Source organism: Bos indicus, chromosome 13 (assembly GCF_029378745.1).
Source record: "Bos indicus isolate NIAB-ARS_2022 breed Sahiwal x Tharparkar chromosome 13, NIAB-ARS_B.indTharparkar_mat_pri_1.0, whole genome shotgun sequence".
In the NCBI taxonomy this organism is placed as follows: domain Eukaryota; kingdom Metazoa; phylum Chordata; class Mammalia; order Artiodactyla; family Bovidae; genus Bos; species Bos indicus.
Window position 1 is genome coordinate 47,707,415 of NC_091772.1, and position 144,179 is coordinate 47,851,593.

General features: G+C 39.9%; 2 protein-coding genes across 4 annotated transcripts; both read right to left on the minus strand.

Moving 5' to 3' along the window:
* Positions 1 to 44,283: 44,283 nt before the first annotated feature.
* On the minus strand, positions 44,284 to 108,931 carry GPCPD1 (glycerophosphocholine phosphodiesterase 1). Of its 3 annotated transcripts, XM_070801144.1 has the most exons (20): positions 108,762 to 108,931; positions 103,393 to 103,469; positions 100,338 to 100,434; positions 96,241 to 96,325; positions 90,045 to 90,120; positions 88,198 to 88,239; positions 79,647 to 79,770; positions 73,223 to 73,454; positions 71,272 to 71,434; positions 70,634 to 70,766; positions 70,233 to 70,287; positions 65,910 to 66,002; positions 62,116 to 62,193; positions 61,452 to 61,491; positions 56,195 to 56,256; positions 53,946 to 54,011; positions 52,248 to 52,384; positions 51,649 to 51,784; positions 51,123 to 51,283; positions 44,284 to 45,493 (listed from the first exon to the last, which is right to left on the minus strand). In XM_070801144.1, exons 2-20 carry the CDS (start codon positions 103,439 to 103,441, stop codon positions 45,304 to 45,306), a joined length of 2,019 nt encoding a protein of 672 aa, XP_070657245.1. In that variant the 5' UTR covers positions 103,442 to 103,469; positions 108,762 to 108,931; the 3' UTR covers positions 44,284 to 45,303. The 3 variants fall into 3 exon arrangements, with proteins under 3 accessions (XP_070657245.1, XP_070657246.1, XP_070657247.1); XM_070801145.1 differs by lacking the exons at positions 90,045 to 90,120; positions 96,241 to 96,325 and having other exon boundaries at positions 108,762 to 108,930; XM_070801146.1 differs by lacking the exons at positions 90,045 to 90,120; positions 96,241 to 96,325; positions 103,393 to 103,469 and having other exon boundaries at positions 108,762 to 108,930.
* Positions 108,932 to 130,390: 21,459 nt separating this feature from the next.
* LOC109568124 (eukaryotic translation initiation factor 3 subunit F-like) lies at positions 130,391 to 131,697 on the minus strand. The gene is given in 1 exon segment (XM_070801147.1): positions 130,391 to 131,697. A coding segment is annotated over 1 exon segment (1,074 nt). The 5' UTR covers positions 131,693 to 131,697; the 3' UTR covers positions 130,391 to 130,618.
* Positions 131,698 to 144,179: the final 12,482 nt, after the last annotated feature.

Consider the following 144,179-nt stretch of genomic DNA (forward strand, 5'->3'; position numbering starts at 1 on the left):
TGCTCCCCAGGGTCTTTGCATGGAGATCAGTAGAGACCCCGTCCCCAACCGACCACAGCACATTTCATTAGTGGAGTCAGTTCCCCTATTATCACCCTCTGGGGAGGAGAACAGAGGCACAACGAGGTTAGTTAAACTTGCCCAAGAGCACACAGCCAGCAGGTGGCCCAGCTGGCCTTTGAAGTCAGCATTTAATGAGCGGCATCTGGTAAATGCTGGTTCTTCGGGCTTCTTGCCCTGTCAGCTCTCTACCCCGCTCTCAGACTGTCCCTGGGCCTCAAGACACAGAGGAGGGGGAGGAGAAGGCTGAGGCTGAAGATCTCAGAAATGAACCATGCAAGACCCGGCAGGGGCTGCATTCAGAATCCAGGTTTCTCTGAGTCCAGGCGCTTTCCTGGCAGATGTGAGGGCCAAGGCCAGAGTGGCGGCAGAGGGCAGCCCTGCTGGGCAGAAGTTTCCAGGGGAGACCAGAAGGAGCAGAGTTTCCCTGGATCAGCCAAGTCCTGTCCTGTCCCAGGTGGGAGGCAGCATCTGGGCACCCACAGCCTCCCTCAGCACAGGAGCCTGACCTGAGGCCACAGGAAGGAGCCAGCCATGCAGCTACCTTCAGCTCCCTCAGCATCCAAGCTGGTTGGAGACCTGTGAATTTTCAAAAGGAGAATGTGAGAGGCCAGAGGGCTTCTGTGGTCCCTACTGAGTCTCTCCCTACTGGGTTTCATCCATGGGTCTTTCCTGCCTTCCTCATTTTCTGTTCAGAATGAAAGGCTAAGACGGACAGATGGAGTTGGAGGGTGGTATTTCACCACGAAAATACCCAACTGGTTCTGTTTTTCTCTCAACTGAAAGAAATGACCTAAGTGACCACAGTGACAGTGTTTTCTAAATTATGTGTCTTTCTCTGGTAAAAACAAACTGAAACCAGGCATCTGGCTGACAGCAGGAGGGAGTAGGAGGCAGCCCTGGGTCCGCCCTTCATCTCACCAGGGCTCCCAGGGGAGAGGGGGTGGACTCTTAGGCATCATGGGGCCCCGATGGATCAGCAGGAGGGTGTCCCTCCCCTGAGGCAGCCCCCTCAGGACGATCAGGCTTGGCTGCTCAGAAAGGGACCGTCCTGAATGCACAGTGTCCCCTGAGGGAAGAGCTGTTCCTGGCATTTAAATGTGAGGAAACAGAGGCACAGAAAGGTGACACCACCTGCTCGGGGTGGCCTTGTGGTCATCACAGAACTGGGATGGGGCCTGTCATGTTCAGGTCTCTGCAGCCCACTCTCCAAGGGAAAACAGGGCGCGAGGACGGGCACTGAAGGCCAAACTTGCACTCAGCATCAGGGGTCCCGCCTCATTCAGGGCATGGTTCCCATGGCACCTTCATCTGTGCCCACCAGGAGGAATCTGGTAAAATAAAAAATCAAGGTAACTCTGATCTTCAGCAGCAACCATGGTGGGGGGAGCTCATCTCATTCCCCAGGGACCAGGCAACTCCCTTTTGGTCACTTCTTTTGTCTCTCTTTTTTTTTTTTTTTTGCATTTTACAGATTTATTCAGATACAATTCATATACCATATAATCATTCATTTAAAGTGTACACTGGTTTTTAGCATATTCATAGATACGCATCCATCATCACAATCTAATTTTAGAACATTTTTATCACCCCAAAGAAAAACTGTACCTATTAGCAGTCATTTCTATTTATCATGATGGCTCCAGTCCTAAACAACCTCTGTCTAGGTTATCTACTTTCTCTATAGATTTGCCAACTTGAACATTTCTTATAAATAGAATTTTACAACATGTGGCCTCTTGTGGCTGTCTTCTTTTATTTCATATGTTATCAAAGTTTGTTCTTATTGAATTGTGTATCAGAACCACACTCCCTTATCGCTGAAAAATTCCATTTTATGTATAAGCCACATTTTATTTACCCATAAATTCATGGCTGAGTATTTGGACTGTTTCCACCCTTGGTCTAGCTGAGTAAACTGCTATGAACATTCATGTAACGCTTATGCCTGGATGTAGGTTTTTATTTCTCTTGCATATATACCTAGAAGTGAACTTTCTCAAAGTGTGGCTCTGGGTGTTAGTCTCTCAATTGTGTCCAACTCTGCAACTCCATGGACTGTAGCCCATCAGGCTCCTTTGTCCATGGAATTCTCCAGGCACGAATACTGGAGTGGATAGCCATTCCCTTCTCCAGGGGATCTTTCCAACCCAGGTATTGAACCTGGGTCTCCCACATTGCAGGTGGATTCTTTACTGTCTCAGCCACCTGGAAAGTCCAAAGTGTAACTCTATGTTCAACCTTTTGAGGAAACACCCAATGGTTTTTTAAAAAGTGCCTTCATCATTTTAGATTCTCACCAGCAATCTTCAAGCATTCCTTTCCCCCATCCTAACACTTAACTGTTTGTCTTTCTAGCTATAGCCATCCTCGTGGAATGTTATCATTCATCCTGGAGGAGTGGACTCTTATTGTGCTCTCAATTTGCATTTCCCTGGTGACTAATGATATTGAGCATCTTTTCATGCTTATTGACTGTTTTGTATATTGTCTTTGGAGATATGTCTATTCAAGTTTTTGCTCATATTTTAGTTGGGTTTGGGGGGTTTTAGGTTGAGTTGTAAGAGTCTTTTATGGATTCTAGATAAAAATTATCTTATTAGATGTATAATTTGCAAACATTTACTTCCATTCTGTGAGCTATCTTCTCACTTTTGTGGTGTTGTCCTTTGAAGTACAAAATTTTTAATTTTGATTAAGTCCACTATTGTTTAGTCACTTGTGCTTTCAGCCTCATAGCTAAGAAATCGATAGCCTATTCCAAGGACTCCAAGGTTTACTCCTATGTCTTCTTCTAAAAGCTTTATAGTTTAGCTCCTACACTTAAGTCTTTGATGCATTTTGAATTAATTCTCATAAACGGTTTGGGATAGGGGCCCAACTTTATATTTTGCTTGTGACTATCCATTTGCCCCAGAACCATTGGTTGAAAAAACTGTCTGTTCTCAATGTAATTGCTTTGGTATCTTTCTCAAAAACCAATTTACCATAATTTCAGGTAATGATGAAGACTCCTTTCTGATGCTGGGTCTCTTCACAAGCGTTTGTGTAATTTTAAGGTCATACATATTTTAGTGTTTTTACTTTAATAATTCTGATTCATTTCATATATTTCTTCAATCATTTAACAGATATTTACTGAGTACTGACTATGTACCTTACACTGTTCTAGGCCCCCAAAGAACAGTTTTGAAAAGGCAGATGAAATCCCTGTCTCCTGGAACTTCCATTTTTAGAGGAAGGAGTAAACAGCAATAAATATAGTGACAGTGGGTGGTGAAAACTGCTATGACTAAAACATTTCAGTCATATCCAACTCTTTTCAACTTCAACCTGTGGGCCGCCAGGCTCCTCTGTCCATGGAGTTCTCTGGGCAAGAATTCTGGAGTGGGTTGCCATTTCCTTCTCCAGGAATCTTCCGAACCAAGGGGATCGAAACTGCATTTCTCATATCTCCTGCATTGGCAGGCGAGTTCTTTACCACTAGTGACACATGGGAAGCTTAAAAAACATTTTGATAAAGGAGGAAGTGGAGACTTATTTTTATGAATAGCCTACAGTTACCTGTTACTGTCAGCTGGATGAAAAGTGAAGGGTTAATTTTAATGCAAAATTCATGTATTTACTGGGAAGTAGAATAGAAGGAATTCATTTACACTGGATCCGGTACTGATCTCAGAGAAGCAGCAGTGAGCAGTCCTGAAGAGAGATCTTAATTTCCTGCCCAGGAATTAAACCTGGGTAGCCTGGATGAAAACCAGGAATCCTAGCCATCAAACAACTAAGGATTAGAGGCTAGAAGCAAAGTGACCCTGGCTCTTTCCCCTGTTTGAAAGCAAGGATATTTCAAGGAGGAAAAACTGTAAAAATAGGTACAAGGTTTATTGTTAGAAACACAGCATAACATGTGGGGAGAGCACATAGAGAAACAGTTTGTTTACTGAAGACAGAAACAAGGCAGAAATACACAATCAGGAGTGTGGGCATCCTGAATGAGGAGCATGGTAGAGAGGTGATTTAAATCACTTACATAGGACAGTCCTTCCACGTCTTTGTTTACATTTGGCCAATTATCCTGTTTCTTTTTTCACACCTGAATTGTCCTCTGCTACTGCAGCTAAGTCGCTTCAGTCATGTCCGACTCTGTGAGACCCCATTAACGGCAGCCCACCAGGCTCTGCTGTCCCTGGGACTCTCCAGGCAGGAACACTAGAGTGGGTTGCCATTTCCTTTTCCTCAGACCCTCCCCAAAGATGCATGTGCAACTTTTTGCTGAGATGGATTCCACCGCAGAGGCCTGTGGGGATACATCCACACTTGTTATACGGTGGGGGGCCCTCCCTTTTCCACCTCCGAGAAGCTTGCCTGCACGTATGCAGACAGGGAAAGTTTCCTTAATCTCTATAGTGGGCACCTTATCTCTCTACTTTAGCAGAATTCAGCTTTTACTGCTAGCTTTGTCCTTGGAGTATCTAGCTAAGAACAAAGCTTCAATTTTACTCCACAACAAACACCAGCTGTCCAGACCAGAGGCCCATCTATCTCCTACCTCAATACAACCACTTTGGAAAAAGTTTGGCTTTATAGCCAATGAAGTTGAATGTGAACTTTGGACCTACAGTTCCACGACTAAATAAAATTTGGCCTGTGTGTCCCAGAAGACAGGTAAATCCTGTTCAAAGAAGCAAAAAGGAAAGCAATCCAAGTGTACATTAACAGAATGGAGAAATAAATTATGGTAGAGACACTGCATGTGGTAGAGACACTGCATACAAGGAATACTTCACAGATGCCGAAGTGTACACATCACCTGTCTACAGCACTAGATGCAGGAGAGTCACACACATGGTGAGTGAGAGGTGAGTTAGAAGACCAAGCAAAGAACTGAGATCAAACTACAAAGAAAGGCAATCGATTGAGAACCGTAAAATTCCAGATAGTGGTTTCCAAGGATGTGACTCATGGTGGGTGCATGGAGCCTGCAGAATTAACACAAGGTCTTTTCAAGAGCTCAATTTGATCTGAGCTATTTCAAATCCAAGAAGATGCTGTGAAAGTGCTGCATTCAATATGCCAGCAAATTTGGAAAACTCAGCAGTGGCCACAGGACTGGAAAAGGTCAGTTTTTGTTCCAATCCCAAAGAAAGGCAATGCCAAAGAATGCTCAAACTACCACACAATTGCACTCATCTCACACGCTAGTAAAGTAATGCTCAAAATTCTCCAAGCCAGGCTTCAACAATACGTGAACAATGAACTTCCAGATGTTCAAGCTGGTTTTAGAAAGGGCAGAGGAACCAGAAATCAAATTGCCAACATCCACTGGATCATCAAAAAAGCAAGAGAGTTCCAGAAAAACATCTATTTCTGCTTTATTGACTATGCCAAAGCCTTTGACTGCATGGATCACAACAAACTGTGGAAAATTCTGAAAGAAATGGGAATACCAGACCACCTGACCTGCCTCTTGAGAAATCTATATGCAGGTCAGGAAGCAACAGTTAGAACTGGACATGGAACAACAGACTGGTTCCAAATAGACAAAGGAGTACGTCAAGGCTGTATATTGTCACCCTGCTTATTTAACTTATATGCAGAGTACATCATGAGAAATGCTGGGCTGGATGAAACACAATCTGGATTCAAGATTGCTGGGAGAAATATCAATAGCCTCAGATACGCAGAGGACACCACCCTTATGGCAGAAAGCGAAGAAGAACTAAAGAGCCTCTTGATGAAAGTGAAAGAGAAGAGTGAAAAAGTTGCCTTAAAGCTCAACATTCAGAAAACTAAGATCATGGCATCTGATCCCGTCACTTCATGGCAAATATTTGGGGAAACAGTGGAAAGAGTGGCTGACTTTAATTTTTTGGGTTCCAAAATCACTGCAGATGGTGACTGCAGCCATGAGATTAATAGACACTTACTCCTTGGAAGGAAATTTATGACCAACCTAGACAGCATATTAAAAAGCAGAGACATTACTTTGCCAACAAAGGTCTGTCTGGTCAAGGCTATGGTTTTTCCAGTAGTCATTTATGGATATGAAAGTTGGACCATAAAGAAAGCTGAGTGCCAGAGAATTGATGCTTTTGAACTGTGGTGTTGGAGAAGACTCTTGAGAGTCCCTTGAACTGCAAGGAGATCCAACCAGTCCATCCTAAGGGAGATCAGTCATAAGTGTTCATTGGAAGGGCTGATATTGAAGCTGAAACTCCAATACTTTGGCCACCTGATGAGAAGAATTGACTCATTTGAAAAGACCCTGATGTTGGGAAAGATTGAAGATGGGATGACAGAGAAGAAGGGATGACAGAGAATGAGATTGTTGGATGACATTGCTGACCTAATGGATATGAGTTTGAGTAAACTCTGGGAGTTAGTGATGGACAGGGAGGCCTGGCTGCAGTCCATGGGGTCACAAAGAGTCAGACATGACTGAGCAACTGAACTGAACTAAACTGTTCGAGAGCTGAGAGATAGCTACACTGGGAATGCTTCCATAATTAGTTCTCTTTATGCCTCACATATGCAATTTATTTGTTTTTTTTTTTTTTTTTCCCTGTTGTTTTTGTTGCTTAGTTGCTAAGTCGTGTCCAACTCTTTCAACCCCATGGACTGTAGCCTGACAGGCTCTTCTGTCCATGGAATTCCCCAGGCAAGAATACAGGAATGGGTATCCATTTTCTTTTCCAGGGGATCTTCCTGACCAAGGGACCAAACCCACGTCTCCTGCATCAGCAGGTGGATTATTTACCACTAGGCCAGTAGAGAAGCCCTTTTTCATGTTAGCTACTGTATTTCATTTCTTAAAATAGAGAAAAACACACACCCACAAAAACCTCAGCTTCTAGAAATTCTGAGAACCTGGGCCACAGCACTCAATGCTCCTCTGGATGAACTTCCTACTAAAAATTGATTTGGGAAAAACTTAACCTCATACAAAAATAAGGAAGAGCTGGGGAGAAATATAAAAAACTACAGAAAGAAGACTTGGGGGGAAAAGAACAAATCAAAATTCACTGAAAACACTCACCAGAAAAAAACACGGCCTTAGAGCAAGGACACTATGACCCAAAACATTGCAACAAATGGCAATGTGGCAATTGTGAGATCCAAGTGCTCACACAGCAGATGGGAGACAGCAGGATGCCTTGGACTAAAGCTGGCAGAGCTGGGGCATGGGGAGAGGGAGGGAATATTAGAGAAGATCTTTGTGGCTCAGTTCAAATAGGAAAAATGGGTTCCTAAAGGGGGCAGACAATGGGGACAGGCCAGGGGAGGAGGTGGCTATTTCCTGAAATAAAACCTGTTAGAAGTTATTTGTTTAATCTATGTTGAATGAACAAATTTTATTTTAAAAATAGAAAATAATAAAAAGGAGACTTGGGGAATTCCTTGGCTGTCCCGTGTTTAGGACTCTGCCCTTTCACTGCCAAGGGCTCAGGTTCAATCCCTGGTGAGGGAACTAAGAGCCTACAAGCCAGACAGCATGGCCAAAGGGAAAAGAAAAGAAATGAGCCTCTTTTCTGGCCATCACCCAGGGTTGATTCACAGATGGTGTTCCCTGCAGGAGGAATCTCAGACCTCTGTTCACACAGCCAGAACGCCCACTGCCCCACCTGCCCCGTCCCTTCCAGGATAACCCCATCAGCACCAAGGTCTTCCAAAGACAGAGTTATCCCCCACCTCTCCCAGTGTCTCTTCTTCAGGCTGGTCCTAGTGCTGGCCACCATGGACTCAGGAATATCTGGGTTCCCTCAGCCAAACCTCACTTGTGTGCCCCAGAGCTGCTGAGACCCTGAATTGCTCTGCTTCCCGGGGCTGCCACTCTGTTTCCCAGGTCCGGAGCCCCACACCTCAGTGCCTCACCCTTCCTTGTCTGAGTCCCTAAGGCTTGGCACTCTCCTTGAGGCTTTGTTTCTCTGTATTTCTGCTCATTGCATTTGCACATCTGGGCTACCAACCTCAGAGTCGGACACGACTGAAGTGACTTAGCAGCAGCAGCAGCAGCTGACCTAGAAGATGGACTGTTGTCTCAAAAAAATTCTTCTCTTATTGGAAATTTGAACTCCTCCTATACAGAGGTAGGGGAGGGGGAGGAGTCCACTGTGATTCCAACCAATGCCTGAGCCAGACTGATAACAGCTGTGCACCTGCCCTGACCATATCACAGTTCCCCCTGTCAATGTCCATTCCACAATCATGTGGGAAAAGGAGCAACGGTATTTCTGGCTACATCCTACTGAACAGGAGTAATGAAGAGGTGACTGTGAAATAGAATTGGTCAGTTTTGTGTCCAGAACACTTCTCAAAATTTTTAGAAAGTAATCCAATTCTTTTTCTTTATCTATTAACTATTTGAATCTGACAAAATTCCTTCTACAATGAAATTTTAACCTCAATACTTATACTTTTTGAAGAGCAAACTTAACCCTTCTAAAGGTTCACAAACCCACTTTCCTCTCACGAGTTGGGTTATTTTCTGATGACACTGCTGCTGCTAAGTTGCTTCAGTCGTGTCCGACTCTGTGTGACCCCATAGACAGCAGCCCACTAGGGTTACCCGCATCCCTGGGATTCTCCAGGCAAGAACGCTGGAGTGGGTTGCCATTTCCTTCTCCAATGCATGAAAGTGAAAAGTGAAAATGAAGTCACTCAGTCGTGTCCGACTCTAGCGACCCCACGGACTGCAGCCTACCAGGCTCCTCAGTCCATGGGATTTTCCAGGCAAGAGGACTGGAGTGGGGTGCCATTGCCTTCTCTGATGACATTGGGGCTGCTTTACCCCGAGTGTGATGAATCCGTGGCTTTGCTCCAGCTAACTTCACAGATGAGTGCCTGGTAAGTAGGACCACATGTGTTCCTTTCACTTTCCAATCAACTGGTGCTCACGTGCTTGTTCTCTCCAGCTTTTAAGAAGGACTTGGTCTCTAGGCTGGAAAGAATGTAAGGCTATCTCATTTGATTAACCAGGCCTGTTGGAGGAAAACTCATGAACAGAGGTTAGTATAGTGCCCAGAGTTTTAACATAATTGGCAACTGCTAGATATTTCAGAGCATTTATAGATTCTCCCACCTTGGCAGACACCTAGAAGGGCGTACCATGCAATAGTTCAAAGGGGCTTAATTTAGGTCTACTGCTGTGAAGCGCTCTGATTAATTTAGGTCTACTTCTGTGAAGCGCTCTGATTAATTTAGGTCTACTGCTGTGAAGTGCTCTGATTAATTTAGGTCTACTTCTGTGAAGCGCTCTGATTAATTTAGGTCTACTTCTGTGAAGCGCTCTGATTAATTTAGGTCTACTGCTGTGAAGCACTCTGATTAATTTAGGTCTACTTCTGTGAAGCGCTCTGATTAATTTAGGTCTACTTCTGTGAAGTGCTCTGATTAATTTAGGTCTACTGCTGTGAAGCGCTCTGATCTATAGCAGGGCAACTGGCGATGCCTTATCCCAAGTTAAATTAGTCTCTTGACAAATTTTGTCAGTGCTTCTCTTTAATATATAATTCCTTTTCTCAGTTTTTACTACCTCTGTTTCTGGGTCTTGCCATTCACAAGCTGCTGTGATTTTTATGCAGTAGGAATGCAGGAAAAAAGCATTTTCAAGTCCCAGACTGAGAACTAGCTGTATTCTCCTGTAATGGCTGTGAGAAGAATGTGCACATCTTGTACCTGTAAGGGGGTCCTCTCATTAATAGTCTCAAACAAAGCAATACTCCATTGAGTTCGGCTTTTTGACTGGGAGGATAAGGTGGTTACATGGGGACCCTGAAAGGTTTAATCAGTCTTGTTTTCAAAACTTTTTGAGAATTGCCTGAATTCCCTTCTGAGCCTCTTGCCTCAGAGGATATTATTTTGGATTAGGTATCCCAGTGTGCCTTTTAAATGGGATTTATATCGGTCATGTGTTTTTCCCTGGATGCCATCAGCCCACCCTTCCAGCTTTACCTTTTTGTAGACCTCAGGGGAAAGAGCTCTGTCTGAGTGTGCATGAATGCCACGTTCAGGCTTACAGCATGCTCTCTTGGGACCTTGATGTTAAGCCGTCCTGGCAAAAAGGTTACCTGGGTGTTTAATTTACAAAGGAGATCTCAGCCCAACACTGCTTTATATATATAACACTGAGTTTCAGGGCGAGGTTCCCTTATTGGGATTCTAGAGTTTGTAAGAAAGAGCAATTTTGTACTTCTCCAGAAATTCCCATAACCAGGATGGACTGAGATGCTTTCTGTGCCATCTTGGTATTTACCACGGAGTATGTGTGTGTGCTAAGTCTCTTCATTTGTATCCAACTCTTTGGGACCCTATGGACTGTAGCCTGCCAGGCTCTACTGTCCATGGGATTCTTCAGGCAAGAATGCTAGAGTACGGGAGATGGGAGGTAGATTCAAAACGGAGGGGTTATATGTATACCTATGGCTGATTCATGTTGAGGTTTGACAGAAAACAGAAAAATTCTGTAAATTAATTATCCTTCAATTGATTAAAAAAAAAAAAAATAGAATACTAGAGTGGGTTGCCATTCCCTCCTCCAGGGGATCTTTCCAATCCAGGGACTGAACCCATGTCTCTCATATCTTCTGCATTGGCAGACAGATTCTTTCCTATTAGCGCCACCTGGGAAGCCCCCACCACAGAGTATTTCGCACCCATATCTAACAGAAACTCAATCAATGTTTCTGCCACTATCAGAGTTACCTGGGGCTTCTGTTTGGGGCCCCATCAGAGGGTTCCTCTCTTTCTACAGTATGAGAGGCTCCTGTCTTCCTTTTATTGTTTTCTTTCTCATTCCTTCAGTTCAGTTCAGTCACTCAGTCATGTCCGAGTCTTTGTGACCCCATGGACTGCAGCAGGCCAGGTCCCCCGTCCATCACCAGCTCCCGGAGTTCACCCAAACTAATGTCCATTGAGTCAGTGATGCCATCCAACCATCTCATCCTCTGTCGTCCCCTTCTCCTCCTGCCCCCAATCCCTCCCAGCATCAGAGTCTTCTCCAATGAGTCAACTCTTCTCATGAGGTGGCCAAAGTACTGGAGCTTCAACATCAGCCCTTCCAATGAACACTCAGGACTGATTTCCTTTAGGATGGACTGGTTGGATCTCCTTGCAGTCCAAGGGACTCTCAAGAGTCTTCTCCAACACCACAGTTCAAAAGCATCAATTCTTCAGTCCTCAGCTTTCTTTCTAGTCCAACTCTCACATGCATACATGACTACTGGGGATATCATAGCTGTGACTAGACAGATCTATGTTGGCAAAGTAATGTCTCTGCTTTTTAATGTGCGTCTAGGTTGGCCATAACTTTTCTCCCAAGGAGTAAGGGTCTTTTACTTTCACAGCAGCAGTCACCATCTGCAGTGATTTTGGAGCCCCCTAAAATAAAATCAGCCACTGTTTCCACTGTTTCCCCTTCTATTTGCCATGAAGTGATGGGACCAGATGCCATGATCTTAGTTTCCTGAATGTTGAGCTTTAAGCCAACTTTTTCCCTCTCCACTTTCACTTTCATCAAGAGGCTCTTTAGTTTTTCTTCGCTTTCTGCCATAAGGGTGGTGTCATCTGCATATCTGAAGTTATTGATATTTCTCCTGGCAATCTTGATTCCAGCTTGTGCTTCTTCCAGCCCAGCATTTCTCATGATGTACTCTGCATAGAAGTTAAATAAGCAGGGTGACAATATACAGACTTGACGTACTCCTTTTCCTATTTGGAACCAGTCTGTTGCTCCATGTCCAGTTCTAACTGTTGCTTCCTGACCTGCATACAGGTTTCTCAAGAGGCAGGTCAGGAGGTCTGGTATTCCCATTTCTTTCAGAATTTTCCACAGTTTATTGGGATCCACATAGTAGCCTAGGGCAAACTCTTTTCCAAAGCCCTTCCTCCTTGCAGTAAGCACATTGTTCCTCCCCTAGTGGTATGGCTAACCTCTCTTCAGGTTACATACCTTCTGGGAATTCAATGCTGCTGCCAGGCAAGTGGCATCTTGGTTCTGTCTTTGTTTCCTGCTGTTCAACACTTTAAAAACAACACCTACCAATTGAGAAGTGTTCATCCCAAATACAACATATAACTTTTGCCATTTTCTTCTTATATCTGGTACTTTCACCAATGAAGGTCATATTTACCATCCTAATATTTTGAGGGGCCTCAGAGTCTGCATCCTTGTAGCTCCTTGAAAGGAAAGTTATGACCAACCTAGACAGCATATTAAAAGGCAGAGACATTACTTTGTTTACAAAGGTCCATCTAGTCAAGGCTATGGTTTTTCCAGTGGTCATGTATGGATGTGAGTTGGACTATAAAGAAAGCTGAGCACTGAAGAATTGATGCTTTTGAACTGTGGTGTTGGAGAAGACTCTTGAGAGTCCCTTGGACTGCAAGGAGATCCAACCAGTCCATCTTAAAGGAGATCAGTCCTGGGTGTTCATTGGTAGGACTGATTTTGAAGCTGCAACTCCAATACTTTGGCCACCTGATGCGAAGAGCTGACTCATTTGAAAAGACCCTGATGCTGGGAAAGATTGAGGGCAGGAAGAGAAGGGGATAACAGAGGATGAGATGGTTGGATGGCATCACCGACTCAATGAACATGGGTTTGGGCGGACTCTGGGAGTTGGTGATGGATAGGGAGGCCTGGCATGCTGCAGTTCATGGGGTCACAAAGAGTCAGATACGACTGAGCGACTGAACTGAACTGAGTGCCTGTAAGCTTGGCAAATTCTTTCTAGAAACCCTAAAAATTTGGTTTTTTTTTTTATTTTTTTTTTACTCTTTGGCCTAGGTAATGCCAAAGAATGTTCAAACTACCACACAATTGCACTCATCTCACATGCTAGTAAAGTAAAGCTCAAAATTCTCCAAGCTAGACTTCAGCAATACATGAACCATGAACTTCCAGATGTTCAAGCTGGTTTTAGAAAAGGCAGAGGAACCAGAGATCAAATTGCCAACATCCACTGGATCATCAGAAAAGCAAGAGAGTTCCAGAAAAACATCTATTTCTGCTTTATTGACTATGCCAAAGCCTTTGACTGTATGGATCACAACAAACTGTGGGAAATTCTGAAAGAAATGGGAATACCAGACCACCTGACCTGCCTCTTGAGAAACCTGTATGCAGGTCAGGAAGCAACAGTTAGAACTGGACATAGAGCAGCAGACTGGTTCCAAATAGGAAAAAGAGTACGTCAAGGCTGTATATTGTCACCCTGCTTATTTAACTTCTATGCAGAGTACATCATGAGTAACACTGGGCTGGATGTAGCACAAGCTGGAATCAAAATTGCTGGGAGAAATATCAATAACCTCAGATATTCAGGTGACACTACTCTTATGGCAGAAAGCAAAGAAGAACTAAAGAGTCTCTTGATGAAAGTGAAAGAGGAGAGTGAAAAGTGGCTTAAAGCTCAACATTCAGGAAACTAAGATCATGGCATCTGGTCCCATCACTTCATGGCAAATAGATGGGGAAACAGTGGAAACAGTGGCTGATTTTATTTTGGGGGCTTCAAAATCACTGCAGATGGTGACTGCAGCCATGAAATTAAAAGACACTTGCTCCTTGGGAAAAAAAGTTATGACCAACCTAGATAGCATATTAAAAAGCAGAGACACTGCTTTGCCAACAAAGGTCCATCTAGTCAAGGCTATGGTTTTTCCTGTGGTCATGTATGGATGTGAGAGTTGGACTGTGAAGAAAGCTGAGCGCTGAAGAATTGATGCTTTTGAACTGTGGTGTTGGAGAAGACTCTTGAGAGTCCCTTGGACTGCAAGGAGATCCAACCAGTTCATCCTAAAGGAGATCAGTCCTGGATGTTTATTGGAAGGACTGATGTTGAAACTGAAACTCCACTACTTTGGCCACCTGATATGAAAAACCGACTCATTGGCAAAGACCCTGATGCTGGGAAAGATTGAAGGTGGGAGGAGAAGGGGACAACAGAGAATGAGATGGTGGGATGGCATCACCGACTCAATGGACATAAGTTTGAGTAAACTCCAGGAACTGGTGTTGGACAGGTAGGCCTGGAGTGCTGCAGTCCATGGGATCGCAAAGAGTCAGACACGACTGAGCAACTGAACTGAACTGAACTTCCCCAGCATTAGGGTCTTTTCCAGTGAGTCGGCTCTTCGCATTAGGTGGCTAAAGTATTGGAGCTTCAGCTTCAGCATCAGTTCTCCCAATGAATAGTCAGGGTTGATTTCCTTTAGGATTGACTGGTTGGATCTCCTTGCAGTCCAAGAGACTCTCAAGAGTCTTCTCCAACACCACAGTTCAAAAGCATCAATTCTTCTGCACTCAGCTTTCTTTACGGTCCAACTCTCACATCCATACATGACTACTGGGAAAACCAAAGCTTTGACTATACAGTCCTCTGTGTAATCAGGCTAAGTGATGTCTATGCTTTTTAATATGCTGTCTAGGTTTGTCATAGCTTTTCTTCCAAGGAGCAAGCGTCTTTTAATTTCATAGCTGCAGTCACCATCCACAGTGATTTTGGAGCTCAAGAAAATAAAATCTGTAACTGCTTTCACTTTTTCCCTGTCTATTTGACACAAAGTGATGTTGCTGCTGATGCTGCTGCTAAGTCGCTTCAGTCATGTCTGACTCTGTGTGACCCCATAGACAGCGTCCTACCAGGCTCCTCTGTCCCTGGGATTCTCCAGGCAAGAACACTGGAGTGGGTTGCCATTTCCTTCTCCAGTGCAGGAAAATGAATATTGAAAGTGAAGTCGCTCAGTCGTGTCTGACTCTTAGTGACCTCACGGACTGAAGCCTACCAGGCTCCTCTGTCCATGGGATTTTCCAGGCAAGAGTACTGGAGTGGGGTGCCATTGCCTTCTCCAAAAGTGATGTTAGACCTCGCCAAGTGAGCAAAAGGCACCAGACTACATCAGAGACCTGTTCCTCAAAATACCACAAGATGGCAGCACATGCACACAACATTTGAAGTTCCTTCATCCAGAAAAGTGAAAGTTTAGTCACTCAGTCAAGTCCTATTCTTTGCAACCCCATGGACTGTAGCCCACCAGGTTCCTCCGTCCACGGGATTTTCCAGGCAAGAATACTGGAGTGGGTTTCCATTTCCTTCTCCAGAGGATCTTCCCGACCCAGGGATCAAACCCAGGTCTCCCACATTGTAGGCAGATGCTTTACTGTCTGAGCCACCAGGGAAGTCATCCAGAGAACAGTGCAATTAAACTGTCCCCTATTAATACCCCTGCCATCCTGGAAAACTCTACACTAAAGGTTTATGATGAACCTTTATGACATCCTTTTTGGCATCCTTTTATGACAATGTGCTGCAAACACAAAGAATTTTAGGTAAATACATAGATCCAAGATGGCCAGAGGGACTTCATTAGTGGTCCAGTGGTTAAGAATCTGCTTTCCAATGCAGGGAATGAGGGTTCAAGCTCTGGTCTGGAAACTAAGATCCCACATGCCATGGGGTAACTAAGCCCACACGGGCTTATGAGGGTGTCAGTACTGAACAGGACATCTTTGAGATGTGACTGTGGGAACACACAGCTGAGGAGACAAGGTCATTGATGGAGAGCTGGGAGGCCAGTGTGTTGGAAACATTAATACTATCTACCAAGATATTGATCTTACCAAGGAATATGACTAGGGACTGTTAGAGAAAGTTTCAGTGATTCAGGAAGTGAAACTTCAAGGAATAAACTCATCTACCCAGACTTTCCCTGGAAAAGGAAATGACAACCTACTCCAGTATTCTTGCCGGGAAAATTCCATGGGCAGAGGAGTCTGGCAGGGTCCTTAGGGTTGCAAAGAGTCAGACACGACTGAGTACACACACACACACACACACACACACACACACCCCCAGAATTTGGTAGATAACTGTCACCACAATGATGGTAGGAGAAACAACTCCTGGTGAGAAGGAGGGAGCATGTTCCAGGAAAGCAACAGTGGGTGGGGGAGGAAACAACCCCTTCTCCCCACCTTCAGGTCCACAGAGCTACAAAAAGTTCACAAGACATCCACACCTGAGAGAGCAGAGGAAGGTGATTTAGCATGCCAGCTGCCAGTCACGCGTGGCCATGAGCACTTGAAATGTGACTGGTGTGGCTGAGGAACCGAATCTTTAATTGAATTTAATTTCAATCAGGTTAAAAGCTGAAGCTATATAAAATTTTTTCTGTTAATCACAGATCTATTGTTTTGGTAGGACTACATTTCACTTAACTGTTGAAAATCCAAACTGAAATATGCTCTAAGTGCAAAATAACACACCATATTTCAAAGACAGTATTTAAGATAAGTTTAAATATATTAATATTTTAAATATTTTAAGTTAATATTTTTATACTTTCACATGATAAGTATATTATTAACAGGTTACATAAATATGTTTTCGCATGTTGGATTTGTTTTGTTTGAGAAAATTAGTTTTGTCTGCTTCATTCTACTTATTATTTTTTTTTTTTAATTTTGTTTATTTGGCTGCACCAGGTTTGAGCTGCAACATACGGGATCTTTGATCTTCATTGTGGCCTGTAGGATCTAGTTCCCTGACCAGGGATTGAACCCAGGCAGCCTGAGTTGGGAGTACAAAATCTTAACCACTGGACAACCAGGGAAGTCCCTTCACTTATTTTAATGTGACTGCTAAAAAACTTAGAATTACATGTAATTCTTATTTAATTCTTACTTAATGTAAAGTTCTTACTTTACATTTCTATTGGGCAACACCAGCTTAGGGAAAAATGATGAAAGAAGCTCCTAGAAAAGAAATGGGCACTTAGCTGACAACTGACCAAATGTTCCAAAAGGCACAGTAGAAAGGCCAGAAAGGGTCAGAGAGGCAGAAGCACACTCATGACTGTGGGTGTCTTGGAACTGAGGGATCTCCAGAAAGTCCTGGGCCTCTTGTGGTGCCTGGAGAAAACACAGACAAATATAAGGAGCTGTCTTGATTGTCTCAAAGCAAGAACCAGTGGTGAAGCCGTGACTGGAGGTAAGAAGGTGAACCAGATCTAGTTGGGAACCCTGACTCACTCTGCCAAAGGAGGCAGGGGAAACAACTCTTTTGAAGGAAACCTATTCTTCAAGGTATGAAAGTAAAGGAGGAGTCGGGGTGACTCGAAGATCTGGCAACTGGAAGGATGGAGTTGCCTTTTATCAAAAAGGGAAGACTGCAAATCAAAGTTGGGGTGGTGGTGATGAACAGCATGGGTTCACACCGGGACACGCTAGGTTCAAAGATTCTCTTAGACTTCCAAGGAGAGATCCTGAAGAGGCAATTAGTTGTAGGAGTTTGCAGTTCACAGAAGAGTTGAGGCTAGAGATAATCTGAGAGTCTTCAACATCTAGATTGTATTTAAAGCTATGGAACGTGAATTCTGAGACTTCCCTAGTGACACAGCAGTAAAGAATCCACCTGCCAGTACAGGAGATGCAGGTTCAATCTCTAGGTTGGGAAGATCCCTGGAGAAGGAAATGCCAACTCACTCCAGTTGGATTTCCAGTTGGGAAATCTCATGGACAGAGGAGCCTGGCGGACTACAGTCAATGGGGCCTCAAAGAGTCAGACATGACTTAGTAATTAAACAATGACAAAAACAACAATGTGAATTCTGAGGTCAAAAAATTCTAGATCATTACAGCTATTTCCCATTAGTTTGCTGAATAACTATGAAATAAATAACCCCTAATTCATTGTTTAGCTTATTTTTTCCCCTGATATATCTTCCTATTGATATTTAACTCAATTGTATATCACACTGAACACCTGCTGATAGAGGGTACAAGGGTCCAGAAGCCGGACTGGTGTTCTACATTTCATAACAAACAGGACCTGTTACTATTGACTCATTGAGAGCTTCCTAACTGCTGCTCACCATGCTTACAAGTTGCTCCTACCTCATTGCAAATGTTTCCCTACATGCCTGAAATTTGTTTAAGTGAAGTGAAGTCGCTCAGTCGTGTCCGACTCTTTGCAACTCCATGGACTGTAGCCTACCAGTCCTATCCATGGGATTTTCCAGGCAAGAAAACTGAAGTGGGTTGCCATTTCCTTCTCCGTGAAATTTGTTTACAAAAAATTTAAATGTTTGGTGAGAGTCCTTTGAACTGAACTAGCTGTATCACCTCAGCTGATGAAAGGCATTCTCTTTGCATTAGGCCAACTGGTGAATAAGCAGTTCTCCTGTCCAGGTCCTTAGAATAGAGCTTTCTCCACAGTAATTAAACAAGAGCATATAGAAGAGAAAGAGAGAGGGAGGAAGGAAGAGAAAAAAGTGGGGGAGGGGGAAGAGAAGGAAATTGCATCAGATAAATCTGTCTTTCCTTTTGTGGCTTCTTGGTTAGCTGAAACAAAACAAAAACTCTTAATTTTCACCATTTAACCCTGATTGGTTCTGCACTCTACTTCCTTCTGGAAGCATCCCCCCACCACTGGCATCCCATCCCCCTTCCCACACAATTTGTACTACAGATGCCTCCCCTCATGGACATAACTGGGAAGGCATTTTAAAAGTGGCTTCCAAGCTTAAGAGAGAATAAAAAAACACAGAGGTCAGACTGCAAGCTTATCATTTCAATTACCAATTTGCTGAAGAAACTGAAGCTTAAAACTGGTGGTGACAGAATCAGAACCAGAGCCCTTACTCCCTTTTCCGCCTTCTCTTTTAGCTTCTTATTACAGAAAATTAAAAATACATACAAAAGTAGTCAGAATAGCGATTCCATATATACCCATCAAATTCCCTGGAGGCTCAGATGGTAAATAATCTGCCTGCAGTGTGGGAGACTCGGGTTTGATCTCAGGGTCAGGAAGATCCCCTGGAGAAGGGAATGGCCACCCACTCCAGTATTCTTACCTGGAGAATCCCATGGACAGAGGAGCTTCATCCATGGGGTTGCAAAGAGTCAGATACAACTGAGCAACTAACACTTCCACTTTCTTTCATCAACCTTTTGCCAGTATATTTCTTTATTCATCCCCTCTTCTCTTTGTACTGAATTGTCGTAAATAAAATCCAAAATACAATGTCATTTCTCTACTCTACTCTACTCTTTCTCTACTCATACTCTACTCTAGCATGCTTCTCTAACTGATAAAAATAGTTTAAAAAAGAAAAACACATGCCATTAAACATTCAATAAAGTTAACAATAACTCCTTTAGTATCGTCTAACACCTGTCCATATTCATCTCCCTGATTATTAAAGGTGTCTTTGTAGTTTAGTCATTGGAATCAGGATTTTTAAAACTCATACATTGCATTTGGCTGTATGGCTCTTGAGTCCCTTGAAGGATGTGGCAACCTTACTGCTCTTTGTGATTTAACGCCACTGATTTCTTCAGGAGAGTGGATCAATTAGCTTCCAGTATGTTCCTTGCTCTGAGTTTGGCTTTGGCTTCCTGCGGTGCTGTCTGCGGCCCATGGCGCTCTCCTGTTACTTGCACTCCCTGTACACCAGAGGTCAGGCCTAGAGCCTTACTCAGATTCAGATTCAACTTTTTAGGCGAGAAGAATAGATAGGAGGGATTGTGCATTTGCTGTGGCTCTCCATCAGGGGCGTATCATACAGAGCTCCTGGCTGTTTCTGGTGACGCTAAAGCTGTTTACCAGGTCCAAGTGGTACTGGCCTGATCCCTCCATTATGAAGTTTCCTATCGGGGTTTCTCTGAAGGCTCAGTGGTGAAGAATCCACCTGCCAATGTGGATTCTATCACCAGTCCACAAGGAGCCCGCATGCAGTGGAGCAACTAAGCCTGTGCAACACAACTATTCAACCTGTGCTCTAGAGCCCGGGAACCTCAACGGATGAAGCTAGGGCACTCTGGGGCCTGTGCTCAGCAACAAGAGAAGCCACTGCAATGAGAAGTCCATGCACCGCAAACAGAGAGTAGCACACTCAGCAACAAAGACCCAGCACAGCCAAAAAACAAACAAATAAAATAAACCTTCCTATCAACTTTCACATTGTGGTGAAATGTGAAGATACACTTCATCACATGAAGATACACTCATTGCTTCATTAATGCTTGTTGCTGTGCTGCTGCTGCTAAGTCGCTCCAGTCGTGTCTGATTCCGTGTGACCCCATAGACGGCAGCCCACCAAGGCTCCTCCGTCTCTGGGATTCTCCAGGCAAGGACACTGGAGTGGGTTGCCATTTCCTTCTCCAATGCATGAAAGTAAAAAGTGAAAGTGAAGTCGCTCAGTCATGTCCGACCCTCAGCGACCCCATGGACTGCAGCCCACCAGGCTCCTCCATCCATGGGATTTTCCAGGCAAGAGTACTGGAGTGGGGTGCCATCGCCTTCTCCGGTTGTTTGTTACTGTTTAGTCGCTAAGTCGTGTCTATTTTGTGACCCCATGGACTATAGTGGGTTGCCATTTCCTTCTCCATCATTAATGCTCGCAAGATGGCAATTTTTCTAGTTCTATCATTCTTTTTGCTTCTATTAGCTGGAATTTGTCTATAAAGGGAAATTTTTCTTTATTAACTACTTGGTTTTCCTGCTACAGGACTTCCCAGGTGGCACAGTGATAAAGAACCCACCTGGCAAGGCAGATGATGCAGGAAATACAGGTCCCATCCCTGGGTCAGGAAGATCCCTTGGAATAGGAAATGGCAACCACTCCAGTAATCTTGCCTGGAAAATTCCATGGACAGAGGAAGCTGGTGAACTATAGTCCATGAGGTCATAAAGAGTCAGACACGACTGTGCACACACCACCTTTCCCGCTACATAGTTGATCTCATCAAGGATAAATGTTTGATTCTGTCTATTTATTTACCAATTGGCAAAGAACTGAATTTTGTCCTGGTAACTTTTAGTGGTGACAAACGCAGGGCTTTTGTTCTTTCATTTTTTTCTTGTATCGTTATAATATGTTTCAGTCTATTATCTGTTTTGGTGCTAAACTGTTCAATCTTAGGTGAGTGCAAGTCCCTTCAGATTGGCTTGTGTGCTCTTTTACTTCTCTGATACCTTCCCTTTTTTAGGCATAATAAGATATCCCATGCTCCTGTCCTTCAAGCCCTGCCCTACACCTGTTGAAATCTATTTTCTGCTGGTTCCGTGGCAATCCACAGCCTTTCTTGATACTGCCTGTTCCTTAGGGCATATCTGGGCCTTTCCTTTAGCTAACAGTTGTGGTCATGAGAATCTGCTCTTCACTTGGCAAAACACCTTGGAAATTTTACTCTGTGGGTTTATATAACCCTTTCTTTTTAAGACCCCTGAAGCTCTTTGCAAGCCCAGATCTCATGCTTTGCTTTTTGTTTTGTTTTTCCTCTTAACATGACTGCTTCATAGCCACATGGGCAGATACAGAGGAAAAGCAGGAGAAAGAAGAACGTTCTGGAGGGCCAGTTTGGCCCTTAAAAGAATCCAGTTTTGATTCAAGCATTGCCTTCCTCCTTCCTCTCCAATCACTGCTTCCCTTGGCCAGAGTGGATGGCTTAGCTGAGGCAACTTCTGGAATGGGCATTTGACATCCAAAGAACAAATTCCCACTGGCTATTATCCACTTTTGATTCTTCCTCCATCTCTGAGGTCAGAGATAAAGTAGGACAGGGAGCAGTGAGTGGAGCTGCAGAAGCAGGGATGGACTGGAGCTCCAGGTGGAAGCAGAGGCCCAGGGCTCACTGCTGGGTGTGGTTCAGGGATATGGGGCATCAAGGAAGCTGGGGAAGAGGAGGGGAAGTACAGTGGGGCAGAGTGAGACTCAAGGGTGGAGTGAAATTACCTGCTATTCATACACCAGCTGGAAGTTCTGTTGAACAAACGTTTGTTTTTTGTTTTTTTTTTTTGTTATTGTTGTTCAGTGCTTTTTTTATTTAGCATGATGGAGTGGTTGTGAAACCATTTTGTTCTGAGATTGCTCAGGACTCAGATTATATCCATTTTCATTTGCATATCAAAATATCCACATCTCCAAATGGCACCAGTCCTCATGGTCTCAGTTCAGTATCACAAAGGGAGCCGTGCCGTGCCCACTAAAGGAAGGATGGCAGTCTCAGTTTGAAAAGATGGGTAGGACGTAGTTAGGCAGAGGCTGTAGGGCTGTGGCCCATGAGAGGGCAGCAGCCAGGACTGGGATATTCCAGTGGTGACTCACCACAGGGCTGGGTGATGCCACCAGACCGTCCAGGAAGTCACTGGCCCCAGACTGATAAATTCTTTCCTCACTCCTTCTCACTGCTCACCCAGCTGTGGAAAGAAGCCAAGAGTTTGTCGTGACACTATGGAAGAAGCTGGCTAGTTTCTGAGGTCAGAACAGCACTGGTGAGTGGGTTTTTACAGCACTCATTAAATTTCAATGTTAGCTTTGAAGGCCATCTTGTTCAAAAAGGCAGCTGCGGGCTTTCCCTGAATGTCCAGTGGTTAAGAATCCCTCTTCCAATGCAGGGGACACGGGTTTGATCCCTGGTCAGGGAAATAAGATACCATACACTGTAGGGCAACTAAGCCCACGAGCCAAAACTAAGACCTGACACAGCCAAATAAATAACTGTTAAAAAAAAAAAAAAGGCAGTAGGTGAAGCATCCCATCTCATGAAGGGAAGGGCCCTCACCATCCCTGAGGCATCCCAACTTTACACCGTGATGATGGTCAAGGACCCTTAAAATATAGACGAGATGTGTTTAGTCTGTGTCACCTCCATCATCGTAGGAACTCAGTAAAAGTTTGTGGAATAAATGAATGAATGCATAAACAATGTCTTCTTGGCAGAAGTAGGAGCTGAAGACAGTACTCTGAGTATAAGCAGAAGGTGTCTGGACCTTTAAGTTTGTCCTAACCATCTCACCTCCGCTTCATGTTTAAGGAGAATCCAAACGAAAGTGTCTCCCTCACCCACAGGGTTTCTAACTGGCCAGAGGTTAGACACAGGCCCTCAGGGCGTTCGGACAAAGTATCCATAGATGAAGAGTCTCACTCTGTCAGTTGCCGGATTCCCCAGGCTGCCTCCCCAGAGCTTGCTTAGTTTCTCATCAAGTGAGAAACACACCCAGTGCTGGGAGGGGATTGAAGGGAGAGCTGTGACCTTCATACGCTGGGGCAACATCCCTGCTCTCCTTGAGCAACAAAGACCAAGTACCAAGTGGCCCTTTTAAATGATGCTGAAAAGTCTACTGGAGCAGTGCAGTTATTCCTGAAATGTGAAATTCAGTGGAAATAGGCAGATTACAAGCAATACATACTATGTGAGCATATATACACATGCTTCTGTTCAGAGAAAGGCCTGAAATAGCCTAACCAGATCAGTGTCGCCTCTCAGGGATTATTGTGGCCTTTACTTTTATTTTGTACATTTTTGCTTATCTATATTCTAAATTTCCTTAAAGTAATGAAGTTGCAGATTAAAAAGACATTTTTAAAATTCATTTATTTTTTAATTGAAGGATAATTGCTTTACAGAATGTTGTTGTTTTCTGTCATTTTGACGATAAGAAATGAAATGAGATTGTATCTCATACCGTGCCATTCATTCAACACTAAGAGGTAGTTTTCTGAGAAGCCTGGAAAAGAGCCCTCACTCCCTCACTCAGCCTTGCCAAGTTCTCTGGGGCCCACTCCAGGCATTCAAGAGCATGTGGGCCCTGACCTGACCCCTCTGACAGGGAACAGACATGAAGTGTTATACTTCGGTCATTTTAATTTATTTGTCCAAGTATCACTTGGGGCCTAATGAGTGCTAGGCTCTGAACCAAGTGTTAGAGTTAAATTCTGTCCTGGTGAAGAGAAGGGTGTTAGGTACTGAATTGTGGCCCCCAAAATTATATGTTGAAGCCCTAGCCCTCAATGTGATAGTATTTGGAGATGGGACCTTTGGGGAGTAATTAAGTTTGGATGAGGTCATGAGGGTGAGATGTCCGCCATGGGATTGGTTTCCTTATAAGAAAAGCAGCTCATTCTGTCTCCAAGAGCGCACACCCAGAAAAGGCTGAGGACCCAGTGAGAAGGTGGCCATCTGCAAGCCAGGAAGAGAGTCTTCACCAGGAACTGACCATGCTAGCACTCTGATCTTGATTTGCCAGCCTCCAAAACTGTGCAAAATCAATTTCTATTATTTATGCCGCCTGTGTGTGTGTGTTTTTTCATGGCAGCCTGAACAGACTAAGACAAAGGGCACATAATACGGAAGTGCAAAGCAATGTCTTAAGTGCTATAGGTGGTGTGATGGCCAGAAAGTTCTAGCCTGCTCTTCTGCTAGCTACTCAGTGCCCTGGAGCAGAGACATAGCTGGCCTGGAAGATCACGCCACATAGAACAGAGAAATCTGCCCAGAAGTTGGGTGGGTTTACAGATGGAAGGGGAGGAAATTTTGTGTTCAGGATCGCAGGCTAACCCAACATACACGCATGCCGCTGAACTGTGGGCCATACTCAGTCTGGGTTTCCTGTCACAGAGGGAAGAGAGGAGAGGAAGTCAAGAAACTTGTCCTTCCCTGGTATGGGGCCAAAGCTAGGCAAAGTGTTGTTTCTCTTCTCTTTGGCATCATCGCAACCCTCCTCTTGGAGAAGGCAATGGCACCCCACTCCAGTACTCTTGCCTGGAGAATCCCATGGACAGAGGAGCCTGGTAGGCTGCAGTCCATGGGGTCGCAAAGAGTCAGACACGACTGAGCGACTTCACTTTCACTTTTCACTTTCATGCATTGGAGAAGGAAATGGCAACCCACTCCAGTGTTCTTGCCTGGAGAATCCCAGGGATGGGGGAGCCTTGGTGGGCTGCCGTCTATGGGGTCGCACAGAGACGGACACGACTGAAGTGACTTAGCAGCAGCAACCCTCCTCTAAATCCTGTATCTATTTCCTTGGGCTCTTGTCCCCATAGCATTGTGCTGTATAGGGGGCAGGATAAGAGCCATGCATCCTGTATTCCAAAATTATCTGCCTGTACTCCTAGCCAATGAGAACATCCACTCCCTCAACACTTGAATCAGAAATTAATCCACACTGAGATGGATGAGTGCATAGACAAGAAAAATTTTTTTAAGTTAGACATATTCCTTTATTAGTAATTCTCCAGAGCTTCCAATGTGCTCTTGGTCAGAATTTCTGACCTAACTATGTCCCTAACCTTTTACCTAGAGAATGCTTTTTTATGTAACACCTCTTACACCTTCCCTTTGGCTCCCGAATTCCATAGTAGGCACTATCGAAACTTTGTCCTGAAGATTTTGCATTTTAAAAATAGGCCTATGACACTAATTGTTATTGAAATTTCTGGCTGTGTAACAATGAGTTAAAGAACTTTCCTGGCTTGTGTGTGTGTATAAGCAGGCAGATTTATGTGATGATGACTCTGAATTCTCCACCTGACATCTTGCTCAGGCCCAGACCAATATATCCAGCCGCTCATGGACTTTCCTGTTGGGTGTTGCCCAGACACCTCAGTCCAGACAGTCCCAAAGGGAAAATCAGTATATGTCCTCATGTCAGCACATGGTAGGATTATTCATCCAGTTACTCAAGACAGAAACCTAGGAGTCATGAAGGACACCTCCCTTCCCGTCACACCACGAAATCAGGCCTGCACACAACTGAGGCCTGCAGCTTCCTCTGCTCACTGTCTTCCAGATCTGAAGCTCCCCTCCACTCCCGTCACTCCTGCTAATGCTGGTGTGGAGAACTTCATTACTTTTCTCCTGATTGACAGCAGTCTCTCCTCTGGACAATTGGAGTAATAATGGTACCTGCCTCACTGGGTGGCTATGAAGAATAAAACTCTTAATAAACATAAAGCAATAACAGGGCAGGCTGGTGCAGCACCCAGGAGCTCACTATGTCCTCAGCAGTCAGTGTAGCCCAGGTTGTCTAGTGAAGCCCCCGCTTTCACCAAGTCCCCTGCTGCACCTGCCTCAATCCCGTGTATGTGCAGTGATGGAGCCACTAATGTTCCACAGTCCTCCCGGCTTATCAGGGGGCTTGTTCAGCAACCCTCCTGAATCTGCCTCAAGGGAAGGAAATGGGATTCCAAGAACTCTGGAATCTCACCTGCTTACTCCTCCTCCTCTCTTTTTTCCCACATGTGGCTGGCTTGGAAGTGCTTCCTCTAACTTTTCTTTCTTGTCGGGATGGGATGTCCCCTGCTGCTTCTTTTCCAGTGTCCCTGACTTGCCCCCTTGCCTAAGGCCATGTGGCAGAACAGTTGTCAGGGAATATCATTTATGAAGCAGAGAAAAATATCTGGAATTACAATTCCAAATTGCTGTCTAATACAAAATTTATATGTTTGAATTTTCTATCACATATCGTTTAAAAAAAAAAAAAAAAGCCGAAGAAAAAAGAAAATCCAGGTAAACAAGCTTCTGAATTCATTGTGATGTTGTAATCATCACAGAATACAGAAAATACATCACAAAAATACAGAAAATTCTGTATTTTAAGCCTGCTTATTTGATGCTAGGGAATTAATGCATGCTTACTTCTTTTTGATCCAGTTGTTTTTTGTGTATGTGAACCTGGGTTGCCTTAAATCCATCAAACAAACAAAAACAATTTTCATGGCATTGGGTGTCTCTGATATCTGACCAGACTGCTACTATCAGTCGTTACCACAGGTGACCCAAAGTATGTGCTGAGCAGGGACTGGCCCACATCCAACACTAGTCCTCAGCATGGCATGGGATCTGATATGGCACAGAACTGGAAAGGTGTGTGTGGAACATGAGAAATGCAACCAGCTCTTCTCTGCCCTACAAAAGACAATAGTACTTGCTAAGCTGCACAGAACCTTCTTTTCCTGGAATTGGCTTCCAGGAAGACAGACAATGGCCTCCAGCTGGTTCAGCAGAAGCCAGTGGAGACAGAGACAGCTGCTTTGGACAGTGCTGAGTGGCCACTCTCTCTAGCAGCAAAGACAACAGAGACCACCTCGGCTCAGAGAAGCAGGTTTGACTCAGTGACAGTTGGTCAGTAGCCATGACGTTGGACATTAATTCAATGAATAAGCGAAGGTAAAGCACTAAGAGACAAGAGAGAGACAAAGACAGATGTTTTCCTCCATACCTCTAGAATTACTGCTGTTCTGGTAACTGACATCAGCAGACTGAAAAAGAATGCATTACCAGGTAGAAGGAGGCAGTCCCCAGTTTTTATCCTTGAATAAGTATATTCAAAAGTTTTGGAAAAGGGCAGGAAAAAAGCTAGTCTGAGCCATTCAGAGCCCCTAAGAACAGTTACTGAGGCCACGGGGAAGCCCTCTCTCAAAATGTAGGGCTTAGACTCCTCCTCAGAGGCTCACTCATAATCCACTTTTCCTAGGATAAATTGTTGGCTACTGCTACTACCAAGCCATTTAAAAGATAGCAGTACAATCAGAATGTTTTAAATAATGATCAGAAGTGTCAGAGTCCCTGAAAGTGAAAAAGTGAAGTCGCTCAGTCGTGTCCAACTCTTTGCGACCCCATGGACTGCAGCCCACCAGACTCCTCCGTCCATGGGATTTTCCAGGCAAGAGTGCTGGAGTGGATTGCCCTTTCCTTCTCCAGGGGATCTTCCTGACCCAGGAGTAGGTAACCATTAAAAATGAAGTTGTAAAATGTAGAATGGCATGGACATTTTACATTCTATATATGTACATTTTAAAGTTTTTATTTTGAAATAATTAAAATTTCACAGGACTTTGCAAAGAAAATAGAGAATTCCCTCATACCTTTCACCTAGTTTCCCCCAATGATTGTGTCTTAAGTAATTATTGTATAAATATCAAAATCAGGAAATTGACATTGGTACAATGTGTGTGTATAGTTCAGTGCATCACATATTTAGATTCATGGAAGTCAAGTGGGCCTTAGAAAGCATCACCATGAACAAAGATAGTGGAGGTGATGGAATTTCAGTTGAGCTATTTCAAATCCTGAATGATGATGCTGTGAAAGTGCTGCACTCAATATGCCAGCAAATTTGGAAAACTCAGCAGTGGCCACAGGACTGGAAACGGTCAGTTTTCATTCCAATCCCAAAGAAAGGCAATGCCAAAGAATGCTTAAACTACCACACAATTGCACTCATCTCACATGCTAGTAAAGTAATGCTCAAAATTCTCCAGCCAGGCTTCAGCAATATGTGAACCATGAACTTCCGGATGTTCAAGTTGGTTTTAGAAAAGGCAGAGGAACCAGAGATCAAATTGCCAACATCTGCTGGATCATCAAAAAAGCAAGAGAGTTCCAGAAAAACATCTATGTTGGCTTTATTGACTATGCCAAAGCCTTTGATTATGTGGATCACAATAAACTGTGGAAAATTCTGAAAGAGATGGGAATACCAGACCACCTGACTTGCTTCTTGAGAAACCTATATGCAGGTCAGGAAGCAACAGTTAGAACTGGACATGGAACAACACACTGGTTCCAAATAGGAAAAGGAGTACGTCAAGTCTGTATATTGTCACCCTGCTTATTTAACTTCTATGCAGAGTACATCATGAGAAATGCTGGGCTGGAAGAAACACAAGCTGGAATCAAGATTGCCAGGAGAAATATCAATAACCTCAGATATGCAGATGACACCACCCTTATGGCAGAAAGTGAAGAGGAACTAAAAAGCCTCTTGATGAAAATGAAAGAGGAGAGTGAAAAAGTTGGCTTAAAGCTCAACATTCAGGAAACTAAGATCATGGCATCTGGTCCCATCACTTCATGGCAAATAGATGGGGAAACAGTGTCAGACTTTATTTTGGGAGGCTCCAAAATCACTGCAGATGGTGACTGCAGCCATGAAATTAAAAGACGCTTACTCCTTGGAAGGAAAGTTATGACCAACCTAGATAGTATATTCAAAAGCAGAGACATTACCTTGCCAACAAAGGTCCATCTAGTCAAGGCTATGGTTTTCCCAGTGGTCATGTATGGATGTGAGAGTTGGACTGTGAAGGAAGCTGAGCACTGAAGAATTGATGCTTTTGAACTGTGGTGTTGGAGAAGACTCTTGAGAGTCCCTTGGACTGCAAGGAGATCCAACCAGTCCATCCTAAAGGAGATCTGTCCTGGGTGTTCTTTGGAAGGACTGATGCTAAAGCTGAAACTCCAATTCTTTGGCCACCTCATGAGAAGAGTTGACTCTTTGGAAAAGACCCTGATGCTGGGAGGGATTGGGGGCAGGAGGAGAAGGGGACAACAGAGGATGAGATGGCTGGATGGCATCACCAACTCGATGGACATGAGTTTGGGTAAACTCTGGGAGTTCGTGATGGACAGGGAGGCCTGGCATGCTGTGATTCATGGGTCTCAAAGAGTCAGACACGACTGAGCGACTGAACTGACTGAATGCATATATAGGGAATCTAGAAAAATGGTGCCGAATAATTTATTTACAGGGCAGCAATGGAGAAACAGACATTGTAAATAGTCATATGGACATGGGGAGAGGGGAGGAGAGGGAGAGATGTATGAAAGAGTAACATGGAAGGTTACATTACCAGATGCAAAATAGATAGCCAACAGGAATTTTCTGTATGTCTCAGGAAACTCAAACAGGGGCTCTGTATCAACCTAGAGGGGTAGGATGGGGTGGGAGATGGGAGGGAGCTTCAAAAGGGAGGGGATATACTTATACCTATGGCTGATCCATGTTGAGGTTTGACAGAAAATAAAATTCAGTAAAGCAATTATCTTTCAATTAAAAATAAATAAAAAATTTTAAAAAGAAACGAAAAAAAGGATGAGAAGGGGACAACAGAGGATGAGATGGCTGGATGGCATCACCGACTTGAAGGACATGAGTCTGAGTGAACTCTGGGAGTTGGTGATGGACAGGGAGGCCTGGGGTGCTGTGATTCATGGGGTCGCAAAGAGTTAGACACGACTGAGTGACTGAATGGACTGAACCACCACTGAAGTAAAGATAAAGAACCAGGGGACTTCCCTAGTGGTCCAGTGGCTAAGACTTTTCGTTCCCAAAGCAGGGGGCCCAGGTGCAATCCCTGGTCAGGGAACTGGATCCCACATGCTGGAACTAAGAGTTTGCATGCTGCCACCTAAGATCATACATGCAGCAGTGAAGACTGAAGATGCCAAGTGCCACAAATAAGATCCAGTGAGCCAAAAAAAAAGTTACATTAAAAAATTTTTTTTTCTTAAGATTAAGAACCACTACATCACTGTGAAGATCTGCCATTATTCCTTTTGTTGTTTAGTCACAAAGTTATGTCTGACTCTTGTGACTCCATGGACTCTAGCCAGTCTCCTCTGTCCATGGGATTTCCCAGGCAAAAATACTGGAATGGGTTACCACATCCTTCTCCAGGGAATCTTCCCAACCCAGAGATTGAACCCACGTCTCCTGCATTGGCAGGTTGATTGTTTACCATTGACCCAGCCGCAAAGCCCCCCATTATCCCTACTACCTGATGACTGCTGATCTGCTTTCCACCTTTCTAATTTTATTATTTCAAGAATGTACCATGTGGTAGTTGCTCAGTCATGTCCAACTCTTTGCGACTCCATAGACTGGCCTACCAGGCTCCTCTGTCCATAGGACTTCCTAGGCAAGAATACTGGAGTGGGTTGCTACTTCCTTCTCCAGGGGATCTACCTAACCCAGGAATAGAACCTAGGTTTCCCACATTGCAGGCAGATTCTTTATCGTCTGAGCCCCCAGGGAAGCCCAGATGGAATCATACAGCATATAACCTCTTGATACTGCTTTTTTCACTCAGCATAATGCCCCCAGGATCCATCCAAACTGTTGTTTGGTCCAATAGTTGGTTCCTTTTTATTACTTAATAGTTTTCCATGGTATAAATGTATCACAGATTGTCCAACAATTTACCTATTGAGGAGCATTTTGACTGTTTCCAGTTTGGGGCTATTACAAATAAAACTGCTGAAAACAATTGTGTATAGGTTTCTGTGTGGACAAAAGTTTACATTTCTCTAAGTTAAAACCTCAGGAGTGCATACCTGGGTCATATGTTAAGAATATATTTCATTTTAAAATCACTGCCTAACTATTTTCTAAAGTAGATGTACCGTTTAATGTAAAACTAACTTTGTATTAATTTTCCCACCAGTATGAGACATCTACTTTCTCCATGTCCCCACCAGCACCTGGTATTACACAATTTTGTTTTGTGGCTATTCTAATAGATTGTAGCTCTTCTAATAGATTTGTATTGTAGCTATTCTGATTTGTAATGAGAGTGTAGTGATATCTCATGTTACTTTGCATTTCCTTAATGGATAGTGATATTGAATATCTTTTCAAGTATTTAATGCCTATATATACTCTTCAGTGTAAATGTCTCTTCGTGTCTTTTGACTGTTTTCTAATTGAATTTTATTTACTATTGAGTTTTGAGAGTCCTTTGCCAGATACATGGTTTGCAAATATCTTCTCCCAGTCTGTAGCCTCTCTTTTGATTCTCTTAACAGGGTCTTTGCAGAGCAATAGTTTTTAATTTTGATAAAATCCTGCTTAGCAATTTAAAAGACTGAAAGATTTTCTGAGAACTGTTGGTTTTTTTTCTTAAGCCCCTCAGGCTGAAGATTTTTTCTAATGTTATCTTTCAAAAGATATAGAATTTTGCATTTCAACCCATGATCCATCTTGAGTTACTTTTTGCATAAGATACGAAATTTCAGTTCAGTTCAGTCGCTCAGTAGCGTCCCACTCTTTGCAACCCCATGAACCGCAGCACACCAGGCCTCCTCGTCCGTCAACAACTCCCAGAGTTTACCTAAACTCATGTCCATTGAGTCAGTGATGCCATCCAACCATCTCATCCTCTGTTGTCCCCTTCTCCTCCTGCCTTCAATCTTTCCCAGAATAGGGGCTTTTCAAATGAGTCAGCTCTTTGCATCAGGTGGCCAAAATATTGGCGTTTCAGCCTCAACATCAGTCCTTCCAATGAACAACCAGGACTGATCTCCTTTAGGATGGACTGGTTGGATCTCCTTGCAGTCCAGAGGGTTCTCAAGAGTCTTCTCCAACACCACAGTTCAAAAGCATCAATTCTTCAGTGCTCAGCTTTCTTTATAGTCCAACTCTCACATCCATACATGACCACTGGAAAAACCATAGCCTTAACTAGATGGACCTTTGTTGGCAAAGTAACGTCTCTGCTTTTTAATATGCTATCTAGTTTGGTCGTAACTTTTCTTCTAAAGAGTAAGAGTCTTTTAATTTCATGGCTGCAATAACCATCTGCAATGATTTTGGAGCCCCCCAAAATAAAGTCAGCCACTGTTTCCACTGTTTCCCCATCTATTTCCCATGAAGTGATGGGAACGGATGCCATGATTTCATTTTCTGAATGTTGAGCTTTAAGCCAAATTTTTCACTCTCCTCTTTCACTTTCATCAAGAGGCTCTTTAGTTCTTCTTCGCCTTCTGCCATAAGGGTGGTGTCATCTGCATATCTGAAGTTATTGATATTTCTCCTGGCAATCTTGATTCCAGCTTGTGCCTTATCCAGCCCAGCATTTCATATGCTGCATATAAGTTAAATAAGCAGGGTGACACTATACAGCCTTGACGTACTCCTTTTCCTATTTGGAACCAGTCTGTTGTTCCATGTCCAGTTCTAACTGTTGCTTCCTAACCTGCATACAGGTTTCTCAAGAGGCAGGTCAGGTGGTCTGGTAATCCCATCTCTTTCAGAATTTTCCACAGTTCACTGTGATCCACACAGTCAAAGGCTTTGGCATAGTCAATAAAGCAGAAATAGATGTTTTTCTGGAACTCTCTTGTTTTTTCAGTGATCCAGTGGATGTTGGCAATTTAGGTGAATGTTTTGCTTTTTTTTTTTTGCAAATGGATGTCCAATTGTTCCTGCATCATTTGTTGAAAGGACTTTTCTCCATTGATTTGCTTTTACGCCCATGTCAAAAATCAGTCAGCTGTATGTACTTCTATAGATTCTCTGTTTCACTGATGTATGTGTCTACCCTTTCACAGTACCATACAGAATCGATTCTTGAAACTACATTAAGTTTTGAACTCAGGCACTGATTCCTCCCACTTCATTTTTTTTCAAAATTGTTCTTAGATACTCTAGGTCCTTTGCCTTTCCATATAAATTTTACAATAATGTGCATATCTACAAAATGTTTTGCTGAGAGTACAATATGAATTGCATTAAAACTGTCTATCAGTGTGGGGTAAATCATCTCTTTTACTAGAATGAGCCTTACAACCCATAAACTTGGAATACTGCCCCATTTATTTAGATCTTTGTTTCTTGTGACAGTGCTGAGCAGTTTTTAGCATACATGCCCTACATTTTGTTGTATTTGCACCTAGCAATTGTAAACGGCTTGTTGTAGTTCAGTCGCTAAGTCGTGTCTGACTCTTTGCATCTCCATGTAAATGACACTGTATTTTAAAGTTTGGTGTCCACTTGTACATTGCTTGCTTGCTAAGTCGTGTCAGTCATGTCCGACTCTGTACCCCATAGACGGCAGCCCAACAGGCTCCTCTGTCCCTGGGATCCTCCAGGCAAGAATACTGGAGTGGGTTGCCATTTTCTTCTCCAATGCATGAAAGTGAAAAATGAAAGTGAAGTCGCTCAGTCCTGTGCGACTCTTAGCAACCCCATGGACTGTAACCTAAAGGCTCCGTCCATGGAATTCTCCAGGCAAGAGTACTGGGGTGGGTTGCCATTGCCTTCTCCATTTGTACATTGCTAGTATACAGAAATATACAGAATATATAGTTTCTATATACTGATTTAAAAATTGCTTATGATTTTATGTTGATCCTCTGACCTTGCTGAATCACTAGCTCTCATTGTAGATTCCTTGCTGAGTCTCTAGCTCTCATAGTTTGTTTGTAGTTTTTCTATTTAGATTAATATCCTGTAATATGCAAATAGGGATACTTTGATTTCTTCCTTCCCAATCTTTTTTAAATCTATTGCACTAGAAGAACTTCCAGTACTACACTGAATAGTATTGGATAGTGGACATCATTGTCCTGTTCCCAGTGTTGGGGGGAAAGTATTCAATATTTCACCATGATTTCAGATGTAGGTTTTTTGTAGATATTCTTTATCAGTTTGAAGAAGTTATCCTCTATTTCTTTTCTTTTGAGAGTTTTCACCAGAAATAGGTGTTGAATTCTGTCAAAAGCTTTTTCTACATCCATTGATATGTTCATGTTATTTTTCTAAGTTAGCCTGTTAATATGGTGAATTACAGTTTAACTTTCAAATATTGTATCAGTTTTTCATCCCTAAAACAAATTCCACTTGTTCTTGGTATATAATGTTATCACATATTGCTGAATTCTGTTTGCTAACATTTCAAAAGAACTTTTACATCTACATCCATAAGGAATTTTGGTCTACAGTTTTCTTGTTTTTTGTTTTAAAAATTATTATTTTTTTTTGGTATTCGCTTCATTTGGTTTTGGTACCAGAGTAATAACTAACAACTAGCTTCCAAGAATGAGATGGGAAAGGTTCCCTTCTCTTCTATTTTCTAGAAGAGGTTTTGTAAAGTTGGTCCTAATTCTTATTTAAACATTTAGTAGAACTCTCCGTTGGAAACATCTGAGCCTGAAGACTTCATTTTGGCTGCTTTGGGTCTTTGTTGCCACAGGATTCTCCATTATGGTGCACAGGCTTCTCTTGTTGCGGAGCATGGGCTCTCTAGTTGCCCCACGGCACGTGGGGCATGCCATGTGGGATCTTAGTTCCTTGCCCAGGGACTGAACCCTGGTCCCCTGCATTGGAAGGTGGATTCTTAACCACTGTACCACCAGGGAAGTCCTGGAGATTTATTTTTCAGGTTTTAAAATTTAATTTCCTTAATAGTTATAGAGTTGTTCAATATCTGCTTCATTTTGGGTGTTTTAATAGTTTGCGTCTTCCAAGAAATTGTTCCATTTCAGTTGTTGATTTTATGTGTAGTTTTTCATAATATTGCTTGATTATCCTTTTGATGTCTGTTAACAGGACCTGCTTTCTTCCTGATAGTAATTTGCCTTTTTTTTTTTTTTTTTGCCAATCTTGCTAGAGGTCTGTCAGTATTATTGATCTTAAAAATAGCCAGCTTTTTATTTCATTGACTTTTCTCTAGTCTTTTTGTTTCCAAATCTACTCATTTATAATCTTAATTTTTCCTTCTTTCTGCTTCCTTTAGGTTTATTTTGATCTTCCTTTCTAATTTCTTGAGATGCAAACTTAGGTTATTGGTTTGAGATATTTCCTCTTTTCTAACATATGCATCTGGGTGCTATAAATCTCCTTCTTAGCCCTGCTTTCGTTGTATACCACAAATTTTGGAATGTCACCTACATCCTGTTGGTTGATGGTCTTGGTCTATCACTTTTTGAGAGGATATTGTAGTCTTCAACTATGGTTGTGTATCTTTCTTCTTTCAGTTCTAGCGGTTTTTGCTTCACATATTTTATAGCTTTGTTTTTTGTTTTGGGGGGAGTTTTGGAGACATACACCTTTAAACTGCTGTTTTCTTGGTGAACTGACACTTTGATCATTATGCGATGTCCCTGTATCTGCTAACTTTTGCTCTAACGTCTACCTTATTTGATATTAATAGCTGTACTTGTCTTGAATTTTTTTTGCATGCCATGTCTTTTTCCTTTCTTTTACTCTCAGTCTACCTTTATCACTGTACTTGAGTTTCTTGTCAATAGCATGTTCACGCTATGAATCTTTTAACTGATACATTTAGACAAGTTAATTTTAATGTAATTACTGATGTTAAGGCTTAAATGTGCTATTTTTTTCTACTGGTTCTGATTTTTTTGTTTCCTTTTCCCTGACATTATGTGGGTTACTTAAACATTTTTTACAATTTCATTTTTACTTGCTTATAGTATTTTGAGTGTATTTCCTTGTGTAGCACTTTAAGTGTTTACTCAACCTTTTATGTGTACAACTTATCAAAGTCTGGACTTCCCTGGTGATCCAGTGTTAAAAACCCACAAGCCAATGCAGGGACATGGGTTTGATTCTCAGTCCAGGAAGATTCCACATGCTGTTGGGCAACTGAGCCTGTGAACCGCCAGTACTGACCCCACAAGCCTAGAGCCTATGTACGCAACAGGAGAAGACACTGCAACAAGAAACCTGTGCACCACTACAAAGAGCAGCCCCTGCCACCAGAACTAGAGAAAGCCCACACAAAGCATCAAAGGCCCAGCATAGCCAAAAAAACCCCCAAACAAAAAACGTACCAAAATCTATTGGTGCCATTTTACCAATTTGAGTATAGAAACATCTCCATTTACATGCTTTTCCCTCTCCCAAATACTCTCCCTACATACACTGAGAACCACATTAGGCAGTATTATAATTTTTGCCTTAAGCATCAGACATAATTTAGAAGACTCAATAGGATAAGGAAATTCTATTACATTTGCCTGCATTTTTGCTATTACCAAGTTTTTTTCCTTCCTGATGTAACATTTCCTCTTATCATTTTCTCTTCAGAGAACTCCATTTTAGCTATTCCTTCAGTGTAGGTTCACTGGCAACAAATTCTTAGTTTTCCTTTATCCTTGTTTCCCCCTTCACATCTAGGAGTATTATTTCTGCAGGATATAAAACTCTGGGTTGTCAGTACTTTCCTTTCAGCACTTGAAAAATATCAGGTCCTTCTAGTCTCCATGGTTTCTGAAAAGAAATGTGCTGTTTGAATTGTTTTTCCTCAGTAGGTAATGGACCATCTTTCTAATTGTCTTTAATTTTCAGAAGTTTGCTTTCAATGTCTTGGTGTGGATTTCATTGGGTTTAATTATGGTTTGCTCAGCTTAAATCTCTAGGTTTACAAGTTAGTTTTTTCCCCAAATTTGGGGAATTTACAACCATTTTTTCAGCTCCACCCTCTTTTTCCTTTTCTTCTGGGACTCTGATGATGTTAAGATTTTTTAGTCCCACGTGTTTCTGAGGTCATGCTCATTTTTTTTATCAGTCTATTTTCTGTTTAGATTGGGTAATTTTTATTTTATCTCTAAGTTCTCTGATTCTATCCTCTGTTCTATTCTGCTGTTGAGCCCATTCACTTTTTAAATTTGTTCATTCTAAAACTTTTGTTTTATATCTTCTGTTTCTTTGCTGAGACCATTTTCCCATTTGTTCCATGTTTCTAATTGCTTGCTAAAGCATCTGCTGACAACTGCTTTAAAATCCTTGTCAGATAATTATGTGTCATCTGTATTGTCTTTTCTCACATGGTTTGAGATCTTCCTGGTTCTTGGCATATATCGCCAAGTGGTTATTGACTGAAACCTGGACGTTTTTGGTGTTGTAAGACTCTTACTAAATTTTACTTAAATCTTTTAACAGGTCCCCTCTGCCACAGCATTGCCTCATTACTGCCAGGTAGAAGGTTCCTGTTGACACCTGAGGACAGGAAGGGCTGGGAGTTCAGGCTTCACAGTAGACCTCCTCTGACACCACAGGGTGAGAAGCACCTGTTACTGAGGATGAAGTCTAGGCTCTTTGTGCAGTCTCCACTGACACTGTTGTGCAGGCCGTCTCTTTGCCACTATGCAGTGGTAAAAACCCTGATTCTCCTTTGAGTACCCCGTTTCCATCCCAGAAAGCAAGGAGGTTGGAGTCCAGGTTCCTCACTAGACTTTCTCTGATACCATCCCGGCAGAGGGTTGAAGTACTAAGTTTAAGCCTCCTGGGGTGGAATCTAGGCCATCCCTTTGGCCTTAACTGGTGAGGGTGAGGATATGATTGCAGTCTTTCATGAGATATTTGATTAGAATAGAGAAGTTACTGTCTAAAGGATTCCTGACTTGTTAAGCTGCCCTTTTCCTGGTCCTTTGGGTGAAGAGAGCAGGGTTTTACTGGGTTTTGGTGTTTTTTAAATTTCATTTTTGCCTACATCTTCTGGTGTTTCCTGGTAGCCGACTTCACCAAAACTGTCTGAGATAGATAAGGAAAATAAGAAAACCTAGAGAATTCACGTTTTTCCTTGAGTCCTGAAGTCCATTGCTAAATCTGTCTTCTCTCCATCTGTCTTATGCTTGTTTTGCATATAATTGTTCATATAATGGAGAAGGCAATGGCACCCTACTTCAGTACTCTTGCCTGAAAAATCCCATGGATGGAGGAGCCTGGTAGGCTGCAGTCCAGGGGGTCGCTAAGAGTCGGACACGACTGAGCGACTTTACTTTCACTTTTCACTTTCATGCACTGGAGAAGGAAATGGCAACTCACTCCAGTGTTCTTGCCTGGAGAATCCCAGAGACGGGGGAGCCTGGTGGGCTGCTGTTTATGGGGTCACACAGAGTCGGACACGACTGAAGTGACTTAGTAGTAGTAGTAGTAATGTCAGAGGTTTTAGTTGTATTGGGAAGTATGTATATTCCATGGTTCCTAAGTTCAATTTTTCATTACATACATTTTAGTCAAAAAAAGAAGAGTAAGATCCAAAATCCTATTAAAAAATAAAACATACTATTTGCTTAGAAAAAAATACCAAATTATATTAATATTTGGGTAGTAAACTTATGGATAACATTTCTTTTGCTTACTTCTATTTTCCATGTTTAAAATAATGTACATGTGTCACTTTGAAAATTGCCGGGGTCCAGCCCCATGGATCCAGGGAATTCGAAGGGGAGACGGCATCGGCGATCAGGAAACAATTGCTTAATTAAACGTTAATTAAGGATATAAAGAGTGGTTAAATAAGGATAGCTCAGTGAGGAAATTCAGTGGAGAAAAGAGGCTGAATAATTCAGTCAGAAGGTGAGAGAAAGAACGACGTGGGGAGGCGAAGTTTCAGTGAACAAGGCCCGCACTTTATTTTCCAAAGTAGTTTTTATAGCTTAAGTTTATGCATGGGGGAAGGGGTAGAGTCATGCAGTAAGCCAGGCTTTCTTCCTGCAAACTTATCATATGCAAAAGTTTAGGTGATTTGCATCATCTTCTGGCCCGGAGGCCTGTTAACATTTTAAGACCTTTTCTTCAGAAAACTTATTTTTCTCTAAAGGTGATTATTCTAAAGTCAGGCACCACCCTCCAGAAGCATTAGATAAAGTTGCATTCCTATAGGGCAAAGGTGTGGTGGGCTTTAACAAGAAAAGAATTAACTCAAGGGTCCAAGGTTACAAACATTGAGGCTACTACTTACATTTCTATACACCCATTATATTAATCAATACACTGCCAAGGACACAGTAGGTAAGGGATATGGAGACTTAGCAGCAAACATTGGCCCAATAAGTGAAAAACCCTTCACCAATACAGTTTCTAATCAATCTTTTAACTACTCAAAGGAATCTGTGTTTAGACAGTTTAATCACATGTGGCCGGAAAAACCTATTCAGGCAGGCTAGAGGACTTCCAAAGGAGCTTGTAGGTTGAAACACTATCACACCCAGGAACTTTAACTGGAGCTATAAGTTAACTCTTTTTTCAGAGAGGTAGTGGGGGACAGCCCCCCATAAAATCAGAGGTGTAGGTGAGAACACAAAGCAGAAAGTAGGCAGACTCTGGTTTTGGGGTAGATGCTCAAGAATTTCCAGGGGAACTCCTGAGGCTCGATCCTGCCTTTGCGTATGCCAAGCCTCCTTCCTCCTGACTTTTGCCATGGGCGGAGATCGCTCCCAGCAGAAAGTGATAGTCATTTTCCTAAGTTGATTTCTACTACTCTGTTCATGACACACCCCAGGTTATGTTCACTTTTGCAAGAGTATGGATTCCACCCAACTAACATGAAATAGCATTTGAATCTTCATTTGGTGTGCTTTTAAAAACTCCCAATAAGCTGATACTTTACAGATTCGTGTCCTGGCCATTACTTTCTAGGAATGGATCCTCTGTACTCTTTCTGTCCAAGAGGCAGAGGGGAGAAAAGTTGGTACCCTGGGCAAAAGTGTAGGCCCTCTGTGATTGCTTTGATGTTCAGTCACAAAGTCGTGTCCCAACTCTTTGTGACCCCATGGACTGCAGCATGCCAGGCTTTTCTGTCCTCCACTATCTCCCGGAGTTCTCTTAAATTCAAGTCAGTGAGTTGGTGATTTTACCTAACCATTTCAACTTCTGCTGCCCTGTTCTCCTTTTGTCTTCAATCTCTTCCAGCATCAGGGTCTTTTCCAGTGAACCGGCTGTTACCATCATGTGACATCAATCTGTCAATTATCAGCTTCAGTTCTTCCAATATTCAGGGTTATTTCTTTTAAAATTCACTGGTTTGATCTCCACATAGTCCCATAGATTCTCTCAAGAGTCTTCTCCAGCAGCAGAATTCAAAGGCATCAGTTCTCCAGCACTCAGTAGTCTTTATGGCCCAACTCTCATATGCACATGACTACTGGAAAAAACATTAGTTTGGACTACCTGGACCTTGGTCAGCAAAAAATATTGTCTCTGCTTAATATGCTGTGATTTGGACCGTACTTCAGAACACTGAAGGAGGTGAGATGGGAGCAGGTCTGGTGAAAGGAAGGAAAAATCTTTGTTGAGGTGTGTTAAATGTGAGATGCCCCATTATATCTCCAAGTGGAGATGCAAACTGACGACTGGATATATGAATCTGGGGCTTAGAGAGGTCTGGGCTACAGAAAAATACATTTGAAATCATGGAACTTTTACTAAGGTTTAGTTTCTTTCCCATGAAATTATGTAATTTGGTTCTGCAAGTAAGTTTCAGAAGTTCATTCATCCTGTATGTATTTGTTTTCTGAGAAAAAAAAAGCAGAGGTATGATTGGATCAATTTAGTAGAGGACTAGACAAATTATTTCCATTCATTGCCAAGTCGTATCCAACTCTTTTGCAACCCCATGAACTGTTGATGGGACTTCTCAGGCAAGAATACTGGAGTCAGTTGCCATTTCCTTCTCTAGATCTTCTCAACCCAAGGGTCAAACCTGCATCTCCTGCATTGTCAGGCAGATTCCCTACCACTGAGCCACCAGTGGATTATTATTCCTATACTAACATTACTTTCTTCATTATTTAAAAACTCATTTTACCCTGTCATTTTCCTTAAAAATCATCAATAAACTTTTATCTCCTACAAGGATGCAAGGCCTCTGACATCCTTAAATCCTTTTCCATTGTTGGGATGGCTCCATGATCCTCTCTGAACATACTACTACTTTGGCCTCTGAGTTTACAAAGGCTGTGCCCCAAACTGACCACCACCCCATTCCACAAGGGCTTGAGAGCCTCATGTAAACTTTGTTCCAATCCATGAGTTCTCCTCCAATACCTACTTGTGCATCTTAATCATATGCTTACTTTTAAAACATTTCAAATCCATTTCTCAATATATACCCACTAAGAGATTATTTCAATAAGTTTCCACTCATGAACACCACGATACGTTACTTCTAGTATGTATACTCTCTTTCTACCCCAAAAATACATGATCCAAACCTAAAACAGTGTAAATCACTTGTATTCAAATCTAAATGAATAGAACTCCACTGTCAACCTAGAGTACCAAGCCAGTAATAATGTATGTGTGTGTGCAGGGTCGGGGGAGGAATGCCGTCAGGGTGTGGAGAGTCAAGGAACAAAGCATAATGATGGTCCCTCAAGACTCATGAGCACTGGCCCCACAGGTCATGCAAGTCCTACCCAAGGCAGTACCTGATTCAGCCGCCCACTGCAGGATATAGGTGTACTGCCCTAGAAAGGGACAGGCCTGGGAGAAATCTACCTTATCTGCCACTCATTCCCATGACTGTCCTCATTCAGCACGAAGGAGAAAATTAGTTATGGTAACCCATAAACTAAGTGACCCCAAGAAACTGGGGGTGGAGTGAGAACTCCATGTTTAAACATGCCAACACACATGCACATGCATGCACACACACTCAGACAAAATGGCTGCACAGCATACAAAAACATATGTATACTGTGAAACAATCTGAGTTAGGAAACTAGGATTGTAGTCTCCACCATTTATTCATCTAGTTCATATCTAAATATAGAACACTATGGTAGTGCTAGAAACGCAAAGAAGTCCTTGCCCTTAAGGGGCTTACAATCTTATAAGGGAAATAGAACAGGCACATAAAAAGTGGGTACAAGAAAGCATATGCTAACAAATGCCACAAAAATTCAGAGGGCAGGATAGTCCAAGAACACAGGGCTGGGAGTCACAAAGCCCAGTTGTAGTCCCAACCCAGTAAGTCAGTTAACTTGTCTGGGTTTACTACCCCAGCTGCAAAATTGTGAGATTTAGAGGCTGTATGTACTTGTTTGCATCATGATTCTGATCAAAAGCAGAGGAATGGTTTTTGAGCTGGTGGCACCTGAGCTGAACGCAGAAGGAAGTCAAGGAAAGCGGTGCTGAGGTAGGCTTAAGTATGGGCTTCGGAGGGGAGAAGAAAGACAAATGTCACAAGGAGCAATGGGAGTGAGGTAAACAGGTGGCGGTGGCAGCCCTCAGGCACCACTGACACAGGAATGAACTGTGTTCCTCATACTTACATTCAGTTACAGTACATAATTCCAGATAATGGAAAAAAATCAGAGAATAATGGCAGCATTTTATCAAACATTTCACTCGATTTCCAAAAAATATAAAATAATTTAACATTATACTTCTACATTTAAAGTTGACATTAATAAACTATTCCAACTGCCAAAATGTAAACCAACTCAAAGTTTACATCTTAGTAAATTAAATCTAACTCAAAAGTACATTTGATACAAATTATATTATCCTCAAAATTCCAACGCTTCTTTTCTACTATGTCCCCATGCACTATGGAAATAAAAATTTGTAAAACAATGTCCCTACCCTTGAAGAGCCTGCAACGTGGTGAGATGAACATTAACTGTGTCTACCAAGAATGTACCATTTTGCATGACATGATCAAGGAATGAACATTTGGCCATGGAGTTAAAAAAAGGTGGATTCATCCCTTTCTAAGTTTTGGCAAGGATGCAGCAGAGAGGTTGATGAAGGGCTAAAGGAGAAATGAGTGTGAGCAAGGAGAAAGTATCAGGGGCAGAAAAGGCTTCCAGGCAAGGCACATGGCTACAGACAGGGAGCAATGTGGGAATACGACATGGCGAGGGCCTAATACAGGCACAGTATAGCTAGTGCAGAGTGTATGGGGCAACAGCTAGTGATATGGAAGTTCTATAAAAAGGGAAGCTACTGCTAGCTATGAGTTAATCAGAAAATCCCATGGATGGAGGAGCCTAGTAGGCTGCAGTCCATGGGGTCGCTAAGAGTCAGACACGACTGAGCGACTTCACTTTCACTTTTCACTTTCATGCACTGGAGAGGAAATGGCAACCCACTCCAGTGTTCTTGCCTGGAGAACCCAGGGACAGGGGAGCCTGGTGGGCTGCCGTCTATGAGGTCGCACAGAGTCGGACACGACTGAAGTGACTTAGCAGCAGCAGCAGCAACCCTGGTGTTTGTAAGGTCAGCAAGAGACAGGAGAAAGTGAGCAGTGAGGTTCTGTCCTTGTCATAAGCAGTGGCTGTAAGCTCTACTCAGCAAATTATACTGTTGAGGAAACTGACCCCTACATCACTTCCTTTCCTGTTCCTCTTCTTTCCATTCATGATCTGCAAGTCTTCAAAATGGAGCTGGAACTAAAAAGGCACAGGGGAGGAGCAAACAAACAGGACTAGAAACACACATATGGCTAATAGAGTTATCATAAAGTAATGGTAACTGTGTTATACCAGGTCTGTAGATCAAAAAAAGTAATTCTTTTTCAGAAGTTTTCTAAAAGTCCCTAGTTCATACCAAGTTAATTTCCACACACAGTGTTGCAAAATCCTTTCAACATGAGAAAAGTATATAAAATCCCTGCAGAAAACTCCATTTCCTAAACTATTTTCCATTAAATATCAGTGTTACAAACAGAGTACCAGAGGATTTTAAAGCCTATCTTCAACACAATTAAGATCTGGCCAAAACTGCATTACTCAGCTTAAAAAAGTAAAGATACAACATACAACTGAACTTTTAGGTTCTCAGCTACTACCAAATCATATCAGTAATGAATAAACTGCCTACATGAAGTAAAAGCTGTATACAAATAAGCCATCCTTTCAGGGTGGACACTAAATTCCAATATCTCATAATAATAATAAGGGACCAATTTTACAAAAGTAACATCTTGAAATTTCATTTTATAATGAAGATAATAAATCTGTGTTTATTTAACATTCACTCGTAAGTTAGTTATGCCAAAACAATCTGCTTCTAATAAAAGAAACCCTTGTATAATCCTAATAATACACATACACATATAGTAGCATCTTCTACATTTCTAAATAAATTACATGCATGACATTCATTAAATAAAGAATACCAATGAGAATTCAGGACATTTATTTTTTGCACAGGGTTTTATCTACTGTAAACACGCACATACATAAAACAAATCCACAAAGCAATGGTGTGTAATAGGTAGAGAGAGACACACTTAAGCATATTTAACATGCCTACAGACAACTTTTTTTTCCTTTTTTTTTTTTGTTAGGCAACAAAATATTTTTTCAGTCCTTGACACCTTCTCACACTCACCTAGCACCACAGATGCAAGGACTTACAGTAAACGTGTACAGTCTCATGCTTAAAACAGAAAGCATGCATTCAATAGAATTTATACACTATCATCTATTGTATGAAGTCTGCAATCCATACTTGTAATATTTTATACATTAAGTTACCCTGCAGCTTTTTGGAATTTTAATATTTATGCAAAATAACTTCTGAAATATATACGAAACAAGTTTTCAAGGATCACCTTTAGGCTATTTACACAGGTATCGGTTTGGTTAAATGGGAAAATGGCAGCAGCCTCAAGGTTCATACTGAATGAAAATGGTGTGCATGTCAATTCATGTGAAAAATACATATACACACAGATGGCACAAAGGTTTGTGCAGTTGGAATCACCAGTGCAAATACATGCATTTGAGGTACTTATTTTTCCCATGGTCAGGTATAATTATGCATAGCCATGTTCTTCTGAGTGGTAAGTATTTCCGACCTGATCAAATAAAAAGCTGTACTAAGTGTAAATATGAGATATTTATATAGTTAATTCCGAAATTCTATGTTTAACATTATACATTTACACATTTAGTTTAAAATATTTACCAACCAATAAATATTCTCATGTAAAGAGACTGACTGGTAATTATACCTGGCCAAGTGATTTAAATAGCATACTTGAAATTCTAGCAAGAACTGTAATGAAATAGAAAATACTTCATTATTGCTTCATTGGAATGAAAACCTAAAAGGCATAGATAAACAGTGCTTAGTGATGAAAAGTGAATACCCAGAATAGCGGTGCATGCCCCAAATGGTCTCCACCCAGTAAACGCTAAGCACTCTCCACGTTATCAATGCCATTGGCATCCACATGAATGTCAGGCTCCCCACACAAAGATGAGGGAACAAAGCGGCTAACAGTGGGACACAAACAGCTCTTAAGCTCTGGTAATTCTTGCTTCAGGCGTTCCAACTGCTCCACTTGGAATATATTTGGCTGTTCAGGCATCCAATCATATATCCTATGATGAGACAAACACAAAACATAAAATAGGTAATTTTATGGCTTACTTAGGATCTGACAACCTACAGAATGCCTAGAACACCTATACTACAAAGTCTTAATTTTTTCTTAAAAGATATAAGCATCAGTTCTATTTAAAACCATTTTTTTTCTTCCAGTCTACTCACTGCCTTTTTGCGACCCTGAAGCAAAAGAGCTGATTATAAATTGAATCAGAAAATGAAATCTGTAGCTTACTCATGATTCTTCAAGTATCTTTTCTTCAGGTTAATCAATCAGCAATGCCTTATCTGACAGATGGGAACTTACTACAAGGTAGAGCTGGAACTCATACCTGGTTCTGACTTCAAAGCACTAAAGATCAAGATGAAAAGGACTGCTCGGGACTTCCCTGGCAGTTCTGTAGTTAAGAACCCACCTTTCCACTGCAGGCTACATGGGTTCCAGCCCTGGTTGGGGAACTAAGATCCCACATGCTACACGATGCAGCCAAAACATTAAGATTAAATTAAAATTTAAAAAAAAAAAAAAAAAAAGAAAGGACTACTCACCAGTGTGAAAATTATGCTAAAAGCTATGTAGCACTAACAGATGTATCTAGAGTTGAGAGCCCCAAGTGACAATGACGGTACTAGCACTGCCCACCAGCACAGCAAGGAAGGCCTTTCACTGTTTTAAAAACCAGACAATTTATGTGAGGCACTAACTGTTTATGACATCAAGCCACTCAGCAGTGCTCAGACTCTTTGCGACACCATGGACTGTAGCCTACCAGGCTCCTCTGTCCATGGGATTTTCCAGGCAAGAATACTGTCCTCCAGGGGATCATCCCAACCCAGGGACCGAACCCAAATCTCCTGTGTCTCTTGCATTGGCAGGTGGATTCTCTACCACTGAGCCACCTGGGAAGCTGCTATGACATCAGAATAGGGAGAATTTTCTTAAACAAGATTTTTCAAGTATTGATTTTATGAAATATTTCACTATTCTAACGCAAAGACAATTAAAGGCATATATAAAATAATGAAGAGTGATCTCTGGATCAAGACTGAATAGAAGCATCTAAGTTCACTCCCTATATCCTGTTAGAAATAAAATAAGGGTATTGAGAGAAAATTCTCTAAATATGAGAAAAACCAAAGAGAGACAGCAACAAAATTTTAGAAGCTGTTAAAACAGATGGATAAGTGATAAAGTACTTCAGTTAGCAGAATAGAAAAGTCCAAACCAAAAGCTAGTAGTTGAAAAAATGAAAAGGGTTGAGTTAAAAGCAGCCCAGACTCCTCTGGAACTGGGTAAGGGGAGGAAGGGGCTCAAAGATGGAGGATGGGCTGAAGGTTGAGCAGTAGCAAGTGGTTCCCTTCCATTTAACTCCCTGCTGTGGAGGCTGCCCCTGCCCTACTTGGTCCAGGTCAAATGAAGGAGAAGACTAGGTGAGAGAGTTTGAGGCACTTTATAAAATAGCCATCAGCATCAGGGAAATTAGAGAGGGTACAAATACAACAAATTCTAAACACAGAGACATGCCCTTCACCCATCTCTCTTTACTCACTTGACTCCAAGAAACTGAGCAGCCAGACTTGTGTCCTCTAAGTACAATATATTACAGAGTCTTCTAGGAGGAATCTGACCAATCAAAAAGCAAAGTTTTTAATCTAATGATAGATGTATGACCAAAGGGGTCACACATATTATTCCACAGTGAGATTTCACAAGCCATATTCATACATTCAGGAGTTTTCAACAAGCTTTTTAGATACCAGTTCCTTAACCAAAGATTTCTAAATATCTGAGGAAATCTTCTAACATGTGAGATAGTGAGCAAAAGAGAAGAAAAAAAAAATTTTGTAACTGATCCTTAATGACTTCAGAGAAATAGAAATTTCATCAAATGAGAACAGAATTTTTTAAATACATACATAAAAAGGAGCATTCAGAGGAAAAAAGACAGTTCTTGAAAATTAAAAGCACAACTGCTGCTGCTGCTGCTAAGTCGCTTCAGTCGTGTCCGATTCTGTGCGACCCCATAGACGGCAGCCCACCAGGCTCCCTCGTCCCTGGGATTCTCCAGGCAAGAACACTGGAGTGGGTTGCCATTTCCTTCTCCAATGCATGAAAGTGAAAAGTGAAAGTGAAGTTGCTCAGTCGTGTCCGACCCTCAGCAACCCCATGGACTGCAGCCTTCCAGGCTCCTCTGTCCATGGGATTTTCCAGGCAAGAGTACTGGAGTGGGGCGCCACTGCCTTTTCCGACAGCAGATACAAAAAACTCAACAGGATAAGCAGACACAAAGGTTGAGGAAATCTTTGAAAGTAGAACAAAAACACAAAGATATAAAATAGGAAAAAAGCTAAGAATTTAAATCTGGTCGAAGAGTATATAATATACAAATGAAAGGATTTCTATAAAGAAAAATAAAAGGGATACCAAGTGTCTAGCACATGGGTAAAACCAGACCCACAAGACCATCTTTATGAAAATTTGGAACACTAGAGACAAAAGCACAGATTCTCCAGAATTCTGGAAAACAAACAAATCACATGTGAGGGAGTAGGAATCAACATGGTTTCATATTTCTTAATAGCACAATGGAATTGTGAAGATAATGGAGAAATGCTTTTAAACGTCTTAAAAAAATGATTTCTAACATGGAATTTTATGCCCAGCCACTTCCAGACATGCAAGACTTCAGGCTTTCCATCCTCCTTTCTCAAGAAGATACTGAACTACGTGTTCGATAAAAATGATTGTAAAGCAAGAGAGAAAAAGATCTGGACTACAGGAAACAGGAGCTGTGACCTAAGAACTGCTGCTCAGCGTGGCAGTTGTACCCAAAGTCAAGCAATGTTACTGAAGAAGACTGAATGGATGGACAGGCTTGCTGTGGGCTAGCACAGTCGGACACGACTGAAGCGACTTAGCAGGAGCAGCAGCAACACTCTAAAAGAGCCCCTGCCTATCCTACCAGCTTTGAAACCTACAGAATGCCCTGAACCATTTAACATTTGTTGATTCAGTTTCCACTCTACTTGACAGGTTTATTTTGGGCTGGCCTACTCCTGAGAACTCTCAGGAGGCTCCAGTGAGCAGAACAAGCACAGAAAAGCCCACTCCATGTGCCCATATTCCTATTATACTTCCAATGCCTAATCCACAGACAAATGCCTTATGCTGAGCTAGAGACCCAGCGGGTCACAAAATTAGTCCAGAAAGTTAAGACTAGCATAGAAAAGGTGCAAGCCAATGGCACAATCATTAAATTTAAAAAAGCACACATACATAAATACTCAGGGACCATAATCTTTTTAACTTATTTAATAGTTTCAGGTACACACTTGTAGATTAAGAATGTAACAAGTAGGGAAAGAGTACAAATAAAGTTTAAAGCCATGAGAAACTAAATGTTATATTGTCTAGCAATAAAAATAAGAATTTAACAAATTTTAAGAGAATAATATGATAATCAGTTATATCTGAGGGAGGGGGTAAGGGAATATAATTAGAGAGGGGCACACAAGTGAGTTCATATCTAATAATAATGTTCTTTAAATGTGGGTTCTGTTACTGAATTCTTTTAAATAATTTGAGCAGGCACAGTACACAAAGAGGAAACATTGCTCAATTTAATGTATGAGGCGAGTATTATCCTCATGTCAAAATTAGACAAAATTAGACAATTAGACAGGTAATTTACCTTTACCCGATAAAGGTAAATTAAAGGCCATCTTAGTCATTACTACAAATGCAGAAATTCCAAATATCAGCAAATTAAGAATAGCAGCTTGTATAAGATAATAAATCACAAAACAATGATTAAATCTAAAATCTGTGTTAATGCCTTTGTAAAAACAGGACTGGTTTTGATAAATTAAAACACATCACAATTCTCCCCCATGTAAAATGAAACAAAGGCTCTGAATCATTTAAATCTTCAATATGTCTAAATTTGATAATGAAAAAATAATAGCAATAAGCACCTTAAATACCATAAGAAACAGTTTTAAAAAAAATTTACACAGGAACTCAGGGACAATTAAAGAGCTAGGAAAGACTGCTAGGTTTTTCTTGGTTGCACCTCATTGCTTGCAGGATCTTAGCTGCCCAACCAGGAACTGAACCTAAGTCACTGACAATGAAAGCACTAACTCCTAAGCACAGAGCGCGAGGGAATTCCCAGGACTGTTGAACTTTGTGAAGTACGTACACACACACACCACACACACAGAAGACACATATATATGTAGTTCATATATATAAATATGGTTGATTATATATATACATGTAATACTTTGACTAAAATTTTTTTAAAAAGAAGAAAAAACTTCCAAGAATAATAAAAATTGACCCTACCCAGTCTCTCACCTCTCACTGGGCCCAAGCAGAAGCCCAGTGCTGGGCCACCTCAACATCCCCCACACACACCCTCAACACAGTCCTGCCCTGGTGCCTGCTCTCACCTCTGCCTAAAATGCAAAATCTGTCAGAGCAAATTTAACCACCACCACCCATGCTCAAATATATCTCTTGCTTCCTCTTTAAAATTATTTTTGTTGACCCTGTGCCAGGAAGCACTCACTTTGTTTTGGCCTTTTATATATATCACACAGTATCTTCCTGTTTTCCTTGCAAGGTCAGTGTTTGCTACAACCAAGTAGGGCCCTTTGGATGAAGGATCTGACTAAAATTTCTATACTCTACAAAAGCTGTACATGGTATAATCTCACAATATACTTTTCTTACCTGAAAATGTTTGCAATCATTCCTTCCTCCTCCTCAAAGAAATATTCCCTCAAAATTTGCTAAATAAAGCACTTTCATCATATTGCAATTTAAAATTTTTAATTTTCCTTTAATTAGATGGAAACATCTAATAAAAAGAATCATGAATTATGCAGCTTAAAGAAATATTAACCAAATACTTTAAAAGGCAGGCATTATCCGGGTTGTAGTTTTAAGACAAGACTAGTTCAGACAAAATAGCAGGGGTGGGGAAAGCTTTATTAAGCAAGCAATATAACTTTATAGAACAAATAGTAATATGAACTAAATCCAAGGACTGTATTTTTTTAAAGCAGGTCTGGTAACAAATTTTATCACTTACTTGATGTTGCTCAAGTATTAGTAAGCCCACTAAACCCCCTCAGCAGAGTAAACCTTCTAACCCCAGATTTCTTTACACTAAGCAACCTTTTCATCTCTCAGAGATCTCAGACTTATGTTTTAAACAACCAGTAAATTTATTTAAAAACAAATTACTTAAGCTATTGTATTGTCCAAAAATCTGGCAATACCAAAGTGAACAAAACAGGCAAAGCCTTGCCCTCATGGAGGGCAAGGACTGACTTAGAGGGATGTACATAGTATGAAAAGCCACAGAACAGGATGAGACCACCAAGAAAGTTGTTGCAGACAGAGAACAGGTTTAGGGCAAACAGCCACCTCCACCTGCAAGATGAGTCAATATATCCAGGTTAGTGAGCAATCATCTGAATTTTTAACAAACTTCCCAAGTGACTGTGGTATACTCCAAAGTTTGAAAAAATTTCACTGACAAATAAATGTTAAGATAATTATACTACTTTTCCTCTTCTAACAATCCATGAAAATTTTTCATAAAAAACAAATACCTATCATAAATTAGACCATTAACTCCAAATTCCTTTAATTTCTTTCTGTTTTCAGGATCGTTGGTATCATCACCCCAGCAGAATATGACCAGTCCCTTAGCTTTTGCTTCTTGAATATAGGACGGATTTCTGAGTAGATCTTCAGTATGTGCATTTATCCCCTAAAAGATGAAAAATAAGTTACTCATGAAAAAGTAACTTATTAACTACAAATTCTAAATGGTCATACTCTATATTAGTATTCTGTAAAGTAGAATGGACAGGGAAGATGATTCATAAAACCCACTCAGAACACTAAACTACAAAACATACTTAACCTAGGCCTGCAAGAAAATTTTTGTCAGTAGTAGTCATTTAACTGCTTTTCAGTCTGTAATTTAATATTTTCATTTTATGTAGAGCTATCTGCTCATTATACATAGGTCAAAACTAACCACTCAGATGTTAAATTAATATATAATTTTACTTACTATTACTCTAAAACATTTTTCAAAAAATAAATATTAAAAATTCAAGCATAGCTTACCAGTAGATTTTCAAATTGTGCAAAGCTCATTGCAATGGGGGTTGTCCGAGATCTGAGGTCCATGAGTTCAGGGTAAATATCAGATTTCCCCTGAGTCAAAAATAATATGGGATATTTGTTCTGCTTTTGCCGAACCCTAAAAAAAGACAATTTAAAAAATATTTTTCACTGGGCAGATAACCATAACATATGGCTTTGAAATTTGAGAAAATACTAAAAATATAAAGAAAAAAAATTAAAGGCATACTCGTTACAGAGGTATAACAAGCATTAACATACATTGCCTTTAAGTTAAAAAAAAGAAAAGAAAAAATTAAATTATTCTATACAAGAGTTAAAATGCCCTCAGAAATGGGCCAAAAGAAAGCCCCTGAGGGATTACAATTCGGTAAGGCAGATTTAATGTCTGTAAAATGAAACACAGGGTGTGAGGTGCTCCAACCCAGTGGTGTACAAGGCATCTCAGTAGAGAATATATAAAATGCAATACAGAAGACAAATCAAGGGTGAAGGCTGACCACTTCCTTACCTCCTACTGCAGTAATCCTACTCTAAATCCTAGCTATAGTCTAAGTATATAGGAGAAAAAAACTACTTACATTGTGCAAATATCTGCATCAAATGAAGAAAATACTATTCTCCTCTTCCCAGAATTTTCTAAAACAGTTTTTAAAATTATATCCAAAAACAGATTCATGTCAAAATATGTTGATAAGTTACCATCCCACATTCCATCCTATGGAAGAATAGGAAAACAAAAGTCATTAAATACCCTAGAATCACAGTACTAAGAAAAATTCTTGAGAACAGTCCAACTAGTATTTTACAGATATGGAAAGCAAAGGCCTTTGTGAATTATTATAATTAGGTACAGATACAAAGTGATTATAACATCAATTGACTTTTGCTTTAATAAAGTTTAACAAAATAAAAGCTAAAATTCTGGAAATCTGAAATCTACTGTGATTTTAAAATATTTTTATATAATCTTCATAAACTGTAAGTGGACAAAAAGACTCCACTTTATTTGTTAACTCACTAGCCAAAAATCCCTGGTAATTAAGAATTACCAGTTAAAAATCTCATTCTTGAGTCTTAAGACATATTGCTGCTGCTGCTGCCAAGTCGCTTCAGTCGTGTCCAACTCTGTGCAACCCCATAGATGGCAGCCCACCAGGTTCCCCCATCCCTGGGATTTTCCAGGCAAGAACACTGGAGTGGGTTGCCATTTCCTTCTCCAGTGCTTTCATGAAAGTGAAAGTGAAGTCCATTACAGTTATTCTAAAAGCTCTGAAAACTTAAAAATCAAGTACTAAGAAAAACATGTTAGCCAGGACCAGCTTATCATAAATAGCGATGTAAAAGACATGCTTTAGGACAGTTTTGATTATTCTGACCAAAACAAATACCAGAATTGCCTGGATTAACTACTTCCAATGTCCCCCACCCCAACCAGCACTCTTAGCATGCAGCCCCATCTGATACATTCAAGAGTTAGTTGTTTTCCTGGAGTAGAACACTACTAGGCTGCACAAAGTCAAGGCTCTTTTTCACCATTTAAGCACAGTAGCAGCTTTTCAATAAATAATTCTTTATTGAACAAAAGAATGACTAAATTTTAGAAATGTGTGCAGAAATTTCTTTTCCTAATTAATTACTACTAGCTATTGCCACTTCACAGAAAACTGCTTAGGCAATTATTTAAGGTATATATTGAGATGGGGGTAAAAAAAAACAAAAACTAATCAGTTACTAAGTTCTGACTGGTTAGATTTCTCACTGTTCCTTTTACAAGTCACAGAAATTGTCCATATTACTGTGTGCATGAGAAGCATGTAAACTGGAATTTCTACTATAATGTAATCATAACTGGGCTTCGTCATAACTGATGGCTCAGTTGGTAAAGAATCCGCCTCCAATGCAGAAGATTGCGGTTTGATTCCCGGGTCGCGAAGATCCGCTGGAGAAGGGATAGGCTACCCACTCCACTATTCTTGGGCTTCCCTGGTAGCTCAGCTTGTAAAGAATCTGCCTGCAATCCGTGAGACCTGGGTTCAGTCCTGGGGTTGGGAAGATCCCCTGGAGATGGGAAAGGCTACCCACTCCGTAACTACTTTTAAGAACTGAAATAAGTGTAAATTCCGCTTTATTTAAAAGGTCTAACAAGCACTGTGCCTGCTGGAAGAAGCCGTAAGATTTCAGTGTCACTTATTCCACTAAACAAAGAGACAAGAACCAATGCATTTAAAGAAACAAGAGGGAGGAAAGAAGAATGGGTCACATGGAGAACAGCTTACCCTTTGTTGGCAGATCCATTTAATTTCTATGTTAAACCCGACATCTTCTGGCAAAGATTCTAAAACCTAGAGGTGCATTTGTTGGTGGTAAATTTTGTTTATTTTTGGTGAGATGAATGGTAGAATAAGAAGGAAAAAAAGAAAAACAAATTTATTACAAAAAGCAACCTGTAAGAAAACATATCACTAGTAAGGATAAAGCGCTTTGTGCCGCTGGTAAAAACCACTATCTTTTCTTATACTCAAACTGACAACCTGGTTAATGATTAAATTGAATAAGAAAGTCAAAACAAATTAAACAGCAAAGACAGTGGTCTTTAGCATGTGATAATTGATTACTACTTAACATTGAGATGATCCTAACCTAAAATTCTTCTCACTATTAGTACTGAACAACTAAAGTGAGCAGATAAGGAGCCTCATGAATTTAAAAAGATGTCTGTCATATTTTCTGAATCGCATCCAGGCATGTCAATCTACTAAGATATACAAAAAAATATAATTTCTAGCTTGTTTTTAAGGTGGTGATACTTAACTTGTACCACAGTGATAACTCCCTGGAAAGATGTTATCTTTAAAGTTAAAGAGGCTCATAAATAAAAAAAGTCTTTATATAAATAAGTGTATCAATTTATCTAAATTATCTAGACACTATGTAGTAATACCACTTGCCCTGGCATTACTAGAAAATACAATCTAAAAAAAAAAGAAAAAATATAATCTAAAATATGAAGCTTGAGACTTCCCTGGTGGTCCATTGGTTAAGAATCCACCTTCCAATGCAGGGGATGTGGGTTCAATTGCTGGTCAGGAAACTAACATCCTACATGCCATGGAGCAACTAGAGAACTACTGAGCCTGCATGCTTCTACAGTTATTACAGCTGCACACCTCAATGAAATGTCCCTGTGGTACAATTTGAGAAAGCCCATGGGATGCAATGAAAACCCAGCACAGCCAAATTTAAAAAAATAAAATAAAATAAAATATGAAGCTTGTTTATTAACGTACAAACAGCTGATTTTTTTATTCAAACACCAATTTGTTTTGTCAAATACTCAAGCATGCTAAAGCAGAAAATGAATTTAGAACAATTTATTTCAAAGTTTAGAAACCACTTAACATGGACAGTATATATGGTATTTAATTTTATAATAGCAAGTAAAAGAATAAAAACAGAATAAGAATATAGCCTGGAATTCTGGTGACCTTGGATATAGCCCCGGTCTATGTTAACCAGCTGCATGAAAAGTACGATACCTAAAACAAGCTGTACTCAATCTCCTGTGAGTTTTTTTTACTTTGTTCTCTGATATGTTTAGCCTTACTTAATATATCTGCCATATTTTTACTGGACTAATGCACAATCAGAAAAGAACCCTTTGATACACATTTTTTAAAAATCTGTTTTTCTGTTCTATGAAATCATGTCCAGAAATCATGAAATTTCTAAGAACCAAATGATTTTAGAATTTTGGACTAGAAGGAATGACTTAGCTAGGCTTCACAAATATCTGAAAAATTATTCAAACTATGACCTAAAGGCATTAGGACAATGACTATTATAGGGGTTCTCTTGTAGCATCCTTTTTAGAGGGTAAATAATCATGATACACTGGTATTACCTATTTTTTTGCCTAAGAAAACTACTGTAGCTGACACATCATCAGAAATACAGTAGAGAACAGGAAAATTAGGAAATGGAGCCAACAAGAACAAAAGCAGATTCAGCATGATCAAAGAGGGTATTTGACCTGCCTGTCAAAGGAATTCCTTTATGAATTGTGTCTAGTTTTAAATCTTTAAATCTTTGTTACACTTTTTCAGAGTGAATTCTTGAAATTTGTATCTCACTTTAAGTAACCAGGGTACCTATATTCTTTGGTTGGAGAATTTCTCTCTAAAAGCCAAACACCAGCCTTAAATTTTGCTCTCCCATCATCACACTTCCCCCTGTACTCTCTTTTCTATGCCCTTTCCTCTCTGTTTATATACAGAAATATGTGAATTTCCTGTTCTTACCAAATTAATCCATTGAGGTAGGAAATTTATTCATCTGAGCAAATCAGTTTCTCATCAAAAAAAAAAAAAGGTACACAAATACACAAGAATGTATCTTCTCTAAAAAGCATCAAACATTAGTTTACATTACACGGCTTTTTTAGTGCCCATTTAAAAAACCAAAATAAATTATTCAGATATAAAAGAATTAATGATAGCACTACCTGAAGTTTATCTAAAGAACTTACCATCTTAAGAGAAGGAAATGGCTGATTTTCAGAAAAGGAATTTTCTTCTTCAACCATAGATTCTGAAATTTTAAATATAAAAACTCAGTAGATTAATGCCACTTTATCACTAAGACATTCCCTGAAATTCTTAAGGAAGTAGTTATGAGATCCTTTCACATATAGTATTTTTAAAAGCTCTTGTATTTAGTAATTTTAACCAATAAAACCCCCATTTTCAAAATAAACATCCTTTATGAAGACCACTTTACAATATTTAATAGGAACATCTAATTTTATGACCTCAACAGTGATTATTTTCTTATAAAAATTATACTTTGTAAAAGAAGTTGCAAGAGATTATTTTTTATAGCTCATTGAGATTAAGGGCTATGTAAAGTAATGCTCAAAATTCTCCAAGCCAGGCTTCAGCAATACATGAACTATGAACTTCCAGATGTTCAAGCTAGTTTTAGAAAAGGCAGAGGAACCAGAGATCAAATTGTCAACATCCACTGGATCATCAAAAAAGCAAGAGTTCCAGAAAAACATCTATTTCTGCTTTACTGACTATGCCAAAGCCTTTGACTATGTGGATCACAATAAACTGTAGAAAATTCTGAAAGAGATGGGAATACCAGACCACCTTGCCTGCCTCTTGAGAAATTTGTATGCAGGTCAGGAAGCAAGTTAGAACTGGACATGGAACAACAGACTGGTTCCAAATAGGAAAAGGAGTACATCAAGGCTGTATATTGTCACCCTGCTTATTTAACTTATATGCAGAGTACATCATGAGAAACGCTGGACTGGAAGAAGCACAAGCGGGAATTAAGATTGCCGGGAGAAATATCAGTAACCTCAGATATGCAGATGACACCACCCTTATGGCAGTAAGTGAAGAGGAACTAAAAAGCCTCTTGATGAAAGTGAAAGAGGAGAGTGAAAAAGTTGGCTTAAGGCTCAACATTCAGAAAACGAAGATCATGGCATCTGGTCCCATCACTTAGATGGGACCAGATGCCATCTATTTCATGGGAAATAGATTAGGAAACAGTGGAAACAGTGTCAGACTATTTTTTTGGGCTCCAAAATCACTGCAGATGGTGACTGCAGCCATGAAATTAAAAGACGCTTCCTCCTTGGAAGGAAAGTTATGACCAACCTAGATAGCATATTCAAAAGCAGAGATATTTCTTTGCCAACAAAGGTCCATCTAGTCAAGACTATGGTTTTTCCAGTGGTCATGTATGGATGTGAGAGTTGGACTGTGAAGAAAGCTGAGCACCAAAGAACTGATGCTTTTGAACTGTGGAGTTTGAGAAGACACTTGAGAGTCCTTTTGGACTGCAAGGAGATCCAACCAGTCCATCCTAAAGGAGATCAGTCCCGGGTGTTCACTGGAAGAACTGATGCTAAAGCTGAAACTCCCAATACTTTGGCCACCTCATGCAATTGGGGGCAGGAGGAGAAGGGGACAACAGAGGATGAGATGGCTGGATGGCATCACCGACTCGAAGGACATGAGTCTGAGTGAACTCTGGGAGTTGGTGATGGACAGGCAGGCCTGGTGAGCTGTGATTCATGGGATCGCAAAGAGGCAGACACGACTGAGTGACAGAACTGAACTGAACTGAATCTTGCTAATACTTCTACTTGAAATAGTAACTTAAAAATTAAGAGACTCTACAAGTACCATTGTGTCTGTTAGCATTATCATTTAATCCAAAATCAATTATGTCAAGGTACACAGAACTTTTTCCTAGAGAAAAAAATTTTCTATCAAGATTTAAACCTCCCCAACAAACAAAAGCAAACAAAAAGCAAAACAAAACCAACACGTAACTAATCCTATGCAATGCAAATCCAAAAACTAAGTTATATAAAATTTTCCAGTAAAATAAGTTAAAAGTAAATTCATTAGTTATGAAACATTTACAAGCTTTCAAAGTCATATTTATGCTCCAGGGATATCTCTGAAGTTTTTGACACCTCACAATGTCTTTATAAAGGCATTACACCTATCCTGTTATCCTAACTACAGACAAACATTTAATGAATACCTACTATAACCTCATTATAAACTTTTCAGGGAATATAAAAATATTTTCACATCTTTGAGAGGTTTACATTTTGGTGGAAGATAAGCCATGTGCAAAAATAAAGGGTTACTAATACCAAAACCTGACAAAGATGCCACAAAAAAAGAAAACTACAGGCCAATATCACTGATGAACATAGATGCAAAAATCCTTAATAAAATTCTAGCAATCAGAATCCAACAACACATTAAAAAGATCATACACCATGACCAAGTGGGCTTTATCCCAGGGATGCAAGGACTCTTTAATATCTGCAAATCAATCAATGTAATCCACCACATTAACAAATTGAAAAATAAAAGCCATATGATTATCTCAATAGACGCAGAGAAAGTCTTTGATAAAATTCAATATCCATTTATGATAAAAACTCTCCAGAAAGCAGGAAGAGAAGGAACATACCTCATCATAATAAAAGCTATATATGACAAACCCACAGCAAACATTATCCTCAATGGTGAAAAATTGAAAGCATTTCCCCTAAAGTCAGGAACAAGACAAGGGTGCCCACTCTCACCACTACTATTCAACATAGTTTTGGAAGTTTTGGCCACGGCAATCAGAGCAGAAAAAGAAATAAAAGGAATCCAAACTGGAAAAGAAGAAGTAAAACTCTCACTGTTTGCAGATGACATGATCCTCTACATAGAAAACCCTAAAGACTCCACCAGAAAATTATTAGAGCTAATCAATGAATATAGTAAAGTTGCAGGATATAACATCAACACACAGAAATTCCTTGCATTCCTATACACGAATAATGTGAAAATAGAAAGAGAAATTAAGGAAACAATTCCATTCACCATTGCAACGAAAAGAATAAAATACTTAGGAATATATCTACCTAAAGAAACTAAAGACCTATATATAGAAAACTATGAAACACTGGTGAAAGAAATCAAAGAGGACACTAATAGATGGAGAAATATACCATGTTCATGGATCAGAAGAATCAATATAGTGAAAATGAGTATACTACCCAAAGCAATCTATAGATTCAATGCAATCCCTATCAAGCTACCAATGGTATTTTTCACAGAGCTAGAACAAATAATTTCACAATTTGTATGGAAATACAAAAAAACCTCAAATAGCCAAAGCAATCTTGAGAAAGAAGAATGGAACTGGAGGAATCAACCTGCCTGACTTCAGGCTCTACTACAAAGCCACAGTCATCAAGACAGTATGGTACTGGCACAAAGACAGAAATATAGATCAATGGAACAAAATAGAAAGCCCAGAGATAAACCTACTCACCTATGGACACCTTATCTTTGACAAAGCAGGCAAGAATATACAGTGGAGAAAAGACTATCTCTTTAACAAGTGGTACTGGGAAAACTGGTCAACCACTTGTAAAAGAATGAAACTAGAATACTTTCTAATACCATACACAAAAATAAACTCAAGATGGATTAAAGATATAAACATAAGATCAGAAACTATAAAACTCTTAGAGGAGAACATAGGCAAAACATTCTCTGACAAAAATCACAGCAGGATCCTCTATGACCCACCTCCCAGAATATTGGAAATAAAAGCAAAAATAAACAAATGGGATCTAATTAAAATTAAAAGCTTCTGCACAACAAAAGAAACTATAAGCAAGGTGAAAAGACAGCCTTCAGAATGGGAGAAAATAATAGCAAATGAAGCAACTGACAAACAACTAATCTGAAAAATATACAAGCAACTCCTGCAGCTCAATTCCAGAAAAATAAACGACCCAATCAAAAAATGGGCCAAAGAACTAAATAGACATTTCTCCAAAGAAGACATACAGATGGCTAACAAACACATGAAAAGATGCTCAACATCACTCATTATCAGAGAAATGCAAATCAAAACCACAATGAGGTACCATTTCACGCCAGTCAGAATGGCTGCGATCCAAAATCTACAAGCAATAAATGCTGGAGAGGGTGTGAAGAAAAGGGAACCCTCTTACACTGTTGGTGGGAATGCAAACTAGTACAGCCACTATGGACAACAGTGTGGAGATTCCTTAAAAAACTGGAAATAGAACTGCCTTATGACCCAGCAATCCCACTGCTGGGCATACACACTGAGGAAACCAGAATTGAAAGAGACACGTGTACCCCAACGTTCATCACAGCACTGTTTATAATAGCTAGGACATGGAAGCAACCTAGATGTCCATCAGCAGATGAATGGATAAGAAAGCTGTGGTACATATACACAATGGAGTATTACTCGGCCATTAAAAAGAATACATTTGAATCAGTTCTAATGAGGTGGATGAAATTGGAGCCTATTATACAGAGTGAAGTAAGCCAGAAAGAAAAACACCAATACAGTATACTAACGCATATATATGGAATTTAGAAAGATGGTAACAACAACCCTGTATGTGAGACAGCAAAAGAGACACACATGTATAGAACAGTCTTTTGGACTCTGTGGGAGAGGGACGGGGCGGGGATGATTTGGGAGAATGGCATTAAAACATATATAATATCATGTAAGAAACGAGTCGCCAGTCCAGGTTCGATGCAGGATACAGGAAGCTCGGGGCTGGTGCACTGGGATGACCCAGAGGGATGGTATGGGGAGGGAGGTGGGAGGAGGGTTCAGGATGGGGAACATGTGTACACCCGTGGCAGATACATGTTGATGTATGGTAAAACCAATATGATATTGTAAAGTAAAAAATAAATAAATAAAAATAAAGGGTTAGAAAAGGACATACTGAGGCTAAGATGAATGCCATACACTATTAAGTTCTATGGGGGCAGAAAGCAAAGTGGAATTACAAAGGGATTTTATAATCCATTGAGGAAAGTGAAGCACAGAATGGTTAAACACAAAGATGGAGGTCATAGCTGGTAAATGCTAGAGCTAGTTTCAAACACCTATATAGGGCTATATTCCATATTTGATACACTCTTGTACTCTGTAATGCTTAAGAATGTATGGAAAGATTGGTAGGTATAAAATAATGGATTTTTGATCATCAAGCTAAGAAAACTCATAAAAGTAAAAAATCATGCTTTCTATGCATTTGACAAGTATTATATGTAAAGCCTTTCCATCTATAACATTACATTTATATAATTGAGTATTATATTAAGGTCACAAAGAGTACATTAAAATAGATAAGAAAATTCATTATGCTAATCATGAAATGAAAACAATGTTTTCATATAGGTACATACCTTTCAGATCTTTAGATTTCAGTGCAGTCACATGAGTGAGCTGGAAAACACACACACACATACAAAATGTAATCATTAAAAAAAGGCCTTAGTTTATGAAGATATGGCTAACAGAACTACAGCTTGAAAAGCTTGCAAGTTAGTAAAAACAAAATGTAGAATTATTATTTTAATAAGAATAAGCACTTATTTTAATAAGAATAAGCACATATCAGTGTATATATTTTATATCTAATGAGAACAGGAAGGATCACCATGTAAAATTATATGGTATCAATAAAATAGAGAAGGATCTTAGTAGAATAAGTATAAAAATCAACAATAGCATAGAAGGTCAAGTATGAAATAAAAAGAGCTAAAGCAGACCAGAGACAACTTAAGATTATAGCTAGTCCCCATGGCCTATAAAGACTTATAGTCCAGTCTCCTTCATGAAAGCAAAAACCGATGGGATCCATGGAAACTTAAAGGTGACAGATGGATGAGCACAAACTCATTCTTCCTAATAGAACAGAAAACCAAAGCACAGACTCTACACATGCTGTATATATAGTCATCCCCACAGGCAAGGAGAATATTAGCATATACAGACAAGTATAAATAGTATTAAAACCAAATGATAAATGTAAAACCAAAAAGATTTAACATTTCACACTATTAATACCTTTAATAACTGGAGTTGGTCAAATGTTAATTCTTTCACTGGAATTTCAAATAATTCAACTGGATCAGCATCAAATTTCTAAAAAGAAAACTGGGCCGTAAGTTATTACTGAATATTTACTGTAGACAGTCCCTATGTCTCAATTTACTCATAAGAATAATTAGTGGCCACAGTGAGCCCACGAAGGGGAGCTCTTTCTACCTAACACCACCTTCCAGCTCTTAAATTCTGGCTTTTTTGTTTTTAATGCAGATAAAAACATTTTTTTTAGTGAAGAAAAAAACAGCTGGGAAGAAGCTGTAGCACTGAAGACACATTGAGAACCAAGCCAACATCAGTCATTTCTCCTGTTTCCTGCCAGGCTGTATACATTTATTTGACATATATTCATGCTACATGACTAGGAAATCAACAGGCAAGCACGATCCAAGTATGGAGTAGTTTCTGTCAAGTTTCTAAACATTTCAAAATCTTTTAAACTGAATTTTGGTCAAAAACAACCACAGAAATCAACTGTCATGAAAAAATTGATTACCTCTAAGTAGTAATATTTAATAAGAACTGTATTATAGATGCTTTCACAATAAGCAAATCTGTTTTATTAGATTTTGATAAATCAAAAGTCACACTATTCAGGCACTTCTATCTTAAGGAAGCGAGTTAATGCACCACCAGTAAATCATCAATCCAACAAACAAATTAAAATTCAGTGTATGTCTATTCATCTTCACACCAAGTACATACAGTATGAGATTATTTAAGTTTTTCTAGAAGGATACACAAGAAACTACTAGTAGAGAGTACGACCAAGGAGAAAAAGGAAGATTTACGTTTCATTTCATAATCTTTTTACTTTTTAAAATTTTATTTATTTGTTTATTAATTTTGGCTGCACTGGGTCCTCACTGCTATGCCCAGGCTTTATCTAGTTGTGGGGAGTGCAGGCTTTCTTGCGATGCTCATGCTTCTCACTGCTGTGGCTTCTCTCATGGCAGAGCACAGGCTCTGGGAGCACAGGCTTCATAGTTGTAGCCAGTGGGCTCAGTAGCTGTGGCAAGTGGGTTTAGTTGCCCCAGAGCATACGGAACCAGGGATTGAACACTAATCCCCTGCATTGGCAGGCAGAAATTCTTAACCACTGGACCCGCTGAAGATCCATTTCATAATCTTCTGAACTACTGGTATAAAAAATACTGGTATATAAAAGTATAGTGGTATATAAAAAATACTGGTATATAAAAATAAATGAACATAAATTGGTTTTATAAGGAAAATACCAACTTACAAATGAATAGTAAAAAAATTAAATAATTCATTGTTTTCATTCTGCAATTAACTCAATCAGGTTCAATCAAAGATAATCAAAGTCTGATACAAAGGAGGGGTCAGTTACACTCTTCAATTAACCCCCAGAGTCACTAATTATAGCTAGAGTCACTAATCTCAATCTTGGTTAGTGAGTTCCTTTACCATTCCATCCATTTTTGTTTCACTTTGCATTAACATCTCCCCCACAGCAAAAACAACCTGTCCCAAGTCTAATTCTACATCTTTCATCTTAATAGGTGCATCTTGGGAATTCCCTGGCGATCCAGTGGTTAGTACTCAGCACTCTCACTGCTGAGGGACTGGGTTCAATCCTTAGTCAGGGAAGCAAGAGTCCCCAAGCCATGCAGCATGGTGGCCGCCCCCCACCCCGCAAATGATTTAAATAAATAAATAAGTGCATCTCCTTCCTTCTCCTAACACCATTTCACAAAAAGGAAAGGATCCTTTTCTATAAATGAAAATAATCCAAACCCATATGACTGATTATAATAGAATCCACCAACAGGCAGAGTCAGGTGCCTTGTCACAGATTTACACTACATTATGCAGTGTCTGGTACATGTTAGTTAATCTACAATGTTGTATCAGTTTCAGGTGTACAGCAGAGTGATTCAGTTACACAAACATATATATATATATAAATAAATAGATATATCTAGTCTTCCATTACAGGTTATTATAAGATATTGAATTAAGATACTGTTCCCTGTGATATACAATAGGATCATGTTATCTCTTTTATATATTGCAGTTTGTATCTGCTAATCTCAAACTCCAAATTTATATGAAACAATCCCTCTCCCCCTTTGGTAACCATAATTTTGTTCTCTAAGTCTCTATTTTGTTTCATTTGTATTATATTTTAGATTCCACATAAGTAATATCATATGGTGTTTGTCTTTCATTTTCTGACTTCACTTAGTATGATAATCTCTAGGTCCATTCATGTCACTCTAAGTGCCATTATTTTATTCTTTTTTATGGCTGAGTAGTATTCCATTGTACATGTATATATCTTAACACATTCATCTGTAGATGGACATTCAGGATGCTGCCATGTGTGAGATACTCTAAATAGTGCTGCAGTGAACATTAAGGTGCATGTATTTTTTCAAATTATAATTTTCTCTGGAAATCCCATGAGTGGTATTGCAGGATCATATAGACTTACTTTGCTTTTTGAGGAATCTCCATACTGTTCTCCATTGTGGCTGCACCAATTTATTTCCACCAACAGTGCAGGAGGGTTCCTTTTTCTCCATACCTTCTCTCCAGCATTTATTATTTTTCAACTTTCTGATAATGGCCATTCTGAGCAGTAAGAGGTGGTACCTCACTATAGCTTGGATCTGCATTTTTCTAACAGTAACACTGAGTATCTTTTCATGTGCCCATTAGCCACCTGTATGTCTTCTTTGGAGAAATGTATATTCAGGTCTTCAGCCCATTTATTGAATTATAGAAGCTGTTTGTATATTTTAGAAATTAATCCATTGTCAGTAGCATCATTTGCAAATATTTTCTCCCAGTCAGTAGGTTGTTTTCTTTGCTATGCAAAAGCTTCAGAGTTTAATTAGATCCCCTTTGTTTTTTATTTGCATTACTCTAGGAGACAGATGCAAGAAAATATTGCTGCAATTTATATCAAAGAGTATTCTGCCTGTTCCCTCTAAACTTTATACTGTCCGGTCTTACATTTAGGTTTTTAATGCACTTTGAGGGTTTTTTTTTTTTAATAATTTCATTTATTTGGGGCTGTATTGGGTCTTTGTTGCTGCATGGGCTTTTCTCTAGTTGTGGTTAAAGACAGCTTCTCTTGATGCAGAGTGTGAATCAAGGGGACGAAGACTTCAGTTCAGTAGTTGTGGCTTCCAGGCTCTAGAGCACAGGCTCAATAGTTGGTAGCACATGGGCTTAACTGCTCCACAGCAAGTGGGATCTTTCTGGATCAGGGATCAAACCTGTGTCTCCCACACTGGCAGATGGATTCTTCACCACTGAGTCACAGGGAAGCCCTGAGTTTATTCTTCTATATGGTGTTAGAGAATGTTCTAACTTCATTCTTTTCCATGTAGTCTCCAGTTTTCTCAGTCTTAACTTCAGATCAACTCAACTGAAAACGATATCCATCACAGTTTTAAAGAAAATGCCAGGAGACGTGGGTTCCATTCCTGGGTCAGGAAGATCCCCTGGAGGAGGGCATGGCCACCCAGTCCAGTATTCTTGCCTGGAGAATCCCACTGACAGAGAAGTCTGGCAGGCTACAGTCCACAGGGTTGTCAAGAGTCAGACACGACTAAAGCAACTGAGCACAGATATATCAGCATCTGCTGGGGATTGGTTCCAGGACCCCTCATGGGTACCAAATCTACAGATGCTCAAGTCTCTTATGTATAATGGCATGTGTATATAAAACTTGCTATTTTTTAGACTTTTGTCTAAGAATTAAAGGAATTTCTACATACCTTTTTCATAGTCAAACAACAAGTCAGATCATGATACACCACAGGCACAAAATCTTTTGAAAGATGTACATCAAATTCTACAAAGGCTGCACCCTGAGAGGGAAAAAAAAAATTGAAAAATATTATCCAGCCCACAATACATCTAAAACTCTAAGAACATAACAAATTTATTGTTCACTGTAAAAGTATAGACCTATACACACAAAAACTTCCTCATGAATTATTTAATGCTATACTTCAAGCTTTTTCTAAAAGGTAATCTTTTAAAACAATTGTAACTTCTTTTTTGTAACAGCACAACAATTTTTCCTGGCAAAAAAATTGGGTACTGATCCCACTCACACACACTCCAGGGCCTTTCTGTGGCAGTGGACAGCCTCCAGCAATGTCACCTCTGCTCCTGCTATTAGCAGAAATGGAGCCTACAAGGAGTCTGGGGCATGGCTACCTCACATCTTGTTGACCCCTGCACACCTCAGTTCGACAGTCAAACCTCAAAGGTGAGGTGGGAATAGGAAAAGCTGCAATCTCTTAGCTCTGCTACTTGGTGCACTTCAACAACACACTTTATAGCCTTTCTTAATAAAATCTCAATAATCAGATTAAAAAGGAAATGACAACTTCTGCTGAAAAGAGAAAACAGAAATGGATAACAAGAATGATGCATACACCAAATTTCCTAATAGAAGCCTAAACAGAAGAAATATATACACCGATTAGACTTAAGTCAGATCCATCATGACTTATGAATTAATCCAAATAAAGGCTAAAAACATAAATTGACATTCATATTTGTAAATTCACTATAAGAAAACCAGCTGGGATCAAAGGATACAAGGTCTGACAGTGTCTATGGCCCAGAGAAGTGCTGTGTAAGAATGGATGGACATGTTTCCATCCCTTACCCTAGCTTTACTCAAGAAAGACGCTTAACTTGTCAGTACATATAGATCATAGCCTAGAACCAAAGGAGTCTGCTTCCTCTGTAACTTCTGAAGCAGGAAATAAGCTTAGCTGCTTCCACGGTCAACAAGAAAATAACACAAATCATTTTTGTCAAAGAGGGAAAAAAAACCCTATACACCCTAAAGAGTTAAAACAATAATAAAGTATAGCTTCCCAGTTTTAAAGTTTAATTTTACACAATCACCATCCTTTAGGAAGATAAATTTACTAAGGGATAAAATCTGATCTCAAAATTCATGTGTGAGGGACTTTCCTGGTGGTCCAGTTATTAAGACTCCATATTTCACTGCAGGGGGCCCGGGTTCAAGCCCTAGTCAAGAAACTAAGCTACCACATGCAGTGTAGCATGGCCAAAAATTAAAAAGAAAAAAAAAATTCATGTGTGAGCAAGTTTTAAGAAATAAGCCAATAATAACCAAAAACTCTTCAAGGATGTCTTTAACATGAAACCAAACCAGCCTTTCATAACTAACATAAGACATTCTATAAAGTGATCCCCGAGAGTAAAAAGGGTTTCAACAGAAAAAGGCTCAATGGAATCTTCCCTCAAAAAGCAGACACCCTGAAAGCTCTTTATTAGGGATCTTCATGTGTTCACAGCTAATAAAACCATGTTTAGATTACTTAACTATAAGGAACTGAAACTGGTTACAAATAATGACCTACATGTAGCACAGCATACTTGTATATTTAACATCCTTTCAACACAAAATTATCAACTAAACATTTTTAAACATTAAAATAATTATGACAATCAATCTAAGATGTCAAGAAATACAAAATGCATCATTATTTTAAACACCACTAAGAGGGAGAAAAAACAATGCCAATCAAACCATGACAAGTTAAGACAGTTGTAAATCCTATCCCAATTTTAGAGATGTTAAAATATGGGAAAAGTACATCTTAGAATAGTTGTTTGCTTCATATAAGTGATAAAATTAAAATCTAACAAATCAAGTTTATTTACTTAACTATTTTTAAAAAGGCAAAACTTAAGGCATGTATGTGGAGGACAATGGGAAAAAATGAAATATAATTAGAGTTTCTCAGTTTTCCCCTTAGTTTAACTTCAGAACATGAGGCTTAACTTGAGGTACAGTAGAAGGTGAGGGAGGAGGAAACACACAGGCTCTTGATTTAAAATGTAAAACTTCAGGTACTAAAAAACCTAAAAGCTAAAAAAAAAACCAAACCACTAACTGAATAACGATATAAAAGGAGTTAAGAAATTTAGCATAATCAGGTTAGAATCAGGATGGTATGCAGTATGTATGTATATATATATATATATATATATATAAATGGAGTTTTATATATATATATATAATATATATAAGGAGTTTTATGCACACACATGCACACAGAGTACTATAAAAAGTTAAGAAATTCAACATAATCAGGTTGGTATACAGGAGGCAAACTGACATACTAAGTGTTTTTCTTTGCAACCCCCACCAGGCTTCTCTCTCCACAGAATTAACCAGGCAAGAATACTGGGAGTGGGTTGCCATTCTCTTCTCCAGGGGATCTTCTCGACCCAGGGATTGAACCTGGGTCTCCTGCATTCCAGGCAGATTCCACCAGGGAAGCCCAAGTGTTACATAAAATCACTATCAAATCCTTCTGTAAACATTATTTACAAAGTGAGTATCTAAATGAACATTAAAAAGTGAGTAGTTCAATTAATGAGCATTAATGAGCTCATTTTTAATGAGCATTAAAAAGTGAGTAGTTCAAAGTGAGTAATTCATTTGATGAAATGCAATGTTTCATGGGGAGCATTTTTGCATGCGTCAAACACTTAAAACATTATCTCAAAAAAAGGGGGGGGATGCTTAAAAAATAAACAAATGGGACCTAATTAAACTCAAAAACCTTCGCACAGCAAAAGCAAACCATCAATGAAACAAAAAGACAAGCTACTGAATAGGAGGAAATATTTCCAAGAGATACTAATAAGGAGTTAATATCTAACATAAAAATTTACAACTCAGCATCAAAAAAACCCCAAAAACTATCCAGTTATTTAAAATGTTAGAAGAACTGAATAAACATTTTTCCAAAGGAAATGCAGATGACCAACAGATACAGGAAATGTTATAACGCTCAGCATGAGGGAAATGCAAATCAAAACCACAAAGAACTGGACTTCCCTGGTGGTCCAACGGTTAAGAATCCACCTACCAATGCATGGGACACAGGATCAAACTCTAGTCTGTGAGACAAATAAGCCTGTGCACCACAACTACCAAGCCTTTGTGCCACAACTACTGACACTCGCAGGCCTTAAGAGCTCCTGCTCTGCAGTAAGAGTAGCTACCACTTGCCACAACTAGAGAAGCCCTTGCAGAGCAACAAAGACCCAAGGACAGCCAGAAAGAAATATAAAACAAAAAAACCACAATGAGTTATCACCTCACTATCATCAAAGGAATGGCTATCATCATAAAGAACAGATAAATGCTGGCAAGCATGTAAAAGGAGCCCTCCTACACTGCTGGTGGGAATGTAAACTGTTATTGACACTGTGAAAAACAGTTATGAAGGTTTTTCAAAAAGCTAAAAAGAGAACTACTATATGACCCACCAATTCCATTCCTAGATATATAGCTGAAAAATACTAATCTGAAAACATATATGCTCTTCAATGTTCATAGTAGCATTATTTACAACTGCCAAGATATAAAGAAACCGAACTGAATGGATAAAGATGTGGTGTATGTATGTACACACACACTCACACAGCTCAGCTGTGTGTACTGCTCAGCCATAAAAGAGAGTGAAGTTTTGTTATCTGTAACAACATCGATGGACTTGGAAGGTATTATGCTAAGTGAACTAAGTCAGATAGAGAAAGACTATACTATATGACATCACTTGCATGGAACAGTGGTTACCAGTGGAGAGAGGGAAGGCAGGAGGGGCAATAAAGGCATAGGGGATTAAGTGGTACAAACTATTAGGTTTAAAATAAGCTATAAGGATATAACACAGGGAATATAGTAAACATTTTACAATAACTATAAATGGAGCATAATCTTTAAAAATTGTGAATCATTATACTGTGTACCTGTAATTTATTTAATATACATCAACCATACTACAAATCACCTAATTAACTTTTAAGAGAATGCTTAGGATTCCATTGCTTTAATTCCAATCCGTACCATGGAACTGAAATTAAAATGCCTAGAAATATTTTATCTTCACTTAGAAATATATTTAGAAAAAGCAGAAATAGTCTCCCTTTTACCCTATTAATGCAGAATGAAGGAGGCTGCCCCAACGTACAACTCTCTACTTTTCTACCTGTGGACCACTAGTCCAAAGTTGTTTAAAGAGAGGTTCACTTACATGACTAGCAGCATTTCTTAAAGAAGCAATAGTATTTTCTTGAACTTTAGCAAGCCTGAAAGAAAATAAATATACAGAAATATAGTTATCATTAATAAAGAAAAGATAAATTTAGTAAATAAGTCAACTATATTTTCCATAATGGACACAGTATTTATTCTCTATTTTGAGGCTAACTTTACCATCCCCAAAATAAGACTGACCATTACTTGGTTGGTGTGTGCACTCCTTAAATCAAGCTCTAATAATCATAGGTATTTACAAGCAATTTAAAGCCCAATTACCAAATCACATTTAAATCCAGGGTAATAATTAAAAGGATCCTTTGACCTTTAGTTGGTTAAACTTTATCATCAAACATAAGGTACCAAATGCTAGTACTACTCAAATATTCAACCTACTGAGCAGTTGTTGTAGAATTCCCTGCACCTCGATGTCCAACATCCAATGGTATTCTTGGTTTCCAATACTTGGAAAATGAAGATTTCATGTCACAACTGTATCCTGGTAACGGCTTAATAATTATATAGTCAACTTTCATAGGAAAAAAGGGGGAAGGGAAAAAGAAAGACAATTAAAAGGCTACGATGAACTCAATTACACCTAAACACCACTCAAACCAGCTTTATCAGTTGATCAAACAGAAAGAAATCAAGTCAATGCCCATTCAAAGTAAAGCTTCCAGAAAATTGCTGTTGTTCAGTCACTAAGTCACGTCCAACTCTTTTGCGACCCCACGGACCGTCACCACCACCCCCCCCAGGGTCCTCTGTAAATGGGATTTCCCAGCAAGAATACTACAGTGTGTTGACAATCCCTTCTCCAGGGGATCTTCTCAACCCAGGGATCAAACCCATGTCTCTTGCTTGGCAGACAGATTCTTTACCAGTGAGCAACCAGGGAATGTATTTGTTAATATTCTGAAACAATTTATTAATTTAATTCTTTACCATTCTCAAAAGCACAATTTGAAACTAATTAGAACCCTAACTTAACCTTTGCTTATTTGTAAAGGGCCACCATGCCTGTCTAAGCTTACCTCTCACTTTGCCTATTGTTTTCCTAGAATTTCTGCTCATGATGGGAAGAGTAAGGATTCCAGCGCTCTTCCCACTCTCTGCAATGGTGGACGATAAGAGACATGCTGTACCCACATGTCCAGGAAAAGCATCACCCTGAACTACATGTTCACTGAGATCTTCCTGAAAAATAAGGATAAGAATAACCCAAATTCTTATAATTCAATATTCTCCATTAAAAGATCAAAAAAGACACCCTTAAAATCAACTCGGAATCTATAGAAGAAAATCAATAAGAAATACAACCAAATTTATATTCAGGTAATTTAGATAGCTTTCTTGTAACAAGTAACATTTTCTTTTAGTATGCAAAGATATTTAATATACAGTATATGTAAGATTTTATGTTCATTAATCGTTACTGTTGATTTACTTTTTACTTGTTACTTTTAATTGTTACTTCTGATCCTCTAACATATATTATGCAAATATAAAGCATCGACTGAATGTTTCTAAGTACTTTTATATTCAAAGACTAAGATATACGTGTTGTTGTTTAGTTGCTAAGTTGTGATCAACTCTTGCAAACCCATGGACTAAATCCCGCCAGGGTCCTCTGTCCATTGGATTTCTCTGGCAAGAATACTAGAATGGGTTGCCATTTCCTTCTCCCAGGTATCTTTCTGACCCAGGGATTGAACCTGCATCTCTTGGCAAGCAGATTCGTTACCACTGAGCACTATGGAAGCCCAAGATATACCTGTAATTATTTTCCTTGTGGCTCAGCTGATAAAGAATCTGCCTGCAACGAGGGAGACCTGGGTTTGATCCCTGGGCTGGGAAGATCCCCTGGAGAAGGGAAAGGCTACCTACTCCACTATTCTGGCCTGGAGAATTCCCCAAGGTCCATGGGGTCGAAAAGAGTCGAACACGACTGAGCGACTTTCACTTTTAATGTATATTTTGTTCTTTACAAATGCCATCTACACAGATGACACAGAGAGATAGTAACCTCTAGGACACTGAATACTTGAGATTAAATAGTGTGTTTTATCCACCTAGTCTATGAATAAATTAGTATTTCCAAAACTGCTAACCAAATGAAAGGGAAGTCAGGCTGTTCAAGAGATTATTAATAGGTAGGTACTAAAAGAACAAGGAAACATTCAACCAAAACTTCATATTTTTATAATAAATGTCTCATAGGTCTTATTAATTAGGCAAGATAACTTTACACTATAAAGCTATAAGAATTACTCAGGTTCTAATCCATCCTGAATTTTGATATCAGAAACACTGGCTAGGTGCTACTGCTGGGGAAGGTTTATTCCCCACCCTCAAAGAGGCAAACTCTAATCTAGTGTAAATATGAGTGGAAGTATCAAAGAGCCAGGACCTTATGGGAGGACCCAGTTTTATTTGTGAGGAGCAGCTGAACAGCCCAAAAGCCAAGATAAGCATCACAAGAAGCTCTAGAAAGTTGGCAGCACAGAGTCTGAATAACTTGGCACAATTTTCACAGCAACTATCTTTTCTTACATATTTATACTATCAAGTAAAGTTGGAAAAATGAGTTCACTATTACAATGGATTCTTATAAAATGCTTCAATAAACAAAACTTCAGTCATGAAGAGGGCTCAATCATGCTAGTTACATCAGTCTGCCTATCAAGTAACAGCCTCTATTCTTCAAAGAGGCTTTGGACACATTCATTTATGTTTAAAATACACACAGGCATCAAGACATCTGGTCATAATTTGAATGCAATTTTGAAACTCTCAATTATATTGTTAATGAGTCTGCCAACTCTAAGTTTTTAAAATCTGCTAACATGTACAGAGGAGTAAACATCTAAAAAGTTGTATGAATCATATGTTTACATAAATTAGACTACAATAAAAATCAAAACATATGTAAAAATAAGCTCATGTCTACATTGTCTCTCACCCTCTTCAGTGAAATATACTCACCTCAAAAAAATCAAATATTAGTTCTAGGTTATCTGGTTCCATTGTCTGTATACTATACTCTGTCCAACGGTCAGGCTGTAAGCCATACCCACACTCCGGCTGTGAATGTCTACACTTGAATTCATTGTCGCTTATTAAGGATATCTCCAGGCTATTTGACATTTTGTGAAGAACAGTGGGAGATACTCTATCATCATCATCTTCCTCCAGACCCTCTAATGTCAGCTTTACCCTAAATGAAAGGAAAAAATGATGAAATGCAAAAAGTGAAGAAAGAAAATTATATATATTACCTAAACACTAAATTTAAAAGTGCTCCCTTTATATGCTAAACCCTCAAATAACAAAAGAACTATACATACTACAGGTTATGGCATTAGTTATATTTCATAAAATAGTGGTGTTTTTATCTCCACACATTTTTGCCAAGTATTAAAACGAGATAAATGCTCATTATGCATAAGGCTATTTTCATTAAAACGAGATAAATGCTCATTATGCATAAGGCTATTTTCATTAATTCTTTGAGTTTTTTAAAATGAATCTAAAAAGGCATTTACTATTATCCATTTATAACTGGCTATCTCAATTTCTTATGAGAAGTTTCACAAATATATATATATAACAAGTACAATTTTGAACCATATTCTGTTAGTGTGCATTAAAAGACTGTTAGACAGGGACTTCCCCAGTGGTCCAGTTGTTAAGAATCCGTGTTCCAATGCATGGGTTGTAGGCTGGATCCCTAGTTGCAGAACTAAGATCCCACATGCTGCAGAGCAATTAAGCCCACATCACAACTACTGAGCCCATGTGCCTTAGAACCTGAGCACCACAACTAGAGAAAAGCCCTCATGTCTCAACTAGAAAAGACCACATGCCACATTCAGAGATCCTGAATGTTGCAACTAAAACCCGATGTAGCCAAATAAACATTAAAAAATAAATCCTGTTAAGAGTTGGAGGTCATAAATTTTTAAATTTCCCATACTTCTCCTCACTACACTGAGACCAGGTACTTTGTGAACAGATTATTAAAGAAAACTATGGTATTAATGGTATTAAAAGCATGGCATATACATTTGCAAGTATGCATGGCTTTTATGTATTTACATATATGTACTTTTTAATGAAACAAAGGAACAAAACAAGAAACCAAGAGTCTTATTAACTCCCACAGCAATGAAAACAAAAGACAAGTTACCTAAGCCACTGGGTCACAAAGACTAATTTACTCCCAGTGAGAAGCAATCAGCTGCAGAGAACACTTGTAATGCCAATAAGTTAACTCAATTCTAGAATATTTCTTGCACCAACTGCAAGTTTCATAGATTATATAACTTTAATACCAATGATGTAGGAGTAATGTTACTGTATAGAATACAGTTGAGCTAGGAAAGCTTTTCATTCTAGATTTAAATGAGATCCACTTAATAATATAAGTAATAGAACTGCATTAGTGAGGCCTATTCTCTCTGCCTGCTGCCTCCAACAACTGTGCAGACTTATCTTACAGGCACATATGCCAAGGTATCCCAAAGGAGACATGATTATTCAATCAGTAATAATGTATCACAGTCATACTGTGAAATCAAAAGTAGCACCACTTTAATAATCCAAACAAAAAAGATCCTTTCTTCTCTTCAAACTCTTAGGAATAGCTCTGAACAACTGATTTTGCTGGTGAGCCTGAAGGAAGAAACATTCTCTACCAGGACATATAAAAAGTGACCACAAATGAACTGTAATGAATCGGCAAGGAAGGCATGGAAGATTAAATATGACTATTCTCAGGACTTCCTGGTGGTCCAGTGGTTAAGACTCCAAGATCCCAACATAGGCAACAGGGGTTTGATCCCTGGTCAGGAACTAGGATGCTGCATGCTGTGGCCAAAAAAAAAAAGCTTGTCTACAAATAGCAATGTGCAACTACCTATCTCTCTTTCCACCTCCAAAAAAAACCAAGTTTAAAGGGATCAATGAAAGAATTCAGTTCATTTATATTAAAGGTTTTCTTCAAATAGCTATATAAATGTTATCAGTTCAGTTCAGTCACTCAGTTGTGTCTGACTCTTTGCAACCCCATGACTATAGCACGCCAGGCTTCCTTGTCCATCACCAACTCCCAGAGCTTGCTCAAACTCATGTCCATTGAGTCGGTGATGCCATGCAACCATCTCATCCTCTGTCATGCGCTTTTCCTCCCACCTTCAATCTTTCCCAGCATCAGGGTCTTTCCCAAGGAGTCAGTTCTTCGTATCAGGTGGCCAAAGTATTGGAGATTCAGCTTCAGTATCAGTCCTTCCAACGAATATTCTGGACTGATTTCGTTTAGGATTGAGTGATTGGATCTCCTTGCAGTCAAGAGTCTTCCTAACACCACAGTTCAAAAGCATCAATTCTTTGGCGCTCACCCTTCTCTATGGTCCAACTCTCACATTCATACATGGTTACTGGAAAAACCATAGCTTTGACTAGACAGTCCTTTGTTGACAAAGTAATGCCTATGCTTTTTCATACACTGTCTAGGTTAGTCATAGCTTTTCTTCCAAGGAGTAAGCGTCTTTTAACTTAATGGCTGCAGTCACCATCTGCAATGATTTTGGAGTGCAAAAAAATAAAGTCTCTCACTGTTTCCATTGTTTCTCCAACTACTTGCCATGACGTGGTGGGACCAGATGCCATGATTTTCATTTTCTGAATGTTGAGTTTTAAAGCAGCTTTTTCACTCTTCTTTCACTTTCATCAAGAGGCTCTTTAGTTGTTCTTCACTTTCTGCCAGAAGGGTGGTGTCGTCTGCATATCTGAGGTTACTGATATTTCTCCTGGGAATCTTGATTCCAACTTGTGCTTCATCCAGCCCAGCATTTCACATGATGTACTCTGCATATAGGTTAAATAAGCAGGGTGACAATATACAGCCTTGACGTACTCCTTTCCCAATTTGGAACCAGTCTGTTTCATATCTACCTGTAACTGTTGCTTCTTGACTTGCATACAGATACAGGTATGCATATAGGACCTGCATACAGGAGGCAGGTAAGGTGGTCTGGTATTCCCATCTCTTTCAGAATTTTCCACAGTTTGTTGTGATCCACACAGTCAAAGGCTTTGGCACAGTCAATAAAGCAGAAGTAGACCTTTTTTCTGGAACTCTCTTGCTTTTTCTATGATCCAACAAATGTTGGCAATTTGATCTCTGATTCCTCTGCCTTTTCTAATCCAGCTTGAACATCTGGAAGTTCACGGTTCACGTACTGTTGAAGACTAGCTTGGAGAATTTTGAGCATTATCTTGCTAGCATGTGAGATGAGTACAATTGTGTGGTAACTTGAACATTCTTTGGCATTGCCTTTCTTTGGAATTGGAATGAATATATAAATGTTATAGTCTATCATAAAGTAACACTGCTTTCCAAGTTCTGGTGGAATCAAGTGAAAGAGAAACTTGTGTGTAAAATGTGGTGGTGAGATTTGCTTGTTAGATTACTCCATTTGGCTTGTGGAAATCACTAAGTAAGCAGTGCTGAAGGCAAGTCCAAGTCAGAGTCTCCCAAAGAGCCTGAACAGCTGCAGAAGCTCTTCATCAGGAGTGAGCTTTGCAACAACTGAGGAAAGTCTGAGAAGCCATTCTGAGCACTGGGGAATGCTCACACTGTGGTCATGAGGGGTCCAAATATCAAGCACTCTAGAGGCATGGGTTTGTCACATAAGTCACAATGGAGGTGGCAGATCTCGCCATGAATGCAAGACCACACAAGGTAGATGGAAGAGTTGTGGAACCAAAGAGGGTTGTATCAAGAGAAGATGCTCAAACTGCCCACTTAAATGTGAAAAGGTTTTCGTTGGTAGCATTAAAGAAGACACTGAATAACATCACCTAAGAGATTAATTTGAACAGTATGGGAAAACTGAAGTGATTGAAATCATGAATCACTGAGGCAGCAGCAAAAAGAGAGGCTTTGCTTTTGTAACCTCTGATGACCATGACTCTGTAGATAAGACTGCTATTCAGAAATACCATATTGTGAATGGCGACAACTGTGAAGTAAGAAAGCCCTATCTAAGTAAGAGATAGCTACTGCTTCATCTAACCAAAGAGGCAGAAGTACTTCTGGAAACTTTGGTGGTAATCAAGGAGGTTGTTGTGGTGAGGATGACAACTCTGGTTGTGGAGTAAACTTCGGTGGTCGAGGTGGCTTTGGTAATAGCCATTGGTGGTGGTGGATATGGTGGCAGTGGGGATGGCTATGGATTTGATAATAATGGAAACAATTTTGGAGGTGGCAGAAGCTACAATGATTTTGGCAATTACAACATCAATCTTCAAATTCTGGACTCATGAAAGGATGAAACTTTGGAGGGAGAAGTTCTGGCTCATATGGTAGTGAAGGCCAATACCTTGCTAAACCACAAAAGGAAGGTGACTCTGGTGGTTCCAGCAGTAGCAGTAGATATGGCAGTGGCAGAAGGTTTTAATTACTGCCAGGAAACAAAGCTTAGCAGGAGAGCCAGAGAAGTGACAGGTTGTAACAGATTTGTGAACTCAGACAAGCACAGTGGTGGCAGGGTCCAGCAACTATGAAGAAAGATGTTTTAGGCAATACTCATCTGTATGGGTAAAAAACTTGAGGACTGTATTTGTGACTAATTGTGTAACCGGTTATTCAAGTTTGTTCTGTGTAAAGCATTCTAGGACAGTTTTAAAGTAGACTTTTTTTTGCACCCATGCTGTTGATTGCTACATGTAACAGTCTGATCATGACAATGAATAAATGTTGTCTTTAAAAATAAATAAATAAAATGTGGTGTTAAGGAGATAAAAAATCATGTTAAGTGTTTTATTTAAAACGCAAACACTTGTTGCTAAGCTTTTAAAATAGTCATGATAAATTTGCAGATAAATTATTTTCTAGCAAATGAAGGCTTAAGCTATCAATACTGTGAATTCGGGGGAAAGAGATGGTCAAAACAAACATCAATTACTAGCTATGCACAATTATTTCAGTAGGAATCAGTTAATTTATAGTGGTCAAATAAGTATGGTTATAAAAATGTAACAATTTAAGCCTAAGCAACATAGTAATATATACAAACACTCAATTTCTATATAAACAAGAAAAACATAGGACTCAGTATGCATAAGCAATCCAAGCAGAACACAATTAATTATCTATTAATTTTTTTGGCTGCACCGCAGTATGCAGGATCTTAGTTCACCAACCAAGGATGGAACCACATCCCTTACAGTGGAAACGAGAAGTCTTACCATTATCATTTCAAAGTCATAAAACGAAGATACTTTACAGCTATAACACAACTTATTTGCTTCTTTTAACATGTAAATACAATATCTAATTATTTATGACTATCTGGTTAGAGAATCTTTGCAATCAAACTGACCGAGCAGATCAGCTACGTGGTCCAATTACCTAGGTTTCTCAGAAGCAAAGCAGAGGCCTAAAAAAGCTAATGATCAGAGACAAGGTACATCCAACACACTTTACTCACTTTCAGAACAGGCCAATGGAAAGGGTTGAGAAGTGTCATCGACCTTTTCCCATATGTATTTTATGACTAGGATTAGTAATATAGTATTTTCAGCAGTTACTGTAAAGCATTTATGGATTTACAAACTGCAACATCATTATTAATTTTATCATGAAAATAGATATTAACTATTATTATTAACTACTTTAGTTACTGAAAATGGCCCTTTCGACCCAGTCTCTGACATTTTGTTAGAAAAAGCTGCATTACATAGCATATTTAGAATTCTCGGTCCCAAAGTTAAAAAAATTCAAATGATAAGGCTGCCTGCTTTGCTAAGAAATCAGTTCATTCAAAGATATACATGGTGACATTACAAAAGTTTGTTACTATTTATTTATTTATACAAAGCTTGACATTTATTTCTTAAATTAAGATTAAAATTGCACTAATCTGGAACTGCTATGGTAACTGTGACCTTTCCTTAATGAAAAGGTTTTTTGTTTTTAAGACACAGGAAAATTTAGGACACTGAAGTGTATTTCCAATGACCATTTTTCTGTTTGTGCCATTTTCCCCTCATTTAACACAAAATCATTTCATCACATCAATTTTAAAACAAATATTTATTGCTACACTAAGAAATTTCAAATGGTAGGAACTACAAAGACATGTCAGCCTAGAAATCACTTACGTAAGGTAAAAAAAATTTTTTCTGATTTCACATTTGGAGATTAAGACTAATGTAAGTACATTTAACTGTAGTAATCTTCATGCAAGGAAGCAAATTCACTTTTACAAGACCCTGTTGTTTGTTAGAATATAAGTATGCTATTTCCTCAGTTGATACACTCAAAGCCTATAACCAGATGGATTGGAAATCTATAGCAATGGTGAAAATAAATAACTTAAGTAACAAATACACATGGTCCTACCTAAATCTAGATTTTTTAAATTTTTTCTTGGTTATTGAGACAGGAGGTTTTTCGGAATAATGCAAACGTAATCTGATTTCGGTCTGACATGTCAGCCATCCAGAATCCAGAGTCTCAATACCATCTAGAAAAAGTATGAAGAACACTAATTAATATACACATTTTAAAAAACAATCCAATAACTACACGTTGACAGTTTCAGTTCACATTCACAGTTTGATACACTCAGGTTATCTATCACTGGTATTTCTCTTCAAAGCAAATATACAAGCAGTCTTAAATTTGTCATTAAAAGAAAACTTTTACATGAAGTATATAAAGTATATACATATGAAGGGGGAAAAACTAAATGAACATTAATAACTAAACAAACTAAATTAAAATACTCTTATTGAATATATTATTGAAGCAATACAAATCTACCTCAGAAAGAATACATATCCCAAGAAGGCTTATAACCTAGCAGTTGTTCTACTGGTGACCACAGTTACAATTCCGAAGTGTCACATGAGACACTCAGCTGAAAACTAGTTATTCCACTAGTGCTGGCAGTGGAGATACCAGGAGGTAGAACTGAACAAAATCAATGTACTGGGAGCTGCTAGGGGCAAGGAACAGGCGGTTGCCACCCAGAGGGTAGCCGAGGCCGAACAGGATAAGGGGCTTGGAACAGAGCCTGACACACACCAAGTACTGAACAAATACTTGTTGAAAGATTTTATCGAGTAACAACACCCCATTTCTGGAGCTGTTTATCTCCTGAGCCATGGCATAGTTCATGACTCCAAGGAGATTAAGCCCTGAGCCTTTGGGGTGGGAGCACTGACTCTTTCAAGACCCTAGACTACCAGAGAACTAACCCTAGGGAGTACCAATAGTGAGAACTAACACAAAAGAAACCACATGAATACAAGACCCACCATCACCCAACCACCAGTAGCATCCTGTATAGGACGCTTCATCTGAACAACAAACAAAACAAAAATACAAACCAAATCATCAGTAGACAGGTGTACCACCTCACTCAGCATTTCTCATCAGAAGAAAAACAAACAAAAACTCAGCACAAATCTCACCCTATAGGAAGCTCACTACAAACCACTGGACCAACCTTAAGAGGGCAGAAACCAAAAGGAAGAAAGAATTCAACCTTCTTCAAGGAAAGAATTCAACTTTCCTTGAAGCCTGAGAAAAGGAGACCTCAAACACAATAACTTAAAAAAAAATGAAAATGCAGAGAAATAATGCACAAATGAAGGAACAAACTAGAAATACAGAAGCCCAAATAAATGAAGAGGAAACAGGCAAACTACCTGAAAAAGAATACAGAATAATGATAAAGATGATCAAAAACCTTGAAAACAAAATGCAGAAAATGCAAGAATCAATAAACAAAGACCTAGAAGAATTAAACAATAAACATACAGAGACACACACAATTACTCAAATTAAAAATACTCTAGAAGGAATCAATAGCAGAATATCTGAAGCAGAAGAAAAAAAATCACTGAGCTGGAAGATAAAATGGGAGAAATATCTTCTGAAGAGCAGAATGAAGTAAAAAGAATGAAAAGAGCTGAGGATAGTCTCAGAGACCTCTGGGACCATATCAAATGTACCAACATTCCAATTATAGGGGTCCCAGAAGAAGAAGAGAAAAAGAAAGGGTACGAGAAAATTTTTGAAGAGATTATAGTTGAAAATTTCCCCAACGTGGAAAAGGAAATAGTCAAGTCCAAGAGGCACAAAAGTCCCATACAGGATAAACTCAAGGAGAAACACCAGGACAGTAACAAAAACTAAACACAAAGAAAGAATATTAAAAGCAGCAAGGGAAATGCAACAAGTAACATACAAGGGAAACCCCATACATTTAACAGCTTATCTTTCAGCAGAAACTCTGCAGGCCAGAAGAGAATGGCAGGATATATTTAAAGTACTGAAAGGGGAAAATCTACAACTAAGATTACTGTACCCGGCAAGGATCTCATTCAAAATTGACGGAGAAACGAAAACAGTCAGGAAACACAAAAGAAGAAAAGAGATCTACAAAATCAACCCCAAACAATTAAGAAAATGACAATAGGAACATACATATCAATAAATTAAATGTAAATGGATTAAATGCTCCAACCAAAAGACACAGACTGGCTGAATGGATACAAAAAGACACATATATATGCTGTCTACAAGAAACCCACTTCAGACCTCAAAACACATAGACTGAAACTGAGAGGATGGAAAAATGTATTTCATGCAAACAGGAAGCAAAAGAAAGCTGAAGTAGCAATCCTCGTATCAGATAAAATAGACTTTAAAATAAAGATTACAAGAGATAAGGAAGGACACTACATAATGATTAAGGGATCAATCCAAGAGGAAGGCATAAGAATTCTAAGTAACTAAGCACCCAACAAGTATTCTTGCCTGGAGAATCCCATGAACAGAGGAGCCTGGTGGGCTACAGTCCAGGGGGTCGCAAAGAGTCAGACACGACTGAGCGACTTCACTTTCACTTTCAAGCACCCAACATAGGAACAACTCAATACATAAGACCAACACTAACAGACATAAAAAGGGAAATTGACAGTAACACAATAATAGTAGGACACTTTAACACCCCACCCACACCAATGGACAGACCATCAAAACAGAAATTAATAAGGAAACACAAGTCTTAAATGATACATGAGATGGATCTCACTGATATTGTCAGGACATTCCATCCAAATGCAAAAGAATACACCTTCTTCTCAAGTGCACATGGAACATTACCCAGGATAGACCACATCTTGGGTCACAAATCAAACCTCAGTAAATTTAAGAAAACTGAAATTATATCAAGCATCTTCTCAGACCACAACACTATGAGAGACTAGATATCAATTAAAAGAAAAACTGTAATGAGATGGATGAAACTGGAACCTATTATACAGAGTGAACTAAGCCAGAAAGAAAAACACCAATACAGTATACTAACACATATATATGGAATTTAGAAAGATGGTAACAATAACCCTGTGTACGAGACAGCAAAAGAGACACTGATGTATAGATCAGTCTTATGGACTCTGTGGGAGAGGGAGAGGGTGGGGAGATTTGGGAGAATAGCATTGAAACATGTATAATATCATGTATGAAACGAGTCGCCAGTCCAGGTTCAATGCAGGATACTGAATGCTTGGGGCTGGTGCACTGGGATGACCCAGAGGGAGGGTTTGGGGAGGGAGGAGGGAGGAGGGTTCAGGATGGGGAACACAGGTATACCTGTGGTGGATTCATTTCGATATTTGGCAAAACTAATACAATATTGTAAAGTTTAAAAATAAAATAAAATTTAAAAAAAGAAAGAAAGAAAGAAAGAAATGATTAGGTGAAAAAAAGAAAAACTGTAAAAAAAACAGATTTGACATAAACACATGGAGATTAAACAATACATTTCTAAATAACTAACAGGTTACTAAAGAAATCAAAAGGGAAATCAAAAAATTTCTACAAACAAGTGACAATCAAAACACAACTCAAAACGTACAGGATGCAGCAAAAGCAGTTCTAAGAGGAAGTTTATAGTGATACAATCCTACCTCAAGAAACAAGAAAAACAGCAAATAGACAATCTAACTTTATACCTAAAACAACTGGAAAAAGAAGAAACCCCCAAAGTAGTAGCAAGGAAATAAATCATAAATTTGAGCAGAAATAAATGAAAAGGAAATGAAAGAAACAATAGTAAAGATTAATAAAACTAAAAGCTGGTTCTTTGAGAAGATAAAATTGACAAACCTTTAGCCAGATTCATCAAGAAAAAAGAAGAATCAAATCAACAAAATTAGAAATGAAAAAGAAGAGGTTACAACAGACAATGCAGAAATACAAAGGATTATAAGAGACTACTATAGTTATATGGCAATAAAATAGATACCCTGGAAGAAATGGACAGATTCTTAGAAAAATTCAATCTTCTAAGACTGAACTAGGAAGAAACAGAAATTGTGAACAACCCAATTCAAGCACTGAAATTGAAGCTGTGATCAAAAATCTCCCAGAAACAAAAGCCCAGGACCAGATGGCTTCACAGGAGAATCCTATCAAACATTTAGAGAAGAGCTAATGCCTATCCTTCTAAAAATCTTTCAAAAAATTGCAGAAGAAGGAACACTTCCAAACTCGTTCTATGAGGCCACCATCACCCTGATCAAAATCAGACAAAGACAACACACAAAAAAGAAAACTATAGGCCACTATCACTGATGAACATAGATGCAAAAATCCTCACGAAAATGTTAGTAAACAGAATTTGGCAACACATCAAATAGCTCATACACTACAATCAAGTGTAGTTTATTCCAGGGATGCAAGGATTCTTCAATATACGTAAATCAATCAATGTGATACCCCACATTAACAAATTGAAAGATTAAAACTATATGATCATCCCAATAGATGCAGAATAAAATTCAGCACCTATTTATGATTAAAACTCTTCAAAAATAAAAGCTCTACCACAACACAGTAAGGCCCATATATAAGCCTATAGCAAACATTATTCTCAATGGTGAAAAACTGAAAGCATTCCCCCTAAGATCAGGAACAAGACAAGGGTGTCTATTTTCACCACTATTATTCAACATAGTTTTGGAAGTTCTAGCTACAGCAATCAGAGAAGAAAAAGAAACAAAAGGAATCCCGTGGAAAAGAAGTAAAGTCTCACTGTTTGCAGATGACATGACACTGTACACAGAAAACCCTAAAGACAGTACCAGAAAATTACTAGAGCTAACCAGTGAATTTAGCAAAGTTGCAGGATACAAAATCAATATACAGAAATTACTTGCATTTCTATATACTAACAATGAAAAATCAGAAAGAGCAATTAAGGAATCAATTCCATTCACCATTACAACAAAAAGAATTAAATATCTAGGAATAAACTTACCTAAGGCGACAAAAGAACTGTACAAAGAAAATTATAAGACACTAATGAAAGAAAGATGACATAAACAGATGGAAAGATATTCCATGTTCCTGGGTAGGAAGAATCAATATTGTGAAAATGAGTATACTACCAAATGCAATCTATGGATTTAATGCAATCCCTATCAAATTATTAATGGCATTTTCCACAGAACCAGAACAAAAAATTTCACAATTCACATGGAAACACAAAGACCCCAAATAGCCAAAGGAGTCTTAACAAAGAAGAATGAAGCTGGAGCAATTAACCTTCCTGACTTCAGGTTATACTACAAAGCTACAGGCATCAGGACAGTACGGTACTGGCATGAAAACAGAAATACAGACCAATGGAACAACATAGAAAGCCTATGGGTACCTTATTTTTGACAAAGGAGGCAATATGGGGCAAAGACAGCCTCTTCAATAAATGGTACTGGGAAAACTGGACAGCTACATGTAAGAAAATGGAATTAGAACACTTTCTAACACCATACACAAAGATAAACTCAAAATGGATTAAAGACCGAAATGTAAGACCAGAAACTATAAAACTCTTAAGAGGAAAACAAAGGCAGAACCCTCTGACATATATTAAACCAAGATCCTCTATGACCCACCTCCTAGAGTAATGGAAATAGAAACAAAAGTAAACAAGTGGGACCTGATTAAACTTAAAAGCTCTTGCACAGCAAAGGAGATTATAAGCAAGGTGAAAAGACAAGCCTCAGAATGGGAAACAATAATAACAAATCGAACAACTGACAAAGGATTAATTTTCAAAATATACAAGCAGCTCATACAACTAAATACCAGAAAAACAAACTTCCCAATCAAAAAGTGGGAAAAAGACCTAAACGGACATTTCTCCAAAGAAGACATACAGATGGCTAACAAACACATGAAAAGATGCTCAACATCACTCATTATTAGAGAAATGTAAATCAAAATTACAATGAGATATCACCTCACACTGGTCAGAATGGCCCTCATCAGAAAGTCTACAAACAAATGCTGGAGAGGGTGTGGAGGAGAGGGTGTGGAGGAGAGGGTGTGGAGAAAAGGGAAGGCTCTTGCACTGTTGGTGGGAATGTAAATTGATCCAGCCACAACAGAAGACGGTATGGAGATTCCTTTAAAAACTAGGAATAAAACCACCATAGGACCCAGCAATCCCACTCCTAGGCATATACCCTGGGGAAACCAAAACTGAAAGAGACACATGTATCCCACTGTTTACTGCAGCACTATTTACAATAGCTAGAACATGGAAGCAACCTAGATGTCCATTGACAGATGAATGGATAAACAAGTTGTAGAACACACACAAAATGGAGTATTACTCAGCCATAAAAAGTAATGCATTTGAGTCCGTTCTAATAAGGTGGATGAATCTAGAACCTACTATACAGAGTGAAGTGAGTCAGAAAGATAAATATTGTATTCTAACACATATATACGGAATCTAGAAAAATGGTACTGAAGAAGTTACTTACAGGGGAGCAATGGGGAAACACATAGAGAATAGACTTATGGACATGGGGAAAGGGGAGGAGAGGATGAGATATATGGAAGGAGTAACATAGAAACCTCCATGATATGTAAAATAGATAGCCAATGGGAATTTGCTGTATGGCTTGGGAAACTCTTAACAGGGGCCCTGTATCAACTTAGACTGGTGGGATGGGGAGGGAGATGGGAGGGAGGTTCAAAAGGGAGGGGATATATGTGTATCTATGCCTGATTCATGTTGGGATTTGACAGAAAACAGCAAAATTCTGTAAAGCAATTATCCTTCAATGAAAAATAAATTGTTCTTAAAGTTGAAAAAAATAAATAAATGTATTATCCACCTAATATTCTGTCATTGATAAACTGCATGATTGTGATAACACTGCTAGCAGTGTTAATTTGAAGTTTCTTACTTCAAATTAACAAAAGTAATAACATTGTCATAAATACCAGGGAGCTGACAACTGTTTTGTACCTAAGTTTTCCATCAACAGGATTTAAAAAAATAAATAAATAAATCAAGGAAACTTTCTCCTTAGGTCTGATTTCCTAACTATCAAAATTTTATACATAAAGAGAAACCATTACCATCTCAAGTGTTAGACTACTTTATGATGTAATATAAATAATCCCAAACAAAATCAAGAAAATAAGTCAAGTTACTGTCCTAACACTACAAAAGCATCTACATCTGTAAAGTGGATAAACATATGTACCTAGTAAAACCACAATCAAAACACTCAGGCCCAGACTTCCCTGATGGCTCAGTAGATGGGAATCCATCCACCAATGAAGGGAATAGAGGCTCGATTGCTGGTCTGGTTATAAGATTTCACATGCCACAGCAACTAAGCCCTGGCACCACAACTACTGAGCCCACCAGCGTAGAGGCCGTTCTCCACAAGAGAAGTCACTGCAATGAGAAGCCTGCAGACCACAGTGCACACCACATGGAAGAGTAGCCCTCCCTCACCACAACTAGAGAAAGCCCACGTGCAGCAGTGAAGACCCAGCAGAGCCATATAAATAAATAAAAATAAAACATCCAGACCCTACTCCTTCCTGTATTGAACAGGAACAAGTAATTCTGGTTATGAGCAATTATCTCTGGTTCTGTAAGCACACATTCTGCTCACCCCCTTTATAACTTTTGATTCCTATGGTATAGTATCTAAAATGAAGATGGAGGTTTAGCATGATAATGAATTCCAGTCATTGAAGAAATAACTTGAATCCTTAGGATAAAATATGTACTGATGCAGAAAGTATAAGAATGCATAACATTTTCAGAAGTAAAAGGACTTTAGACTCCACTGTAAATTGTTTACTCAGCCAGAATGACTAGAACATTCTCTTTAATCTGGATTTTAGTATAAATGCACATACAAACAATGCACAAATGTTGGTTATGAGTAATGGTTCACATTTAAAGGTTTAGAACAATTAATATTCTCAAACACAATACTGTTAAGTGATGATATAATAACCATTAAGTATAATATTTTTAAGTTAATTCTATTAATTCCTACACCTAAAGTTACCAGCCAAATAAAAATCAAAAACATAAAATTGTAAAGCATAAGAATTATACCGCAGAGAATTCCCTGGCGGTCAGTGGTTAGGACTCTGCACTTCCACTGCAGAGGACACAGGTTTGATCCCCCAGATTGGGGAACTAAGATTCCACAAGAAGCATGGTGATACAGCAGATCCTGGTGATCCAGTGGATTAAGAGTCCACCTGCCAATGCAGGGGACACAGCTTTGACCCCTGGGCCAGGAAGATTCTACATGCCATGGACAACTAGAGCTCATGCACCACAATTGATAAGTCCCTGAGCTGCAACTACTGAAGCCCTTGTGCCTAGACCCTGTACTCTGCAACAAGAGTAGCTACTGTAGTGAGAAACCCACATACTGCAACTCCCACTCATCCTAACTAGACAAAGATGCAGTACAACCAAAAATAAACAGATAAATAATCTAAAAAAAATCATAGTCTTATTTCTCTGTGCTGTTTCTAATGAAAATGTTATGTAAGATCTCAACCACGTGATGAAGATTTTTGAAAACTCAGTCTCACTTACTGTGGATTCCAAATTGTCCATCGTCAATAATAATTTCACTTTCTAAAATTGAAGGAAAATAGAAAACTTAGTTAAAATTCATGATGTACACACACAATGAACAACTGAGAAATTACCCACCTTAAGGATTTTTTTTAATTAATTAAAAATATAAAGCATCCCAAAGTGAATAAGCATATTTATTGTAGCCCTCAATAAAGAAACCCCTTTTAAGGAGGCTATCAGACAGTAATAGTTCTTACATTCATGGTGATTATTCACAATGTTACAAGGAAGAGAAAAGAAAAGTCCTCAGAGAGGTGCTCCAGGCTAGAGGCACTGGGACAAATGTTTATACCAACCAATATATGAGACAGACAAGTTGCTGAACAATATCGCCTGGTTTTTTTCAAACCAAAGGTCTTGGCACAATTAAAATGCTTATTCTCACATAGTGCCTATTCTGATCTTAAATATAATGCTCCTCAAACCCCAATTATTCTCTACAGCCAGCTAAAAGCTTTTCAAACAGCATAAACTTACCTGTATACATAGAGCTGTGAGGAACTACCAAAAGGTAAGTGCTCCCTTCCAACAGAAATGTCAACTAAATGAGAAAAACTGTTAATCCCCACCCTCTAAGTAAAATACTGATTATCTTCCCTGCTACTTCATTCCCCAGTTTACTTTAAACATAAATCTGAAATAATTGTCAAAATAAGTGTGATAGTTTCCAGTAAAGATTCTCTGGTATATTTCACACAGCTCTTAAGTTCAGAAGTTATACTTCCCAAAAGCTTAAAATAAATTTATTAAAAAGATCAGAAAAAAAAATCATCCTACCTCTCAAAGAAAATATATTTAATTGCAGGATGCTTCAAAATGCAATTTTTTAAATATTCAATTCCTAATATTTTCCAACCTCAGTATAATTCTAAAGTACACTATCATAACAATTATAAATATAGTATCAGAAATGTATTAAAACATGCAAAAATAAAATCCAACAGAGGATGGAACAAGATATTTGTTTAAACGAGATGTGTCCTTGATGCAGGGTAAAGCAGAATCACTCATTATTTTCTAATCTAAGCTAGTAACTAACAAGCCATTTATTATCTTTAAATTATAATTTTTTCTAGAAACTAAAAGATTTCTCAGCACTAATTTATACACAAAACCAAGTGGGTAATTTAATGTATGTGCAAAGAATTTCAAATTTCAATCTCAGTATGGAAAAGGAAATTCAAAAATACTTGTATGAAGAGAAATGCCACTGTTGGGCATAAGAAAACTAAACAACACTTAAACAAACAAACAAAAATTATCTGAATAGCAACTTTAACATAGCCAGCAGGGTATTGGGGGAAAATGTCTGCTACAACCAGGAAATTTGAATTCATTCATACAAGTTTATTCAAATATTCACTAGTTTAAAAAAAAAACACACACACAATAAATAACATACTACTCAAAGTTAAAAGAATCATTGTTTTGTGTTAGTTCTTTCCTTGAATGTTCTCTAAGTTCTCTGAGCAAGTAATCAAAGCCACAGACGGATGCTCAGTTAAGAAAAATGCTATTTTACAAACTTTTGTAACTACTCCAAATGGAAATATATATTCCATAAAGTCATCTAATCCAAGAAATTAAAAATAACTAGACAAAGGTTTCTAATTAAGTTTACAAAGAAAGGCAATTAAGAACTGCTTAGTTTTGAAAGTAAGACACTAAGTGAAACTTGTAGTATTGACAATGCATTTACCTTAAACTTTAAAATAAATATTTATTAAATCTCACTAAGCCAATGTGCAGCATATTAGTAACTTTATGCATATGCCTCAAACAGATGCAGTTAATGCCCATACCTAAAGGGGTTATTGATCGTGGTTGTAGATGAGTCTCCCACTTGTGAACTATGACTTGACATGGGCCACCGATAGTCTGCAATTTAAAAGTTAAACGTCTGCAATAATTTCTTGTATCTTATTTTCTACCCATGATGTCATTAGATGTTTGTGGCCTAAGTCTTATACTAAGCATGAAACCAAGAGATTCATCTTGTTAATATCAATATTATAATTCCCCAAATCAGGAATGTACCAGGTCACAAAACATGATGAACGCTGGAAGAAAATGAGGGTGAGGAAGTAAACAAAGAAAAATGAGATGAACTGGCACATAAAACCATTCTAAACCCATTCTTTAATCTGCCTGCAATACTCAGTTTAATCGTTAACTGATACTCTGTTCTGAGTTAAATTAACAGCAAATACACATTATGTTCCGTATATCGGCAGTCAATGTGATTACTGGAAGAAGCATCTCATCTGAAGTAACTCTTCAAGGGTTTGGAAAAAGCTGAAACTCTCCGATAGAAATAAACAGTAAGAACAAATACTGTAAGATCAATTATTGCAAGTATGCAAGGAACTAAAAGGCATCATAGAGTTCTTCATTTCATGTATTTTAAAACTGCTAAGTAGGTAACAAGAAGAATATCAGATCCTCATATCAGAGTAACCCGTGCTTTTAAGGAGCACAAGAAGCCCTTTCCTTCAGGAAAGGAAACATGCATGGGTAAATCTGAAGAACAAGTTTAATTAAATGGGAGTAGGCATCCAGTTTTACTCTTCATGCCTTGAAGTTTATAAATTCATACAGTGTGAAAAATTATAATACTTGTCTTCTGTTATCGAGTTGTCTCATTAAAAAGAAAGTTAAAGTGTTAGTTGCCCAGTCATGTCTGACTCTTGCCGACCCCATGGACTGTAGCCTGTCAGGCTCCTCTGTCCATGGGATTTCCCAGGCAAGAACACTGGAGTGGGTAACCAATCCCTTCTCCAGGGTATCTTCCCAACCCAGGGATTGAACCCAGGTCTCCTACACATTTCAGGCAGTTTCTTTACCATCTGAGCCACCAGGAAAGCCCAGCCTTATGTATTGTTGATAATGTCTACAGCAATTTAAAAGCTAGAATGAACTACCACAAGGACTCTTTTGTGTGTTCCTAAGGGACTCAAGTATGAAGTGCTTCCTAATTTTCATCAAAAACAAACAAACAAACTTGACTAATTAAACTTATGTGCCAAAAACAAACCTTTACATATTTTAAAAGCAAAATTTCAAACCTAACAAGGTTTGACAACCTAACAAGGTATTTTTTCTTCCTGAAAAAGAAATTTAATAAAATACAAAAAAGCAAAAAGAAAACAAAATCACCCATTATCACATCACTTATAGACAATCATTATCAATACTTTCACATATTCAAATTCTTTTCTAGGTATGTATTATATATACTCTTAAGTCTGGAACATGTACATTTCTCCCTATAGTACATCTGTAGATGGCATTAAATACTCTAACTTTTTCTAGGATTTCAATATTGATTTAAGAAATGTGCCAAATGACAGTAAGTATGTAACAAGTTAGGCAAGAGAGAATTCTGCTACTTAAAACCTTATTTAAAACTTGCAAACTTTCAAAGTTTGAAAACTAACATTACATTAGATATACATTCAATTCCTTAATCCTGGGACAATACAGGAACTCATTTTCTCCGGCTGAATACATCCTTGTCATAAGAGTTCACTTGTGAATTGATAATAAACTGTGTAGATGTTTTTAAAAAAATGTAATGTGAAAGTGTTCATCTTAAAATATGGTGAATTATGTTTAAAAACGAGGAACATTTGATCCTTCATCTGTTAGATATTTTTTACTAAAACTTTTTGCTATCATTTTTCTGTATTTTCACAGATAAAACTTTATAATCCTCAAAAGATGCACATATATATTAAAAATAGGAATGTTTCTTAGCAATAATGGGCAACCAGAACTAACCAACCTATTCCTATTCCCCATGTCCCCTGCACCCTCCTCAAAAAAAAAATCCTCTTTGCTACAAAAATGGTATAGATCCATACTGTTACAAAAGTTACTAGTGAAATGTGACTTGAAAGGGTGCCATGAATGTAACAGTAAATACCAGTGGGCATTAAAAGTGAGTAGAAGAGAGACTGTTTCTGTTTTAATTCCGGTATCAGAGGAATTTCTCAAAGTGCTGACTGCAGTATCTATAATCATATAAGAATAACCCTGTGGATTAAACATTTGAAAATGAACATATTGTAGTAATTAAGTTTAAAAACTTCACCCCTGTCTGTTTTAGTAACAAACCCTCTAATCACAGAATAAAGCAAATGAGGCTCGAACAGAATGGAGTTTTGAGGAGCAGTCCGAAGGGCCAATTACAAGTCCAAAGGGCTTGTGAGTCTACAAGCATTCACATTAAAAATTCATGACTGGTACATAAAACGTTATGGTACTGACAAATGAACCAAATCTTAAAACACACTGAATTTCCAAAACTGTAACGCCTACTTTATTAAACTTCAGAAGGTAATCTTAAATTCTGGCTTACTAATATTTTTTCAAACAAAAAAAACTTAAGACTTGAGCACTGGGAAATTAAAGATCTCAGTAACAATTCCAAAACATGCAGTCCTTTTTAATACTCTAAATGTAATAAGTCTTAGAAAGATCTTAGGAAAAAAACAAGAGTTCCATTCTGTAAAAGACTATCAAAATGTTAAGTGCTTTGGAGTGAAACGGAAGGTGGCTCTTTGGAGAAAAAAAGTAACCATTAGCCCAAAACAGTATTCTAGTAACAGTACTGTTTGAGTTATTTCACATCTTATTTGTATTATTATTATTGAAAGTCACTCAGTCGTGTCTTTGCAACCCCATGGACTATACAGTCCATGGATTTGATTTCTCCAGGCCAGAATACTGGAGTGGGTAGCCTTTCCCTTCTCCAGGGGATCTTCCTGACCCAGGAAATCAAACCAGGGTCTCCTACATTGCAGGCGGATTCTTTATCAACTGAACTATCACGTAAGCCCATCTTAGCATGTATTGAATCAGATGATTGCTGGAACACTTTTCAAAATGCGTATTAACAAAAAAAACAAACAAAAAAAATGTTTCCAGAAAAACATCATAATGACTGCCTTCTTAAACAGTTATTGATTGACATCATTCAGCTACATCAAGCACTGAGAAACAAGAAAGATTATATAACATATAGAGTGCAGTTTTTGTTCTTAACAAACCACCAAGCAAAATTATCAATATCATGTAATATCACTGCTTTCAAATATCATAAAAACTGTTAAGTGTAAATTTTAGAAATTTCACTGTTTTCTTTCTACAATTTTGAAAGAAATGCCCATGTGAAAGGAGCTCACACCTGAAGTCAATTCCCCTGCAACTGGTAATTCCCCCATTCCCCACCCACAGTGAAGACTGCTACCATGTCCTGCCTGCCAACGTTTGCACACGGTCGGGTGTTGCTCCAAGATTTGTTTCATACATGCAAGCTTCCCCATTCATTAAACTACTGATGTCTCCATAAAAAAGAAAAAAAGAAAGGGACTCTGAAGAATTTTTTCAGAGGCCAGATATGTAGTTATTTTAAAATCACTATTTTTAATAAGACCAGTAAGAAACAACTGTCTGCCTATCAGATGATTGATTCTTTTGTTAAAGGATTTAAACAATAATCAAGGGAGATTAACCACAAGATAAAAAAATTTATAATGAATCTAATTATGAGTGAATGTTAACACCTGTAAAAATTAAAAGTAGATGTTATTGTAAAATAAAGAGCTGTTTCACTGAAATGAATGAAAAATTTCAAAGACAATATAATCTTAGTATGAGACAATCCCTAATTCCAGGCACAAATAAAAAGGGGTGAACATGGATTTAAAAATGCTTAAGTTACATGTTAATTCAAAAATTATCTTTGGTGAAGATGCGAAAATAATGGGTTATCTGCAGACTCACAGCAATGTTTCCATTCCAAGAATATCTACTATTTTTGTGTGCTATGTTAAAATATATTTGTTACCTGTAAAATTATTTTAAAATTCAATTATTAATACCTTATTCTAATTCTACAAAGTATAAGAATATGAAAAATTAGGAGAAAAAGGATCTCAAGACTCCTCTAAACTAAGAGGAATATGCCAGAAAGAGCAAATTATGAAGAGAAACTATGAATGGTAAAATGTTCTATAGAAAAGTTTTAGCAATGAAAGGGACCTAAAAAATCTACAGTTTAAACCCTTCGTTTTATGGATGAGGAAGCTGAATTCTGAAGGTCAAGCGACAACATCACAAGATTTTTTTTAGGTCCTACAACTGCCTGGATAGACTACTGAAAACTTTTGACTCAGTAAAATTAACCTTATTACCCATTTCAGTTTTTCAATGCTTTTGTAATTATTTTTCTTTCCAATCATTCTTTATATTCATAAAACATATACTCTAATGATTTACATCATTTAACAATTTAAGATTCCTTGCACATTGGTTCTATCATTGCACAATTGAGACAAAGTTTCTATTTAAAATCATTATTCATTTAAAAAGCGCCACCAACTTTAAAAAGAAAAGCGTCACTTTAAGCTGGCATATGGGGAAAAAAACTCTCTAGCCATATGCATGGAATTTATTATGTGGCTATCGACGCTATTGACTCTATTCCATGAAAAACATACTTACCATGGCAGCCCCTGCATCACACGGTACATGTGTACACGATACAGAGCACCTACTTAAAGAAACACACTCACCAACACATACTGTAAACTTTTGCAAGTATTACAAGGGGAAAAACTTGTTTCTTACTGTAAACAGAATTCTTGCCAATTTTTTGAAAAGACATTTTGGATTGATTTGCTGCTTTTGGTTACATCTTCAATGAAAAGAGAAAATAGATTGGCTTAATTTGACCTGTGTTGCCAACAGTCTTACTTTAGGAAACTATGCCCAAAGGATTCATTATGATTTTTCTTGTCCAGATGCCCCCTTAAGTAAAATTTAATTAATTTCACATGTTACAGATTTCATATACTAGGATCCTCAAATAAGCTTAGTCATAAGCGCTATGATCTACATTCTATGCACAAATGTTTACTGTATACTAAAGAATTCTGCCACAATCCAACCCCTCAGCCAAATAAATGATCTTTTCCCAAGCCATTAAAGTGAGACTATTGTCAAGATAAGCCAACATAATGATCAACTATAATGTAATTTAATTTTAATTACTGAGTATATTCACAATATATTTTTGGAATAAGAAACGTAATAGGTGCAAAAGACAGCTGAAGTGGGTTTGTCAGTTTTTTTTTGGTTGTTGTTTTTTATAATGGTGGCTAAAGAGACTGAGGAAACAGTGGCTGCTTGCATTTTTTTTCTCACATGTATTCAAGGACCCCACAGGGAAATACATTTTTAAAAAGATCTAATCCACATTCTGCTTCCTAGACTCCTGCTTAAGCTCTTTTTCACATGCAGCCCAAAGTGTGCTCAGATAAAAATCTGAAAGAAAAGAATCCTTTCAGCAAGCAACTATCTTTAAAATAAGAAAGAATCGATTTTCTTTTCTAAACATAAAAATGAAAATGATCCCAAAATAAGCCATTGTGAGCAAGCAGATTTAGAGCTAACTGATACTTCAAAGCCTTTAGAAAAGATCCTGATTTATCAACACCATCACTGAAAAAAATCTAAAAAGAATGACTTCAGTTTTGACAGCAGTTAATGCAGCCACTAAGAGTTGGCTGCAGTGAAATAATTTTTAAAACAGTTACTTAAAAGTTGGCTATATACTCCTCTAAATATATTGTACCACAAACAAATCAAAAACATGAAACAAACAGAAAAACCCTTACTACTGGTTACTAACTAGTTCACAAAAGTTATAGAAAATGCACACCTATCAAGAACATTTATCATTAAAACCAATTTCATGATAAGAATATTGCAGAACATACTTACTATTAGTCTTTTAAAAAAATTCCACTGCACACACTGTCTGCCTCTGAAGTGGCTATTTCCTTTCTTTTGGATACTGAAACATTATTAATCTAGAGTTCTTTTTTCCTTATTTGATCAAAACAAACTCATTTTACTTTTAATGTTTCCAAACTTATTTGCTTTTGAAAGAAGTGTTCTAAAGAAACTGGAAACTAGATAAAGAAAACATACCTTTGGTTCTAAAAAGCACCCTTTGAAATAGCGGTACTGAACTGATACTCCTCTACTTAGTACAATGGTTGCTTTCCATAACATGCTGTGAGAAAAAAAGAAAGCAGCAGCATCAGTATCAAACTAAAATGCAAGACTTCATTAATTCATAAAATCCTTCAAGTAAGATGTGTAATCAATACCATTTATCCCTACAAAAATTTTTATTCGAGGTCTGATATCAACTGGGAACTGGGAACATAATACCATGCTGGGCCCCATGGAGCTATGGGGCTCAAGACCTTTGTGTCCCCCATTTCTTTGATTAATAAACAACCTTCATTCAGTCTCCATGACCATCCCTGAGTTCCAATGGGCAGATTCCAGCAGTTCTTAATTAGGGAAGGGAGGGGATGCAAGACCAGGGAGAAAGGAACAGTCAAGAGCAGCCTTGTGGCAAGGTCCTATTTCCCTACTAAGGATACATACAACAGTTATCCTTGAGCTATTTTACAGATACTGAAATCCCCTGCAGGTGGGAGAAGTCAATGGTATGCAGCCCACAAGCATGAAGACCCCAGACCAGTTAGACCTGAAGGTTTATGAAGTTGACTCCCATTTACCTCACCCATCAGAAGAAATGTCCACCGAGCTGATCACGCCTTCTTTGAGCAATTACTATAAAACTTTTGACTATCTTTCCCAATTTGGGACACATAGTTTTGAGGGGATTAGCCCATTGTGGCCTGCTTTGCCTAGCAAAGCAATAAAGCTGTCCTTTTCTACTTCAACCAAAACTCTTTTGTCTCCAAGATTCATTTTGGCACTGATGTACAGAGAAGCTGAGCTTTAGGCATCAAACACAGTGATGAGTAAGGCAGAAAAAGTCTTATCTTCAAGGAGAGTGCTTGCTTACGTGAATAGACAAACAAACATAGGAAGGACTAGCTGACCTTTCTGAGGGGACAAATTTTGGAGGGAGACCTCACAAGAGCTATCTGAGCTGAGACCTTAACAATGAGTCATACAAAGAACCAGAAATATTCCAAACAAAAAAAGGCAAGCAAACACTGCAGACTTCTGAATCTCTTCACTTTTCACTTAGCTAGGGATGTTGCTGCTGCTGCGGCTGCTAAGTCGCATCAGTCATGTCTGACTCTGTGCGACCCCATAGACGGGAGCCTACCAGGCTCCCCTGTCCCTGGCATTCTCCAGGCAAGAACACTGGAGTGGGTTGCCATTTCCTTCTCCAATGCAGGAAAGTGAAAAGTAAAAGTGAAGTTGCTCAGTCGTGTCCGACGTGTCCGACTCTTAGCGAGCCCATGGACTGGAGCCTACCAGGCTCCTCCGTCCATGGGATTTTCCAGGCAAGAGTACTGCAATGGGTTGCTACTGCCTTCTCTGAGCTAAGGATGTTACATGGCTGCTAAGAGGCTTTGAGGCTAAGGTCACTGACTTAACCGCCTGTTTCCACTGTCTCTTATTCTCCTGCCCAGCCTCTAGCTATTCCTCCCAAGTCAAGCAGAGTCTGTGTCTTATTTGTTTGTAAGTAAGTCTTACAACTTAATGTCTTCCTTTGAACTATTCTATTCTAACATATTCTAAACGCTATTTCTAAAGTTTGGACTCAACAGTTAAAGAATTCACTACAGTTCAAGATTATAAGTAATTTTTAACTTCAAATCATAGACGAATAGCATTTAAAGTGTGCTCCCAGGACTATATTACCTAGGAGCTTGTAGAAATGCAAAATCTCAGAATACATCTAAAACTACTGAATTGGAAACTCCCAGGGAGGGCCCAAGCACTCTGTAATTTAACAAGCCTCCAGGCTCTGATGATGAACACTTAAGTTTGAGAGCCCATGTCATAGATCATTACCCAAACATTAACTCAGCATGAATAGTTCAGTGACTAAACAGGAGCTCCGTGTGTTCTTCCATGATACCAGATGGTCAGCAATGCTCCCCACCTGGCTCTGCCAAGACAGACTTAAGGCATCACCCTTACTCTGACTCAATTCTGGTCTCTAACAAATATCCACAACCAGCTGTCAACCCTGGTCTCCAGCTACAACAATCAGATTAACCTGGCAATAATAAAATACATATGTCCTGGCTCCACCTTGGGACACTGGTTTCATAGGTCTGCGGTGAAGCCTGGCCACATGGAGTTCGATACACTGGATGCATATGGTTGAGAAACACTGCTGCACAGCAAGGACAGACCAAATGCTCAACACATTTGAGCATTGAAGCTGACTACTTCTTCCTGATAAGCCTCAGAATCCTCTTCAACACAGGGCTCTAGATAGATTCCACCAACTCTGGGGTGAAACTTAGTTCCCATCTCTGCTACCAAAATTATGGCAAATGTCCAGTAGTATTTCACAGATAAAATCAACCAGATTAAGTGCAACTTGCCCCAGATGTGTACAGTAGAATTAATATGCTTTAAAAATGTGTTGGGGTCCCTCTGCCATGCATTATTTATCCATCTTCCAGGAGTAGGGCCTAAGCATATGTACTTTTTAAAAAAAGCCCCTTTTAAAAGTGCAAAGTCCTTTTAAAATAATTTTTTAAAGTGGTTTCAGGACTTTCCTGGGTCTAGTGGTTAAGAATTTGCCTGTCAATGCAGGAGACAAGGGTTCAGTCCCTGGTCCTGGAAGATCCCAAATGCCAGGGAGCAACTAAGCCTGTGCACAACAATGGCACCCACGTGCTACAATTACTGAAGCCCTCGGGCCCTAGAGCCCTGCTTCACAACAAGAGAAGGCACTGCAATGAGAAGACAGGTAATAGGGCAGATCAAGAATTCAGAGCAGAGGTAAACAAGTTCAGAAGGACATGAGGTTTCACCTCAGACAAGAGTGACAGATCCACAAATCAAGGAAAAAATAGCCACTTGAAGAGAATAAACATTTCATTTGTCTGTGACCCCAATATCGTTTGTCAACAGAATTTAATATATATATAAACAGAAGAGAATTGGTTGAGAAAACGTGTCACACAAATGACAGGGAAAATGGTATTCTATGTGTTTGTTCTCTTTTCCTAAGAGAACATTATGGTCTTGTTCTACTTTCCCTGTTATTTCCCTGTGCTCCTCAAACTATCTGCTGTGAAGGACCAGTTTCTGTTTCTGTTACCCTACCAATACTTCTGGTCTACAACACATCCAGTTCAATAAGTCCATTACATGTATCGGTGTCCTAGCAATGTCAAATTGCTGTAAGCATTTCTAAACACTTGCTCTCAGTTTGTGCATTTCTCACATCATGCACTAATAAAAAATGTTTTTTGTCTAACACTGGGTCTACAGGCCACAGTTTTAGCAGAACTGCTTAATAATCATCTAATCTGATGTTTCTCCCTGGGTGCACTGCATGTATTTGTACACTACTTACAATCTCATCTCTCCTTTACCCCCACACATACATTTTGACAATCAGTAACACTTCAAAATATCTGCAGGCAGAGGATTACCGTTGTTCACATCACTGATTCTATCCTAACCTCTTTACCACGTAGATGATGGAACTGAGGCTTAAGAGATATGGGATCTGCCCCAAATCAGAATGGCAGAAATGAACTGGCACCCAGGCCCTCCTTTCTCCACTCCAATGCACCAACACACCCATGCTAAGTTTAGTGCTGTAATTAATGTCAGTAGTGAACTCATTTCATTAGCTAAAAATTCTAATGCTGTGTTCTACTCTCTGCTTTTAATAGTATATATGTCTCAAGACAATTATTTCTTAGGCTAAAGCAAAAACTACATTTTTTAAAAAGAGTATGTACCAAGAAGCCAAAGACAATGTCTTAAAAAGATTTTTAAAATAAGAAACAACAATATAAGCCTGTTTAGAAACATGGTATTAAGTACCAAAAGATGCAGCTAACAGCCAAGACTTGAAACTATTTGAGGTCAAAACTGAGAAACAAAGGAACTTGTTTTTTACAGCAAAGTTTGTAAAATGACTTTACTCTGTATGCATATGTGATAAGTTTGCTAAAAACTAAAAGAAAAATACACCAAGATCTCTTTAAAGAAAAAAAAAAACAGGTTTATAATCTGAATGTCACAATTGTTTGGTAATATGACATGTCCATGCTTACCTTTCACCTGTTTCATTCTCTGGAAGAAGAGCCACAGCTTTTTGAGGATTCCAGTTTCCCAAAGCATCACAGCTTCCACATATTGCAAAAACCTCTCCTAAAAAACCATAATGGGTTAAGTAGGAACATCTCATTTTGTTTTAGGAAGTTGCACTGGTTTAACAGGCTGCAGAGTCCCCTTTAGCAGAGATGAAAGGGCTTCACTGGAGAAACGGGTTTGAACCCAGGTGGCACACACACTAGCACGTGTGGTTTTTTGGGGGGTTTCTTTTTTCTGTTTTGATTATACCTGCATTATTAATCTGACCCACCTCTACAGAACCAAAGGCAGAGAAAAGGAAGGATGTACAGGAACAGAATTTTCTTCATTTTTCAACTACTTACTGAGCCAACAATAATGAGCACCAAGAAGACAAAGTGATCAAACCACAGTCCTTGTCTTCAAGGCAGCTTCCAATTTAAAGGGGAAAACACTAAAGGCATGTAAGTATCCTAGAGAAATAATAATTGATATTTTCCAGGAACTCAAACAGTAGCTATCAAGAAGTTAAAGATCAAGAAAATTATCAATGGGACATGAGCAATGTAACCATCACTAAAAAAAAAAAACCCTCAATACAAAACTAGCGAAAAATCTAGTATTCTTTACTTAAAAAAAAAAAAAAGACTATCACACTTCATCTGAACACTTCTCAACACACAAACCAACATCACCTATATTTGCTAATTTCATACATTTAGCAAAAGTCTACAAGTTCTTGAATATAATTATGCAGAAGTCTTTAACTTATATATCAACACATTCTGAATTACTGTAATTAAAATTCATGAAGAAAAAGACAATGAACTGAGCCCAAATGAACAAAACTTCAGGATAAACTCCTTCACACTCTGTGTAGCTTGGCTTCCAAGCTTTGGACACTATTCCAGTAAGACTGAAGCTATACTTGGCTTTGGCGACCTGCATGAGCATTTTGTATACTTGGACTATCTAAAACTTAACTAAAATCACAAGTGTGGTAGTCATTCAGAAGTTTTCAGGGTTCTAAATACATGTCTATAAAGGCATACGGTGGTTATACATAAAGATTTCATTTTAAAATATTCACCAATCCTTAAAGTAATCAGATTTTTTTTTTGCAATTAACTTAGGTTATCACTACCTTTTCTGATGTAAAGGAAAAAAAGATAAACACTTTTGTTAAAAACAAAGCACAAATATTTATTCTCAAGATCACATATGCTGCTATGCATATGTATAGCATATGAGATGGTTCCTAGCTCAAAGTATAGATTATCATAAAAATCACTGATTCAGGCCTGTTATATTTCTTTTATAAAGGAGAGTCTCATCAAACTTTTTCATGGACTCAGTTATTTCCTATTCCCACACAAAACAGTAGCTACTCTTTGTTCTGGAAAGAACATGTATCAGACATGGAAAAAAGTGAAACCTGGACAAACTTGGTTACTTTCCTTCTATATAAAAGCTCCTGCATTTAACCAACACCCTCCTACAATGTTACTCTTTCTGCTGATTGCCTTTGAATATGGCTTCTATGAGAAAAAAAGGGAAACTTTTTACTAGAATAGGCCTCTTTCTTTCATTGGCTTTCATTTATCAAGAGACTTGAATGCTAACTAAAGGAATTTCAAACAGTACTGCCACATATTTTTAACTTCTTCCCTCTAACTTCACCCCTCTCTGCACTCTCTCCACATTTAGCAGAGAATACATCCTCGTTGTTTTGAGGAGGAACACAAGATTTAGGCAGAAGGTGACAGTCCTTCTTGTCCATCCACCTCCTTTCCTTTCACTTAGATTCAGCTACATTCACATCTACCACTATCTTCCCTCTAGTCCTTCAGGAATTACATCGTGTCAAGCTGACTCCTCTAGAGTTAATTCTGCAGTCATCTTCTTTGTCTGACATGGTCAGCCCCTTCTAGCTTAAAGTGCCTATGCACAAAAGTCAATAAAAGATACAGGTCTGCAGTCTTCTCTCCACAAAGGAGATTACACACTGGACAAGAGGTGAGTACTGGACCCAAGAGACCAGCAATCTTCAACCTACAGAATCTTGCCCAGAGGTGGAGCTGTCCAATATTATCTTGGCTAAGAATGTGTTAAACAAACACACACTATCAGGTGCTGTAATAGCTTCTGGATCAAAGATGCTTGATATATAGAATGAGTAAGTTAAGAGGTAGTGGGAAGGGGCACAGATCTAAACAAAGAAAACAATTTGAAAAAGCCCCAAAGGAGAAAAGGAATGCAACAGATTTGAGGACTGGCCAGTGTAACCAGAGTGCATTAAACAAGGAAGTATATAACCCAGGCATGATACTGTATTTTTCTAGTGTTCATTTTTTGGGCTACACTGTGCAGGCATGTAGGATCTTAGTTCCCTGACCAGTGATTGAAAGAGGATAGAATTCATGCCCTCTGCAATGGAAGCCAGGAAGGAGTCTTAACCACTGTGCTACCAGGGAAGGCCCAAGGTGTGATTGCTCTGACGTGCTACCTTACACTCAAATTATTTCACACTGCTTTAGTAGATAGCAAAAAAATACAATGAAGCTTTTAAAAACAGATGTATAAGTAAGGAAAAAATTTATCTTAGCCAAATATTTAACCAACTTTTCACACTAGAAACATTTCCATCATTTTCATGCAACTTAAAACCTCTCTCACTGCTGAGGGCCCAAGTTCAATCCCTAGTCAGGGAACAACTAAGATCCCACAAGCCGTGGGTGTGACCCAAAAAAACAGCTCAAATATCTTTATCCTATGCAAAATTCACAGCTTTCCTGGAAAATATGAGAATAAGACACTATTTGAGACAGCTTTTTGTTTTTTTCCTTGGGCTTACTATGCTCCAAGCACATTTCCGTTATCAGGCATGCCCTGAAGATACTTTCATCTAAAAATTAGAAAGATATTTAAAAAATAAATAAAAATTAGGTCCACTCTAGTAACAACTCTATATTTAAGATAATCCAGATAAGGAAAATGTAATTTTTAAAAATGTTTAAAAGTAAAGCTTTACAATACCTGGTAAAAGAGTTCCTCTTATTTCAAAGGTAACCTGAGAAGGTGTCATTCTGATGGATTTATTTTAGGATGTCGTGCTATAAAGAAAAAGATGATGTCATTTATAGTACATCTAGATAGCTACCACCAAGAAATAAGCTAAAAAGCACAAAACAAAAATGAATCTCAACTGTGAGCAAAAGATTTCAGAGACTAGAGAGACTGAATTATTTGGGAATTACCCAGCAAGTCTTAGGGCCTAATGTTACAAACCTATTCTGTAAGAATGCATGGACCAGAAAAAAACTGCAAAACAAGTGCATCCAAGTTTTTTTTTTTCTTAGAATTCAAGACTATCTTGTCACACAGTTACTCCTCTAATAAGCAGCTGTTTTGAACTCCACCTATCTTTCCTGACCAGGCTCATGTTTACAGTGGAGGGAAATATACACACACACACAACTACAGACAGAAAAAAGCTTGGCTCAAGGTAAGAAGGTTCCAATTTTAATAACAAGAAAACATTCAAAGAACTTAAGCACCATCCACTGAAAAACTGGTTATGTTTCGTAACAAGTTTGAGAATCTGCTTCTAAATGACCTGATAGCTTAAAAAAGACAAAACTCATTGCCCTACAAATAGCTTTTCAAGTTTCTCTTTATTAACTATAGGGCCATCATTACTCCAGTCCCATAGTCTCAACTCTGTAATCTATTACCAAACCCTGTAGATACGAATTTATCTTACATACATGCCTTTCTAAGTTTAAACTTCTTTAAAAACTCAAGCCTCCTACTTATATTTTGTCTTCCAATCACTTTCCAACAATACATTTTTATGTCAATTAGAATGCTTCTCACTTCCCTGGCTTAGAATCACTTCCATTATTTTACAGAAATCTAAATCCCTAAGCTCCTGGTGTCCTTTACTCCTTTAGCCACATCTTCGCTCCAGCTTGCTTTCCATTTCTTTGCTGTTTTTCCCAGCCTAACCAACTTATTCACCTTACCATCTCTTTATTTAAGTACTTAAGATAGGAAATTTTTAAAGACTTTAATGTACATCAATTCTCACGCAGTTTATAGAATTTAAATATAGAAAGAACACATACTCCACACAAAAGGCCACATCATATTGTACATAAGCTATCCCAACACCTCCAAAAAAACTTTTGTACCCTCAAATCCATCAATGTTCCTAAAAGAACTCCAATGTCTTAATGTCATTTCCATTAATTTTTCAGCTTAAATACTGTTTATTTGCATTTATACATTTTATTTCAAAAAAAAAAATCCTGAAGTACCTTTCTCAGCTATTCATTCCTCCATTTTTGCTATGCTCCCTTCCCCTCCCTGTGAACACATGCACAACTCCGCAATGGTCATTTAATGAACACTAACACCCACAGTTAACCACACTTTCAAGTCAAAGCAGACAGATCTAAAGCAGCAGTTGCCACTGGAAGCAATTTTGTCCTCTAAGGGTATCTGGCAATGTCGGGAGACATTTCTGGTTGCCACAACTGTGGGTGATGCTCCTGGCATCTAGTGGTAAAAGCTGGGAGTGCTGCTCAACACCATATAATGCATAGAACAGCGCTCCAGAAATAATTCTCCAGCTCCAAGTATCAAGAGGGCTAAGGATGAGGAATCTCTAATAACTAACCCTCGTGGGGGCTGCAATGAAAATCAAGAGTCACTATGCATCATCTCATCTACATCAATTATAAAATGTAAATATACTAAATAAACTAATCAAGTGAAGTCAAAGTGGCTTAGTTGTGTGGGACTCTTGGCAACACCAGACTGTAGCCTACCAGGCTCCTCTGTCCATGGAAATCTCCAGGCTAGGAGTGGGTAGCCATTCCCTTCTCCAGGTGATCCTCCCAAACCAGGGATTGAATCCAGGTCTCCCACATTGCAGGCGGGTTCTTTACCATCTAAGCCACCAGGAAGACCATCAGTCAACGTGGTTTCCTGTCACTTGTCTAAAGAAATCCCTATTTAGTAACTATTTATTCAGTTAGAAAACCCAAGATTCCACACTGGAGGGAAAAAAAAACCTGTCCTTGATCAAACCACATATGCTAATCTATTTTCTATGTCTAAGAGTAAACCTGATCTATTTAAAACATATTAATACATCCAGTTTGAGCACAGCCAAAGAAGTTTTAAACCTAAAATTAGTTCTAGATTGTTACCGGCCATTTAACCTATATAACTCAAATAACCTGATACGAATCTGAGTATAACCCTAAGAATAGGATGATTTTCTTTCCTAATAAATAAATGATTCATTGAAGCACTGCAATCTACTTTTAATTTATCTCTTACATTTATCTACATCAATCATATCAAGCAGAAACCTTAAGGTTATCTAAAAAACTAGGCTTTTTAAGTTACTGAGTTGAGACAAAGCAAAAAGCTCTATCATCCAGCAAACTGCTGAATAACCAATCTCAACATATAACCTGAACTTTCACCCAATGCTTACTGCCACAGTTACTAAGAACAATCTCATGTATATAATTAAAAATTGGTGCTTGATTATTTGTTGATCAATTTTAAGTAACTGTTTTAACCAATTTTAGGGAAACAGATATAATTATTCCTATGTATTAAAATCAACACCTAGTAAAAAATATCTGAATTTCTACTGCATTAAATTTTATGAAAAGGGAGTTAGCTGATTACAGTTGAGCTTCTCATTATTAAGGTTGCTTGTAAGAGTGGCTACAGTAACTTGGGTGGAAACAGCTGCAGTTTACATTATGTACTATATACCAAAGCTGCATACACAAGCACAAAATTAACCCCACCCCTCTAAAAAAAACCTCACTGGGTGTCAACAATGCATCATCCCCAACTTGAATTGCCAAAAAATCATATAATCTGTTTAAGTTCCACTCCCCGCACTGTCCAAATTTAAGGCCATTCCAAATAAAAGTCTGCAGAGCTGCTCCTACAGCAGTTTACTTGATGGTGGACAGAGGCCAAAATTCTGGTGCAGGACTGAAGTATACCATTTTGGCACCCTGCTACCACCAAAGTAAAATACTGTTTTGTCATGGAACAAAAAATTTACACAACCAAAATTTCCTCTTCTTCCAAATATGCAAAGGGAATCTCAACTTGAACAGGGACAGATCTTCTAGATACATAAAAGAATAAGATGGAAAATGCTAGTCATTTTATATACAGGAGCTGACTGAATATGTAATTTAACTAATTCACCTATACCCTCACGTACAAAACATGCTTCCTGAGATATGTTTCTGGTTTGGTTTTAAACATAACCTCCATTTTTTGCTTTCTGAAGGTAAGTATTAAACAGCATTCTCATCTGAGACTTTGAGTTGCATTTAACACTATTTTAACACATTTTTAAGGACTCGAATAATTTGCAAAATGAAACTGTAATTTACATTTTAAAAATACTTCAAAAATACTACCTGGCAAAGTAAGTTTTACTTTATTCTTTTTGTAAAATAAATTATTCTAACATATTCCTTTACCGGCTTGCAAGCTTAGGGAACAAAAGACAGATTTCAACAAACAGAGGTACAATTTAGAACTAAACTGAAGTCACAGATATTTTCAGCAAAAATGTATTTTTTTTCCTAGCCAAAAAGACATATTTCACTGTTTTCCTTCAAATATTTTTCAAAAAAAAAGCGGTTTCCAATTCTCTAGGCTCCAACAGCTTTGCCTCCTAAATGCATATTAGAAAGCAATATATAAATGCCTATACTTTCCTGAGCTAACTTCTGCTTATCCTGGTGGAGGATCATTATGATCCCTCTAGTCCAACCCCAGTATACTGAGTCAATACTTTAATCAAGTGTACATAGACATTTAGAGGCTTCCCTGGTGGCTCAGAGGTTAAAGCTGTCTGTATGCAATGCGGGAGACCTCGGTTCGACCCCTGGGTTGGGAAGATCACCTGGAGAAGGAAATGGCAACCCACTCCAGTATTCTTGCCTGGAGAATCCCATGGACAGAGGAGCCTGGTGGGCTACAGTCCACAGGGTCGCAAAGAGTCGGACACGACTGGGCACAGACATGATGGGTTTTTTATTAAGAAAGCAGTTCTGAAGGCTTCATTAAGCCAGAAAACTCGTTAATCATCTTTCTACACAATGCCAGAAAACCACTCCAAAGTTTTTTTCATTTCATCTAGATATTACTTTCATATACATTTATTTTTCCTGGTTAAGTTATACACAAAGATTTGATTCATCAACTTACTATTTGTACATATCAAATTTTACTCACTCTGCCACTGAAATATCCTTTGTGGTCATTATTTGAGTCGAACTTTCCTAATCTCATCTTGTCTAGAATATCAGTTCTCGCTAGTGATGTCAAGAACGGACCGAACCATGCGCAGTTTTACCTGTTTGTTTTACCTTATGTTACTTACTTTTACCCAGAACGTTAGGCGTTGGAAAAAGGACTGATAACTTGTATTTATTTCTCAGCTAAGTCACAACTGTCAGAAATGCAGCAAGACGTGGCGGGGAGGGGGGGGGGGCGCGGGGGGGGGGGGGGCGGAGAAGGGGCCGGGAGGGGAGTAGTGGATAGAAATTGCGCAGAAATAGGAAGGGCAACAGAAAAGTATGAAGAAAACATCAAGCCCAAACACCCAACCAGTTCCTCTATGTGTTACATCAGACTAGACCGCTGTCTCAATGGTGAAAGATATCCACACTTCGTGACTGAACTCATGATTCATGCCTGATTTCCTTTATAACCGGGGAAGGGGAAAAGAGGGGGATCGATGAACTAGGTTTTGAAGAGCTTGGAAAAAGTAGAGCTTTAGAAAAAGAGGCAGCTGTCTTAAAATTGTATCAGGGGCACTGATGTCTATTACTGGAACCTTTTCCTAAAAAAGTAAGGCACTTCGGTTTCTTGGAGTAACTGAACTATACAAGCACGCCCTAGACTACTTGGATAAGCAATTTCAGAAAAGCAGCAGTTGTCAAAACACTACGAATTACTTTTGAAGTCAGAGAGTGGCGGTGAGCGAGTCCTGCTGCATTTACGTTTCTTCGTTCCCTAAATGGTTCTTCCAATACTTAGGTGGTCTCATGCTCTATGCATTCTGGTATTACCGAAAACGCTACAGAATTTTCGTACGGGAACTAAGCACTAGGCAGCACAGCGTAATCGCGGCAGCAAACGATAAATACAATAAACATGTATTTACAGGATTTACAGAAGCAAACCTCCAGGCCGCTGTTTCCAGACCGGCTGCCCGTCCGGGGCGGGGGATCCTGCCCACGACTCGCCCCCCGCTCCGCCGCGTAGCCCTGACAGCTCTGCCGCAACGTGAGCGACAGCCAAGGGCCCCGCACCGAGCGCCCAGCCCACCCGGCCTCCCACCTCACCTGCTGGGTCCCCGGGTCAGCGCCACCACCGACTCCGCGCCCGACAGTCAGTGTCGCAGGCCGAGGTGCCGGGCGCCGGCCGTCAGCACCTCGCCAGCGCTCCCTCAGGCAGCCCGCAGCGGCACCAAGCAACAGGAAGCGGCTTCGCTCAAACCGGTTTCAGCTGCTCCAGACCAAACCGCCAGACCACCTCGCGGGGCGGGGCCAGAAAGCGGCGAGGCGGAGACTGACGTCACGCCCGGCGGCCTCCGGGCCAATGGATGGCCGCGCGTTGGGGGCGGGGCCGCGCGATCCTGGTAAGGGCAGGCATCGGTGACTGAGAGCTACTGGGCATTCCAGGGGTCTCCGGTGTGGGTTTTTTCGGCTGACCGGGACCGGCGGCAGAGGCCTGACCTGGGTTCTTAGACACCTACCTTGGTCCCCTAAGCCGTCCTAGGACAAACTAGAATGGAAGGTGGAGCTGAGATCCTGAATTGCGTCTTTTGTCCCATTGGAAAGCGGGGGAGATTAACAAGATTAACATTCTGTGGAAACTATTTCGTTACAAAATGAAAAGCGCACTTGGACCAAATCTTTAGGGTTAAAGAGAATTGAGAGACCTCAGATAGTTTAGAGTTTATACCTTCCCTATGCAAAGGACGGGGTTCATACTTGCAGTATCACTTGGTGGTTATTATCACAGTTGCCCACTGGAGACCCTGTCAAACCTGCCTATTCCAATTGCTTTTAACGGCTTCCCAGATGCAGTGATAAAGAATTCTGCCTGCGGATACAGAAGAGGGCAAGAAAAGGGGTTCGATCCCTGAGTTGGGAAGATCCTCTAGAGAAGGAAATGACAACTCCAGAACTGTCTGGGAAATCTCATAGACGGAGGAGCCTCGCATTTTTACAGTCCATGGTATCTGCAAAAGAGTGAGACACAATTTAGCGACTTAGCAACAACAACGTCAATCGGCATGAATTGCATGTAACAAGACCCAGGTTATTCATACTTAAAATAAAGCTTGAAGCTAGAAAGATCTCTGCAAAACTCGTAGTCATTTATTAAGGGGGGGGGGGGGAGGGGGCTTACCAAGAAGAAGAAGAAGAAAAAAAAAAAAGACAAGGTTTACTCTCTCCTTTGATGGTTCCAGAAAAATTAATCAGCCAACTTAAACTGTTGCTTTCCAGTCTTCAAGGTTAACTGCTGGTTTACCCGTAATAGAAAATTGTTATCAGATTTCATTTAAAACGAGTGAGATTCCAACTCGAAAATTTCATAGTTCTATAGCAATATGATAATAATATATTTGTAATTATATTTAAAAATCGAGTAAGATATGGAAAATATCTTAAGATATGGAAAAAGGACTCAGGAGCTAGCTCGAGCTGCAAATTGATTAGAATGGTCCTATTGAAAAAGCATTTGGGTTAGAGGCGCTCTAGCTTTTAGACAGCTCCTAGTTTTATAAGTAGGATTTTATAAATAGATATATTTGTTAATAAAATAAAATTTTATATATCGGGTGACTGAATTTTATATTTGATCTTGGATTAGCTCCCAGAGCATTTTTGACTGTTGTCTATTAAGTTAATAAATAATTACTAAGTACCTGCTTAGTGGAAGACAGGATGCAATGGTTTCTTGATGTCACTAGTTTTAATCACAATTTTCATAAGGAATTAAAAATTCCTCTTAATTATGTACTGTTATCTGCTAAAGTCAGCTGTTAACATTTCCTAATACCTTAGAGTTCATTTCATTCCTCTGCTGTTAGTCATACTTCAGTGATGAATTTCTTTCACATGTTTGCTTTTTTAAAATGTTTATACTAGATCTTTTTTTTTACTGTAATCACTATTTAATCAAGGCTAATGTTTATAGTTCAAGTTGATGGGTCGAAACCATGCTCTTTTCCTAAATCCTATTGAAATCACGGAAGGATTACACATATTTGAAAATCACCGTCAGTGAGCCAGAAATTGAAGAATTTCTAGAAGATTTAAAACAAGCCATCAGCATTGGATAATTGAAAAACTGAGAAAAGAGAAACGTGGACCTGCAAAGGGAAAGAAGGGACCCCTGGAGCTGCCACTTTACACAGCCTTGCTTAAAAACTCTTATAATAATTCAACATATTTTAGATTATATCATATATGCCTTGTTAGGATTGCTATATTAGAGTAAAATATAAACAATACATTCCTTCCTCATACTTCTGTGGAATGTTATAACTTTTGCAAGAAATGTTTAATGAGATTAACTTGGATCTTATCTCATTTAAAATATTTAATGTTATCTTATTTGATTAAATAATGAAACATATTTACTCATTTGTCCAAAATCAGCTGCATGATCTCTCTCTGTCTTTCATGTATTAACAATGGTAGTAGCATTGGTGGAAAATCTTCTAGACTTAGGTTCCAGACTTGAACTTAAATCCTACCCCTCATTATCTGTGATTGAATATAAATCTTTGGAAAATTTTTTGCTGCAATTGATGAACTTAAATATATTTATTTATTTGTTTGCTCTGGGTCTTAGCTGTAGTACTAGGGATCTTCAGTTGCATCATGGGGGTGGAATCTGGTTCCCTGAGGTGGGATTGAACCCAGGCCCCCTGCATTGGGAGTACAGAGTCTTAGCCACTGGGCCACCAGGGAGATGTCCTCAAATTGATGAATTATGAGGCTTTCTTTCTGGACAAAACGATTAAGCCCATTTCCTTTCTTACTTAAATTTAGTAGAGGTGTTGCAGGAAGGAACCCAATTCTGACTCCATGTTGGAAACTACTTTTTTGACTTCATTTTATTATTATAATCATACTCAATGGCTTGCTTGGAGGACCCTGCCCCTCTGCTTGACTGTAAACTAAAGTGCCTTTGTTCAGCTCCTGGAGAGATAGTTTGTCCATGCCCACCTGTGAATAGAAGAGATTAACGCACCCCTTCTGAAGGGAGATGTTTTGCAAGGCTGAAGACCCTTCCACTTTATTTCCCCACTGCATTTCCCTCTCTATTCTGCCTTTTGACTTTAGTTCCTCATTGCTTCTTTCTCTCCAGTCTGTAAGAGAACCTGGCATCCAGACCCAAATAAATTGGTTACTTTGAGGCGCTAGCTTGCCACCTTCTCCATCTGCCGGCTCCCCAGTTAAAGTCTCTTCCTTACCTCAACCAGGGCTTCCCAGGTAGCTCAGATGGTAAAGCATCTGCCTGCAATGCATGAGACCTGGGTTTGATCCCTGAGTCAGGAAGATCCCCTGGAGAAGGGAATGGCAACCCACTCTAGTATTCTTGCCTGGAGAATCCCATGGATGGAGGAACCTGGTAGGCTACCGTCCACAGGGTCACAAAGACTGTGGACACGACTGAGTGACTTCACTTTCTTTACCTCAACACCTCATCTCTTGGATTCATTGCCCTATCGTGTGGCAAGTAGAGTGAGCTTGGACTCGGTAATAGAGGTAGAAGTAAGCTGTTGCTAGTTTCATTTTTATTTTATTGAAATTACCTTTGTTGGGTTCAGGGTTTTTAAATAAATTTTTGGCTGTGCTGGGTTTTCAGTTCTGTGCTTGGGGTTTTCTCTAATTGCAGGGGGGTGGGTAGCATGGAGACCTACTCTTCTTTAAAGTGTGCAAGCTTCTCATTGCAGTGGCTTCTCTTGTTGCAGAGCATGGGCTCTAGTTGCAGAGGCTCAGTAGTTGTGGTGCAGGGTCTTAGTTGACCCTCAGCATGTGGGATCTTCCCAAATCAGGGATCAAACTCATGACCCCTACACTCTTAACCACTGAACCACCAGAGAAATCCCGGGTTCAGTTTTTTCATATAAATTTTACTACCAAAAAAAAAAAAGTTTTATGTTGATATCAGTATTTTTTTAACCAACTATAGCATCTACTTTTGTGGCCACTATTTTACCAAGTCTAATTTTGCAAGTCTTTATTTTTATTACAAAGTGTTGATTCCTCCAACAGTGGAATTCCCTGATGGCTCAGACTATAAAGAATCTGCCAGCAACGCAGGAGACCCAGGTTTGATCCCTGGGTTGGGAAGACTTCTGGAAAAAGAAATGGCTACCCACTCCAGTATTCTTCCCTGGAGAATTCTGTGGACAAAGGAGCTGGTTCAGTCCATGGGGTTGCAAAGGGTCAGATGGGATTGCAAAAAGCCAGATACTCATGAGTGACTAACGTCCGCCTGTACACCTTTGGTAATTTTAAATAATCAGCTTTGTTTTGTGCTGAGTCTTCTCCCAGAAATATTCATTATGACGTGGGTAAAAGATCATTTGGGAACTTCCCTGGTGGTCTAGTAGTTAAGACAGGGAACATAGGTTCAATCCCTGGTCAGGAAACTAATATCCCACATGCCTTGAAGCACCTAAGTTCACACACTGAAACTGCTGAAGTCCACACTCCAGAGACTGTTTGCCACAACTAGAGAGAGGCCATGCACCACAACAAAAAATCCCCATGATGCAATGAAGATCCTTTGCACAACAACTAAGGCTTCACCTGCGTGTGCCTGCTAAGTTGCTTCATACTTCCGACTTGATGCAACACTGTGAACCAAAGCCTCCCAGGCTCCTCTGTCCATGGGATTTTCCAGGCAAGAATACTGGAGTAGGTTGCTATGTCCTCCTCTAGGGGACCTTTGACACAGTCTAATTAATTAATTAATTTTTAAAAAAGAGTGATCATTCATACTTACCCCTTGATCAACCTGTGTAAATATTTTGAATATTCTCCCGAGATATTCCACGATCTTTGTACTGTCAGAATCTTATACAGATTCAAAAGGCTATCAATTTCGAGTTTCGTTCACTTCACAGGTGGCTCTGTACCTCGAAGTTAAGGTCCATGCCTTTCATTCCCTCTGCATGAGTCCATGAGCAATTACCAAGTTACAGAAGGCACTACTAATTCTTTAGCAGTGGCCACAGGACTGGTAAAGGTCAGTTTTCATTCCAACCCCAAAGAACAGCAATGCCAAAGAATGTTCAAACTACCACACAATTGCACTCATCTCACACACTGGGAAAATAATGCTCAAAATTCTCCAAGCAAGGGTTCAACAATACGTGAACCATGAGCTTCCATATGTTCAAGCTGGATTTAGAAAAGGCAGAGGAACCAGAGATCAAATTGCCAACATCCATTGCATCACTGAAAAAGCAAGAGTTCCAGAAAAAACATCTACTTTTGCTTTATTGACTACGCCAAACCCTTTGACTGTGTGGATCACAACAAACTGTGGAAAATTCTTCAAGAGATGGGAATACCAGACCACCTTACCTTCCTTCTGAGACATCTGTATGCAGATCAAGAAGCAATAGTTAGAACTGGACATTGAGAGAGTCATTTCCTAGGCAGGTTGATAAGAAGTCTAGGGGTCCCCAAGGAGAGAGGGGTCTGGAATTCTCAAGGAGGAAGAAAGGACAAACTTTTTCCCCCCTCTACATTCCTTAGGATTATGTATCCTGCCTGAGGGACAGTCCCTGGATTAAACGTTCTGGCTAATCTTGTTCCCTTAAAATGTAAATTATGGGAGTAGGTCTGATCTTTACAAGGATTATATAACAATGTATCCTGCCTGAGGACAGTCTCTTGATTAAACCTTCTGGCTAATTTCTGTTATCTTAAAATGTAAATTATGGGAGTAGGTCTGGTGCTGCTACTGCTGCTGCTAAGTCGCTTCAGTCGTGTCCGACTCTGTGCGACCCCATAGACGGCAGCCCACCAGGCTCCCCCATCCCTGGGATTCTCCAGGCAAGTACACTGGAGTGGGTTGCCATTTCCTTCTCCAATGCATGAAAGTGAAAAGTGAAAGTGAAGTCGCTCAGTCATGTCCGACTCTTTGACACCCCATGGACTGCAGCCTACCAGGCTCCTCCGTCCATGGGATTTTCCAGGCAAGAGTACTGGAATGGGGTGCCATTGCCTTCTCCAGGTCTGGTGACGTCTTTACAACCTCCAGACATTCTTTGGATTCATTGGAGAGTATATAACTCCATTGCTAACACTAGCAAGGGGGTACTCTTTCTACCTCCTTCTGATGTTTATGCCAGAAACTTTCTCTATCTCCTTTATACTTGAATAAAACTTTATTACACAAAAGCTCTTAGCAATCAAGCCTCGTCTCTGGCCCTGGACTGAATTCTTCTCCTCTGGAGGCCAAGGATCCCGGAGTCTTTTTGTGGTTCAACAACAACCTTTCAACATGGAACAACAGACTGGTTCCAAACTGGGAAAGGAATGTGTCAAGGCTATATATTGTCACCGTGCTTATTTAACTTATGCAGAGTACATCATGCGAAATGCCAGGCTGGATGAAGCACAAGCTGGAATCAAGATTGCTAGGAGAAATATCAATAACCTCAGACACGCAGATAACACCAAACTTATGGCAGAAAGCGAAGAACTAAAGAGCCCCTTGATGAAAGTGAAAGAGGAGAGTGAAAAAGTTGGCTTAAAACTCAACATTCACAAAACTAAGATCATGGCATCTGGTTACACGCTTCATGGCAAATAGATGGAGAAACAATGGAAACAATGAGAGACTTTATTTTCTTGGGCTCCAAAATCATTGCAGATGGTGACTGCAGCCATGAAATTAAAAGGTGCTCCTTGGAAGGAAAGCTATGATCAACCTAGATAGCATATCAAGAAGAGAGACATTATTTTGCCAACAAAGGTCCATCTAGTCAAAGCTATGTTTTTTCCAGTAGTCATGTATGGATGTGAGAGTTGGAGCATAAAGAAGGCTGAGCAAAGAAGAACTGTGGTGTTGAAGACTCTTCCCTTGGACTCCAAGGAGATCAACCAGTCAATCCTAAAGGAAATCAGTCCTGAATATTCATTAGAAGGACTGATGCTGAAGCTCCAATACTTTGGCCACCTAATAGAAAGAACTGACTCATTGGAAACGACCCTGGTGTTGGGAAAGATTGAAGGCAGGAGGAGAAGGGGATGACAGGATGAGTTGGTTGGATAGCATCACCAACTCAATGGATATGAGTTTGAGGAAGCTTCAGGAGTTGGTGATGGACAGGGAAGCCTGGTGTGCTGTAGTCCATGGGGTCGCAAAGACTTGGACACAACTGAGTAACTGAACTGTACTGACTAATTCTTCATAAAAGTGACACAATTGCTACAGTTTGTTCTTGCTGTTAATTTTTCTTTCGTATAAAGATCAATTCTATGTGGAGGAAATCAAGGGAACTGCTGATTTCCAAAAATTTTTAAGTGCTGCAAATGTGAACCTTTAAACCAATTTCAAATTGGCTGCTGCTTTTCTGGTCCATGCTTTCCAAGCTCTCAGTTGTATCATCATATTGAAATGTCTGTAGCACCTAAGATTCAGATGGTTAGCTCAAAATGTATTTGACCTGTTTCTTCATTGGTGAAGTGGAAATTTAAATACATAGGTTATTTCAAATGAAGCTGGAGAAGGCACCCAGCCTCTGACACAGTACCTGTTTCTACCTAATGACTATGTCCCTCCTGAAAGTGAAAGTGAAGTCGCTTAGTCATGTCCGAATCTTCGAGACCCCATGGACTGTAGCCTACCAGGCTCCTTCACCCATGGGATTTTCCAGGCAAGAGTACTGGAGTGGGTTGCCATTTCCTTCTCCAGGGGATCTTCCCGACCCAGGAATTGAACCTGGGTCTCCCACACTGTAGGCAGACACTTTACTGTCCCCCCTAGACCTTCCCTATGCCTCAATTCCATGAAAGAACTACCAATTTCAACATATGTAAAAAGTTGATTGTAAGACAATACTAAGAATCAAAAAGTGCTGCCCTTTAAAATATGCCATAACATCTTATATTTTGTTTCATTTTATTTAATGAAACTGTTCTTTTATATCTATTTAGACCCAAATTTTATTATGTATCATTATTGTGCATATATGCATGAATAGGAAAATATAAGTGAAATAAATTGCTTAGTTCAGTTTAGTCGCTCAGTCATGTCTTTGCGAATCAGTCCATGGAGTCTTTGCGTTGCCATGGACTGCAGCACACCAGGCTTCCCTATCAATCACTAACTCCCAGAGCTTCCTCAAACTCATGTCCATCGAGTTAGTGATGCCATCCAACCATCTCATCCTCTGTCATTCCCTTCACCTCCTGCCTTCAATCTTTCCCAACTTCAGGGTCTTTTCCAAGGAGTCAGTTCTTTGCATCAGGTGGCCAAAGTATTGGAGCTTCAGCTTCAACATCAGTTCTTCCAATGAACATTCAGGACTGATTTCCTTTAGGATGGACTGGTTGGATCTCCTTGCTGTCCCAGGGACTCTCAATAGTCTTATCCAACACCACAGTTCAAAAGCAACAATTCTTTGGTTCTCAGCTTTCTTTATATTCCAACTCTAACATCCATACATGACTACTGGAAAAACCATAGCTTTGACTAGACGGACCTTTGTTGGCAAAGTAATGTCTCTGTTTTTTAATATGCTGTCTAGGCTTCCCTCGTGGCTCAGATGGTAAAGCGTCTGCCTACAATGCAGGAGACCCGGGTTCAATCCCTGGGTCAGGAAGTTCCCCTGGAGAAGGAAATGGCAGCCCACTCCAGTATTCTTGCCTGGAAAATCCCATGGATGGAGGAGCCCGGTAGGCTTCAGTCCATGGGGTCGCAAAGAGTCGGACACGACTGAGCGACTTCACTTACTTACTAGGTTGGTCTTAGCTTTTCTTTCAAGGAGCAAGCGTCTTTTCATTTCATGGCTGCAGTCACCATCTGCAGTGACTTTGGAGCCCAAGAAAATAAAGTCTTTCACTGTTTCCATTGTTTCCTCATCTATTTGCTGTGAAGTGATGGGACCAGATGCCATGATCTTAGCTTTCTCAATGTTAAGTTTTAAGCCAACTTTTTCACTCTCCTCTTTCACTTTCAGAGGTTCTTTAGTTCTTCTTTGCTTTCTGCCGTAAGGGTGGTATCATCTGCGTATCTGAGGTTATTGATATTTCTTCTGGTATTCCTGAAACATCTTCACATTTATAGTTCAACCATAAATAACATTGTAATGCCCTTGTTTTCTAAACAATATTATCCAATAACATTAGTGATTCAACATTTTTTTTAAAGTGCTCAAATATGATCATCAGGACCTAAGTCGCTGATACCAATGGCCAAGTTTTGATGCCATTTCTGGTTTTGAGCCTAAGGGAAGCTATCAACAAAGGTCTACAGATAATAGTCTGGATTCCTACTTCATTTTCAAAGGTCTTCAGGGAAAACAATGACATTCAATGTGTCTAGAGGACAAGTATGTCAGGGCTGCTCCTCCCTGGCCATCAGTGATTTCAGAGGTTAATTTTTCAAAGGGGACAGTAGAATGGGTGGAATAAGGTAATGCCCAGCCTAATTCACAGAATTGTGGAAATTATGCCAATAGTTTTGGTAGAGTACCGTTACCCATTTAATTTCCCTATCACATTTTGAATTTATATAACCAAAAAGGGAGCGCTTCAAAAGAGAATTGTTTTAAGTAAATGGAAGAATTAATTAGAAAGCTTCGTCAGTTGCTATATAGAGTCTCCTCCACAAAAAGGGAGAATAGAGTTACAATTTTCTCATTTTGTTGAAACTGGATACAATGAAGCAGAACAATTAAATGATGGGCAGAGGACATAACATTTTTCCAATGAAGACATACAGATTGGCCCACATGAAAAGATGCTCAACGTCACTAATCATCAGGGAAACGCAAAACCACAGTGAGCTATCGCATCATGCCTGTCAGAATAGCTATTATCAAAAGACAAGAGACAAGAAGTCTGGGCTATGATGTGAAAAATGGGAAACTCTTGTGCATTCCTTGGTGGGAATGTAAATTGGTGGAAAACAGTATCGAAGTGCCTCAAAAATTAATAATAGAACTACCGTATGATCCAGCAATTCCACTTCTAGGTATTCACCTGTAGAAAACAAAAATACTAATTCAAAAAGATAAATGCACTCCTATGTTCGCAAAATGGAGAAGGCAATGGCACCCCACTCCAGTACTCTTGCTTGGAAAATCCCATGGACGGAGGAGCCTGGTAGGCTGCAGTCCATGGGGTCGCTAAGAGTCGGACACGACTGAGCGACTTCACTTTCACCTTTCACTTTCATGCATTGGAGAAGGAAATGGCAACCCACTCCGGTGTTCTTGCCTGGAGAACCCCAGGGATGGTTGAGCCTGGTGGGCTGCCGTCTATGGGGTCGCACAGAGTCGAACACGACTGAAACGACTTAGCAGTAGCAGCATGTTCACAAAAATGTATGCAATTGTCAAATGACTATGTATTACACCTGAACTAACACTATATTTCAGTCTTTTTAATACACACACAGAAAATTTAACAGAAAATCCTGAACATTTTGTCTTCAGTATGTTCCACTTATTACTATTTTCTTTTCTTTCCAAATGCCTCTGAGTCTTGTGCATTTTGCATTTCAATGGATCCGCCAACAGAGTTCCCTTTACTGCTCAAACTGTTCCACAGTTGACTGGCTATCATTTTACCATTTAGGTGAAAATATTGATTGTCCACAAAATGAGCTGCTGTTTCAGGGCATATCCTTACTCTGAACGACAAAAAAAACAACCACTATCAGCATTGATACCACACACAAGGGCCAAAAACCCAGCTGCTCAATCCAGGCTGGTGCCAGGCCAAAGAATGCTGGAACCAGAGTCAGGAAGGCAGAGTTTTTTGGCACTGGTGGTGCATCTATTATGTGAATGATTTAGATGGGGAGATTAGCAGCAATAACCCTTCTCTCTGTTCTACTCTTAACTTGTTTTACACCATACCTTTGTTATTTTACCTAAAAATGAAAACAAGACTGAGAACTAACACTTCATTGCTTTTATTTATTATATCCTTGTTTTGCACCCCTGTAATCCAGTCTTTTTACCTCTAGATTTATTTAACTATCAGAATCTGCCTGCCAATGCAGGAGACCCAACAGATGAGGATGCAGTCCCTGGGTTGGGAAGATCCTCTAGAGGGGGAAATGGCAACCCACTCTGGTGTTTTTGCCTGGAAAATTCTATGGACAGAGAAGCCTGGCCGGCTACAGTCCATGGGGCCGCAAAGAGCCAGACATGACTGAGTGACTGAGCACACAGGCATTTTTTTTTAAACTGAATAAATGATCTTTATTTAATATAAATATTATATCTATGATTAATGGTTAGAAGACTCAGTTATAGTGTGTGTAGTCAACCAAAGTCCATCAGAAATGGAAATTGTCTCCCAAGTTATTTCATTACCCAGCCAACTATAGACATGAGCATTAGTAACCTCAACTAATTAGTTGGTTTTAGAGATGTTTGGAGAAGACAATGGCACCCCACTCCAGTACTCTTGCCTGGAAAATCCCATGGATGGAGGAGCCTGGAAAGCCGCAGTCCATGGGGTCACTGAGGGTCGGATACGACTGAGCGACTTCACTTTCACTTTTCACTTTCATGCTTTGGACAAGGAAATGGCAACCCACTCCAGTGTTCTTGCCTGGAGAATCCCAGGGACGGGGGAGCCTGGTGGGCTGCCGTCTATGGGGTCGCACAGAGTCGGACATGACTGAAGTGACTTAGCAGCAGAGATGTTTATTTTACTGGATTTGGAGAGAAAAGTTTCCTGTAGGGAGTTATTACAGAAAAGTTCTTTAGGAAATGACATCCTAGGCTGATAAAACTTATTAAAATCAGTGATTACTTTTTAGGTCTCAGATTTCAAATCATAGACTAATTGAAACTGAGCAAGACCTTGTGGGGCCCTCCCAGGTACAAATCCTTCCACATTGCCTTTCTCCTTTGCAGGAAACAGGCTTTACTTGGCCTCCTTGACCTACCTTAATTTCCAAAGGGCAGATTAAACAGTTGCTAATCAGAAAAGGGAAAAAAGTGAAAGTGAAAGTTAGTCACTCAGTCGTGTCCAACTCTTTGTGACCCCATGGACTGTAGCTCACCAGACTCCTCTGTCCCTGGAATTTTCCAGGCAAGAATTCTGGAGTGGGTTGCCATTTCCTTCTCCAGGGGATCTTCCCAACCCAGCAATCAAACCGAGGTCACCTGCATTGTGACAGACTATTTACCAACTGAGCCACCAGGGAAGCCTTAAGACTTAAGCCACCAGAAAAGGGAGGGAATGCAGAAAAAGAGGAGGGGCAGTCAAAGAAACAATAGTGTAGGGATGGGGCAGAATCCTGGCTCCTCCTCAAGGGATATACACTACAGTATATCTTTGAGCTCTTTTGCAGGAACTAAGGGCCCCACCCACCTTAACAATCACCTGCAATTCAGGAGTCTGCCAGCAATGCAGGAAACTAGGGTTCGATTCCTGGGTCCTGAAGATCCCCTGGAGAAGGAAATGCCTACCCACTCCAGTATTCTTGCCTGGAAAATCCCAGGGACAGAGGAGCCTGGCAAGCTACAGTCCACGGGGTCAATGACTTAGCGACTAAACCATCACCGAGGTCCCCACCCAGGTGGAGGATGGAAACTTCAGGCTGAGCTCAAGATCACACCCTGTTACCTCACCACCAACCAATCAGAAGAAAGTCTGCACACAGCCGACTTTGTGATAACAAAGACTCTTGACACCTTACCCCAAATAATTAACTTCCTCTTTCTCCCTTTAAAAAATTTTCATGGTCGACCAGCAACTTCAGAATTGGTTCTTGGACATGAGTTTGCTTTCTCCACAGGTTGCCAGCCCCCTGAATAAAGCAAGCTTTACTTTCCAACTAACACTCTATTGACAAGGTGTTTCTTGCATATTGACTTTCAAGCAGCAAACAGCCTAATTTGAGTTCAGTAACATGGCCAAAGCAGGCACTCACTACCTAAGGCAAACAGCCAAATTCTTTTTGTAGGAGATTAAAACTCATCTTGGAAATTTTAAGAAATTCAGAGACCTAAGAATTCTGTAATAGCCAGAAATTTCTGTTTGTCTTCAAAATAGAGAAGCCTCCCTCTTTGTTTGCTTCATGTAAGGTTGGGGTGTGGAGGAGGAGGAAGTGGGAAGGCAAAGAAAGCAAAAGGGTAGATTTATTCTCATAGTCTACCTCTCTGGATTAAATTTCACCATCATCTCCATGGCTCTCCACGATTAGTGAATCCTACCTACCTCTAAAGCCTTGTCTCTGACCCAAGCCACTCCCTTCCTTCCCAGTCATTCCAAAGGATTTAGGGCTATGTCAGCCTAGAACTTCATCATAAGTGTGGTCTTTGAAACAGCAGCATTGGTATTCCAGTCCTGCCAAACCTGCATTTTAACAAGATTACTAGGTATTCAAAGTTGAACACAGTTTGAAAAGATCTTCTTCAAGGGACTCTTCTCTGCCTGTCCTCACCCCACCCACTTGAACCACTGTAAAATTAGCTCCAAGAAGTCATCAAATGATCTGCACTTATCTTAGAAGTGTTTCCTTACAACCCTTTTCTTCCTTCTTGCTTTCTTCTTAGAGTTTTGTGTGTGTGTGTGTTGAGGGGGTGGGTGTGATAAAAATTTACATGGGTAAATTTGCATAGACAATATCAACTGCATCTTTATTGGTATTGGTTTTTGGTTTTCAGTCTCCTCAGTCCCAACTAATTTGTGAAAGTGAAAGTTGCTCAGTCATGTCCATGTCCAACTCTTTGCAACCCCATGGACTATACAGTCCATGGATTTCTCCAGGCCAGAATACTGGAGTGGGTAGCCTTTCACTTCACCAGGGAATCTTCCCAACCCAGGAATCGAACCCAGGTCTCCCACATTGCAGGCTGATTCTTTACCAGCTAAGCCGCAAGGGAGGCCCAAGAACACTGGAGGGGCAACTAATTTGTAAACTCACTGAATTTACTGAATCTTATGTTATTCTATTTTGAAGCCCATTTCTATAACTAAGCCTATCAGATGGACTTGATAAGTTCTGTTGCCTGAGGGAATAAATAATTGACTTCTAAAGCCCATGCTTTCTTGTAATTAATCTCAGCTACCAGAAGGGCCATCTAGTCTTAAGAAAAGTTCGGAGTGATTTCAGAATCACAAACTTTAATCTCACATGACTATTCTAAAAGACATTTATTTGTTTATTTGGCTGTGCTAGGTCTTCATTGCTGCGCCTGTGCTTTCTCTAGTTGTGGCAACAGGAGGCTACTCTCTAGTTGTGGCACATGGGCTTCTCATTGCGGTGGCTTCCCTTACTGCAGAGCGTGTGTCCTAGGTGTGGGGGCTTAGTTGCCCCTCGGCATATGGAATCTTCCTGGACCAGGGATCAAGCCCATGTCCCCTGAATTGGCAGGCAGATTCTTAAGCACTGGCCCACCAGGGAAGTCCAAAGTTTGTTTAATCTTTGACTGCACTTCATGGCATGTGGGACCTTAGTTCCCCAACTGGGAATTGAACCTGTGCTCCCTGCTTTGGAAGGTGGAGTCTTAATCACTGGACCACTGGGGAAGTCCCTCACATGACTATTTGAATTCGGTGCAGGGCTGACCACAACTATTCTAACAGATGCAACATCTCCTCATCCTATTTCTAGTCCAAAGATACTGCCCTGAGCCAAAAGGAAGGTGGTGGTGGTGGTTTAGTTGTTAAGTCGTGTCCAACTCTTGCAACCCCATGGACTGTAGTCTGCCAGGCTCCTCTGTCCATGGGATTCTCCAGGCAAGAATATTGAAGTGGGTTGCCATTTCCTTCTCCAGAGGATCTTCCCAACTCAGGAATCAAACCCAGGTCTCCTGCATTGCAGGCAGATTCTTTACCAACTGAACTATGAGGAAAGCCCTAAGGAAGGTGTCTGCCATCTAATTATGCCACCACAGGCTTATGCTCTGTGTAATCCTTTGGTCTACAGACAAGCATGATCTCTTCCTGCTCAGACCCCAGAATGGCCCTCTTTGATTTCAGAGCCAAAACTTTTCTAGCAGCCAACAGAACAATTCATTCCACCATATCTCTAGTTCTATGACCTTCAACCTCCTGGGTTTCCAACAGTCTTTAGCAGAGAGAAACCATAGGAACTTGTCAATAATAGAAGTAAAAATTTATAGCACCCAGTTTTGGAAGGATGTGAAAAAACAAATAATCTGGCACATTATTGTTAAGGATTTTCATTGATAGCACTCTTTTGGAGAGTATTTGAATCACAGCTATGAAAAATTTGAGTGCATAGCTTTCAACCCAGAATTTATATTTTTTAGAAAGGTATACTTACAGGCGTATGAAAATATACTAAGAATTAAGAAAAAAAGTAAAAACAATACAAACATTTGACAGTGGTTACATAAATGATGCTCACTTATCTACAAAAGAAATAGTCACTTAAAGAAGAATTTGATTACTCCTTATGTACCTGCTTAAAAAGATGTCCACAGTCTATTACTAAGTAAAAAACAGTGGTAGAGTTTTTCGTATGATCCTACTTTTTAATAAAAGTATTTCTTGATATATATGTATTTATAGAAATATATGTTTGTATACTACTTTTACGGAGAAGGCAATGGCAACCCACTCCAGTACTCTTGCCTGGAAAATCCCATGGACGGAGGGGCCTGGTGGGCTGCAGTCAATGGGGTCGCTGGGAGTCGGACACGACTGAGCCACTTCATTGGAGAAGGAAATGGCAACCCACTCCAGTGTTCTTGCCTGGAGAATCCCAGGGACGGGGGAGCCTGGTGGGCTGCTGTCTATGGGGTCGCACAGAGTCGGACACAGCTGAAGCGACTTAGCAGCAGCAGCAGCAGCATACTACTTTTAAAAGGCTCAGTGAATACACAAAAAAGTAGTGGAAGTATGTGAGGTTGTGGCTTTTTTGTGTTTTTCTCAGCTTTTAAAATATTCTATGTGAATATGTATTAATTTTTAATCATGCTTGAAAACAATAGAAAAGGCTCATACAAGCAAACTACAAGCTCATCTTCTAATTACTGAATTATGGCAACAAATTGTGGTAACAAATGAAACAAAAAGGAAAGGGGGGGTGTTTGTTTTTTGATCACTCTGTACAGCTTCAGCAATCTTACTTCCCAACCAGGATCAAACCTGCACCCTCAGCAATGAGAGCACAGAGTCCTAACCACCAGACCCCCAGGGAATTCCCAATAAAGTTGTTTTGAAGGAAAGAAATTGTGAAATTTTCAGGAAAAAATAAGTGTCACTTCTTGGATTTCAGTGGTAGTGTAGCAGTTCAGTTCAGTTCAATTCAGTCGCTCAGTTGTGTCCGACTCTTTGTGATCCCATGGACTGCAACATGCCAGGCCTCCCTGTCTATCACCAACTCCCCGGAATTTACCCAAACTCATGTCCATTGAGTCCGTGATGCCATCCAACCATCTTATCTTCTGTCGTCCCCTTCTCCTCCTGCCTTCAATCTTTCCCAGCATCATGGTTTTTTCAAATGAGTCAGCTCTTTGCGTCAGGTGGCCAAAGTATTGGAGTTTCAGCTTCAACACCAGTCCTTCCAATGAACACCCAGGACTGATCTCCTTTTGGATGGACTGGTTGGATCTCCTTGCAGTCCAAGAGACTCTCAAAAATCTTCCCCCATACCACAGTTCAAAAGCATCAAGATGCAGTCATTCCAGTACAGGAGGCTCAAGCTCAGTCTCTGGTTGGATAAGTCCTACATGCTGCCTCGGTATGGTAAAAAAAAAAAAGTATCACTTTTTGTTTCCACTGAAATCCACTGAAATTCCTCTGTCAAATCAGGTGGAGAATTGTGATCTACTGAAAAATAGCAATGGCCCCCTAAATCCCACCCCCACACCCAGAGGAGAAGCTCCACTACCCCTTACAGGGAACTCTAAGTAATGACTTGTAAGAAGGACACTAGCTCTCCCTAACCTCGAATTTGTCTGACTCAGTTCTCTCCCCATCTTTCTTGCAGCATTCACCAAGGGTATAATTTACAGCCACCACATGTACTCATTGATGTTCCAATCATGATTATTATATGCTCTGGACCTTGGCTTCATCTTCTTTCTTAGGACTCCCACTCTAGAGAGAACATGATATCATACTCAGAGTGACAATGATATTATTGTTTCTGCTCTAATTTATTTTTTAAAGTAATTTGCATACTTTGGTATGCAACCTAAGCTTCCATCATGAGCCAAACAAAATTGCACTCAACAATTGCTCAAATGCTTTATCATTGGAAAAGTATTTTATGCTTGGATTGCCCTTCATAAATCTTATAAACCAGAACTAAAATCCTGCACCAGGATTGTTAGCAGTTAAAAGTTTTTTAAATTTTCCTCCTTTTTGCATATTGGTATTTTTTAATGTTTCACGCTGAATATTTATTGCATTTGAAATAGAGAATGACTGCACAGGAGGCAATGTGCAAAGAAGTTTACATGCCTTATCTTAGTAAATCCTCCCAACTGTGTTTGAGGTACTATTATTAACACATATTGTAGGAAAGGAAATAAAAGCCATTAGGTTAAATAACTTGACTAATTCAGCTCCACTACCTGGTTTTATACAAACCACTCATACACTTTGGCTTTCAATTTTATAGCCTATAAAACTAAGATAGTATCTACCTCATCAAGTGCAAGAATTTTAAAAGAATGTCAACTGTGAATGAATTCTTATGTGAAACACCTGGTATAAAGAAAACAAATGCTTTGAAGTTCTCTAACAATGTCAAGTACAACTATTAAACTCTTAAGAAGTCCTGTGCAGGAGCCAGCTGCATGTGGGTGGTGCCCATCTCCCAACTTCAAGTTCACTGTCTTCACGTCGGTGACTTGAAATCAGCCACGGGGGGAGTCTGAAACCAGTAAATGCTGCAGATCAGGTCTTTCCCCGAGAAGGACTGGTTGTCAGATATTTACTGGCACACCACAGCTCCCAGATTAAAATATAACAGATTTACTGAACTAGCTCAAATTCAGTTTTATTTATTGAGGTAGGGAGAATGATTCATAACTTGGATCTGCATGTTATGAGGCCTATTTTCCCAGCTGCAGTGTGAAGGAATTTCAAGAATGGCAAAAACCCCCTAGAAAATGATTTTCCCATTTCAGCTCTTTCAATCTGATTAAGGAAACACAATATTCCAGACACATCGTTGGGTTTTTGTTGTTGTTGTTGTTGTTAATCTCTGCCCTGCTTATTACTGCCATAAAGGGCTCAGATAAATAACTTTGTGAATAGCCCAATTTGTTTGGCATGCTAGTGTCTTGGAGTAGCTAGCTCATTAAGCAGTGTTTATTCTCCTGTGGAACCATATCTTGTAAGAACGGCTGGCATGGAGAAGTTGAGATATTTTGTCAAAATAAGGCAGTATTGGTCAACATTATTTCAGTGGCTCATGTTTGGCCCCAGAAAGCTTCCCTTTCCTCCATGATAAAATAATAAGACTACTTCATTATGGCTGAAGACATGCAAAACTTTCTGTTGGACTTCATTGCGCCCTCCTGAAACTCAAGCTGCAACTTAAGCGGGTACAGAGGGTAAGTCCTGCTTCCCCCTCAATGTCATCAAGTCACTGGCCACATCCACTGCCCTTTCTCCCATGGGTCCTGTCAGCTTTCCTGTATCAGACATGTAGGTCAAAGTGTCCCACTCACAGCTACCCAGTCTGGGAGGCAAAGCTTGGCTGGCCTCTGACTAGACTAGGGTTAGGTTCCTGACAGGAGGGAAGCTAATTAGCTTCTCTCAGCAACTTCAGCTAGGATACCACATTTCCAAGACTCATGTAGCAAAGTACAACAAATTTAGTGACTTAAAACAACAGAAATTTATTCTGTCACAGTTTTGGAGGCCAAGGTGCCAGCAGAGCCATGCTCTCTCTAAAGACACCAGGAGAGAATCTGTTCCATGCCTTTTTCTTAACTTCGGGTGTTGCCAGCAATCTTTACCCTTCTTTAACCTGTATAGATGCATTACTCCAATCTCTGCTGCCTTCATTGTACACAATTTCCCCTGTGTGTCTGTCTTTACATTCTCTTTCCTCTGTGTGTGTCTATCTCTGTACTTCTTACACTCTTCCAAAGACATCAGCCATATTGGATTACCCACCCTGTTGCTGCTGCTAAGTCGCTTCAGTCATGTCGGACTCTGTGCAACCCCATAGACAGCAGCCCACCAGGCTCCCCCATCCCTGGGATTCTCCAGGCAAGAATACTGGAGTGGGTTGCCATTTCCCTCTCCAATGCATGAAAGCGAAAAGTGAAAGTGAAGTCGCTCAGTCGTGTCTGACTCTTAGCGACCCCATGGACTGCAGCCTACCAGGCTCCTCCATCCATGGGATTTTCCAGGCAAGAGTACTGGAGTGGGGTGCCATTGCCTTCTCCACCTACCTTACTGACCTTATTTTAACTTGGTTGTATCTGCAAACCCCTATTTCCAAACAAGGTCATGTTCAGAGATATAGAGGTTGAAGTTGAACATAACTTTCTGTGGGACAGATCCCACAACAGATACTGAGAAGAAAGTCCTCAGTGAATGCTCTATAGGTCAGGGGTTTGTAAATAATCAGGCCAAGTCCAAGATGAGTCAGCAAGGGAAGGCAATGGGAAAAGGAAGGCACAGGCAGAACAGATGTAAAAAGGGAAACAGAAAAAAAAAAGAAAGATGGGCAATGTGGTCTCCACTGCATCCCTTCCATGAACTCAATCATTCCCTCCTTTGATTTCCTTCACTTGAGAGATTTTTTCTAAACTGTAAACCAGATTGCCCTGAAGCCCATGAGGAATGGTTGATGATCCGTGAAGACATATTTACAGCCTCAAGAAAATTGAGAAATACAAGGAAATGTCATAAGTTCTTCATGAAGCCAAGTTTATCCTGTAAAAAGATATCTTATGATAAATGTCATTTATTTCTTTTTTTTTTTAACTTGGATGAAAAAATATATTTCTTATTGTATCACAGTATCACAGAGGGCAAGAGGGATGGCTAAGTTGTGATGAACTGTTTGAGGCATGATGGTGGGTGGGGGAATTAAGGATTCACCCAAGGTTTCTTGGCTTTGACAACTGCGTACATGGTTGTGTTATTCCCTGAGGAAGTGATTTGTTGGGGAGGAAGAGACAGTCAACTGAATATGAAACATGCTGAATTTAAGAGGCTTCTGAGACATCCAGGTGAGAGATATGGTATTTCTGGAATCAGGAAACCAGTTCTGAATTTCAGCCAGAGTTGGAGCCTATGCATTATTAACACAGAGGGAGTAATCAGCCCCAAGCTTTTCTCAGCTCTTTCAGGCAGAGGGCCCAAGATGGAACCCTGGGGAATGGAACTTGTTGGGGGTGGGATGGGATAGGGGGATGTCAGAGGAGGAAGGACCAGTTTGTAAGGGTGTTGGGAGAAAATCAGGGAAGTATGGTATCACAGGACTCAAGTAACACATGATGTCACACCCAGACACACTGCAGTGTTTTCAGCAAAGGCACAACCACATACAAAGAGAATGTGTGAAAACACATTTCATAGAAAAAACAAACTTGTGCACATATAGGCAAAGCCTGGGGAAAAAAATAAATCGAGCATCCTTGTAGGCACAGAGGAGTGTTCTTGTCTTATAAACAACTCTGTGGCCAGGGTGGATGACAATGGAGCAACGTTCAGTGACAGTCTTCCTCCAAGCCTTTTGTTTTTTGTCTAGAATGCTCTGTTTTCCTTTCTTTTCTTTTTCAATCTGCCTCTTTCTCATTCTTCAAGTCCAGCTTAGATTTCATTTCCTAACTGGAAGTCTTCCCCGATCTGTAACATCTCATGATTCCCAAAGTGACGGTCTCTTTGTCCCCCCTGCAGGTTCTAAGCAGGCACCAGGACCTCTTGTTTAGCACACTGGTTAGCATTTGATAAGTATTACATGAGCCAATACGTAACTTGAATTCTTCAGCCTTTCCTCAAAGCATCTGATGTGGCCCCAGTTTACAAAATAAGTCACATGTATTTGCATTTAAGACTTCACCATTTGGTAAACTACCCTGTAACCCTACCTCTGCATCCTCAGCTTCTACCACTCTCAAGTAGCCAGGGTTTTCATGTATCACCAGCCCTTCTATCACCTTTATCAGAAACCAGGCAACATCCCAGACTGCTCCCATCTCTCACCATCCAAGTGTCAACCAGACTTCAGGTCCTCCTTGGATCTGCCTCCTGAACCCAAGTCTCTGTCACCATCCCCAAGGCCCGGCCTGAACCTGGGTTCTCGTCATCTCCTGACAATCACAGTGACCCTCTGCCTAGTTCTCTGCCTTCTGTTTTTCTCCCTTTCCCTCCTTCTTCTACACCAGTACCGAGTAATCTTCCTAAAATCCAAATCTAATTATCCAATGCCTTCCCACAACTTCCAGGATAAAAATCCAACCTCCACAGGTTGTGAGCCCTTGTGGTCTGGCTCCTGCCTTCTTAGATTCTAAACAGGTTAAGCAATTTTCCATGTACTTCCTTTGTCCCAATCACCCTTTCTGGATTTGCTGATTTAAAAAAAAAAAAAAAAATCAGCTCAGATATCATGTCTTACATAGACTCTGACAGACTCTGGTCAGCCCTTTTGTTCCCATTATGTTGTATTTTTGCTTTATGAGAGCACTTATTTCACTGGGCCACTAAACTATGAAGCAGACAGAGCACAAGAAAAAAATCCAGAGCTGGATTCAGGCCACACACACATGACCAGCTTCCTCCAAAGTACTCACTTCCTAGTTTCTGGGTAAGCTCCAGAACTGCCTTTTCCCTTCCACCCAGAGGGAAACTCACATTAGATGGAATTCACTTAACAAAAGGCAGTCTATGTTTATGTAGAGTCACAAGCAGTTGATTTGACTCAGTGTGACTCAGACCACAAAGACACCATTTCTCCGTCACTCCATTCTGGGTCCCGGGCTCGGCTGGGGTCCAGCGTGGCAGAAGGGCTGCCTGAGGCCCCTTCACAGGTTCACAAGCTTCTTATCGAGGGCAATTTGTGACTGTGTGAGGTTGGCCAGATAGGTTACCATCAACAGGTCGTTGATGTTGCTGTTGAGCATGGTCTCGATGTCCTCGGGAACTATTTTGGGTACTTGGTTAACCAGACTCATCAAGAAGCGACCCACGGTATTGTCGGCTGACACCTTTCCAGACAGCACATCCTCCTCATACTGCAACACTGTGCTGAGGGCGTCCTGGATGCGAGCAGAAGCCCCGCCCACTTGCTGCAAGTCACTGGAGAGGCCGATCACCCGGTTGGGGCTAAAACAGGTCCTCATGATCAGGTCAACTCCAATGAGTTCAGTGTCGTAATGCGTGTATTTCACTGTCAGAGGGGTGAACATCACCCCCATGGTCCTCCCAGGAACACCCATTAAAGTGCTGATGCTCATGCGGCCGTTCTGGAGGCTGGTGTCCACTGTGAGGTGAATGGGGTTGGGGGCTTCTCGGCTGTAGTACTCATGGATCAGCACTGAGTGCTCTGTCATGTCATGGCCTGTAGCGTACCAGCCCAGGATGAGCTCATTTGGAGAGACTTTCTTGTGCAACTCATACATGTTCTTAGCAAACTCCATGTCAACAGCCACCTCATCTTCTGACTCTTTGTGTGGCACTGAAAAGCAATTGGTGACTTCCACTGAGTGCTTGTCAACGGTTCCCAGCAGGGCTGCGATAACTCAGGCAGCTCCCTCGTTGCGTCGCTCGTAGCTGTTCACGATGGAGGCCAAAATGACCGGGTGCAGCCGGACCACGCGGCCGCCGGGGAAGGGGCCTGGGAGAGCAGGGCCGGACAGAGACTGTGCGGGGGTCTGCGCTGGGGCTGGCGCTGAGGCCGGGGTCTGGCCCGGAGCCGCGGTCGTAGCCGCTGCTGCTGCCAGGTCTGAGGATGACGCGGGAGCCGGCGATGGAGCCGGGGCCGAGGCTGGGGCTGGGGCTGGGGCCGGGGCCCCGGCCGAGGCCGGAGATGAGGCCGCAGCTGGGGCTTCGGATGGGGTGGCGGGAGGCGCGCTCGCCGGTACTGCCGGTGTGGCCATCTTGTCCGGAGAGAAGGCTATTTCTATTTTTAAAGGTTAAAATATCCTTTGAAACAATCGGAGTTTGTTTCATTTTATGATGTTCTATTTGGAACAAAATGAGAAACCAGCAATCCTATATCTAGACTCAGAATTTTAAAAAATTTACTTTGTTGGAACAAAATTTTCTGAAAGTCTGATAAGCACTGACCTAAAGCACACTGAAGCCCCGTGACATTCACACACAATATCCACAAGCTTTGCTGAGTAGGAGATTCAATTTCTTTCTTCTGACAAATTCTATGTAAGCCACTTTCCCCCACAAAGTCTCTTTGGATACAAATTTTCACCAGGCTAGGTTACTTCAGGCTCTCTTGCAGTAAGTATGGGGCTCATGACAATTCTTTGTTGCTTGGAAACTACTCTCATCTGTAAGGGGGGATATTCAGCAGCCTGTTCGATGCTAAGAGGCCAACCTCCCTGGCCAACAACAGTGTCAGCTTGGAATGGTCGGAATTTTCTTTCCCGTTGTTTCTCTGAGACAAAGAGTTGTGTGCAAATAGCTTATTTGCAAGGTGATCTCAGAAAGTATTGTGAGGGAGGGGGAAGGGGACAGGGAAGGAGGAAAACCCAATAAAGAATAATGTAAGTAATATGTAATTCAGTGGTTTGATGGTAAATGTTTAACAGTTGGCTCTCCAAAAAACAATTCTGGTTTGTCCCATTTGCCAGTTTCCATGGTACAAATACTCACCATGGCCATTTTTCAGCTACCTATGTGGCATCACTAAATGTTGAGTTGGGATGAGATGCACAACTGAGAACATTATAAAACATTTACACCATACAAATACAATAGTTCAGAATACGTTACCCCAAAATATGCCACTTTGACATAATGATTATTTTGAAATAAATGTACTTGAAAAACAGTGGTGTAAGGAGGACATTCTGACCCTCCTTTGACCCCCTGCAAGCAAGAGATGAATTTTCCATGTGAAAGGCACCTTCCCTGTATCCGGAGTGGAGATGGCATCCTTGTCAGCCAAGACAGGGAATTTAGGATTGAGAGGCTATATTAAAATTTTTTTCTATTTCTTCACCCATTTACTACCCCAAACCCAAGCTTCTTTGTCTTTTCTGCAACAAAGAGAGAACATCTCAAACTCGGGGTGAGAACTATAACCTCACATTCTTCACCACTCTTCCAAGACCCAGTCTCAGCTCCTTTACAGATTAATGCTCCATGTAGGCTGAGTTATTTGTTATTTGGCTTTGTGAATATGCATATGTGTATGTGAGTTAAAGGTCTCTATTTTCCTAGTGTATATTCTATAGATGAAAGAGGAGAAAGAGGGTGAGAGTATAGAGTGTAGCAGGGAGAGAGAAAGAGGGAAGAGGAGAAGAGGGAGGAGGAAGAAAAGAAGGAAATGGAGGAAAAGAAGATGGAGTAGAAAGAGGTGCAGGAGGAAGAAGAGGAAGAGATGGAGAGAGCAGAACAGAGTGGAAAGAAAGGAGTGAGGGGGTGATATGGGTCGCTTGCATAATTTGCAGAAATCAAATATGGTTATGGAATGCCCTAGAATCTAGGATCTAGAGCAGTGTTTCTCAAATTTTAACTTACCCTGAATCACCAGGGGCTCTTGTTAAAGTACAGGTTCTAATTCAGCAAGTCTGGGGTCTGAAATTCTGAATTTCTAATAAGCTTCCACAGGGTGCTGCCGCTACCATCTCTTCAAGTAAGCAAGTAGTCTTTTAAAATTTATGTATTTATTTATTTTTGGCTGCATTGGGTCTTCATTGCAGTGTCGTCTCTTGTGGAGCATGGGCTTTAGGTACATGGGCTTCTGTAGTTGTGGTGCATAGGCTTAGTTGCTCTGCAGTATGTAGGATTTTCCCTGACCAGAAATTGAACCCATGTCCCCTTCATTGGCAGGTGGACCCTGAACCAGTGGATCACCAGGGAAGTCCCGAGACACAAGTAGTCTTTGACCAGGAAGTCTCACCACAGTCTAGACCAGGTCAATGCTCAAGGAGTACATCATTTTGTAGGCCTTTGGTATCTGTGGTCCATCTCTCACCTGATGCTCTTGGGTTAGCTCCTATATTTTCAGGAGTTCTAGATGATGGGACACTAACCAAACTTGAAGGCAATACCAAGACAAGGCATCAAAAATTATGTGCACCAAAAATTGTAGTGAAAGTGTTAGTGTTAGTCAGTCATGTCTGACTATTTGCAACCCCATGGACTATAGCCTCTGTCCATGGACTTCTCCAGGCAAGAATACTGGAGTAGGTAGTCATTCCCTTCTCCAGGGGATCTCCCCAATCCAGGGATCAAAGCTGGGTCTCCCTCATTGCAGCCAGAGTCATCTTTTAAAAAAAGAATCAGTCACTGCATATGACCTGGTGCTGCAATTCTAAGTTTAAATTGCATCCCTATAGGCAGAGGCTAACTGATAATCCACACCCCGCTGTTGTACACCCTCTTTCATAATGACTCATGAAAGCAAACAAAAAGTGAGAAAATATTTACACAGAAAGTAAATAACAAATATCAGGACTGTATTCAGTATCTTTGGTTTAAATTTCATTTACCTTTTCCCACATTACATTTATGGAGAACTTAGATAAATCACCAAACTTCTTATGCTATTTTTAGAGCTAGTAAGCAGAAAAAAATAATATTTAAAACACACTGAAGATATTGGAAGCAACATCTCCTGTGTGCACTGTCTCCACCCTCCTCCACAAAATTCTCTTTTGGTGTGTTAAAGCTGGATGCAGAAGTCACAAATTCAGAGATAAATTCTATAAATTTCCCAAGTCAAGTAGAAATTAGGGTAAACTAAATTATACCATGTCATTTTCACCTAACAAAACTATGATATGAGCTTTAGGATTCCATACAAGTTGATTATTTGGGGAAAATGCCTCAGTAGCTAAAAAGGATAACTACTTGCATTAAATATGTATAATCAAAGCACTAGTTTGCTACCCAATGTTCATAGGAGCATTACTTACACTAACTAAGATACGGAAGCAATCTAAGTTTTCATTAACAGATGATGAATAAAGAAGATGTGGTGTATATATATATATACACACATGAAATGCGATACTACTTAGCCGTAAAAAGAATGAAATTTTACGATTTGCAACAACATCAATGGACCTGGAGGGCGCTGTGCTTAGTAAAACAAGTCAGACAGAAAGAGACAAATACTGTATGTGATCACTTACTTATATGTAGAATCTGAAATATAAAACAAATGAGTGAATATAACAAAACAGAAACAGACTCACAGATACAGAGAATGAGCTAGTGGATACTGGTAGAGAGATGGATGATAAGGTGCAAGATAGGGGTAGAGGGTTAAAAGGTATAACCTATCATTACAAAACAAATTAGCTACAAGGATATATTGTACAGCACAGGGAATGTAGCCAATATTTAATGATAACTTTAAATAGAGTAAAATCTATAAATGTATTGAATTTCTATATTATATACCTGAAATTAATACAATATGGTAAATCAACTTTAATAAAAAAGAAAACAAAAGATTATATATATGGTTAAAAAAGTGTATAATCACAACAGAATTTAAACAATTGCAATGTGATATATGAAGCAATGTTACTCATCAAACAAATGAAAAGGTAAAAGATGAAGGTTTATTTGAACACTTAGCTTATAACTGTTAAGATTCTTTTTAATTAATGAGGATATTTACCTCCCACAGATGCGTATCTGCTTTGTGCTTATTGCCATTGATGTGGTTCAGAGCAGGGCACTCTAGAATATACCATTATCATATGGATTATTTCAAGCTGAAGACAATCAAGGCCCAACAGACTCAAGAAGAGCTTTATACTGTCCCTGAAGAATTGATGCTTTTGAACTGTGGTGTTGGAGAAGACTCTTGAGAGTCCCTTGGACTGCAAGGAGATCCAACCAGTCCATTCTAAAGGAGATCAGTCCTGGGTGTTCTTTGGAAGGACTGATGCTGAGGCTGAAACTCCAATACTTTGACCACCTCATGTGAAGAGTTGACTCATTGGAAAAGACCCTAATGCTGGGAGGGATTGAGGGCAGGAGGAGAAGGGGACGACAGAGGATGAGATGCTGGATGGCATCACCGACTCAATGCACGTGAGTTTGGGTGAACTCTGGGAGTTGGTGATGGACAGGGAGGCCTGGTGTGCTGCGATTCATGGGGTCTCAAAGAGTCGGACACGACTGAGCGACTGAACTGAATTGTGTAAAATAATTTATATAGAGAGCCTGTACCAGGAAGAGTGTTATCATCAACATTTTTTTTTCATCACGAAGACTTAATTGAAGAGTGAAGATGGCAGACTGGGAAGACCCTTAGCTCCCTTTCTTCCATTAGCACACCAAAATTATAATTATTTATAGAGCAATTATTGATAAGAAAGGCCAGAAGACTAACAGAAAATATTTTCTAAAACTAAAGATTTAAAGAAGGAACCACAATGAGACAGATGGGGGAGCAGAGACCCATAACCCTAGGTGGGTGACTCACCAGTAGAGAGCTAATTATAACTGCAGAGGTTGCAGAGGTTCTCTCCAAGAAGTGAGGGGTCCAAGCCCCACATCAGGCCTGGGGGTTTTGCACAGGGAAGATAAGCCCCCAAAACTTTGGCTCTGCAGGTCCGCAGGGCCTACTTTTAGAAGAACCAGAGAGTTATGGGAAATTGAGACTCCATCTTAAAGGCACACACAAAATCTCACATACTTTGAGACCCAGGGCAGAAGCAGTAACTTGAAAGGACCCGGGTCAGACCCACTTGCTTATCTTGGAATGCCTGCCTCCTGGAGAGGCAGGAGACAACTGGAACTCACACTGCACTAGACACTGGCAGCAGCAACTGTGGGAACTCTTTCTACCGCAAGGACCTGGTGCTGACAAGCGTCATTTTGGAGCCCTCCCTCTAGCTTATTAGTATCTGGACCCAGCCCTGCCCACCAGCTTGTCAGCCAGCACCAGTATGCCTCAAGTCAAACAGCTAGCCAGACAGGGACACAGTACTACCCATCAGCAGATGGGCTCCATTAAGACCCACAGAAGACCATAGCCACCCCAGGACCTGACTCTGTGTACCAGAAGGCCCAGGACCCAGCCCCACATACCAGTCCTCAGACACTATCCTTGGGACTCCTCCAGGACGCTGCAGCCAGCCACTGAGACCCTGTCTCATGAACCACTTGGCTGATACCAACGCCTGGACACCCAGGGCCCTATAGCCAGAGATCCCAGGACCCAGCTCCACTCACCAGTGGACCAGAACTAACCCTTGAACTAGTATCACCCATTAGTGGGCATGCATCAGCCCCAGGACTCCCTGTGCCCTGGCCCCACCCACCACTGGGCAAACACATAAACCTCAGGATACTTAGGGCCCAACAGCCAGACATGCTGGGACCCAACTTTGTCTACCAGTGAGCCAGAACTAACCTTGAGACCAGACTTATACACTAGTGAGCTGGCACTAGCCCCAGGAGTCCCTGGGCATCTGCCCTGACCACTAGCAAGCTGGCACCAGCTCCAGAACTCTTAAGCCCTCAGGCAGAGAATCTAGAACCTAGCTCTGTTCACAGTAGGCTGGGACTGCCCAAAGACCCATCCACACTCACCATGACAACAACAGTCCCACAGCCAGCCCTATCAGGATCTACCCACTAGCATGCAAACTGGGATACCTTGGACCTCTCAGTCAGTGTCCACAGGAGCCAGTCCCACCATTAGCAGGGTGACACCAGATCCAGGGACCCCACTGCATAACCACCCACCTCAGAACATGGCTTTGCACACCAGTGAGCCAGCACTAGCCCCAGGACACCTTCCTTCCCTAGGGCTCTGCAGCCAGCTACCTCATAACCCAGCCCTGACCACCAGTGGCTGGCAGTCCCCACACAAGGCAGGACCTGGCAACCTATCAGACCAAGGGCCAGTCACACGTACCAGGCCACCCTCAGTAGTATGCACACAACAGAAGGACCTATGCTGCCTACATAAGCGGCAACCCTAGAGCACACAGCTCTAGGGACTAGAGGGGGTTGTTCATAGGATGTCTCCAAGGTTTGGAAACATAGTCAACCTTCCAAATACGTAGAAATAAAAACAGCAAATGAGGCAAGAAAGGAATATGATCCAAATGAAGGAACAAGATAAAACCCAAGAAGAAGAGCTAAGGGAAATGGAAATAATCTACCAGTAAAGAGTTCAAAGTAATTATTTTAAAGTTGCTCAAAGAATTTGGAAGAAGATTGGATAAACAGAGTGAGAATTTAGAAGTTTTTAACGAAGAGTTAGAAAATATAAAGAGGATCCAGACAGTGATGAAAAATACAGTACCTGAAATTAAATGTACGTTGGAAAAAATCAAGAGTAGAGTCGATGATATGGAGAAACAGATCAGTGAGCTGGAAGACAGAGTAGTGGAAACCACTCAAGCTGAAAAAAGAAATAAGGACTATTTAAGAGACCCCTGGGATAATATCAAGCATACTAATATTCACATTATAGGAGTCCCAGAAGGAGAAGTCCCCTTTGAAGTCCCAGACCCCTACTTCCTTCTCCTTAGCTCATGATGTATAAGAAGGTCTCTTATATTTGGGTTCCCCTATGTACGGAGGAGCCTGGTGGGCTGCAGTCCATGGGGTCGCTGAGGGTCGGACACGACTGAGCGACTTAACTTTCACTTTTCAGTTTCATGCATTGGAGAAGGAAATGGCAACCCACTCCAGTGATCTTGCCTAGAGAATCCCAGGGACGGCAGAGCCTGGTGGGCTGCCGTCTATGGGGTCGCACAGAGTCGGACACGACTGAAGCGACTTAGCAGCAGCAGCAGCATGTACAAAGTTAAATTAAATCTAATTTTCTCTACCTAATCTCTCTTTTATTCCAAGGAGATGTCTCAGCCAAGAACCTAGAAGGGTTTAAAATTATTTTTCCTTCCTACACACCTTCCTCACACCATAAAAATCTACCTGTTTTAATTTCACACTGCCACTCTTTTCAATAGCAAAAGGATTAAAAGCTACTAACAAAATACATAAGGAAGAGACTTATTGGTCACTTTAAACATCAAAAAACAAAGTTTTCCAAGTTGATTGTGAGATTCACAAAATATCTTACACATTTTATGTGTGATTATAGAATTACAGTTGATGTGGGTTTCAAGATATTACTTTATCTAAAATCTTATTTCAGAGTATGTAGAAAATAACATTTGTCTTTTACCTTTTTACTGAAATGAAAGCCAATATTCCCTACCCTTAAACCCTTGGTGGTTATGGTAGGGTATTCACATTTGATTGTTTCTGCTCCAAATCTTTTCTGAGTTTCTGGCTATTCAGTGAGATTAAAAACTCAGCTCTGTAGGCATCTGTGGTATCCATTTTATGCCCAATCAACATAGTCATGGGATGAAAATCTTGGGCTTGGTCTGCATTCACTTTTCTCATTTTTGTTTTGTGAAATTTTATCTACTGACCAGATAGGATGGTTTAGGCTCGCTTTATTCCTTTGGGAGTGGTTGTTGTGGAGTTTGTAACCAACATTGAGCTGCTTCTACAGAAACACGAGACAGTGAGTCTCACATTTGATTTCCAAGTAGAACATCCTCAAAATATAGGGTGGTACAAGTTAAGAGAGTGTTAGTTGCTCAGTCATGTTTGACTCTTTGTGACTCCATGAATTGTAGCCCCCCAAACAAGTTTTATTTTCTTGGGCTCCAAAATCACTGAGAATAGTGACTGCAGCCATGAAATTAAAAGACCCTTGCTTCTTGGAAGAAAAGTTATGACAAACCTAGACAGCATATTGAAAAATCAGAGACATCACTTTGCTGACAAGTTCCATATAGTCAAAGCTATGGATTTTCCAGTAGTCATGTATGCATGTGAGAACTGGACCATAAAGAAGGCTGAGCACCAAATAATTGATGCTTTTGAACTGTGATACTAGAGAAGACTCTAAAAGTCCCTTGGACTTCAAGGAAATCAAACCAGTCAATTCTAAAGGAAATCATCCCTGAATATTCATTGGAAGGACTGATGCTGAAGCTGAAGCTCTAATACTTTGGCCACCTAATGCAAAGAACCAACTCACTGGAAAAGATGCTGATGCTGAGAAAAACTGCGGGCAGGAGAAGTGGGCAACAGAGAGTGAGATGGTTGAATAGCTTCACTGATTCAATGAACATGAGTTTGAGAAAACTCCGGGAGATAGTGAAGGATAGGGAAGCCTGGCGTGCTGCCCTCCATGGGGTCACAGAGTCAGACCCTGTGACTGAACAACTATAGCAACTGAACAACAATAACAAGTCAGTTGTATGTGCCGCATGGTAAGTTGCTTCAGTCCTATCGGATTCTTTGTGACCCCATGGACCGTAGCCTGCCAGGCTCCTCTGTCCATGGGATTCTCCAGGCAAGAATACTGGAGTGGGTTGCATTTCCCCCTCCAGAGGATCTTCCTGACCCAGGCATTGAACCTGTATCTCTTAGGTCTTCTGCACTGGCAGGAGTGTTCTTTACACTAGAACCACTATGGACTCTATCAATGGCAAGTCCCTGCGTGTCCTGATAATTGTTGTTGTCCAACTCTCACACCCATACATGACTACTGGGAAAACCATAGCTTTGACTATACGGATCTTTGTTGGCAAAGAGATGTCTCTGTTTTTTAATATGCTGCCTAAATTTGTCATAGCTTTTCTTCCAAGAAGAAAATGTCTTTTAATTTCATGGCTGCAGTCACTGTCCACAGTGATTTTGGAGCCCAAGAAAATAAAGTGTTACTATTTGCATTTTTTCCTCATCTATTTGCCATGAAGTGATGGGAACGGATGCCATGATCTTTGTTTTCCTCATGTTGAGTTTTAAGCCATGTTTTTCACTCTTCTCTTTCACCTTCATCAAAAGGCTCTTTAGTTCCTCTTCGCTTTCTGCCATAAGGGTGGTGTTATCTGCATATCTGAGGTTATTGATATTTCTCCAGGGAATCTTGATTCCAGCTTGAGCTTCATCCAGCCTGGCATTTTGTATGGTATACTCTGCATAGAAGTTAAATAAGCAGGGTGACAACATATAGCCTTGATGTACTCCTTTCCCAATTTTGAACTAGTCCGTATTTCTGTGTCCGGTTCTAACTGTTGCTTCTTGACCTGCATACAGGTTTCTCAAGAGGCAGGTAAGGTGGTTTGGTATTCTCATGTCTTTGAGTATTTTTCACAGGTTGTTGTGATCCACACACTCAAAGGTTATTCCTGACTGTCCAATAGAAACTATCCTTTTGATAAGCCTAAGGACAATGGCACCCCACTCCAGTACTCTTGCCTGGAAAATCCCATGGACAGAGGAGCCTGGTAGGCTCCAGTCCATGGGGTCGCTAAGAGTCGGGCACGACTGAGCAACTTCACTTTCACTTTTGACTTTCATGCATTGGAGAAGGAAATGGCAACCCACTCCAGTGTTCTTGCCTGGAGAGTCCCAGGGACAGAGGAGGCTAGTGGGCTGCCATCTATGGGGTCGCACAGAGTCAGACACGACTGAAGCGACTTAGTAGCAGTAGCAGCAGCAAGGACACTTAGCTCCAAAACTCCCCTAACCTCTCAGATGCCATCTTGTTGCCAGTCAGAGGTCACGCCAAATGTTCAAACTGAGAAAGAGTCATCCTGCCTTTCCGTACCTCCTTGAAGAATACGTGTTTTCATTATCAAATGGTATACTTAACATCCGACTCTGAAGCACTTGTCATTAAAGGCCTTCACTAAAGTCAAGAGCTACCTCAAGGTTGAGGAGGTTAACCTGAACAAGAAGTCATCAAAGCGACCAACAATAATGATGGAAAGCATTTTTTAGTTGTCTTGAAAGCTTTCAGTACTCTGCTTCATGATCAAGAAAAATAAGAGGATATTAATGTTTCTCCTTAAAGACCAAATACTTAGCAGAACTACAACTGTTATGGAAGCCCTGCTTGAAACAGGGCACGAGGCTACTATGATGTTAAAAAAAAAATAAGATGGCCCTTGTCCTATTGGATGTCACCATCTTATACCAATCTTATTTGAATTGAATCATTCAAATGCCCAAGTATCTACAATAGAAGACACAAAAAGTGTGGATGAAATAAGGTGACCAAGAGTTCAGAAGACAAAATGCTAATGGTCAATGACTAGCTTTAGATTTTGTTTTCTCTTATAAATCCTGAAAGATTTAATTTATTTAAAAAATTTTATTTTACTTTCAGCACAGTTTTATTTATGTATTTTTAAAATATAGCAGTGTGTACTTAAAAAAAAAAAGGAACTTATTTTGGGCAACACTGGTTCTGGATAACAAGTTTTGGGGCACCATAGCTCCATTTTCTCGATTCCTTTTCTCCTTTTAAAATCAAACCTAGGGGCTTCCTGGGTGACTCAGTGGTAAAAAGATCCCACATGCCTCAGAGCAACTAAGCCTATGATCTACAACTACTGAGCATGTGCTTCAGAGCCCAGAAGTCACAGCTACGGAGTCTGTGTGCCACAAATAACGAGGCCCACATGCCCTAGAGCCCAAGCTCTGCAATAAGAGAAGCCATTGCAATGAGAAGCCTACAGACTGCAACAAAGAGTAGCCCTGGCTCCACAACGAGAGGAAAGCCCACGCAGAAATGAAGGCCCAGCACAGCCAAAAATAAATAAATAAATAAAATCATTAAAAAAAATTCAAACCTAGTCTTATTACATGTCTATTTTTCACCCCTTTGGTGTTTAATGTCTCATGTTATTGGAAAAATAATAATCTTTCAAAACCCTATAGCTTTTGCCTGTGTCTCTTAGAATGTTTGCTCTGAGGGATGCCAGCTGCTAGGTAAAAAATCTGAGTACTTTGAAATTGCTATGCTGTGAGGAAACCCATGCTAGTCATGTGGAGAGACTGGATAGAAAAAGAAACTCTCTGCCACCATCTGAGACACTTCATCCTGGCATGGTGGTCTAAGTCGGCTGGCTTCCCTAGAAGAGACTACTTTTAATCTACCATGATAATCTACCTCAATGACATATTTTTTTAAAGCGAAGGAAGGAAATAAGCTCTGACAAGATGTATGGGTTTAGGAGAGGTTTGATTGGAGAGCAGATTATCAGGACCCATTTACAATATATTAGTATCTTCTGCCCTCTCCTGCTTCCCAAAACATACACGTGCAAAGAGAAATTATCCGCTCTCCTTATTCCTTGTATTGCAGCCTTCACTTCACTTTTCCTGTTGCCTGAAAATTATCAACTATACATTTGAGTTTAAAACTATCCTTTGTAGAATATGTAAACTCTTCTGAAAATTTGTGGACCATTTCACAGTAATTGATTTTCAGTGATGTATTGGCTATCTTTTCCTCAAAACTCAGTGTTGTTAAAGTTTTTTATATCACATTTTTTGTGGATCAGTAATTTAGAAGCAGCTTAGTTAAGTGGTTCTGATTCCAGGTCTCAGAGAACGCTACAGCAAAATGTTATCTGGGCTGTGTGTAGTCTTCTGAAGGCTCAGCTGGGGCTGAAAGATTCATTTCCAAGATGGCATGCTCGAATAGTTCTAGTTATAGGTGGGAACCTCAGATCTTCCCCAGAAGGACCTCTCCAGGAATTGCTTTACTGTTCTCATGACATGGTGGCTGCCTTCTCACAGAGTAAGCCGTCCCAGAGAGAGTAAGGCAGAGGTCACAGTGATTTTTGTGACCTAATGTTATAATTCATCCTCTTTCATTTCCATAATTCTATTGGTCACAGAGGTTGGCCTTAATAGTGAGGGAGAGTATGAATAACAAGAATATGAATAACAGGAGATGAGGTGTCATTGGGGTCATCTGAGGAAATGAGCTCGGTTAAGCCAAGGAAAAGATAATATTGGGAGAAAAGAAGAGACAAAGGAGATATGTAATATTGGAACCAGGAGCATTTTGAGGAAAACTGAAGTAATAATTTGGGTACTGAAGCTGAGGATGGGGTAGAGAATCTTGAGAGCGTATAGTCCTGCCACATCTTGTGAAGGTAAGAGGTAAAAGAGAAGTGAGAAGAATGACCAATTTTTTTCTTTCAAAGTTATTCCTGCACTAACAACAGGAGACAAACTTAAAAAGTCATTTTCAATTTCTTGGCTGAACTACAAGGGGAATATTTCTCCTGAATATTTAATTGGTTTTATGAGACAGAAAGATATTTTAAGCTTCTAACAAGAAATTGGGGTTGCCTAAATGATATCTTTTTTCAGCAAGGACACAGTCTTCCAGGAAGTTTACTTTTGCCAATATAATTAGTAGTTACTTTACAGGACAATAATGTCCAGGTTTCATGCTGGGATGAAAGGAGGTGATTTTCCAGTTAGTGCTAATTGAAAATTGAAGCAAAGGGAACATTGCAATCAAAACAGGAAGGGAAAAAACATTGTATTGTGGCAAGAACCTTAGAGCTTTGTTCTTTCATAACATGTAGGGGAGCA

Bases quoted from the DNA above. Each gene is read 5' to 3' on its own strand.
- GPCPD1 (XM_070801144.1), bottom strand. From the start codon at position 103,441: ATGACACCTTCTCAGGTTACCTTTGAAATAAGAGGAACTCTTTTACCA. The intron at 66,003-70,232 runs GTAAGTGAACCT...TTTCCCTCTCAG, and splicing joins TAAGAAATGCTGCTAGTCAT to GGTGCAGCCTTTGTAGAATT. The intron at 51,785-52,247 runs GTAAGTAGTTTT...GTCTTTTTTTAG, and splicing joins GATGCAGATATTTGCACAAT to GGTTCGGCAAAAGCAGAACA.